Source organism: Carassius auratus, chromosome 5 (genome assembly GCF_003368295.1).
Source record: "Carassius auratus strain Wakin chromosome 5, ASM336829v1, whole genome shotgun sequence".
Taxonomy (NCBI): domain Eukaryota; kingdom Metazoa; phylum Chordata; class Actinopteri; order Cypriniformes; family Cyprinidae; genus Carassius; species Carassius auratus.
The window spans coordinates 4,286,937-4,414,126 of NC_039247.1; the positions used below are offsets into that span (position 1 = coordinate 4,286,937).

General features: G+C 36.6%; 4 protein-coding genes across 8 annotated transcripts; 2 read left to right on the forward strand and 2 right to left on the reverse strand.

Moving 5' to 3' along the window:
• Positions 1 to 12,237: 12,237 nt before the first annotated feature.
• On the reverse strand, positions 12,238 to 25,097 carry suds3 (SDS3 homolog, SIN3A corepressor complex component). Of its 2 annotated transcripts, none has more exons than XM_026244875.1 (12): positions 24,866 to 25,097; positions 22,013 to 22,082; positions 21,629 to 21,684; positions 21,001 to 21,072; positions 20,868 to 20,887; positions 20,619 to 20,775; positions 19,767 to 19,862; positions 18,783 to 18,844; positions 18,164 to 18,185; positions 17,926 to 18,031; positions 14,223 to 14,307; positions 12,238 to 13,821 (listed from the first exon to the last, which is right to left on the reverse strand). In XM_026244875.1, the coding sequence occupies exons 1-12, from the start codon at positions 24,975 to 24,977 to the stop codon at positions 13,723 to 13,725; spliced, it is 957 nt and encodes a 318-aa protein (XP_026100660.1). In that variant the 5' UTR covers positions 24,978 to 25,097; the 3' UTR covers positions 12,238 to 13,722. The 2 variants fall into 2 exon arrangements, with proteins under 2 accessions (XP_026100660.1, XP_026100656.1); XM_026244871.1 differs by having other exon boundaries at positions 18,140 to 18,185.
• A 1,130-nt stretch (positions 25,098 to 26,227) lies between these two features.
• Positions 26,228 to 89,050, forward strand: taok3a (TAO kinase 3a). 4 transcript variants are annotated; one of them, XM_026244895.1, is made up of 20 exons: positions 26,228 to 26,643; positions 62,559 to 62,769; positions 63,930 to 64,001; positions 65,262 to 65,363; positions 65,525 to 65,570; positions 66,247 to 66,343; positions 67,865 to 67,978; positions 68,069 to 68,160; positions 68,975 to 69,068; positions 70,030 to 70,111; positions 75,428 to 75,595; positions 77,473 to 77,658; positions 78,923 to 79,057; positions 82,512 to 82,748; positions 83,198 to 83,326; positions 83,705 to 83,908; positions 85,003 to 85,242; positions 85,592 to 85,804; positions 86,606 to 86,788; positions 87,799 to 89,050. In XM_026244895.1, exons 2-20 carry the CDS (start codon positions 62,635 to 62,637, stop codon positions 87,958 to 87,960), a joined length of 2,691 nt encoding a protein of 896 aa, XP_026100680.1. In that variant the 5' UTR covers positions 26,228 to 26,643; positions 62,559 to 62,634; the 3' UTR covers positions 87,961 to 89,050. The 4 variants fall into 4 exon arrangements, with proteins under 4 accessions (XP_026100680.1, XP_026100684.1, XP_026100691.1 ...); XM_026244899.1 differs by lacking the exon at positions 26,228 to 26,643 and adding an exon at positions 27,265 to 27,454; XM_026244906.1 differs by lacking the exon at positions 26,228 to 26,643 and adding an exon at positions 27,576 to 28,066.
• A 5-nt stretch (positions 89,051 to 89,055) lies between these two features.
• Positions 89,056 to 91,344, reverse strand: pebp1 (phosphatidylethanolamine binding protein 1). Its single transcript, XM_026244916.1, has 4 exons — positions 91,123 to 91,344; positions 90,206 to 90,315; positions 89,954 to 90,054; positions 89,056 to 89,657 (listed from the first exon to the last, which is right to left on the reverse strand). The coding sequence occupies exons 1-4, from the start codon at positions 91,255 to 91,257 to the stop codon at positions 89,440 to 89,442; spliced, it is 564 nt and encodes a 187-aa protein (XP_026100701.1). The 5' UTR covers positions 91,258 to 91,344; the 3' UTR covers positions 89,056 to 89,439.
• Positions 91,345 to 91,494: 150 nt separating this feature from the next.
• On the forward strand, positions 91,495 to 112,754 carry txnrd2.2 (thioredoxin reductase 2, tandem duplicate 2). The gene is made up of 17 exons (XM_026244915.1): positions 91,495 to 92,096; positions 92,323 to 92,391; positions 93,203 to 93,259; positions 93,357 to 93,501; positions 94,329 to 94,403; positions 95,593 to 95,671; positions 95,772 to 95,834; positions 96,798 to 96,868; positions 99,613 to 99,632; positions 100,143 to 100,234; positions 101,088 to 101,262; positions 106,190 to 106,326; positions 107,419 to 107,514; positions 107,972 to 108,064; positions 108,826 to 108,897; positions 109,649 to 109,746; positions 109,932 to 112,754. Exons 1-17 carry the CDS (start codon positions 92,015 to 92,017, stop codon positions 110,053 to 110,055), a joined length of 1,548 nt encoding a protein of 515 aa, XP_026100700.1. The 5' UTR covers positions 91,495 to 92,014; the 3' UTR covers positions 110,056 to 112,754.
• The last annotated feature ends 14,436 nt before the right edge of the window (positions 112,755 to 127,190 follow it).

Here is a 127,190-nt window from a genome sequence, read left to right on the forward strand (position 1 = left end):
TTGGAACCAAGACTTTGCCCGTTTACTAGTGTGTTTTGGGTCATTGTCTTGTTGAAACAACCATTTCAAGGGCATGTCCTCTTCAGCATAGGGCAACATGACCTCTTCAAGTATTTTAACATATGCAAACTGATCCATGATCCCTGGTATGCGATAAATAGGCCCAACACCATAGTAGGAGAAACATGCCCATATCATGATGCTTGCACCTCCATGCTTCACTGTCTTCACTGTGTACTGTGGCTTGAATTCAGAGTTTGGGGGTCCTCTCACTAACTGCCTGTGGCCCTTGGACCCAAAAATAACAATTTTACTCTCATCAGTCCACAAAATGTTCCTCCATTTCTCTTTAGGCCAGTTGATGTGTTCTTTGGCAAATTGTAACCTCTTCTGCACATGCCTTTTTTTTAACAGAGGGACTTGAAAATAGATTAGCTTCACTCAGACGTCTTCTAACTGTCACAGTACTTACAGGTAACTCCAGACTGTCTTTGATCATCCTGGAGGTGATCATTGGCTGAGCCTTTGCCATTCTGGTTATTCTTCTATCCATTTTGATGGTTGTCTTCCGTTTTCTTCCACGTCTCTCTGGTTTTGCTCTCCATTTTAAGGCATTGGAGATCATTTTAGCTGAACAGCCTATCATTTTTTGCACCTCTTTATAGGTTTTCCCCTCTCTAATCAACTTTTTAATCAAAGTACGCTGTTCTTCTGAACAATGTCTTGAACGACCCATTTTCCTCAGCTTTCAAATGCATGTTCAACAAGTGTTGGCTTCATCCTTAAATAGGGGCCACCTGATTCACACCTGTTTCTTCACAAAATTGATGACCTCAGTGATTGAATGCCACACTGCTATTTTTTTGAACACACCCCTTTCAACTAATTCAACTAATTGCCCAATTGCACAGCCTTAAGAGCGTGCATATCATGAATGCTGGGTCTCATTTGTTTTCTGAGAATCTACTGAACCTACTGGTAACTTGTTTGCCACGTAGCAATAAAAAAATATACGAAAAACCTTGATTATTCTGGTTAGTCACATTGTACTGCTATTATTTTGAACAATACTGTATATATATATATATAATACTTAAAATCAGAACAGTTTGAAAGATTTGACCACAAGACAAAGGTGAGTAAAAGATGACAGAATTGACAGAACTAAGATGAATACAGAAGCAGATTGACATTTTTGGTTGTGCATGATAAAATGACATGCTAGAGAAATTTTTTTATTAAAGTGTGCTGCTTCAATAATAATAAAAAAATGTCTCTAGCATGTCATTTTATCATGCACAACCAAAAATGTCAATCTGTAAGTAATCTGTTTAGTAATCCAGACCTGCCTTGTTTTTGTTGTTGTTGTTGTTGTTTTTATCAGAATAACCTTTTGACTGTCTTGTCACCATCATTCTTTTCTGTTGTCTTCAGGACAGATTATTTAATTGGGAAATAATGTGCATCTATTAAACAATTACAATATGCAACATGTACGAATATAAATGTAATTTAAATTTCAAAGAAGTCAATTTATTCTGCAGTTACTTTTAGTGACCATCATTAAGATGAAAGAATGCCTAATCATGACATTATATTCACAATGAAAGATATCATATCTGTTATAATCTCTAATTTTGACCATTTTTTGCTGTGTTGTAGTTAAGTTTTATCAGTGTGGTTTCTAATGCTTCTAAGTAAAACAGTTAGCCCCACACTGTTGTCTTAAATTGCCTCTAGGCTTTCTGAAGTGGGGGGTCTGCACAAGTGCTGTGCTAATATCATAAATCACTACATACCAGCAGTTTTCATTTGAGATATCAGATGCATTATAATAATGGTAAATTATGTAAAAGTGGAACAGTTTATGATAGATTCGCCATGGAGAAGTGTTGAAAACTTTATATTCTCTCTCTCTCATCTGTATGTGTGTGTTTGTGTGTGTGTGTGTGTGTGAGCTTGTTTATGTGGTTAACGAGGACACAAATTTGTATAATGACATAGGTATGACACAGGTATTACAACGAGGAGGTGGTTTATGAGGACATTTTTAGTGTCCCCGTAATTCAAAACGCTTATAAATCATACAGAATTAGTTATTTTGAAAATCCAAAAATGCACAAATTTTCCTGTGAGGGTTAGGTTTAGGTGTAGGGTTGGGGTAGGGCAATAGAAAATACAGTTTGTACAGAATAAAACCCATTACGCCTATGGGGAGTCCCCATAAACCACATATACCAACATGTGTGTGTGTGTGTGTTAAGGGTCCAGTTCTCTGAACATCTCTGCACTCTCTCCTTTTGTCTCTGAGTCACATTGTTTAACAAACACATAAAAATACCCTCAGTTCTTTGTTCTCTTTCCCTGGGTGTGATGTTGAAAATGAATTTTGCATTCATGCAGTGATCTCCTGAAAAAAAAAATACACCAGATTTATTTTTGAAATGCTGTCTTCAAAAAATTTGCATAGTTCTTTCACTTTTAATCCAGTGAATATTCCTCAAAGTACTTTAAAGCAACAGCGTGTATGGTTTTCCCTAAAATATGAGTTTCAGAATCATTCTGATTGTACACTGACTTCTAATAGATGACCTGCTTCTGTTTCTTTCTCAGGCTTCACACCAGGGGCGTGTCTAGAGCATTTTCAGTGGGGGGGCCATGCTGGGGCACTGCCTCCTAATGGGGTGGCCGCCACTGCCCCCCCCCCCCCCGCACATTTTTGATTACTTTAGTTTTTGTCATCCCTGTATATATCCATTAAGTTAAATTTGAGAATACATATATATATTTTTTTTTCATTGAAAGAAACTCCCTATATCTTTACTTCTTTTCATGGCTTGCCACTGCTCTCTTCCCTGCCTTCAAAAGAAACACTTATGTGTGTCTGTTTTTCTCAATCTCAAAAAAAAAATTCAAATTGTAAATGAAATGCACAGAATGCATCCACAACATTTCATGTGTAAATGGCTAAGTTAGGCCTGACAATTTAACTGACTCTCTAACTGGCTTACTCTCATGCATTAACAAGTAACGTGTCACCAGACAAATATTATTATGGAACATTCTGTGCATATTGTCATTTGGTGCAATCTTGCTATATGTGGTCACTGTCACAAAATAAACTGATACAAAATATGCAAATCAACATGACATGTTTATTGTTTGATAGCCCCCCATCGTATTTTACTTTTATTGTGTTTTATTAAACGTTGACTGAACGTTCGATTGAAATCAACCACGACCAAGGCGAGCAGAGCCTGACGGGGTAAAAACATTGATCTGAGAAAACCATACAAACATTTTAAACCATACATAAAGGTTACCTACCAGCTCTTTGTTTGGTGTCTTGTGATGTGTCGTTCTTGAACGACGAATCTTTAATGTGACTAGGGAAGAACAAGTCGTCTCTATGACGGCGACATCACTTTGATTGTTTGTTTGTTTTGTTTTTTTTACAGTGGATTCTATCTTCAAAAATGACCGTGTTGTATGATTTATATCTTTTGAGTTCACCCTTCAGATTAGACTATAGAACTGTACTGTTACTTGTTTAGGATTCAAAATGCAAAATTAAGTTTGCTTTTAATTTATGTCATTATGTCCTTTTTGAGCAAGCATCTTATACATATATTATTAAAAATGGATTAAAAATTAAACTAGGCTATAAATACTTTATTAGATTATTAGATTATTATATAGCCTAGTGTTTATTTACTGATAGACAGTCAAAAAGACAAATTAATCAATATTTTATTTATTAAAAGGTTTTATTTATTTATAAAATAATAACACCACAGATCCTCAAGAAACAGTAACAAAAACACAGTGACAGAAATGTCAGAAATAGCGCATGGGTCTGTCACGTGATTAAGGAATGATTTGAACCCGAAGACTTGTCAGACACGAGGTGAGTTAATCACAGACTGAAGACCCAGGACAAGAATTAATTAATTAAGTCCAAGATCGCGACGAGCGTTGTTTCTCTGAAGACGCTGCACTTCTTTGAATCCCGAACTTCAGTAGAGTCTATAGACTGATTTGCCATAAAATGAACCAATCACAAGACATCTTATAGGGGGGGCACCTGGGGTGGCCAATCGAATTTCAGGGGGGGCCGGTGCCCCCCCCTGGCCACCACGTAGACCCGCCCCTGCTTCACACCAGACATCTGTTCTGTGTGTATAGAATGCTGCATCCCAATATGCCTTCTTTTACTACACCCGTTAAGTATGTCTTTTAGTGAAGAAGTACATACTTTTGAGTGCGTGTAGTAGAAGAGTAGGCATGCTTTGGGACATCATACCGCTCTATCGCACAGTTACACGCACCCTGTCACTGTAAACTGGCCTGTCAATCATCTTGTCATATTTAACATCCTCCACATTTCATTTCATTTAACTTCCTACCGTTTTGGAAAGAAATGAAGTAGCACGTTGATCTGCCAGCCGTGGGTCTTTATGCAGAAAAATTCTGCTCATATTGTTTTACATAATGCTACATTTTAAAGTTAATGGCCAAATGGATTTTTATAAAAGTTCACATTGTTGTTACACAAGAAATATGCTGTAATACAGATAAGATTAAATAAATATTTTGTCATCCTCTTTTCAACATACTAGGTGTTGGGACACTCTTATTCCAATCTTACATACTATTTAGAATGGATAATGTGAACATTTGGATGCAGAGTAAGTTTGGTGAGCAGATACGAAACTCCATGCAAAAAAAACAAAAAACAAACAAACAAAAAAACGGATTGCTTTACTGCAGCAACAAATGCACGTAGACAGCAGTTCACTATAATTACGACAGTGGTAGGCCCATATTTAAGACAATGAATTCCACTCGCTTAACTGTATGAGGCTCCAAAATCTAAATTACAAACAAAAATACATAAATCCATTTATTTTATAGGGGTCATCGGATGCTACATGCACTTTTACAGGTGGTTTGGACTGAAATGAAACCCTACAATGAAAAAGATCCATCTAGTGTTTTATTTTTTTTATGTCGTTAAATAATTTCCTCTTTCTCAAATCAAGCCGATCTCAGATGCCTATCTTTGTGACGTCACACAGACAGTCCCCTCCCATGACAGTTTGATTGACAGTGGTGTTTCAGCACAGACTGGACTGGCGTCTTACCTTAGACCCGCCCTGAATGAGCTGTCATTAGTCCACCATTGTTTCATCGCTGGAGTAGATGTAGACAAGAATGTCTCCTAAGTGATTGAGGTGTTCTGTAGTTGGATGTAATAATGAATATAGAAGTCGTCCTTTACTCCCAACATCTGATCTGCTGAAGAGGATTACGTTTGTTTTTGAAGGGAATGCGACCTCATCTACATGAATGTGTCTATGTTCACGCGAATAATTCATGACCAGCTTCACCAACAGAAGGAGTAAAAGGTTTTTTAATGAATATTTGCAAATCGCCTTTCCTAATAATGTGCTAATAAGCAAGTTTCAAGATTAATGCGGTTAAAGTAAACAGCCCCTCAGAGGGAGCCTCGGAAGAGAGGGGCGGGGTCAGCAGAGCTCATTAACATTTAAAGGAAAATGCTACAAAACGACTTGCTCTGAAAAGGGCTGTTTTTGACAAGGTAAAAAGGCTGTTGTTTTTCACTACCATTGAGAAAATTTAACCAAATTATGTTACGGACTTATTCTTACAAGAATCATATCTGCTTGTGGAAAATGGGCATCCGATTGCCCCTTTAAAATATCTTGATTACTTATACAAAAAAGAAACACAGAAACTTTATTTGAAACACACTGACCTTTTGTGACAACATACCCCCTAAAGATGGTCACAGTTTGTGGGAATATTAAAGAACTTTATATTCATTAAATAATCCTGAATAAATATATATATATATATATATATATATATATATATATATATATATATATATATATATATATATATATATATATATATATATATAACAATTATTTAAAATTGTATTAATATTTTACATTTATACCATTTTTTTGTTTTGTTTAGCATATTTTGATCAAATAAATGCAGCCATGAGCATGAGTCTTCTCCCAAAAAACATTAAAATTATCTTGCTGACCCCAAACACTGGAAAGGTAGTGTGTACAGAAAACATTAACATGCTGAGAATATTTTTAAGAATGTAATTTATGTACAGAATATGTAACTTGGTTGACTTTTCTTTATTAAAAAAAAAAATCATTTTGAGAGCCAAATGTTTCAGCATCACACTTGAGAAAGGAGAGAAAATAAGCACGGCGTTGTCACAGCAACACTAATTGGTGGTAATTTTGAGCTCAGTTTTAATAAAGGGAATGAGAGACAAAATGGCGTGTCCATAGCAGCGGGAAGAAAAGTCACACACTCCACTGTGCTACACGGCATGTCTTTCCATTAAGAGTGGGGTGTGTGTTTCTGTAAGGAGTGAGAAAGAGGAAAACTGATGACATTCACAGTGTGTCATGAGCCATATAAAACGCAGAGGACAGTGAATGAAAGCAGCCATTAAAACACAGATGCTTATGGTCAGATTTGCGTAAAGCACAGCGTTATTTTCATCACTTTCTTTCTCTCTTTCATTTTTTACTCCTCTATACCTTCATACTTCAAGTTATGGAATGCAACATGTAGCATTATATAATGTCATCTTAGTGCGTATGATAGCTGAAATGCTATCTAGGTAGGCAATGAGGTTGGGAGATACCATCAAGTTAAGTTAATTTTATTTTTATGTAGCTTTCAGAACACATATTGTTTCAAAGCACCTGTACAAACACACACACACACAAACAAATAACAACAAAAAAAAAAAAAAGCAAAGAGCCCAAGACAGTTGAGACAAGAAGGTGTTAAGGTGAAGGGGGAGAGAAACCTTGAGAGGAATCAGACTCAACCAGACGCATATCACAATCAATGTACATTTGCTGCATATTATGTAACATTCCATTAGTCTAAAAAAAAAAAAAAACTCAATATTTTTCAGCCTTATGAAAGTACTTGGTATACAGTAACTCTCTATAACTTGGTGTATTTGCTCTGAAATAGCAAGATATTTTATAGTCAGATAAACCATGATTTCAAGGGAACAATTCGTAAATTTTTCACAAGGTGGCTTATTCATACGAATTCGTACGACCACACTCATACAAATTCATACGATACGCCAAATCGTACGTATTTTACGAGTTGCACAATTCGTATGAATTTATACGAATGACCTACACCTAACCCCGCCCCTAAACCTAACCGTCACTGAGGTTTAGACAAATCGTATAAAATCGTACGAGTGAGGTTGTACAAATTCTTACGAATAAGCCACCTCGTAAAATACGTACAAATTGGTCGTGAGATAGTGTTGGAACAGCCATTGTAGCACGTGGATTCAAGACATTTGACTGAACAACTAAAACAGTAAAAATAAAGTTAAAACATTTATATATTTATAATTTTAAACCAAACCAGTAGACAGGGGAATATACTGTAACTTAAATACTTAAAAAGGCACAATTTATTTATATATTAATATAATAATTTTAATATAGTTTAATGTAAAAAAATTTGGGGTGGGTAAGATTTTTTAAAAATGTCTTTAAAGAAGTCTTTTATGCTCAACAAGGCTGAATTTATTTTGTTAAAAATACAGTATAAACAGTAATACTATGAAATATAATAACAACTTTCTATGTTAATATATTTTAAAATCGAATTTGTTCCTATGATACAATGTCGAAATTTTCAGCATCATCACCCTGTCTTCAGTGTCACATGATTCTTCAGAAATCATTCTAATGTGTGGATTCTAATGTATGATTTACATTATCATCAATGCTGCTTAATATTTTGTAGAAACTGATGTTTTGAAGAATACAAATTTCATCCAAATTTGAGATAGAAATCTTGTGTGATCTAGCCTAGAGGAATATTTGTGATCTTTACGGTCACTTTCCTCTTTTTTATCTTGTTGCACTTTAAAATGTTACATGGTTGTATATGGAAAAATTGTACATGAAAATTCCAAATAAGAGTGATTGAAAGTTTTGAGTTGATTTACGGAAACACTTTAAACAGTCACACAAAAATGCAACACTCATGTGGTGAGTTGATCCCAAAATGAATATCCTGTCACCATTTACTCTCCTTCATGTTGTTCTAAACCTGTATGACTTTCTTTCTTTCGTGAAACAAAATAAGTTCTCTTCAAACATTTTAGTGCTTTTTCTTTATTTGTCTCTACAATGAAAGTCAGTATGGACCAGTGTGTTTTAGAGCCCACTGACTTTAATAGTATGGACAAAAAACATCTTGTTTTTTACCTTTAAAATGCTGTGTAAGAAAGCAGCCCACTTGATTCTGGAACACAGCCACCTCTTTCCACACTATCAACCCACTCACACAATCAAATTTGAAATGTCTTTGTCATGTTGTCAAGTAGTGAACTTCTGACTCCTGCGAGATGTTTATTTTGAATCATCCCTCCATCTGTTCCCTCACAATAAAAGAGCAGTTCTCTGACGCTCGCTGTTCTCTGGCAGTAATCAGACGGGGGCTATAGAGAACAGGGATGATCGATTAATCACTGGGTTGTAGAGCGCGCAAAAGCAACAAATGCAACATCCACCGCTGTGCTCGAGCCCTGCTGCACTCTCTCACGTGGAATACACTTCGCTTTATCGATCTATTGTGATGCCATCCGTTCCCTCTACAGCAGCTCTGCAGAACCTCCTGACCGGAACAGACACACCCCAACAAGCAAAGAGCAATTCATCTGGCATCCTTTATTCTTTCTCTCTATAGAAAACTCCAAATAATGGAAACTATTCAACATTTGTTATTTACTATTGAAATTGAAGCTGTTTCTCTAGCTTTAAAAGTTCCATTATTTTTTTCAGATTTGGCACCAGACACCAGGGAAACACAACAAAACAGCCCATCAGAAAAAAAAATCAAAGACTATTTTTCTCTCGTGCAGGTATTGACCCAGACTAATAACACATAATTAAGCCATAATTCCCACTACAGCTCTAATTTTCCCTTAAGAAACAGACATGTGTGAAATATTACATATTCATGTAGCAGCTGTTAAGCATCAGCGTGCAAAGAGTACAACACATAGCCAGAGATACAGTATGTAAATCAGAGAGATGTGAAAAGGAAGGCCATGAAAAACAAATAGATTTTCACAGTCACAACTTGTAGCAGATGAAAAAAGTTCTGAACACCACAATGCAAATTTGAATGAAAATGAGGGAAAAGATTATACAGACAAAAGAGGGTCTGTGATTCCACTAGTTATGCCATGTGCAGAGTGGAACATTTAGAGAAAATAACATTACATCACTTCCTCAGCAATGGATCCTCTGCAGTGGATGGGTGCCGTCAGAATGAGAGTTGATAAAAACATCACAATAATCCACAAATAATCCACATGACTCCAGTCCATCAATTAACACCTTGTGAATTAAAAAGCTGTGTAAAAAAAACATTCATCATTAAGGTGTTCAAACTTTAATATGCAATAAAACCAGTCCATAATCCATTATACTTCCTTCAGTGAAAAAGTCAATCCACTGTTGTCTTCTCACATCAAAATACACAGACATATTTGTTTAGAACTGTTCTGGACAGTTTTCACTTGTAAACGGTGCTTGATCTGTTCACATTTCTCTCCCGATTAAGACCAGATTACTTTTTCCCCCTGGAGAAATGAATATTATAGATAGAGGACTCAAATCTTAGAAGCAATGGTTTGAAGTTACAAAAACCTAAAATATAGAAGGACGGCACCCATTCACTGTAGAGGATCCATTGGTGAGCAAGTGATTTAGCCTATTAAATTTACACATACACACCCACCGGGTTCTGTTACTCACAATTATGGCTTTAAAAAGATTATTGTATAATATATCGGTGCTTATTTGCTTTGTTTGCATGTGAAAGAGTAGAAGAAAGAAAAGAAAAAGTTTCAGGCTACATGAGATGTCAGAATTTGCATTTTTGGGTGAACTACACCATTAAACAGAACATAAACCTTCAGATGGCACTCATGCAAGTAGAAACTTCATAACGTACTACTTCTTCTACAACTTTAACCAGGTCTGCATTTCACAGATAAAGCAGGAGGAAATAGAAACATGCAGAGCGACCTGGAGCACATATCAAACCCATATTCCCCTTAACAAACCAGAGCAGCCCAGGGGCCAAACTTCAACCAGCCAGACGTCCCATGGGCGGCAACAGATTTGCAGCATCTGCTACCCAGGACAGCGTAAAAACTGATTCAGACAGAAAACGACATTGAAATGGAGAAGCTGAAGCAGAGCTGGTGTCCAGAGAACCCTTATGTTAAACCCACCGCAGTGAGAGCTGCAGCGATTTATAGACTAGCACTGCTCGCACTAATAATGCACATTAACTGTTCAGAGCAGAAAAGCCTAAATGAAATCCTTTTCCCAAGACCAAATAATAAGAGGTTAAAGACTATTTCTAGGGAATAAATGGCGAGTATTTATTGCAAACATTCACTTGGTCATTAAAATGCATTTTCATCTAATGCAACCCTTGCAGACCCTTACTAATATTGATTCCTGTAATTAGGCATCATCGATTTGACTGGTGATTTATTTCATGCTGATTGGCCCTGGAGGAACTGTCTATTTAAATGCAAAAAAGAGACAAAATTAGTTTTTGTGGATTCCCATTTTCACAGAGACCATTCAATAATGAGTAACGTGTTTTCAACAAGGAGTTTAGATATGTTCACTGTATTTTATTTCTTATGAAAATGTAATATATGAGGGTAAAAATGAGAAGCAATCCATGTGATATTTTTAACGGTGCAGTTTCACATTTCACATGAAATGTGCTACTTTTGCTGTTAGACTGTCACAGTGTGGAAAAGACAAGTGTTTTAAAAGAGCAGAAAGACTTGCCTGAATAATAACATATCGTGTTAAATGTCAGAAGCCTTTAAAATGAGGTTTGCCACTGCAAGTCAAGTATTTTTAACCGGACTGAGCATTGCCCAAGTGCTTGCGTCTGCATTTACATGACTCATTCTTAAATGTAACATATGTGACCCTGAACCACAAAACCAGTCGTAAGTCATTGGGGTATATTTTTAGCAATAACCAAAAATCATTAGGATATTAATTAAAGATCCTGTTCCATGAAGTTATTTTGTAAATTTCCAATCGTAAATATATCAAAACTTAATTTTTGATTAGTAATATGCATGGCTAAGAATTCATTTGGACAACTTCAAAGGTCGATTTTTCCCAGTATTTCGATTTTTGGATCAGATTCCAGATTTTCAAATAGTTGTATCTCGGTCAAATACTGTCCGATCCTAATAAACCATACATCAAAGGAAAGCTTATTTATTTAGCAAAAGACTGGTTTTGTGGTTCAGGGTCACATATATTAAATAGAGCACAACAGCTTGGACATTTTTTTTTTTAGCAGCCTTGATTTTAAAAGTTTTTTTCTTTCATTTTTTCCCATAGGAAGATAAAAAATTCTTTGCTGAAGACTTTTAAGCCATGAACAAGCCAACCAGCTACAACATGAATCATAACTTTGATGATGAGGGAAATAACTATAGTCCCAATAAGCATTTAAGTAGTATTTAAGATTTCAGTAGTTTCAAGGCATATTGAGAATGACTCTTGCAGTGGGAGTGACCAGTGGTGCAGTTTGCTACAGTTCTCTGATTGGTGGAAATTACTTTGCAGAATCATAGGTAATGTAGCTTTTTAACAGAAATGTCGCTGTTAAATAAGTAAATAATGCAGATGGCTTCAACAAAAGCCGTTACCATTGATTAATAATATTGTAGCTCACAGTAGGTCTGTCTTTATAGGCCTGTAGAGGTTAAAAATCATGGAAAAATCCCATGGAGAAAATGAATGGGATTTCAGTTCATAGTATGTAATAAATTAAATCTAACAGAACTACTACATACACCATGTTGCTGCCAATTTGCATGTTATAACAACAAAGGTGATAATTTACTCAAGTACTGTTAAACAAGTAAAATTTTACCACGAGCAACAAGATGTCAAGGGTTTCTGACAGGAAAGAGAGGTAATAATGCAAGATGCTTTATACAACTCTGAAAACGTGAAATGAGTTGACAACAAGGACTATTTCCTGAAAAATAAAAAAATACTTTCAAATGGACTTAACGGCTGAAAAGATGAACAAGAGATTTAGTCTTTCAGTATCCAAAATGGGAAGGAATTGAGTTTTGTACCGGAGAATCGGCTGTCTTTTATAGAGGAAATGTAAAAAACAACAACAACAAATCAATATGCCAGGAAAATGACAGGACATCAGAAGTAATTGCAGTAAACCTGTTGTAATTGTAACATCTTCCTGTAACTTGCCTTGGTAATAAATCTTCTGCTAAGATCATCTGTATGAAAGCGAACAAACATTTTCTATTTACACTGCCAATGATAGTAAGTGACCTTAAGGCATCAATTTTCATGAAAAATTGGCCATTTGAAGCAACAGTTGGGCATTCAACAATGTTTAAACAATTTCAATTACTGTATATGCAAATGAGAAATGGCCTCCCATGAAATGAAGGAACAGTTCACCCAAAAATAAAAATTTGTAAGAAACAACCCCCATTTAAAAGAGTTTTAACTTTAAACACTCACTTCCAGCTAAAATACTAGTCCACAATCCATAATAAAGCTTCCTCCAGTGGAGCTTCCATCCCCTGTTGTCTTCTCATTAAAATGTATCCGTTTCGAACTGTTTGGATTGTTTTTGCTAAATGGTGCTTGATCTGTGCAAATATATTTCAGATGAGATAAACTGTTCACTTCAGAAAGCAATATTATAATATTATTAAAAGTATCTTAATTCTGGAATTTGCATTTTTGGGTGAACTATTTCTTCTTGTTAAAAAAATTTAACAGTATGCATTCCCAAAATAATAAAAATCTTGAGAAGTTGGTATATTTAGGCACTATGAACATCTTAGCAACCTGCTGAAATTTAGTTGTTATATAAAAAAAAGAAATCTTCTGCCAGGAACATAAATACGAATGCAAATGAATGCTTCTCATTATACATGCATGTATAAGGGCATTAAAAACGAGTCAACTTACAGTATTGTTAAAGGGAAGAAGAAGAAAACTATTCTGAAGAAATAAATGTTGTTTTGTACTGTATGAGCCAAATTTATTTAAAATTCGACTGAATACAAAATTAAAACACGCAAAGTAATTAGAAACTCTACACTTTCAAGTGCATGGAGAGAACAGATTATGGCATTACATATACAAAAAAAAAAAAAAAACAACAACAAAATAACAGTTGAAAATGCCTTACTGGTAATACAATATAGCGCCAAAATGTATTGTTGTCTACTCGCTTCATCGTAGAGAGCTCTTTGAAATAAAACAGTAAAAGGTTAAACATTACCTCAGACGTTGTGACTGCATTACATGTACAATGCAAAGTTCATACAGAAAGAAAATGCAAAAATAAAGATAAACGTTAGACATTTCATGATATACTTTGGCAATATCTATATCATATGTGAGAGAGTGATAGCAAAATAAGATGAGAGACAGGAAGAAATATCATGCTTCAATGTGTAGTAGATGTGTTCGTAAAACAGGAAGAGTTTTAAAATGTTTGTTTAAAAACACACACACACACACACACACACACACACATGAAAGAGAAGAAGATGAGGAAGAGTGACGTCTATGCAGCTGACCGGCGTCTAATGATGAAGGCCCCTCGTTGCAGCTGCCCTAAATAGATCCTCATCTTTGTACTGTCGCTTGTCTTTCTCACCCAGATCTGCAAGAGAATCGAAATCCAAGACAAAGCACTTCAGTGTTTATCCTGTACCGACTTCTTCCAGCATCCAAATGAATCCCAAACAGTGATTTGTACTCCAAAGCCACTGGCTCAGCAAGTAAAAGCCCAGATCTATGCAGTGTGTTATTGATGCTGGCATTAAAAGGATGCAAATGAGACAAAAGCTATTGGAAAGACATCCTCGTACAATTTGATATGGATGCAGATTACAATAAATGAGTGCAACTAAATGAGAATTTTCCTCTTCTGGCCCTTCCAAAGCTGATGCACTTGGGCTGATCTCAATAACCTGCTGTTTATTCCCCCTCTGAGCAGGTCATTAGTTTGAAGAGCACAGTCATTTGTTTAGCACCAATCAGAGGAGAGAATCAGACACAAACCTCATTGGTCCCCACAGAGCTGATGACACAGCTGATCTTGGTGTTCTCCTTGGACTCCAGATAGATTGTGTGACTTTTATGGTACCTGAAACAATACCCGCATTAGTCATTTAAGATCCTCTAGACTGAGAGACCATTACAGAAAATTCCCTTTAGTGGCATGTTTTCAGTCAGGCACTGTATGTGAGCTTATCTCCTCACACATCGCCACTGAAAATGCAATATTTCGGTTAAAGGATTTACAAATAATTATAATTCTGCAATAATTTTCTCACCCTCATGAAAGAATATAAACAATTGATATGCAATTATACATGCCTAAAATACAATTATTTCTGCTCAAGGTATCAATACCAGCTCCTAAATGTAGAAGTGCACTTATTTTTCCAAACAAGAGAATTACATAGATATCCTGTAACCAAGTTATTTTTTATGGTTATCATTTGGTAAATTATACCACCTTCAACCAACAATAAAGTTCTAGTATATATATGCCCACACAAGTCATATTTTTTGAAATACTATTTATTTGAATATTTAGTTCAATTCTGAATGTGTCTATGTTTTAGTTATAATGTCTATTTTGCCTACATAAAACGAAAATGCAATTCTTTCCTTACAAATTATGTAAATTATATAGGGCAGTGTTTCAGACTGATTTAGACTTGCAACTCGCCTTTTTTAACCTATTCACCAAAATCAGTTTTTTTGGAAACCAGGTTACACTGATCACGCTGCATATTTTTGATTTACTAAAAATAACCATTTCACACACATGTTTTGGTTTTTGATTTTTAATTTTTATGTCAAAAAAGCTCTTCTGGCCTATATGTCAGCTTTCTTTTGCCTGCATTGATATTATAGGATTCTCTGGTTCTAGATGAGGTGACTGAGCACTGAGCTGAAGTATTCAGAGATGTATCAGAAATGTTGTACATGGAAACAACTATTAACAAAAAAATGTCAACAAATTTTTAACATTTTAAACAGGCATTTAACAAACAAAAATTTAATAATGAGTCCCTGTGTATCAAAAATTGCAGTGAACAAATGAATCAGTGTAGCCACCAGAGAGGTTCCCCCACTATTCCACAAAGGCAGTTCACAGACAGTTCTGGGCAGACACATGGTTTGCCAATGCAAGGACGATCAGCTGTCCTTCCTGTCTCCCTGTAGCAGTGTCTTAGGCCTCTTACATTACAGACAGTGCAGCTTATTGCTCCGGCCACATTTGCAGTCCTCATGCCTCCCTGCAGCAGGACTATGGCATGTTCATGCAGGTGATCAGGAACCCTGGGGATTCTGGTGTTATTCAGAGTCATTAGAAAGGTCTCTTTACCTTCATAAGTTACTGTACCTGTGACCTTAATTGTCTACTTCCTGTGCACCTTAAGGACTGTTCCCCATGTGCATGTTAAATAATTGTTCATGGCTTATTGAACAAGTGTGAATACATTTTTTTTTTTTAATCTTTTGTAATAAAGACACGTAGTACAGCTTATTTGGATTACACAAAATTACCTTTACAATGCAGCATCCTGAAAAAGGGACATATCTTCTTTTTTTTATGAGTTTGTGTGTGCTTCTATGCTGCAGCCCGTGATATCAATGGAAATAGTTTTTATTTATAATAGCATTATTTCTCCATTTAACCTCATTACACTACACTAGAATACCTCAATACAGAACTTAAACTACATTCACAATTCAGGTAAAACAATTTCTTTTACCATCATTTACTATGAAAAATATGCAGCAATGGCATACAGTAGATTCAGAAATGAGGAAAGAACTTAGGGCTGCACCATTATGACAGAAATCATAATTGTTGATCAGTCCCTTGAAATTGTAATTGCGATTATTAATTACATTATTAATAAGATGAAAGCTGTTATACTAAAACTAAAATACGTAGAAAAGAGAATAAAGCACACAGAATAACATAAGTGTACTTTACTAATTTGAACGATTAATCGCCACTTTGAACAATTATGTAATTGTGCCATCCATAATTGTAATTGCGATTAGAACCTCAATTAATTGTGGAGCCCTAAAAGAACTGCTTATCAAGAGTCGCTTGTTTGTGAATCAGACCTTTCATACTGTATGTTTGTTTCTGGCATGCAACCCGCTGAGGAGGACAACTTAAACTTAATAAATTGTAATATTTTTGTTACATAACATTGAATACAGACTGCAAGCTCACTTTTACAAGTCAAGTAAAGTTTGATTTATTTTGCTGTGGCATAAAAGCAATAGTAACAGTGACGGTTGCCTTAGCAAACGCCACTAATTAGAGAGGGAGAGCTTGTCATCTCTTAAAACGCAGTGCAAAGAGAGAGCAAAAGCAGCCTGTGGCTTCAACCTTCTCACATAAACATCCTCTGGAAAAATTCAGATTGCAGCATAACTAAACCTCTCCACTCATCATTAAAAAAGCAGAATAAAACTGCATTTAATATACATGCAACATTATACATTTAATGCCTGCGGTATCACCCTAGACCACATTTCCTCCTCCACTTACGCTCTCCTCGTCTGCACAGAAATATTCCGGTTGGATTGCATTGCTGAAAGCTATGGCAGCCCACTGTCTAAAGGGCACGACTGGATAAATGCATCCTGACACTCATAAAAATCCAGAGGCATTCATGATGTTTAATGTCACAAATGCACAAGGCAAAGTAATCTTCAGACCCCATCCTAAACCACAAGCTTCCTGTGCACTTTGATCACACAAACAATGAAATAAAGATTTATATAGTCTGTACAGAGTATTGCATGCCAGAATATGTGGATCCCCATGCCCATGATGTTTGCATTATTAAATATCACAACACAGACGACGGTAAATACCATGTCAGCAATGCATGACCTGAATCCTGGCACAGATGTTGCCTCAAGGAAACTACCCCTTGCAAATACATCACATACACAACCTTAAGTACATAACTAATGAAATAACAGCAGTAGTAACTGAGATTTTAAAGATTTTAAAGATAGTGCCTTATTAAAGCCCAAATACAATAAAAAAATCTGAAAGCAACAAGCTTCAAATATTCCTTAAATAACCTCTTCTACATGCCATGTTACTTTAATGCTGCAATCATCATCTACAATATTATCGATAGATAGATAGATAGATAGATAGACAGATAGACAGACAGATAGATAGATAGATAGATAGATAGATAGATAGATAGATAGATAGATAGATAGATAGATAGATAGATAGATAGATAGCATCAGTTCAGTCCAGCTCTGTGAAGTGACTTTGTCCTTTATGTAAACTATAATATGTTATAATTTAAAGTCCGAAGACCAAATGCTCCATCTTGTGGACAGTATAAATACCAGAGAATGATACCAGAGATTTTTTGGAGGCTTTAGGGTCTTGCAAGAATCATAGGGTCAACTGGTACAAGCAGTAAGTACACCATTAATTTCAACAATGTTTCATCAGGGCTTTTCACACTATGTTTTACCCTCGGTTATCATCTGCTTAAATCAATATTATTTAGTCACTAACCTTATAAATATGCAAAACAGCATGTTACGTCAGAGTTAAGAAATATATTGTGTGAAATCTTAAAACCAGAATAGTGTAATGAAGTCTGAACTGTGTGAAGCATGATAACTCAGAGTTACATTCACCTGGGGTTAATAATGTTTGAAAAGCCCAGTAGAACACAGAGTACCTTACCATCTCTTATCATAGTAGAGTTTCCCCTCCTCTATCCGTGCCTCATAACGCTGGGATGGGGTGTCCACTGGAGTGGATGGGAGGTGCTCTGGAGAAGACGGGGACGCTGGAAAACATCACACAATCATTTTCAATTCATTTCCAATTTATTTTAAAGCCGTTGTGGCTAAAATAAACTGAGAGGAAATTTCTGTAAAAATATATGGGGAATCACCTCTAAAAGACAAAACGTCCATACCTGGTCTTTTCGGAGATTTAAGCTATAAAGGAAATGAAGCAAAAAAAGAAGATTGATTTGATTTTATTCAGTAAAATAAAATAAAAAATACGACAGACATGGACAAACAACTTCATATCTTGGTCAAACACTAATCGGCAGCAAATCCAGTGGTATGTCAGAGTGAAATAGATATTCTCTATATCTTATTTTTTGTTTTGAAGCATCTGAATTTTCTCATGCATCACTGACATAATGACATTTTCAGGGGATCTTACTTTTTTTATTACCTACTAGAGAGCTTTAAGGAAAGGTTTTATATATATATATATATATATATATATATATATATATATATATATATATATATATAAACTTCAAAGTCAAGATGCAAGTCATGTTCATCAGCTTTTGATGAAATGGAAATTTTGATGAAACTTTTTCTATCACACTTTTTCTCATCTCACACCCTGCAACTAATTATGCAAGTGTATTATAATTTGATTAACAATGATATTGCTGTAGAATGGGACATATTGAAAATGGTATCTGTGAGGCAGAGAAATTTGTACTTAGCTAGACTTTTATGGGGATTCATAAAAATGAAGCCAATTGCAATTTTACTGAGCCGTAACCTTACCTTGTTTAATGTTCTTAGATCCTCCAGGATCTGTTCATCAGTGAGTAAATAGTTTAACTGGGGTGAGGATAGTTAAGATACCTGATTATGAAAATAGAGGTAATTTACATTATGAAGTCTTAAAGGTACAGGAGCAGTAACAGGCTTTTTAAAGTGCCCATATTATGCCATTTTAAAGGTTTCTAATATTGTTTTGGGAGTCTCCTACAATAGGTTTACATGCATGCAAGGTCAGAAACACTTCTGTTTTCTCAAAATATGCATTTAATATCACCTCACTCTCCAACAATTCTCAAATGACTCGTTTGAAGCAGTAATAAGATTCAGTCTTTCTAAACCCGTCCTTTCTGTGATTCTACTCTGCTCTGATTGGTCAGATGGCCCAGTCTGTTGAGATTGGTCTACTGCATACAGCACATATTCTTTGTAGCCTCATATTTCGGGAAGTGAAAATCAAATTAATTTACTTTCACAGTGCAGGACAGAGCATCTTTGTGACATAGTGTTAACCAATAACCACACGAAAAAGCTACTGTGTTTGAGGCCGGGGTCAAGTTGTAGAACACAAGCAGGCATTATGCAAATGTGTTTCCCCGTGACATGTAGCTGTTAAGGAAGTGGGATTTGAATACTGATGACTCACTAAAGCTGTTCAGAGTCAATTCTTTCTTTTTGGGAGACAAAAACTTATTTCCCATGTACTTTCGGCTTTACAACTTTGCAGATTGTTTACATTCACATACAGCTACATCGAAATGGAATAATAGGGGCACTTTAATACTAAAGGTAAGAGAGAGGTGGTAAATCTTCCTGTAAAACTGCACTGTCAGAGAATAAGACTAACATTAGAAATGGACTTCAGGGAATTAAATAAAATAAAGAAGAAGGGTCATCTTCTAGACGATAGAAGATGACCCGTTTAAGTGATTTATTGGTGGCTTCAGTGTTTCATGTGCTCGGTCTCTACGGTTATGTGAAGGATATCAGGTGCCGGCTTTCTCCGTTTGTCTGGAATGGGCACAGGATCATTGGGTCGTCTCCGGAGCTTCCGGGTCATAATAGGTTTCACCTCCATGGAATCTAAAATAAATGAACAGACAGCCAACTAGGTTTATGGGTTTCAAGGAATATCTTGCACAAAATAAATCAATAAATAAATAACTCAATCTTTGAGAATTGTAATGAATGGCATCTGAGGCTTTCAACTTTAAAAAAAATGATGAAAACAACTCAATAAAAGTATAATTAAATTCTTCTGAAGTCACACAATGTCTTTGTGTGATCAAAATGGAAGTATTTTTTCACTGCTGATTGTCCTCTCCAGTGAGTTAACCACACTGACTGGATCAGAAAGTCTGTGTTTTGAACTTGTGAACCAGTTCATTCGGATCTCTTAACAAATCATTCAGTTTGCATTTGTAAATTAGAATAACTCAAAAGAATGGTGCATTTATGAATCGGACATTGCTACTTCTCTCATGAACTCAGGAGCATTTTATCACTTTTATGGAGCTTTTGTGTCTTTTTGATGCTTAATAGTCCCTCAGTCTTTTTTCACTGCTTGGAAAAAATGTTCTCTTATTGTGCTCTGCAGAAAAATAAAAAAACTCATTCAGGTGTGGAATGGCATGAGAGAGTAAAGGATGACAGAATTTCATTTTTGGGGGGAACAATTGCTTCAAGATTTTTTTTTTCTTTTTACATAAAAGAGAATAGCTAAATGTTCAGCTATAGGAACAGAGTCTTTTTCGCGGCAACAGCAATACTAACAAAGGCTTGCACAAAAACTATCTCAGGTTCATTTTTCTATCTGATCTCGCTTTTTCACTTTCTTACCTCCTGTCAGCTCCATTGTTAATTTCTCGTTCTCGATCATCTTCTTCTTCTCTTCCAGCTCTGCAATAAGGTTTTCTTTCAGTTCCACTTTCTTATCGTCAAATTCGTTCACCGCTGCTTTCTTCTCTTTGATGTAGTTCCTTTCCACCTGCTCTGTCTACAAGACATTTAACATAAACTAACCTGTCATAGCTGTTTCTTTCTGCAGCCATACATCCAGATACATAAAATGTATCATTTGCAGCTTACCTCAAGTTGTAGAAAGAGGTCTGGAGATTGGAGTAGAGGGACAGGAAAAATTAGAGCAAGCACAAATAAGAGAGAAGCATTAATAATTAAAATATTAACCGTGACATTGAGCTTTACTATAAATCATCTGTACCAGCATTACGCAGTCTCTCTTTATACTGCTGATCAAGCTTCTTCATTCTCTTCTGGTACTCCTGCAGCGTGCCTGTGGAAATGCATAGGTGATCTAATATACTCATTTTTACTTTACATTTTTAATCCACAGAGATGTATTGTTCACTTGCTACAGTTACAATCCCATTGGAATAATCTGTCTTGATCAAGAGCACAATGGTGGTAGATTACATTATTTAAACAGCCTTTTGTTTCCCAGCCAACTATTAGGCTACAGCATCTTTTTAGACCACTATTCATAAAGCCAGGACATTATTCTCAAACAACAACAACAATCAAATTCTATTATATTTTTAAGGTATCTTTTTTTCCCCAAAGAAAAGTGTAGGATTTTATTTTACTTCTTATGAAATTGATGATGTACAGCCACATTTGTACTGTATATCTGTACATTTGTAAGTAAAGGTAAGTTTCATTTCAGCACACTTACTTATTTAGACATTCATTATTAAAGTGCTTGACTACAAAATTACTTGAGTATTTCTTATATATATATATATATATATATATATATATATATATATATATATATATATATATATATATATATATATATTTCAATAGTGAATGAATGTTCTTCCAGTCACCTTCTTGCAGTTGTTGGAGCTGTCTTTTCAGGGATGCCAGTTTGTCCTGATACATCCTGAAATCAAGACGAAAACTAAATATCTCAAAGAAATGATCCTGTTTTATTTCATAGTATGCAAATAATAGCAGAAATGTGTCATACACATGATTTTCACAGCAAAGAAAGAAAGAAATAAAGTATAGATTGAAAACTTTATATTAAATAGATATGTGCTTCATTAAAAACAATAACAGTTTTTTTTTAAAGTTTAGAAAAAATGGCAGTGAGTTGTATATACTTGTATGACATACACAGTACTGTAATGCAGTTTATTTCATTTTAATAAGAATACTCAATTTGTGTATCTCTCGTCATGAATGAATGCTAGTCATTAAGTACTTACTGTTCTTTGATTTCAACATAATCGCCCTCATCATGTTTGGCCAGATCTGTTTCACTGGCATCTTCCGTGTCTATAATAATAACAAACAATATAGCAACACATTATACACTACAGGATATGACAATTATGGTAGAACTTGACTATCTTGCACAAAACCAGGATTTGACCCAACCAAACTACTGATGCCAACCACCTGGCCAGAGTTTATTGAAGTGATAACTGCACATATACAGCACCATCTAGCGGGCAGACATGGTATCTCAATGTCATTTTCTATGGTAATTGAACCAGATATTACATGTTGTTTGCAGACTTTTTCTTACCAAAGGAATGATTATATTATATTATATTATATTATATTATATTATATGCTATCTGGGAACTGTCACAAGTTGGTTCTAAAACTAAAATAGACTAGATTAGATTCAACTGTATTGTCATTATGCAGAGCACAAGTACAGAGCTAATGAAATCCAGTTAGCATCTAACCAGAAGTGCAAGAATATAGTGTTTTATATACATAAAAGTGCAGAGTAAGTAAAGCTATGATATACAGAATGTACAGTGGAGTTGTTATATATAATATTGAGCAGAGTATATACAGAATATAAATATGAAAGCAATGTAGGGATTGTATGTACAATATGAACAGAGCAATGTAGGATTATATATACACATTATGAATAGCAACAACATAATTCTGAAGTACCAATAGTAATCATAGATGCAAGATAATTAAAATGACCAATAAACAAAGCACACATTTCAGCACTAATGCAAAGACAACTATCATCAGCTCCTAATGAAGACACTTGCATTCATGTAGATGCATTTATGAATTAATTAAAAACTTTACTTTGTACTTGTGAACTCAAAGAATCCCTAAAAAGGTGCATCACAGTTTTTACTAAACTATTAAGAAGCAGAACACTGATAATAATAAGAAATGTTTCTTGTAGGCTACACCAAAATTAAGCATATTAGAGTGACTTCTGAAGAATCATGTGACAAAGACTGGAGTAATGATGATGAAAATTCAGCTTTGCCATCATATTATTTTAATGTATTTTGTTCCTGAATTTCTGATCAAATAAATGCAGACTTGGTGTGCATAAAATACTTCTTTTGAAAATCTTACTGACCCCAAACTTTTGAGTGATAATATAACATTTTCCTACAAAGAGCTTGGATCAAAAACATTTCTGCAAGATTGTTTAAGGATAGTTAACATATTGACATTAAGTTTTTTAACAGTGAAATTTCCTTTAACATTTCTATATCTGTATGAAGGGGGGCAATTAAAATTTTACCACTTTAAACTTTTTGATTTCACTACTTCATTTTAATTGTCCATTTGACCAATTAAGTTTGAAAAGGACAAAAATTATTCACAAAAAGATAGATTTGTAGTTTCTAAATTAAAGGTGCGGTAGGGAACTTTTGACGCTCTAATAAACAGAACTGCTTGCGTCTTGCGGAAGAACATCGTAGCCGGAACTACTTCTCTCTGTTTATGTCTATGAAGAATCACAAAGGTACTGGGTTACTCCGCCGCGATATCCCCGAAGCAATCTAAAATAGTCCGAATATAAACACTTATTATAGGTGCACCCTAGTGATTCAGGACAAGCCAAAAACACGGTTTGGAATATGGATACATGGTGTACTCGCTTATTATATCCATTTTTCTACATTTTGAACACAAACAAAGTTACGGACCGCAGCTTTGATTGGTTATTTTTTTACCGGGAGCGATGGAGTTTCTGCAAATGGCAATAGCACCACTGGGAGAAGCCAGAGGAGCTTGATTTTTTCACAGATTATCTGTCTCATATTCTACTGTCAGGACATAATGACAGTTTTTTTTTTACAAAAGTTCCCTACAAGCACCTTTAATATGAAACCATGATAACAGCATGCACGATATATACAGTACAGTTCAAAAATGAAGTTTAAAGTAATCTGCCAATGTTGCAAGAAAAAAAAGATGCTGTGCAATTTCATTTAAAATAATTTCATTCAATTTCAATTTCATTAAAAATAATATTCTATGAAAATCAGATACCATTCAACATTGGTGAGGGATCATATTTGGGAATGCTGTACTTCTCTCAAAATTGCATGATGAACTTGATACATATTGAAACAGCTGGTAAAAACCAACAAATGTTTATTATTCCAGATTTTCTCGTATTTAAACTATTGAAATATATATATGAGTGGATAGTGAAAACAAATCATGGCATGTAACGTTAAATTCTTATTTCTAATGTGTTTTATGACACCATTAGAGGCTAGTTAACTGAGGGTAGGTCAACTTCAAGCATCTCCAACCACACATTTGTCACCATAAATTAACATGTTACTTTGAAAACAAGTAAGTCCTCTGCTGCACCTGCCTTCGAGGCTGTATGCATGAAAATGAAAACAACAACAACAAAAACATCCTACATATTATTTTTGCTTCCTGACGCGTGCTAACGGCTAACTGATTATCATCAGGCTGTATAGCACAGAAAACATACAACTATGAGAAAATGCATAACCATAACACGGTTAAATTGCTTAAACAGCCATCACTTCGGCCTACAAATATCACTATACACATTTAATGACGCATACGTGGTTGCAAAAAGCCAGCGAGCTCTAAAATAAACAAAACAACTCGACACACATGTACACACTTTCTGCATGTTTACTCTTCACAGAGCCAGTATTTCATTACCAATCTACAGCCAGTTGACTCATTAACAAATTAAAAATGTCTTTTGACCAATAAATCATACGTGAATGGGATTAAAAGTAAACTAAAATAAAAAATAAACTAGTTACTACATTAGTGTGCGTTATCACCTTCTTCCGAGTCTCTTCCTCTGAAACTGCGATCTTCATCTTCATCCACACTGTCTAGCTCCTCCTCGTCGTTATAATAATCCACCATGGGTGACAGTAAAGTCGAGGCCATTTATTATATTCAAAAACTGATAATATTGCAGGAAATGCTTGTGTGTAAACAATCACACTGCATCAACGACAACGTTTTCAGTCTGGATTCGAGCCTCTTTTTTTCAATGGAAGGTAGGCCGAGGAATCTGATTGGTGGAAATGTTCCAGCAATGCATGCTGGGAAATGTAGTTTGAACAGCTTGTCCGCAAGTATGACATAAGGGAAAGAAGAAAATGGTAAGAGAGAGAGAGAGAGAGAGAGAGAGAGTAGTCTCTCCTCGTTTCAAATGTATTGTTGCTATTATCATTCAAGGAATAGGAATATTTTCTGAAGTTGTCTGCTGGCAAAACACTTCTGCTCTTCAGTTATGCACTATTATCTCGGTCAGGTAAGCGTATTAATGTCATTATGAAAAGATATGAAAAAAAAAAAAAAACATGCTCATCTATAATTTAGTGCCATTATTTTTCTGTAAAAGGAATTGTTGATTTTCATTTTCATCCCACAAGCTAGTTTAAAGGTTTGTGTTCCATTCATTGTGCAAAGTTCATGTATTCGTCATGCATTCACATACGTTTTTGTAATTGTTTATCATCATTATTGCCAGTTATGTTTTCCTCATGAACGAGCATGTATTAAGTGAAATAATTGATACTGACTAATTTATAAAATGTAAAAAATGTGTATAAGAAATATATTTAAAACTGATTTCTAACAGCATCTCTCGACTGTGTTGCAGAAAACAGGCAAACTACTGCTGCCACTGCTAGAAATAACAACATCAATAATAAAAGACATTAGAGAACAAATAATAGTAAATAACTAAATTAGAAACTTGATACAAATTACAATAAGAAACACACTGTGCAACAAAATGGGAAGAACAACAATGACATAAAAAAATAATAATAATAGCTAATAATAACATCTAAATGTACTACAACTAATAATAATAATAACATCATCATAAAATATATTTGTTAGATGATTAGTTAGCTATTAGATTCACAGATTGGAATAACAGGTGTTTAATAATACATTAAGATTCAGCAAAACCATTGCTTGGTCAGACACATGGTACACAGAAATATTGTAATATATTATATTAACTGGCCATTGGAGGTAATCTACATTTAATCCTCGATCTAATTATCATCACACTAGTTTATAATCCTATCATACGCTTTTTCAGGAATCTGCAAATGTGTCATCTCTATTGTGTCTGTATGACTTGTTCCTCACTAAACCGGCAGAGGGCGGCGTTGAGTTTAAAAGCGGGTTGACTCGCGAGCTCGTTTGTCAGCGCTGTTACCTTGTAGCAGGTACGATGGGGTTCTAAAAGCGAGAGACGCTCGTCGGGTCTTTGTCAGTGGCGCGGGGTTTAGTACAGTCTTTATGCTGGATATCATAACACGAACTGTATGGACGTTTTATCATCACACTGACGGGAGAGATAGACATGACGTCTGTTGAAAATAAAACAGGTTGATGCATTTTCAGGTGTAGGAGCACCAAGACGCCAATTACAATGACTTCGGAAGTTTATTTCCCTCAACATTCCACCTTACAAGGGCTACAGGAGAAATAAGGTGGATTTGTACTGCTCATTCGCCTGAAGACATTTGCTTTTAACCCGACTTCTATGGAGTTGGACCTGGATTAAAGATAAAGCTTCGCTGGCTTGGTAAGGCCGTTTTTTCCCTTGGGTTTCATATTTATTGTGGTTTTGTAAGCTCAACTGGTTTGTTTTACAGGTGTATTTTAATATTTGTAATATGCTGCGGCGTGAATTTAAAGCGTCTTTATCGTATCTGGTGTCACTATTCGCCTCTCCATAGATTAGCTCTGCACTCGATTGATTTTCCCTTGGAGTGCCTTAGACTTCATAATGTAGAACATACTTGATTACAACTGGTTAAGTGATATACAGTGTTTGTTTACACTCATAGATTAAATTCAGTATATGCAGAATTTTAGTTTGTGTGACGTATATTGACATACGTAATTTTTTATTATATATATATATATATATATATATATATATATATATATATATATATATATATATATATATATATATATATATATATATATATATAATACACACACAGTTTTTTAAAGGTGCAAATTTTATTTAATGATTTAGTATAGTAAATTTCTGGCAAATACAACATTTAAACACCCTTAAAAAGGAGAGAAAATTCATTAAGACAAAAATGGTGAGTGAAGAAAAAATTGCTTTGCATAGACTCCTGTGTTGAGATGTCATGCACTTATTTCCGTGAGTGAATATAGGCCTATGTCTATGAGAACTTCACTATATGCGCACGCGGCTGACTGGCTGTTCATCCAGGAAGTCTGGAAGATAGACAGACAGACAGGCGATCATGGGACATCGAGGCGCTTAAAACAATCCATTCCCGGCTGGAAACAAAAAAATGTTTTTAGGACAGTGAATTTCGCATTGAGCTTACCAGTCACCCTACAGAAAAGAGGTCAGTATCATTTACTGCTTTTCCATGAGTTTTGTGGATACAGCTGTCAAAGGTTCCGCGTGACACATATACGTATATACATATACACATTCATTTCAAAGTCATACAGAATAAAATACGACGCAGGGATCCGGATGTCAGGACGGAGTTGATTTATATAAACTTAACACCTGCTGGCGCTTTGCAAAGCTAGTCAGTTTGCTAAACTGTTTTCAGTCCTCTACCACCCAAACTTTCACTTCCTCTGGATCGCAAATCCTCAATACGTTCATTTTCGTTTAACTTCATTTCATACCGACTCATTTAAAAAAGGAGCGCGTGAGAAGCATTATTCGTTTATAATGCAAGTCGATGTGTGAAGACTCACTTCAGTCGTTAAAACGAAAGTGCACACAGTTTGACATGCAGAGATGTTCGGGCTGATGTCATGTTGGGCTGTTTATGGGTGTCCTTGGCTCTTCCTCGTCTTCAGCCCCCGCTCCTTGTGTAGCTATTTTAAGCAGCGCGTCTCTGTCACACACATACAGCGTTTGTTCTGTCGGATGGAGATCACCATGAAGTTTATGTGGTCATGAGGAGCGCAGGATAGAAACGCATCATCATGAGGATGAGGTACATGTTTCTACCGTCAGCCAGTATAGTCGTTTTGGCTTCATTTGTTGTAAATAAATAAGTGATGATGATAGTCGTGATGGTAGCTGGTGCGATTGAATTATAAAATCTTAGATGTGAATCCAGTATGTCTTTTCATATAGACTGTTACAGGCTAATTATTGAAGATTTCTATGCATTCTTCTCTTAATGATTTGTCTTGTCATGATGAATTGTTTAAACTCTGATGAATTGTCAATTTAATTCGTAGCATTGTCCGAATGAATCATTCCTGTGAGTCGAATCAGTTCGACAGAACTGGGCTATTCGGTAACGAATCTGACTGAATCGCTCCGAGTGGTTCTTGAGTCAACTCAGTGAGTGAACTCATTGAACCGAGCACGGTCTTTCAAATGATCTAGTTAAAGGAGTCATCTGATGCGATTTCAATTTTACCTTTTTTCTTTGGAGTGTTGCAAGCTCTTGGTGCATGAAGAAGATCTGTAAAGTTGCAAAGACTAAAGTCTCAAAGTCAAAGAGATAATCTTTATTACAGTTTAGACTCTGCCAGACCTTAAATGGCTTATTCAAACAGGCCCCCACATGTCTACATCAGAGTGTGGAAAATTTGCATAATGCCGCCCAAATGTTCAAGCAAAGAAAGAAGGCATGTTTCAGTGACCGCAGTTAGTGTTGAAGCAGCCGTGTCAGGGAGATGCTGTGAGTATCTAGGCGCAAGCAAAAGCACTTTATTTGGCCTTCCCGAAAGTAGATGCATTTAGGAATCTTTAAGATTACTTACAACAGAGCAGCAACAAATTTTATGGACGAACGTTTCGTGTACCTAGGAGAGGAGGTAATTCAGACTTTGCTACAACAATTTGGCGCTTCTGAATCAGCTGCTGTAAGTATGTTGTTATTAGTTTAAGTATTTGCTATTAACTGTTCAAATGCTGAGTTTTTTGCACAACTCGTGTGCGTGAGAGAAACGAGAGAGACCGGGTCACACAGTGGATTCAGCTGTCTTAATTGTCAGTGGCTTGTGTACTCAGACACAGTGATGAAGCTCAGCTCGTATGTGTTTAGTCACGTGACTCTGTTCCCCTTTCGGGCTTGAACTGATGGTAAAATTAAGGACATTATTAACTCTCTTTACATTTATTTTAAAAGATGAAGCTCGCGATTATGGAAAGTGGTGTTACATTTCCAACAGGTGCTTGGGGTGTTTAGCCAATCACAATGCACTGGGTCAGTTGGCCAATCAGATCAGACTGTGCTAGTCAGAAGGAGGGACTTTGTAGAATACGATGCTTTTGAGAGAGGCGGGGCATAGAGGAATAAAGTACAGTATTTGAAAAAAAAATTTAACATTAAAGCATACATATTTGAACATAAATCAACATATTATTACACCAAGTACACAAAATGATGATCTTTATAAAAACATCACATGACCCATTTAACAACATTCCTACAATAATTGTCTTCAAATATATTGGTATACCTCTATACATAAATGTAATAAACTGACCGATAAAATTACAATACTTGCCATTAATACAGCTTAATTAAGAAAAAGAGATGTTGAATCCTTTAACTGTTTTAAAGAATTGATTCACAGAAATTAGTCAAGACTTTCCATTGAGAAACTTGCATGTAATGAGGTAGTAGGCCTACTGATAATCATAAGCACTTCTGCTTTTCAGATAGTGGTGAAACAGGTCCATTTCAGCGCTTAATGGAAGTCATAATATGCTGATTTTATTAATTTATTAATATATACATTTTTTTTAAGTTTTGATAATTGTTATTCTACAGAAAACACAAATCTTGAGCCTATATAATGCATCTCTCCATATGTGAAACATAACTTTTTTTTTAAAGCATCGGGTATTAGTGTTCATGCCAAAAATACTTGTTTATTTTTTATTTTTTAACTTAATGTGTTAATTAAGGTGATTTTTTTTTTTTCCACTGATTATAATTGCCAAAAAATGCTGCTTGAATAAATATTCATTTTGATCATACAATTGTTATATTTAGAACAACATTCAGATAAACTTCTTGATTCATTGTGGATTGCAAAAACATTTATGATAATCACAGAATACAATTTCATTTTAAATTAGCAGCCTCAATTTTCAAGTAAATATGTCTTGTTTGGTTGTCATTGAGCCTTATGAATGATTACGCTCCGTTTTACATGCATTTACTAGGCACCCTTTTTAACTAATTTTATGTAGTCATTCAGAGCTATTAAAAAGTCCTAATTTTACATTTTAAATCTTCTTAGTGCATGTGCTTGATTTTAGCAGTTTTAGGTTTGAGCCCTACAAGTGGTGATCCTTGAATTATCAGCATTTTCCTTTTTTTGATCAAAGCACTTAAAGAGGCACACAGATGGGAAATCAAAAATGACCTGTATTACAGTGTATGATGTAGCTGTCCATCTGTGTAAACAATGTGCAAATAATTAAACCAAAAAGTACACGATTTATAAAGTTATTGTCTTCTAAAGTAAGGAGTCGACTCTGAATCGCTGAAACGAGTCGTTATAGATTTCAAATCTTTTGCCCATCTCTATGTACGTCACTAGGAGCACTTTGCATAATAATCTCCACCTACCGTCTTGGGAGAAACGAACTCTGACCTCCCCCACCCCCACACACAGACGCTCTGTTTGATGTGAGAGCATCATGTCGAGGAGACCATTTGTTTTATTTTCACTGCCAAAGAATGAAGATCAGAAGAACCAATGGCTAAAATTCATTTTCACCACAATACCAGAGCAGTACAACAAATCCCTTTTGTTGTGTTCACAACATTTCACTGATGACTGCTTTTCTAGTCTCGGTGAGTACAGCGGGATTTTCAAAGCGTTTGGCCATAAAAGATGGTTTATTTAGAACAACGAGCATCTCTGAATCACAACGCGAAGTATGATTATGAAGTTATGTGTTTGTTTTCTCCTGAGTGTCTTATCAGTATGTGTGCTGTCTGCAGCCTTTGTTTGTGCTGATCGTCATGTACAAACACGTCATTAAAATGAAGTCTAACTCCGTGAATACTCAACGAAGAGACATGAGAGAGATATCTATAGAAAGCTTGACATGTCTACTTTAAAACTAAACAAGTGCTGCCGAAAACAGATATTCTGTGATAAAGTAATCCATATGAAAACAACGCGATATCTGTTTTTCATGTCTCCCTTCATGACCACGCCCCGCGCTGAACGCGCTATTCAGATTCAAACTGAAGCGCGCGGCTTGAATACACCCACACAGAAGAAAAAGCAGCGAGACTGTTCAAGTTTTTTATTTTACTGTTTGCTTCGCGATGAGAGGAATAAGACATAATTCACCCCAAACAGATGCTAACGCATAGTTTACCGTGGAGGTGTGTGCGGAACAACCAATCAAACCTGACTATGTTAGTTGACCAATCAGAACACAGTATGCTACCGAAAGGTGGGGTTTAAGGAAACTGAATCTTTTGAACAGCTTCGCGCGAACCGTTTGGGGATCTCTGAGAATTGAGGTAATTTTAAAATGATATTTTAACAAATTTTTTAACCTGGGATGGATTTAAACCTAATGTACAGGACTTATAAACAGTGATAGGAAGCTTAGAATTTTCAACTTACTGGCTCTTTAAATCCAGGGCTCCTCAAGAGGGTCCGTACCTACCTACCATAAAGCTTTTCTGGACTGATGTGTAGACATCGTTTCAGATTGACTTTTTAACTTGGTTTAGTTAGTTTATTATCAGGCTGGTGACCGATTAAGGTGAACTCTGGGACAGTTGTGTGTGTGTTACTCAAGGTTTAATGGTTTATTACTCTCACACACATCCTTTATAGATGCTCTTATCTGATTGCTGCATGTTTGGTAACTGGGGCATTCCTAAATTAATTGCATCGAGAAGCATGTTTTCATTCCAGGAAATCCACTTGTATGTCAGCTTTATTGGTTTCAACATGAACCTGTTTTAATGTTGCTGTTGCAGCATTTGCCTCTGTTTTCTGTTAATTAGGGCTGAAACAACTAATCAATAAAATCGATTATTATCAATAATGAAAATCATCGACAGCGATTCTCATTTATCTATTAGTCAGGCCTGCCCACAGTGCACTTACAACTGCAGCTGGTCACATCAAATTACAGCACTGAATAACACTTTTCAATAGACAAAATGCATCTACAAATATGCAGAATGAGCTCCTGCAGGAAAGTATGTGATCCAACCTGCCCAAAACATGATAAATCGTTTTCTTTTTTTAAGCTTAAAGCTGATGCATTAGTGTAATGGCTCATCCTCAGCGCAAAAGACTTTGAGTTAACAGTAATTTCCTTATCTGTAAATGTCACAAATTCATGCAAGCCTTTAAATTTTTGCATGAAGGCCCACCCTGACAGTCTGTGTAAAGATGAAATATTTACTGAAAGAGCGCTGGCGTTAAATAGACAGTACGCAAAGATGGAGACAATATTCAGCACAAAAACATTAATTGTGCTGAAGTATCTGTTGTTTAACATTTTTATATTTAGGTTTAAAAGTCAAAATGCAGTGCGAGTAATTTTTGAGAGTAGGAACAGTGAAGAGACCGCAGCGTGTAATTGTCTGAATATAAATATCAGACACTTTTACAGAATAAAGAAATGATAGTAAGAGGAAACTGACTGTGATCAGAGTGCACGAAAAGCATTATGACATGTGGTCTAATAAATGAAGCACTGTATGTTTTCAAAACCTTCAGTTGGCATATTTGTTTTAAGGACATTGGATAGAATGTGGAATAGTGTGTTTTTGTCAGTTAAATTAAAATAAAGAAAATAGGGGTTTTAATCTGATTAATCGAAAAAAGAATAAAAAATAACCAGCCATGTAATCTATTATCATAATAATTAGTTAGTTGCGGCCTTAGTGTTTTTTGTATTTTTATTTTTATGTCCTGTTTTTAGTTTGAATGTCATTTTTGCTCTATCTACAAAAATATTAAACCTTTCTAAATATGAGGTTTTTTTATTTTTCTATTTGAGCTGAAAATATTTAGCTGAAATAGAAAAATTAAAAATTCACTTTTATTTTACTTCAATTTTCAGTCTCAGCTGAAATAGTTTGGGAAAGTGGCAGTTTAATTTAATTAGTGCCTTTTCAATGATGTTTCGAATCTGTCAGTGTCAATTTTGTACAAATAATGTGAATAAGCAACAACTGGTATATATAGTATATGGGTGTTGTCATCTGCTTTTGACAAGGGCTTTGATGTTGGGCCAACTTGAAGCCACTGTTTAATTCAGGCACACACACAAACTAAATCATACCACAAAATAGGGGTGTGACGATAATCTTATTCCATGAGTTGAGACGAGACTGAGTTCACGAGAATTGAGATGAGATTGTTAGACTTTTTATTATTTATTTATTTATTTTATTTATTTTAAATCATCAATGATGAAATCTATATTCTATGTAACTGAAAAAAAAATGCAAAAAAAATGTAGGTGCATTTTGAAAATAACTTCTATTTTAATGAATTATATGCAGTAATAAGTGGAAACACTGCAAAATGTTTTGGCACAAACTCAACTGACAAGTAAGTAATTGCCAAAAATTATAAATAAAAACAACACCAATATCCCTTTAAAGTGGAAGTGAAGCAGTCAGTCAAGTTTACATTTAGTAAACTGATTTCCACTTTAATAATAAAAAAAAAAAAAAAAAAAAAAATATATATATATATATATATATATATATATATATATATATATATATATATATAAACACAATTAATGTAACCGTTTTAAAGAAAAAAGATGTTTTGTTATATCGTTTGGAGCAAGGGTGCCACCATCTTGCAGTACCACAGCATGTGACGTCTTGGGGTTGGTTTGCTTCAATGGCCAGTGCAATACTATGAGCATTTCTTTACTTTTTAAATACTTGTTTTGAAATTGAGAAAGATGAACTTAAAAGGACTGTTGAGCCAATAATAAGAGCAATTGCTAATGCATTTGAGCCAAAACAGGCGATGGGATTGAGCAGTACTACTGTTACAGGTAGAAGAAGTCATGAACCTGGCCTGCTGGTTTGGGTTGAAGAATGGGTCGGAAACGATACGTGTTTACACGGATACTCATCAGGACTGTGATTCTGACCTAATTTTTTGTGCCTTTGGTCAAGGTGACTCAAAAGAGAGCTCCATTTGGTTCTTTTTGGGACTTTTTGCCTGCGTGTGTGAAATATTTCATGAGGTCTCAAGCTTGAATGGCTTAAAACTTATGTTTAAGCTGACAAGGCTTAAAACACATGAGAATGATAAACTTTCTTGAGGAAGCAGCACCATCCCAATTGTTCGGATAGGCAATTTGTTAAACACTGTTAACAGCAGGTAACGTTAAGCATATTGTATTCGAAGGTGAACACAAAATATTTTGCGTATCACTAGTGCCAGTGTAATGCAAAGATGCCTGAAAGGTCTGACACATGCCAATTGCATAAGGATATCATCATGTTCTTGCGAGACGCATTGGATCTAGTCACACCCCTACCACAAAACCTAATCACCACACACTACGTGTGTGTGGTGTATATTTTCTCCTGTGAAGAGTTTGCAAAAGTCTCTGTTGTAGACCTAAAGGTGTTTGTTCACGCTCCCAAGTCTTTCCAGGCATGCATGAATTTATTACAGCCAAATGGTTACAATCATCTTCCACTTCATTTTTCTTCAAGGTTTCAGAGGAGTTTCAGTGATCAAACCTCTGTATAGATTCCAGCCTGTCCAAATCACCATCTCGACTAATCTTACTTTCTAAAATATGAGTTAATGATGTAGTAGCTTCAGATGAGTTGACCATAGTCCATGCGTGCTGTTTTTGAACTGATTTGCCCTCCATCGCTCCTTTGATGGCAGCACAGGGAGTCAGAGTGTGGCCTGAAAACACCCAACTCGTTATAATTAGCGCTACTGATTAAGCCTCATGGACCGCTCTGCCTGTGTTATGATGTGTGCCCAATCAATTATTTTGCTGTGCTTGATTCTGGGCTTTAACATTTTACATTTTCACTGAGGTTGTGTTTTTGTTCCCACTACAGAATGATCTTTAACCTCAGGGGACCTTTGACCTTTATTCTTTTACTTCACACTAGCTAGTTTCTTTTATGCCAGAAACGTACACATGCAAGTGGACAAAATACAGATTTAAATGCTTAACCAATGCATTGCAAGAGCATGGCTCTATTGTTCATATTAAACATGCATTCCTGCATTTCTGTGGTCAGTGCTCAGTTGAAGGGGTAATGGAGTTAACACAAAATGCCTGTTTAGTTAGGTGTTGTTTAAATAGCTGTTGTAGTTGAAAAGTTCAGAAAGATGGTCTTTTTTGCTGTAGATCCACCTTGACAGTAGAAAAAAAGAGAAAACCTTAGTCATAGGGTTGAGACGGTTTGTACGTTTTCCCACTGGTTAATGGACGTGTGACAACACTGGTAAAACTGGTATCAGCATGGGGTTGGATTTGTTGGTGTTTTCCCTCTTTTCCTAGCTTTCCTTCACTTTAAATAGCTTGTAAGAGCCAGTGCACAGTTTACTTTCACTTTCAAATTAGCAGTAGTATGGCATCAATTGCTTGAATGGACAACAACAAAATGGTACAACAACAAACTCCCTTATATTAAACATAGAACTTTTATTAAAACCAAATAAATATACACCATGCTATAGGCCTTATATAAAATAAATAACTTAAATAACTCAAAGTTTAAATAAAGTAAAAATCTGCAAACACGGTGGAATCAAATAAGAAATGAATAAAAAAAATAAAGGCACCTTAGATAAATGGTAAAAGCCAGCAGGCTTTTCAAAAACACACACTTTTGCATTTTGTTTCAAAACTAAATCTTCCGCTGTCATCTTGTCTTTCTCACCTCACTCTTCTTGTCAGTCAGCTCGACTCACTTGTGATAAGTGAAATCTGACTCCAGCTGCTGGTCTGTGATCCTTCGGCAAGCTGCATTGAGCAGCCGTGTTCAGTCTTTAATTGTAGTGTCTGTTCTCTAACTCAAATGATTTTCTTAATATTTTTTTTAAACAAGGTTGGGGGTGATGCCACGGTGGGCAAGTGACGTAACCAGTGTTGTGGCTTAACACCGGTAACACCATCAGCACAGAGTATGGAAGCAAGCTTACTTAGTGGCAACACTTGCAGCTTTTGCTTTTGTTGTTGCAAATTGTGTACTGGTGAATACAATTTGGTATAATAATACAATAATGGTATAATAATAATAAGTTATTATTATACTATTCAGTTTAAATGACTTACAATTAAACCACCCCCCAAAAAAAATTAAAGGGGTGATAGGATGGCCATTTTTCACAAGTCTGGAACATAGTTTGGTTAAAATTTCTCAATGGTAGTGTAATAAACACCTTTTTACCGTCAAAAACATCTCAGGATTTTCCTTTAAATGTTAATGAGCTATGCTGCTCCGCCTCTCTCTTCCTAAAATTTCTCTAAGGGACTGTTTACTTTAGCCATATTCATTGTGAAACTTCTTTAATTGGCACATTATTAGGAATGGCGATTTGCAAAGATTCATAAAAAAACAAATCCTTACACTGACTTCTTCTGTAGGTGAATCTGGATCATGAATGTTTTACACGAAAATGGATGCATTTATTTAGATCGGGGCGCATTCTCTAATCCACAGTGTCTTCAGCAGCTCAGATGTTGTGAGTAAATGATGACTGCTATGTTCATAGTTCTAGGGAAGGGTTCATAGTTCATAGTTCTATGTTCATTGCTAGGGAAGTCGTGGCCTAATGGTTATAGAGTCGGACTGGCAATCGAATGGTTTTGAGTTTCGAGTCTCGGGCCGGCAGGAATTGTAGTTGGGGGGGAGTGCATGTACAGTTCTCTCTCCACCTTCAATACCACGACTTAGGTGCCCTTGAGCAAGGCACCGAACCCTCAACTGCTCCCCGGGCGCCGCAGCATAAATGGCTGCCCTCTGCTCTGGGTGTGTATTCACAGTGTGTGTGTGTTCACTGCTCTGTGTGTGTGCACTTCGGATGGGTTAAATGCAGAGCACGAATTCTGAGTATGGGTCACCATACTTGGCTGAATGTCACGTCACTTTCACTTTCATAATTACTTCCAACTACAGAACACCTCAATCTCTTAGGAGACATTCTTGTCTGCATCTGCTCCGGCGTTGAAACAATGGTGGACTGATGACAGCTCAGGGCTGGTCTTTGGTAAGACACCAGTCCAGTCTGTGCTGAAACGCTACAGTCAATCAAACTATTGTAGGAAGGGCCTGTTTTTGTGATGTCACACAGACTGAAATCAGCTTAATTTAAGAAAGTGGTAAAGATTTAAGCAGATAAATAAAATAAAAACACTGGGTGGATTTTTAAAATTTTAAGGTGGTTGTGTACACGCTGCCAACACACATATCAGTTCAAACAACTTGTAAATGTGCATGTTGCATCATATGACCCCTTTAAATGCTAAATGCCGATGTTTATAATGTTCTTCTGATGTTTGCTACTGTAATGTGTATATGCATGTAACTTTTTGATATATTGGTTTGGTCTTTTATAGCATCTAGTCCATTTAGATGGACACTCTCTAATTAACTTGTTACATCAGCGTGAGGTGAGGGATGAATGTTTCGTCACTTTCTGGCTCAAGCTGCCTGTTGCGTTGTTAGCCCGCATATCTCCCTCGGTTACCCATAAACCATTTCTTCTGGGACTCTGAACTTTTTTTTTTTTATCTTCTCTCTGTCTCATCCATGTGAGCTCAACGTCTCTGTTGAAAAATGCATCAGGATGGGAGTAACCATGTTGCCAGTCAGACAGGGTGGCTCGAGAGTGTATGGCCCAGTAGGAAAGCGCATTAAAAATTAAACCTCTGCCATCAGTCGTAATGTACAGCTGTGATCAGCTTCAGTGAGCCTCATAGAAGAACGCAGCTCAAAATAACTCAAGGAATATATATATATAATTTTTTTTTTTTCGAGGACCCTCACTTGTTTTGATTGTAATGACTGGATTGAAAGCTGTATGAATTCTTCAAAGTCACTTGCTGCCAATGATTTATGTAATTGCATTGCTCCTGTGGATTCAGTTACTGTTATTGACCGCAGGTTAACAATAGCAACCCTGTCATAGTAAGGTGGCTCTTTAGGTCACAGTACTGGCGAAATAAACGCTGAACTGTCACGCAGAAATGTCAGTTAGACAATAAATATGAGAAATAGATTGCTGTCATTAGGCCAAACTGTGTTCAGTCAATCATCTGCCACTTAGAAAAGACATGACTGAGAAGAGTTGATCATATATTATAATTTAGAAGGGAATGAGTTCAGTCTTCTCAATTTGCTAAACTGAAAGGTGATATACCTCTTTTCTGTTATGTTGGATGCATGTACAATGAAATGTGTGTCATTAGCTTGAACCAAAATATCAAAACAAACCTGGAACGCATAGAACAAAGTTCAAAAGATTTATTTGAAGTAGAAATGTTATAAATGTCTTTACACTTTTAAACAATTTAATGTGTACTTGTTAAATAAGTGTTTATTTAAAAAGGGGGGAAAATCTCATTGATGCTAAACTTTGAACAGTTCTAGCCTATGTGCTTCAAATGCCCTGATCAGGTGTGATGCAGAAGCAACTAAAACAATTAAATAAAAACATACAAATCTGAGTCATAACCTTTTTTTTTTTTTGGTTAATTTGTTTATATTTTCAGTGAGTCCAAAATCTCCACAAAACCACTACTATATAATAATAAACATCAAGTCAGTTTATCTGCATGGTTGTTTTTGCTGCATTTTTGCTTTCTGCGTGGACAGACCACGATTTTTGTTGTCAGGCTGCATTATCATCATGCAAGATTACATATTTAGGACCATATGAGATAGATATATATATATATATATACAGTTTTATTTTTTACCAAATTCCATTTTTTTTTTTTCATTTAAATTTCTCTTGACTCCTTTTTAATAGTTAAATTAAATTGTATTAATCAAAAAGCTTGTCTAAATGATTACAATCATGAAACGTATAAATTTCACATCAATTTATTAAGTTTATAAAAAAATTACATAATTAGGGCCTTATGAAATGTTTTATTTTTTTCTCAATATTTTTTGGGTTGCTGTGAATACTTTTACTGTCCTGTGTATGTGATGTGACGCTAGTTTTACTAAAATCAAACGGTCAAATGCTCATGAAATGATTCTCAGAGCAGTTCTGGAGATGTTGTTCATGTGTTTACGTCCTCATTTAGTGATTCAGCAGATGCTGAAATAACTGTGAGTGTCACGCACGCTTCAGTATGTGTGTAGTAAATGAAACCATGCATCTGTGTCATTCTTTAACAAAAGGCGTGTTTCCATTACCCTTCAAATAATGCAAAAATGAAATTGAAAATTGAAAATACGGCTAATGGAAATGCGTCAATTTCACAAAAACGCCCAACGCTCGCATGAGGTGGTTTTTCAGGCAATACAAAAAAGGAATAATTAGCAAAACTGCAATGGAAACTCTAGTCAATGCCTGTGTTTATTCCAGCTAAACCACGCGCGTTTCTGAAGCAGCTCTCTGTGCTGCTTCCGTGAAGATACACGTATACGCCTCCTTTGAGTAAATCTAGCCAAAATCTGTTTCCATGACATTTTAGTCGAATAACATTGGATAATGGAAATGCCATCATTTTGCAATATTTTTTTTTAAATTGACATTTATAAAATACGCGCCTATTGACATGCAGAATATGCAGGATTTTTAAAAATAATTTATTGACTTTTGCGGCTTAATAGTTACAGATACAAGTCCATATCGCAATTTGATTTGAGTGTAATGATCTAATGTAATGACGATTAATTAGTTCAGAATTTGACAAATTCCGAGACATTCCGCTTTAAGCTGTGAGTTCCAATTCCAATCCAGTTTTTATGACTGGATTCCACCGTTCTCTCTGTGGTTTCTGCATCGCGGAAATCATAGGGCCCTGCATATTTAATGGTGAGTGAAACAGATTTTTGTTTTAATGTATAACTGTTTTTCTCATATGCATGTGTGTGCACATACAGTGGAGAAACATTACCCAAAGGCCTCATTCAGGTCCTTCTCTCCATCTTTCTGTCTGTGTTGCACACTCTTTGTTCACGTGCATCTGTAGTTCGATCATTGTAGCTCATAGATAGCTTTCCTGTTATCCCGTTTACACCTCAAATGACCATCCATCTCTTATCCCCAGCGGATAGTGCCGGTGTAAATGGGGTACAAAATGTTTGGCGATCCAATCAATGAAACCACATTCAGAGGTAGTCTAAAACACATTAAGACTAAAAGCTTCCTCTGTTGATATGTACGATCTAAAAATAAATATGTAAATATTGTGTGTGCATGTACGCAAGCATGATTTGGAACAGCCCTGTTTCTCTCTGTTTGACGGGCAGCTCTGTTGATGTGAAGAGAGCGTGAGGTAATGAGTAGTGTTCTATAAATAGTCCCCACGCCCCCATCCTAAAGCCCTCTGTTTCACCCATCTGATGTGCTGCCACACAGCAAATGGTGCTAATATGCAGTTTATAGCATCATTGAGGATTTTAGGTTATAGAGATTTTATTTTAGATGATTTTAACCATTGTTTTATGATTAAATGACTTAATGCTTTTATGAAACCACACAACAGCAATATTATAAAAGACTTGACATATCAAAGTGTGTATATATAAATTAATAAATAAATTAATAAATAATAATCCAAACACCTTTAGGCTGGTTTTATATATATTTTTTATTATTTTAGTAAACAATTGTGCGGCTGTCTATGTATTTTGCAGACAATGGTCAGCTTATTAATAACGTTATTAATTTTTCTTTAGAAATTGTTTTAATTCTCTAGTTCATTGTCGATTTGTTTGATTTTAATTTCACCATATTGCTATATTATTAAAATCAGTAATAATGGTTTTATTATAAATTTATTTTATAATATAAAAATATAATAAACATTTCTATATAATTTTATATTGCTTATTATATTCTACATAAATATTTGACAAAGTATTTGACACTTTATGTAATCTATTTATTTATGTACACACACGCGCACACACACAGTTACAGGGTATGTACATTCTTACAAGTTTAGTATTCAAAATGAAATCGTTTTATAAACCTCTTAACAATTGCTCTTTTCAGACATGCAGGATTAGGGCTGCATGATTAATTGAAATGGAATCGAACTCGTGATTCGACAGAAGCAGCGATTTTCTTGCGTATCTTTCAGCGAAGCGCGCTTCTGTGATCAGCAAATCTCCATCCGTAGACCAGAGGGGGCTCTTGCGCTGAAAATCCAAATATGCCCTGAATAAGAAATCCAGGAAATGCCTATAGCGGTAGCTGAACAAAAATACGTTTTGACTGCTTTCATTTATTCAACGTGACCGATAAACCATATTGTCGATGTTGTGTGTTTATTCAAGTTTTTCTTATTCTTCTTATTTTATAATAAAATAAAGTATATTTATAATGCAATGCCATTATTACCGCTTGGACTACTATGAAATATGTTGCGTGCCTTATTCTTTGTAAAAAGCCACTCTTCTTACAAAACTCTCAACACTCGACTGACGTTATGAAGTGAGTTTGGAGTAAAAACGTGTTAATAAATGTGGTATTTCCATGTGCTCTCAGATGGGGTAGCATTTTGCTACACAGAACCGTAGTTCACCCAGAAGCTATGCAAACAGCTGTCATTATCGCTAACGATTTCTTCGATTTCATAATCATTCAGTAAAATTGTCTAAAGAAATGTGCGTAGCTTGTCAGTGAACTACAGCTCTGTGTAGTAAATGCTGCTCCATCTGAAAGCACATGATAATGATATACTGCTGATTACAGAACCGGCTTTACTAACAAAATGTGCATGAAAATCGCATTCGATTAATCGTGCAGCCCTACGCAGGATATTGAGTTTATAAATCTATAACTTGAGTTTGGTCCTTTTTGCAATTACTCTTTCTCGAGGTTGTGAATTGCTGTTTTGCATCATTGTAGGTCTGTTGAAGTTCAGCTCCATTAAGCAGACACATGTTCCCATGGGGATGTGATGTGATGTAGTCCAGGCCAGCTTTCTCACTGGGTCACTGACGGCTCTCACCATCTTAAATGATCATGTCCCATAATGCCTTATCTGTGCGTTTTCCAGTGTCATGCTCTGCCCTGTTCACATCACTGCGATCTGATGCTTTTGTGTGACTGACACTCGTAAGGAGGAGGTCTTTCTCTCTTTTTCACATTTACATTTTCCAGTTTACTCATTGTCAGGGGAATGTCTCTCTCTCTCTCTCTCTCCTCTCTCTATCTCTCAGCATCTGAAATTCCAAATGGACAAATTCCAAATGGACAAATGGAGCTTTAACCCTTTTCAGTTAAGAAGACGGAGTACTGCTAACTCAGTTTTTCAGTACTTCTTTTTGTCGACCAAGACGTTTGATTAATCTCTTCTCCCTGTACATTTGACACACAATCTCGCCCTTGTTTCTAGTAACATTTGACACTGAACAAATCCAGCTAGAGATGAAGCATTTAAAAAAATGATACTGGCTGGTTTTAAGACATTTTCATTGAATTTTAATGATCATGTCATGTGATTTTGACGTGGAGCTGCATCAGTCTAGTTAAAACCTTGTGGACACTGGAGAACAGATTACTGAATTTACAAGGTGCCCCTGAATACATCGTGAAGGTGCTTGTACCTTTAGGATATAATACCACGCAATACCACGTCTTTTAGATTTTTCTCATCTGATATAGTAAGGGTTTTTTGTTTTTTAAATATCAATACCCCTAAAGCTGTCAAAGTACCAGCACAAAAACATGCATTGATTAATCTATTTTTTTAGCAAATCCAATGATAGTTTCTTTAGAAGTTATTTTACCAATCTGGTAACTTGTAAGCACCATTTTGTTTCCAGGCAGAATGGTAGAAACCATTCACACCCTGACTCTATCCAGTTGCATCAGATTCGCCAACCAGATTACAGTTTGCCAGATCAAGAAAGTGATTGCCATTTAAATATGCAGTTTGCATCAGACAGTCCGTGAATGAACTGTGGGCGGCCCATGGTGGTTCCTTTTGAGACTAGCCTGCTGAACAGGAAGGGGATATTTTAAAGGTGAAAAGATAAATGATGGTTTGAATTTTTTTTTTCTATGCTGTGAAAGTAAATGGGGATCAGTGTTTTTTGGATGCCCACATTCTTTAAATATCTTCTTTGGTGTTCCACAGAACAAAGTTATACAGTTAAACAGGATTAGGCATAAGGATGAGCACGTTGATACATCAGACTCTTTATGTCACATCTGTCTATTTTGGATTTATTGGGGGCTCTGATGTCCCCTGTGCAGTGAGGTCCTGTTAACACGCACTGCAGCACACTCTCAGGGGAACGATGAGTCAGGAACAGTGGATGACAGCACTGCCTGGTCCAGACCATAATTGCCATTGCATGCTGGGCCTAAAGGGCTCTTCTAGATGCAGCAAGGACTTGTGGGAATGACATTCCACTTACCTTTGCAAATGTTAACAGAACCTGACAAAGAGTGCTGGAGGAGAGACGGAGGTTATTTTAATTTCTTTTAATTTTTTACATTTCCTTGTATTGATGACATTGGTTTGACCAGGGGTTTTTGAACCAGGGTCTGGGAACCACCGGTATTTTTCTAAAGGGGTAAAAATAAATACATGAAAATACAATAAAAGATAAATACATTTTCAATAAGATCATCATATTTGACGGTCTGTGGCATCAAAAGTTGAAGCCTCCCCAGTTTCTTTTGTTTTAAAAAAGAATTGCCTTTTGTGTCTGCTGGAAGAAAACAAGTATTCCCAAAGAAGTTTTGTTTTTCTATCTTTTGTTGGATGCCTTGGGTCTTTGATATCGGTTTGTATACCTGTGAACTTTCTCTACTCTTACTTTGATTTTAGGATATGGAAGTCTGTTACAGAGATGCAGGAAGTCACTAAATGTGAGCAGTTCATTAGTTTCATAGATGTTCTAATCCAGAATGTAGCATTCATTGTATTTATGTCTGGTCACTGCTCATGATGCTTCCTACCCTGAAGCAAATAAATAAGAAACTGGCAAGTCCCAACAAAATAATTTAACTTAAAGTGTACTTGATTAAACACAAGATTAGTCAGACTTTTTCTTGTATAGTTTATTCATTTATTTTCAAATGAAAGATTTGGCTCCATGCACTCTGGGAAATGAATAGATTGACAGCGGATGTAAGAAATCAAAAAAGATCCGAAGAATGCAATTTCATTCCCAAATTAATTCCATCCTTGGATAAAAGAGAAAGTTAAACTTTGAGCATTTTTCTGTGACTATGTACATAATTCATACTGTCAGTGTGTGTTTTGTGAAAACAAACCCAAAACACAAGTGATGAATCAGTGGCCTAGATGTGCGTTGTTACCCTTCTAAGCTTTTACTTTTTAACTTTTACTTCAATTTGCAATCTACTTCATGAACAGTTTAATGTGCCCCACTTATGCAATAAAAATTTGCAACATCCTTATTTGTTACCCCTCCATCCTAGTACATCCCTGCATCTTACTCAATCCTATTCCATTATCATTTTTAGCAAAATTGTTTATACACCTATTTATTTGCGAGGTGTGTGTGTTTGTGTGTGTTGTCTCTGTGTACTGGAAGCTTATGTCACTAAAACAAATTCGTTGTATGCGAAAGCATACTTGGCAATAAAGCTCTTTCTGATTGTGTGCGCAGCAGTGCTGACGCACACCTGATAAACACAGCTCATTTGAGCAGCTCAAGAAAGATCGAAAGGATGGCGACATGTGAAGTGATTATTTAAAGCGCACTTACTGTCCAGTAATCACAAAAAAACTTTATTTTCGTTATGAATTTTGAATAATTTTAAAGCTGATACTTTATTAAAAAGTTACAAACAATAAATGCAGTTTTTTCTGTGCTCTTTAATGCGGCAATGCCTCAGTTCAAGCGGCAGGTGAACCCATTATATCTTTCTCTTTACTACTGTAGTGCATAATGAACATCAAAAGGTAGGCTGTTCTAAAAGAGAGCATACAGTATAACTTAAATGTCTTGTGTAAAAGCTCATTCAGTGTTTCAAACTGCGGAAAACGTAAAGCTTATAAAAATTGCAACAATGTACATTTTCCTAAGAATAACCATTCAGTGTCCATAAGCTCATCAGTCAGCTAGAAAAATAACTATAGAGGTGCATTTTGCTATATGCGCTATTGCATTTTAATATTTTTACTTAACAATGGCCAATGGCTCCTTACTCAGTTTTTGTTTTTGTTTGGAGCCCTGTTCTCTTTGCCTGAACAGTTGAATTTCGTTCATAATCACCATCGGCAGGTGCTCTCTGCAATATTGCCAACATCAAAAGAAGCATTTCATGCTACATTTACTACATGACTTGAACAGAAAGGTTTTTAAGGCCACTATGGCCTCTTTATATCATAATTATGAGGCCGACTGTGAGTGTGCGACAAGTTATTAAAAAGTCTTATATGGGTGGTGTGTGTGAGTGAATATAGTAGCCCTATTTTAGGTCAGCTACTCTTAAAGGCTTGTGTGCAAATTTATGCATATGAGTCCCAAATCCCCAGAGACTTCCAGATCCTGATGACATCATCATCCCCAGCTGATGAGACACCAGATAGCCGACTCTGCTCCTACAGTCCCTCGCCTATTATACATGCACGCACACACAAGATAATACTCATTTGTAAGTTTTATAGTGTGTGTGTGTGTGTGTGTGTGTGTGTGTGAATGGGGAAAATGAAGACCGTGGAACTCATAAAAGGACATTAAAGGATCGCTAATGTTTTTAGCTTTATGACTGTGTGGTCCCTCGGAGCGCTCGCTCTGTGCAGCTTTAATTCAGATTCTTTAGGGTCTAAATATTTGATGGTGTAAAAAGCCGGTGGTTTGAGTTTTGTGCCAGGGAAGCGGCAGCACGTGTGTGTGTGTGTGTGTGTGTGTGAGACTTTAGCATTAATCTCTCTGCTCTCTCTGATTGGAAAATCCTGTTGGGTTTAGAGCAGCTCTTCTTTGAATCTAGAGCATCGCTGGCTGTGTGTGTGTGTGTGTGTGTGTGTGTGTGTGTGTGTGTGCGCGCACATATGTGCATATGTTTCCAGAGGGTTTGTGTGTGTGTGTGTTTAAAAGTATAGAGTTATAATATTAGTATTTTGAGGTGTGTGGTTAAAGGGTGAGGGGCAGGGAGGGAAGTGAGCATTATTCTAGCTGATTTCCTGTTTGAGCTTGAAAGACAGAAACCGTTGTGCTCATATGTAGGTGGAGGAGTGTATTGGGGTAAATTCCTGTCTGTGTGTGTGTGTGTGTGTGAGAACAGATGCATTTGGCTTCACAGAACAGAGTTGATTCACCTCCTGTGGTGATCAAATCACTCAAATCCACACGCAGAAGTACAGTATGTGACCGGGTGCTTGTCTCAAATCATACTTTACTCTGTCATCAGCTGTTTCGACTAAAACAGAAGTATAAATAAAGCCTTAGTATCAGGTCAGTGTCAGGAAACAATTCAATTATTTGACATTACTTATAGTGTACTGTAGTGCTAGATAGTTAGGCTAGTTAGTTCCCTTCTGAGAAATCGTGGTGCACATTTATTTTTTTTATTTTATTGTTGGGGACATTATGTAGCTACAGTAGTGCCTGTCTCTAAAATGTATAGTTGGTTAATTGTGTCCTTGCGTGGAATTGTTGGTTGGTTGTAGTTTAGTTTGTTAGTTTTGTCATTGTAGTCTTCCTGTTGAAATGTTTGTTGTCGTCTTGTAGGAAGTTACTCTGCTGATGTTAGTTGCTCCATTGTTGGAAATTGAGGTGCTTATTTAGTTGGAAAGTTAAGGGATTAATTGTGATGCCACTGTAGTCCTGATGTTAAAATGTTTGGTTCGTTCTTGTTATTCAGTTATACTGTCTTATAGGGTTGGGTGTTATGGCAGAAATAGAATCTCTTTTTTTCGTAATGTTTGACATTCTCAATTCCTTTTTCTTTCTCTCTTTTTTTTTTTGCATTTGCATTGAATTAGTCAACTTAAAAAAATACTACATGAAGTGGTCAACGTGATGTAAATGTAAACAAATCACTTAAATATCTTTGCGGAATAGAGGCATGAAATATCAGACGTACAGTAGTAGTTCTTAACAGGGTTTTTATTTCCGCTGTGATGCATTTCCATAGTTTTGTCTATTCAAACGTGCTTGACGGACACGTTTGACTGTTGCGTTCTTGTTTCTTGCAGCGTCTTGTGCACAAAATGGAGTTCTAAAAATGCAGCGCTCAATTTAAAAGTTCAACTCTTGTCTCCTTATGTTTTTTCCTATTCCACTGCCTGTATCACACATTTAATGCAAAAGTGCATTCAAGCACGTAGTATTTCATTTACAAATTGTGATTTAATTGATTTATTTACAATGATATCATGGCAAAATCTAGAGCCTGTGCATGAATTACATGTCAGGAGACCCGTCTCATGCTCTGTCCTGCCTAACAGGTTCTTGCAGGCCGCTGTGAGTGACACATTGTAGTTTGCACTCAATGCCAGTCGTGATGTGTGTGTTTGAGTAAGCATGAGCTGTGTTCGGGTGAGCGTGTATGACTGAAATCAATGTGCTGTGAAATTGATAACTCTGTAGCTGCAGGGCGATAGAACCATCAGAGAAAATAAAGATCAGTCCCGAGATGAACTGAGATTACAGTGAACGTCAATGTTATAAAAAAGATTCTCTCCTGTCCCTAAACCAATAATAAATGCAATGTTTATTGAAGCAGCACGCAACCATACAAAACACTTTTTCCTGAAAACATCATGTACTTATTATAGTAATTACAATAACTATGTAATAATTAGGTACTAACCCTGAACCTACCCCTAAACATAACCCTACCCCATGTAGTTACCTTGTATTACCAGAACTTTTTTAAATAAATACACTGTAAGTACACTAGAAGTACATGTTAGTAGACGTACTGTAAAATAAAGTGCAACCATAATCTTTTTATTATTATTATTATTATTATTATTATTTTTTTTTTTATTATTATTTTTTTTTTATATATTTTCATGCCACAATAGACATTTTCAGCTTTACAGGCCATGTGAGGTTTTTTTTTATTTAGCAGTGTAGTTGTGATTGTAGCCTGGCTGTACTGGGTTCAAGCACACACATGTGTGACTTTAAGTGTTACAGAGATCTTCTTTCGTGTCATTTAATTCCATAATGCTTCATGCTTGCTGTCCCTTCCCGTTGTATGCTTTCGGTGATGGGCTAAAGGACATGTAGCCAAGTAACAAACTATGTCCTAATACACATTCAAAGGTTTTATGTGTCAGACAAATGGGCTTTGGTGATTCACTATTTTATTGTCTATGTGCTATTTTAACAACCATTTGCAAGGTCACACAATAAATGCAGTGCAATAAACGCAGGAGAACTCTTTGTGCTTAACTAATGAAGTTTGCAATGTATGTAACGCATACACACCTTAACAGTTTAAGAGTTTCCTTGTAGTTTTCCATTTTTAAGATGTAATGGATTCTTCAAGGTATTTAAAAGGGGAAGTTTGGTTGATTTGAAACTGATTGGGGTTAAGGTCTGGTTCCAGTTTTTCAAATGATTTTAATGTTTGGATTTGTTAACAGTCCTTAAACGTCTGCATTCTTCCACCGATGCATTCAGAACTAAATGCTAAACTCTGACAGAGTTGCTATAAGAAATGTAAAATTAATTCAGAATTGTTTATTCCTTTAAATTCCCATCCATAGTTGTTATGCTTTACTGTTTTGTGTTCTTCTTTTATAAAAGCAAAGTTGTATAAAGTGTACAGGGCATTCCTGTGATTTGGTTGAATGAAGTTTTAATGTCCAACCATTGCTGTTGACACTGGAATTTCACTGCAGATATAAAAATTATTTAATCTTCCTCGGTCTACTCTTTCTGACACCCTTGCCGAAAGTGTTTAACAGGAACGTGAACCACCAGAATATCAGATTTGATATCAGCTGACACCTTAAGGAAGGCCAGAGGCAGAGCGAGGTGGCTGTGTTTTGGGCTTGTTAGCTCTAGTGTGCAGGAACAGAGCTACAAAAATGCTCTTATTTACGGCAGACAGATCGTGCGCTGGCCGTTTCAACACGGTCAATGTCACGACTGTGAGTGTAATATGAAAGTTGAAAAAGGGCTTGTCCTTTTATAATTTCTCACTCATTTGTCTCTCCTTGATGCTTGTCTACTATTTTTTTTTTTTCAAGTGTAAACGTGCTTCTGATTGGAATATTATCCGATCCGTATGTCCTGCTGCAGAGGTAGTCGAGGATGCATTGTGATTGGATCTCAGTGTAATGTAAACGAATCCAGCCATCATGTCTGCATTCGCAGGTCGACATCACCAAACCGCTTTGGGGTGTTTTCTGCTAAGGGCACAGGAAGACTTTGAGGGGCAAATAAACGGAGCCATGTACTGTAAAATTTTGGACGAGAATCTCCTTACCTCAGCCAAATCACTGAAGATGGGTCATGAATGGGTCCAGCATGAAAATGACCCGAGACAAACTGCCAAGGCAACAATTGAATGGCTCAGGAAGTAGCACATTAAGGTCATAGAGTGGCCTAGCCAGTCTCAGAATCTGCTCTCATCGTTTTTTTGTTTTTTTTTTTTGTTTTTTTTTCTATTTATCTTCAAATATTTGTTATTTCCATATTTTAACTTTTTAAGGTTAAGATGTTTTTTTTTCATGTATTGTGTATTTTTATTTTAGCTTTTTTCACAAAAAAGATATTTTATGGTTTAACAATAACCAATCCAGTGGAGATTATATTGAATAAGACTAAATTTAGCAATCAATTAAGACATCATGTATACACACTTATTATAGTACTTTTTGGTTTTGATCATGCCAGTAAAAAGTCCCATACAACATTTAATATGGAAAAAAATGATAACACAGGGACAACATGAGGGTGTGCAAATAATTAAAAATAAAAAACTGTGTAAAAATAAAACATTTTTAATTTCTGGGTGAATGATTGTCTTGGAGTTCACACACATCAGAAATGTCATACTGGAGTGAAAATGGATACTAAAACTTGTTAATCTGATCCACACAAAAGTCATTACAACCTGCTGACTTGTAATGACTTTAGCACAGGTGAGTGAAGGGACACTGTAAACTCATCTCTTTTCTGTTTTGGCATATGCAGATTACGAGTCTGTGTTGATCAGGAGTGGAAATCTGGGCTAGCGTTAGCCTCAGGCTAAGTTTCCCCCCTCATGAGGCGAGTGTAGTCATGCTGTTTAACAAAAACAGAAACCTTAAATCCTATCCATCAAATCAGCTCTCGCTCTCTGGTCTTGCTGAGATGGGACATCCAAATTTTCAGGCACTCTTTTTGTTTTCATTAGAACTAAATGCTGAGCTATAAATGGCTGGGGAAGGAATGTTTGATTGAATGCTTTTGATTTTGTAACCCCCAGTCCAGTAAAAAAACTCCTGTTTGGCCTCTATTAGCCACAGCAACACTATTGGCACTGCTCTTCCTTACCCATGTTCCTCATCAGCTCAAGCGTACTGAATGACTGGCAGGCACCTCATTCTGCTGCGGCCCAGTGCCTTTGACCTATATTACATTAAGGGAATTAATTCTCTCTCTCCTCATCTGTTTGGGTTTGTGCGGTTGTGTTATGCAGATGCTGCTCAGCCTTTTTTCAGTGTGACTCTAAATGAAAAGGCTGCTTTTGGCAGCATTAAATGCTGTTTAATGATGGCTTTCTGGTGAAACGAGATGAAAGTGGGGCAGGAAGGAAGAGCATGTGCACTTGGTGTTTGTGCAGTTTTTGTGTGTGGGAGCAGTGTAGTAGACTGGCAAGGAAATCGTAAAATCCGTTGTCGAATTCCCTTCGCTGGGAATTCCTAACTGGTTCATTCTGAAGCCGCTGGGGTAATGGAAACTGAAACTCGTACAGGCCCAGCTCAGTTCTCCAAGACCCATTCCCACTGCTTCTGTAGGTTTACTTCATTTAGCTTTCAGTTCCCATGGTCATGGAAAAAATTGATAAATGTTGGTTTTATATATTTGCTTAATAAATAAGCTTTACATTGATGTACGGTTTCTTAGGATCTAACAATATTTGGCCGAGATACAACTATTTGAAAATCTGGAATCTGAGGGTGCAAAAAAAAAAAAAAAAAATGATGAGAAAATCGCCTTTGAAATTGTCCAAATGAATTATTAGCAGTGAATATTATTAATAAAAAATTACGTTTTTATATATTTACAGTAGGAAATTTACAAAATATATTAATGGAACATGATGTTTACTTTATATCATAATGATTATTCTAATAAAAGGAAAATCCATAAAACCATACAGTGGTTTTTTTTTTATATTTTATTTTTTTTGGGGGCTATTGCTAAAAATATACCTTAATAATATATTATTATAGTTTAAACAACTGTTTTGTTTTGTTACTATATTTTTAAATGTTATTTAATCCAGTGCTGCAAAACTGAATTTTCAACGGCTGTTACTTCATTGTTCAGTGTCAAAAGATGCTTCAGAAATCATTCTAAAATACTGATTTGGTTTCAAAGGAACATCAAGTCTTATTAGAAAAGAAAAGAAAAAGTATACTACTATGTGGAAATCATGATGCCATGATCCATTCTTTTTTTCAGCATTCTTTGATAAATAAAGTTCCATAGAACAGTGTTTATTTTAAATCTAAATATTTTGTTACATTTTTTAAATGTCTTTACTGTCTCTTTTGATCAATTTAATTCATCCTTGTTTAATATCGTATTAATTTCTTAAAAGAAACCGTTAATTGAAATTACTTTAATTGTACAAGATCTGTGTTAACATTCTAACATCCCATTTTGTGTTCAACTGATGAAATTAGTACAAGTTTGATGCTTGATGATTTTTAATTAAATTTTTTATTATAATTTAGGACTATTAATAAAAGCTTGATCCTGTCTCAATCATTTATTTACATTTATTAATGTTGTACATGGTCATTGGTTTACTTTAAAGGAACTGCAACCCATGCCTATTATATGTATTTTCAATTAAAAAAATGAAAGGATTCTCCTCTGGTTAGTCGAGCATAACTCCCTTTATTTTCTCTTGCATTTTGCTGAAATGATTTTATCTCTCAGGGCATGAAGCAGTGACCCGGGGGCCCAAACTACAGCTGTAAACAGACTCACAGATGCCCGTTTAAACCAGAGGAGATAACCATAGTACATCTTAATACAGATACACTGGCTGCCTGCACGCACATAATTACTCGTGATCATGACTTTTGGGTCAAAATAAATTGAGCTTTATTATTATTATTATTATTATTGTTATTGTTATTATTATTATTAGCAGTACAAGTCAGTTTTATAGACTGACATGTTTAAACTGGTGTTATTGTAGTCTCGTATGATGTAAATAATATAGTAATTGCAGAGGAGAACACTAAAGTTTTAAATCGTATCATAGGAATTGGCCTGTGTGATGCATCCTGGGAACTCAGCCAGACTCTTATCCTCAGGTTCCTCCAGAGACCAATCCTTTCCAATTATTGGTCACCTGGAATTTGACACATGCTTTTATTTAAAGCGATTTACAGTACACTTATCGCAGGAAGACTTGTGTGTGTGTGTGTGTGTGTGTGTGTGTGTGAAGGCCACAATCTTGGATTTTTTTATTTTTTTATAGGGTTAGATCCCAAAATACTACTGTTTTGAACTATTTAAAGAGGTCATAAAATGGGGAATAAAAATGTTTTTGATATTTCCACATGTAAGAAGTTACTCTACAATGACATTGTACTGCAAGTTTCAGAACTCAAACCAACTCTCCAGTTTAAAATATGAAGAAGTCTCTTATGCAAAATGTAATAAAGTATAAAATAATTGTTTCTATTTTAATATCCTTTAAAATACAATTTATTTTTGTGATGCAAAGCTGAATTTCCATCAGCCATTACTCCGGCAGAAAGTGTCATATGATCCTTCAGAAATCATTCTAATATTAATCACTATTAATCACTCTATTGTTTCCCGTTTAGAACACTGTATCGGTCTGAAGGGAAATATTCTAAAATGGTTTATATCTTATTTGACTAATTGTTCTTTTTCAGTTAAGATTGATAATTTTGCTTCTTCCATGGCGCATCTTGCTTGCGGAGTTCCACAGGGATCCATTTTAGCTCCAACTTTATTCTCTTTATATATGATACCTTTATGCGATATTCTTGCGAAACATGGAATATCGATTAATTGCTGCACTGATGACACACACAATATACATGCCAATTAGAAAAAGGTCCTGTCTTCAAAACTTCACAAAGTGGATGTCCTCAAATTTTCTTCATCTTAATGAATCGAAGATGGATTTGGGTCAGCATCTGCTATGGCAGTCCTTCAAACAGAATTAAAAAAAGTTTAAACCAAATATAAGATTGTGTGTTAAAAGTCTGGGCATCCAAAATGACAATGAGCTTAAAATGGATAGATTAGTTCTGTGGTTCGGTCTGCCTTTTATGTCAAATTGCAAAAATTAAGCTGTTTTTAAATTTTTCAGATGCTCAGTTATTCACGCGCTGATATTTTTCCTGCCTAGACTATTGCAAGTGGCTTTTTGGGGTATTAAGTCCCCTCTAGATCAGCTGCAACTAGCCAAGAACACTGCCCACCCCACACTTTTGAACTGTAGTGTATTTTTTTTAGAACAAATTTTTATTTTAAATAAATGCTCTTCTTTTTCTCTTTATTCATCAAAGAATCCTGAAAAAAAGTATCACAGGTTCCAAAAAAATATTAAGCAGCACAACCGTTTCCAGCATTTATAAAAAATCAGCATAGAATTTCTGAAGGATCATGTGACACTTAAGACTGGAGTTATACAGCTTTGCATCACAGGAATAAATTACGTTTTAATGTATTAAAATAGAAAAACGTTATTTTGCATCATAAAATGTAATATTGTGAAAAAAAAAAGTTTGTATTTTTGATTGAATAAATGCTGCCTTGATGAGTATAAGAATCTCCTGTAAAAAAAAAAAAAACAACAACAAAAAAACGCATAAATTACTCAAACTTTTACCCGGTAGTTTTGCGTGTGTGTGTGTGTAGTATGGTGTCAGATTTATTTATTTATTTATTTTCCAAAGAAACTAATACTTTTTGTGTGCAAACCATTGCTCTTCACCATTAAGTGTCCTCTGCGCATACGAGGCGCTTAAGATCATTGCTGTGCCATGCTTTCAAGTCTGTTTAGCTTCAGTCACCTTACGTGATTGAGTGCAAGACAGTTTACAGTTTGCTCTGCATTCGTTGCTCTTCGCAATAAATGCTGGTTATTATTACATGAGTAAACAAAGTTATTAACATTCCACACTAATCACAGTGACTGTGTTGTATGAAGTCTGTGAACACAACATTCACACACTTAAACAGCGGTGTTCAGTAGGGTCACACCTCTAGATCTGTTGTTCAACGTTTATATTAAACATTGATTAAAAGTTTGCAGACCGCTGCTCTAATACCATAGTGTATTGTACTGTTCATATTTTTTTTTTACATAATACATCTGTACTTCAAGTCGCTTTGGACAAAAATCTTGCTTTAAATGTTAAGTAACTCTCCGGCTCATGTTTAGACCCTCTGTAACATCTCTCCCTGGAGTTTTAGTTGGACTCTGCTGCTGTCTTTGACCTTAAATACTTTTCCAGGTACAGTCTGTACGGTGCTTGAATTCTGCGCTGCAAACAGCCTCCTACATAGAGACTCCTTTTTATGATTATTCTTTAAAGCTTTTCATAGTAAAGAGGGAATCATTCTGTGAGCTTTCAAACATTCCTCCACATGTAGTAACCTAAGGATAAATGAACTAATTCACACCAGCGGTATCAAAATTTATGAGAGGAAAAAGAAGAGTGAAGTGTTTGATGGTGACTAGATGAAAAGGATTATGGGCAGGGCTGGGTGAATGTTGAATATTTATGATATGCTCCCTTATTTTGTTGGCAATATATTGAAGATTTATAATATGCATTATTATTTTGTTGGAAAGATAAATTTAACAAGTATCATGAATATCACAATGATTTGATGTGCTTTTGATTTGTGCTCCTTTTGTATTTAATTTTTTTTTTTATTAATCACCGTAACATTTCATTGTGTGTGTGTTTATTTAAATCCCTCTGCATGAATCTCACCGTGACATTCAAATTTAACTTGTCTTTGATTTATTCATTCTTTCACCATGTATTTATTCATGCTGTCCAGTATTTTTGTTATTGTGATCTGGAGGACTAAGCAGCAGAGGACGAACTTTTGGCCCAGACCAGCTACATCTGCCGCTTTGTTTAAAGGTCTCTCTCTTTTTCCTCCACTCTTTCATCCTCTCGTAGTTTCTGCAAATGTGCGTTTGGAATGAACGGCCCGGCCCTGTGTGCTACATGAAGGAGAAATGTTACAGCGTTTGGGGATGTTACTCTAAATAGAGTCGTCTATGTGGAGAAGCAGCGATCATACTGAATTAAAGCCGTCAGGCAGGAGAAGCCAGCTTTTTCTAGTCTTGGCCTGCCCCACATCTCTCACTCTCTTTCTCCCCTTGGCCCTTTTCTCTCTTTCTTTCTCTTCATCTCTCTCATTCTATCTCTTCCCCCCCACCCTTGGTCAGCTATGAGCAACACTGTCTGCTGAGTCACACAAACAGAGAGAAAAAGCAGCAGATATAGAGAGGGCGAGTGAGGATGTGAACATGAGGGGTGCCCTGGGAAATGTAGAGGAGGTTGTTTTTGACCCTCTTTTTTTCTCTCTCTCTCTGTCTCTCTCTCTCTCTCCCTCCACTTCCTCTTTTCCTCCTCTCAGCTCATGTTTTCCACCTCTGTTGGTATGTTTTCTTGTTTCCTAATTATGAGCTGCCCGAGGAGCCAAACTGCACTGTTGGTAATCAATTGAACATTTTCTACGTCTTATTTCATTTACGTTTAAAAAAAAAACATAATTATGGTCTAGCATTTTATTTTACCCCCCAGAGGTCCTCTTATAATGTACAAAATCTGTAATGTAGTTAATTTTACATCCTTTCTCTAATTTCTTACAATAAATTTACATTTAGTCATTTAGTCGCTTTTATCCAAAGTGACTTACAAATGAGGACAATGATAAATATAAATGATAGTTTTCTGAGTAAACAGTTACATTTTATTTCATCATTTCAGCCTCTAGATTAGTGGATTAAAAAAAAAAATTGTAATAATAGTTTGCACATCCCTGCAGTTAATTGGGGGATTTTGTTTTGCTGAATACTAAAAATGTGGACCATGGACCACAAAACCAGTCTTGAGTGTACACTTTTAAAAATTGAGATTTATTCATTTTCTGAAAACTTAATAAATAAGCTTTCCATTGATGTATGGTATATTCAGACAATATTTGGCCGAGATACAACTATTTGAAAATCTGGAATCTGAGGGGGCAAAAAAATAAAATACTGAGACAATCTCCTTTGAAGTTGTCCAAATGAATTCTTAGCAAAGCATATTACTAACCAGAAATTACGTTTTGATATATTTATGGTAGGACTTCATTGAAGTACTACTCTATTTTGAATTTAGCACATAGGTTATTCTTTTATCGATGTTTGTAGCATTAGGAAATGTTGATTTCTGGCACTAATGATGTGACGGTGTCATTTATTCATCTGTGGTGATGAATGGGCGACACTAATGACTGCACAGCTCATGTTAGTGCTGATTAGAGACTTTGACTTAAGAACTGATCTGTGTGCTGCTTACAACTCATATCAAAGACCTCCGTCTCCTGACACGCAGTCATCAGAGAAATGAATAAAACATTGTCCTCGCTCTCATACGCCATATACATGCAGTGCCACACACACACATACACAGCATCACAACTTTTGACTTTTCGTGTCACTGTTCTATCATTATATTGCATCAGCTTTTCATTATTTTGTTTGTTTATTTCTGAATTGGTGATCAAATTCCTCTACCCGCTATGAAGTGTTCTACTTTCAGTCCAGATGTGGTGAATTTGTAGAAGCTTGATTGAGTTTTTCCATTGGCCATACAAGTTGTATTACTTGTTTAAAGGACATCCCTGTTCATGTATCTGGAGTAAATTGCTTAAATTATTTGTGTATATAATACAGTTTAGGTTTTTGTTTGTTTTTATTAGTTATAACCAATGACTTAAATATTATGCTTATATTGTACCTTAAAAAATAGATTGGAGTGCTTAATCACCTGGTTTGCTTCAAATCAAAGTTTGTAACTTAATTAATTTTAATGTTGATGTTATGGCCTTTTTTGCAATCTTGAGACTTTAATTCATAATATGCATGTTTATAAAGTAATTTTACACTGACAACAATTGTCATGGGAGATAAAAACATTTGTTTGATGTAGTAGTAGTAGCTTCTGAATATTTGTAACTAATGTTTGTGACTATCAAGTTATAAATGCAAAGAGAAAATATTTAAATACTTAATTCGTTGGAATAGTTTAAATGGGCAGTACCACACATCTTATGTAATATATAAACCATTCCCCCTATATTTTCCAATTTCCTACAAAAACAACTAGCGTCATATATACAGTTTTACTCCATACTCCAATGTAAAATTTGACTCCCACCACCCACCCCTAGTGTCCTGGCGTGTGTGCACGTGTGGTGGTGTGATTTCACATGTTCGTGGAGGTTCTTCCATATGTGGGAGGCCTGTGGTTTAGAAGCACAGGACGTATGTGGACACTTGGGTCTAGAGTGCTTCTCTCACCCACATGTCAAACATATGTTTTATTCAGAGGTTTGATGCACACACATGCGCATACACATTCACAGATAAATTAGTAATGCAGATAGCTTTCCACTGGGACCTGACAGCACATGAAGGAGCATTATATAGAGGAAAAGTCAGTCTAATGAAGTCTCTCTCTCTCCCCGTTTCACCCCTCCACTAATCTGGCTCAGGCTGCTCGCTAATCTCTAAACCTCAGCACAATGCAGCCATAGATTTACAGTTATTCCTACAAACGTTCTAAATGGATGCTGTTATTAGACTGACTCTCGCTATTGGGCTCTTACAACCTGTTGGTTCTACGTTGCATCATTTCACCTCCTCGGCCCCCCTCCAGTGTCGTCCTGAAGCGGGACTCTGGCTCCGGTTGCTGGAATCTCATTGGAAGCAGATTATCTGGATCTCGGCCTATGAGGGGCGAGGGAAATGCTGTCGTATTGGGAGTCACCGTTTGAAGCACAGGTAGAAGGCGGCAACTCGATGCGTGAGTTGAAAAGTGACAGAAACAGAAAAGGGAGAGAGACAGACATATAGGCAGACAGACATGATGCAACTAGAAGACATTGTTCTGCCTGTTGCTGGTTGAACAGGTCAACCAATCGCTTTTGGCCTTGGCTAGATGAGAGATGTTCATGTGGGGAATGTTTTGCGCAAGTGAAGCTTTATAAACAACATCTAAAACATGCTGCCTTTTACCTCTGGAAATAAGTTAGAATCATCCCTCGGTTTATAAAATATGTTTACTATCATGAGATGAGGGATCTGGAGGGTTTAAAACAGAAGCTTGTATTTTTGTTAAAGCTCTTACATCAGTACACATTTGTTATTTGAGCTGTCTATATCTTTCCTTTTATAGGCAAGGCTACTTATTTAGGTGGATGAACTTGTACGTGTACTTTATGCATAGTTGCGTCATGTCACTACCTGGCAGTCTTGTGTGTATGTGCGAAGAATTACAAGGATTGCCAGCATTACATGGTATATAAGAGGATATAATTTTGCACAGGCAATGTTTGAGCCATTCTGTCACATTTATGTCATGTCTTATGTTAAAGTCACAACTTGGTTTCTTTGGATGTTTGGATTTTGAGAAGTGAGTTGCACATGAAAATGAATGCGAGCTTGCAGTTGAGGGGCAGTGTTTGAGTCCAGCTTAAGTCAACAGAAAGAAGTCATTTTCACAGTTCTCACATGTTCATCAAGCATTGTGAAAAAAAAAAAAAAAAAAAGAAACCGGCGTTCAAACTATGGGTTGAGTCAGATTTTTTTTTTGTTGGTTATTGACAGCATGTCACCAATGTTTTTCTTGAACCCAGCACAGGTATAGTTCACCCCGAATTGACCATACTGTCATAATTTACTTACCTCCACATTGTTCCAAACCTGTGGGACTGTTTATTATGTGGAACACAAAATATATTTTAAAGAATGTTGGGAACCAAGCAACATTAGAGCTCACAGACTCATATTATATGGACAAAAAACATTGAGGCATTTCCCAAATCTTATTTAATAACACAAGGGTGAGTACGACAGGTAATGACAGAATTTTCATTTTCCAACCATCCCTTTAAATGTTGCTTTAAATGTCCATTATGCAAGTGTTCAATGAAGCCACATCCACTGTAGCTAAACTGTAATCTCTTGTACTGTTCATGAAAGAAGACCGAATGACTTGTGTGGCACAGTGGTGGTTTTCTCCTTTATGCAACTTTAAGCTGACTCACGTCAACTCATGTTACTGTAAAACCTAAACAACCTCTGTACAGTAACGTCTTCACTCAGTAACTCTAAACGAGCAGCTAGAAAAGACTTTGAGTCGAAACACTGGTTCATCTTAGGCTCTTTTAAAAAAAAACTATTAATAAATAAACGTATACCTTGTTCTTTTGAACCGGATCTTGAGGAAAATTCACAATATTGAAAATCATTAACTCACCAGTGATAAACAAACTAAACCATAGCAGGCGTTAAGCAATAGTGGACACAGGAAGAGTGCAGTGTGGGTAGAAGCCTGCAAGATGATTGTCTTTCCTCCATTCAACGAAGTATGAAATGTCATGTCCTTTTGTAGTTTAAGTCTTTTTCTCCATAAGCCAATTAATGATCCGGAACAAATGGGTTTTGTGACTGCATTGTGCAGAAATATGTATATTTTTGTTCAATGCCTGTGAACTCGGATTAACCCTTATGCCATTTGAAAGCTTTAACCATCACAATCAGAAGTAGGTTTACATGTCCAGTTGAGTATTGAATCTAACTGATTTCTGCAGTATTCATTCAGTAATTGGATAGTTCAGGGCATGAATTAGTAAGATTTCACACACTTGGTCAGTGGACTAAAAGGACATCACTTTTGGTTATGAAATTGAATTGTGGGTAAGACTATTCTTCTGTTATTTTAGGGTCCAGTGTTTTTGTGGTTTTAGATCCGAGCTAATAACAAAAAGGTTGTAGGACATGGACATGGACATGTTTTCACTCTCATTTTGATTTGCATGGTGTGAACCAGAGTTTCATTTAAAGTATACTCCCCTCCCAGGCCTGAGGAAGGCTGAGGAAAAGAGGACACTAAAAACCAAAAGCGTTGTGTAACAATTTATAAACTTCATAATCACGGAAAGAAGGATGCGGGAACTTGCAGACATTTAAATCAAAACTTTAATGATAAAATAAACGCAAAGCAGCGCGACAACCCCTCACAGACGACTGCTGCGCACAAACGAAACCAAACACAAAATAAAACCCAGGCCTGGTTGTAGCTCCTCTTTTTTTTATTTCTTTCAATCTCCTCCGTGGGACTCGAGACCGGTGAGTGGAGTAGTTGTCGCTCATTTTACAAATCACTCCACCTGCCTCGCTCCATTCCCACAGCTCTCGGCCCCGCCCCACTCATCACACGTTGCAGTTTAAAGTGTGTTAAATCAAAAAATAACTTTTTTATAAAAATGCTTCTAGACCCATTACCAGTGCACCTTATTCTTAAAGAAAGAAAAAAGTGTTTTGTTTCATAATCTTTCTTCAGTCGTCATTTTATCTTGATTTGTCCCTCATATATCTTTTCTTTTCACCTGATTTCACCTGTGTGTTTATTTATTTATTGGGATGCACAAGACAAAAAGAACTCCATACACTTCCAACCACCTGACACTGTTTTATTAATTCTGTAGTTACAACATTGTGGGGTTATTTATTTATATGTTTGTTAGTTTACTTTCTACTAAATGACTTTAGGGGCACTGCTATACTTTTAGAGGCAATTATAGGGTTGTTTTTTGGTAATAGTAGATGTGCTGGCCTGGGTAATAATGCTGATCATATTCATAATGAATGTACAGATGGATATGTATTCAGCCTCCCTGTATTGGATACACGCTACTTTCAGCACCTTTTGTTCCTGGGTCAATGGCCGCGTGTGTGTCAGATGTCTGATGACTCAGTAGGCAGTGTTACATGCAGGTGGCCACTGTGTGTGTGTTTTGTGTGTGTTTACATTCTAGCATGATGAGCAGTGCTGCCAGACGTTGAGCTGTCTTCCCATGATGCCTAACCAAGCTACCCCCAGTGCTAACACATTTGTGTCACATTAGTTTACCATCGCAAACACGTGTGCATGTTCAAGCATGCAGGGAACAGCATACAGTATAGCCTAAGTGGATGGGAAAGGCCTATATTTAGCATAACAGTATATAATCATTTTACACTCACTAGCATCTGTTGGTATGTGATCCAATATAAGCATGAGAAAATGTATGATTACTGGAGTAACAACATTGCGGGGTTATTTTTGTGTGTTTGTGTGTTTTTGAAATGTTTGTTTATTTTTATATTTTGTTTTTATTATTATTTATTTATTTTACTTGCATTTATTTTTGTATTTGGTTATTATTTATATATATTTTTTTTTATTTTATATTTACTACTTTTTGCTCAAATTAATTAATTTATTTATTTTGAGTAGTAGTTTTTTTTTTTTTGTTGAGCAGGCCGCTTGCTTTGTTATTAAAATTCTTTGTTATATCCAAGTTTTGATATTCAACAACAACTTAATTTTGATCCCACTGGTTGGTAAATGGATCATGGAGGTGAGAGGCTGTGTTTTTTATAGCCTAATAGTTGAAGATTGAGTCAGATTAGTTAAAGATTGTGGGTTCTAACTGTAAGGGTAGATGGGATCACAATATGTAGTTTCGTTGTCATTTACAAAAGCAAAATTCTAATGAATAAGCTGGTCAGTGGTCACTCAATATTCTGCCAGTAGATGAGGGCAGCTCCATCATGAATAAAACAACACACACTATAAAAGCATCAAAACTAGTCCGCTAGAATTTAGAAGACTTGGGATGTGGTTCGTTAAGTCATTACATATGATTAAACATCTATTCAAAAATGTCGTATTTTTTCTTCCAAATAAGAAAAGTTGTGTTCGTTTGAATGACATGAGACTGAGTAAATGATGAAAGAATTTGCACTTTTGGTTTGACTAACCTTTAAAGTCACTCTTGTCTGCTGATGACCCTCACTTGACCTGGACAAGCGGTCAGTCTTTAACCCACTCCTTTCTGTCCACAGGCAAAGCAGGTAAATGCCGGGCCTGCTGAATGAAGGCGAGCAGAAGCACGTGGACATCAGAGGTTCTGTCTAACTCATGATGCCGTCGTCCACGCGGAAAGGAGGTCTGAAAGACCCGGAGTCGACCAACCTCTTTTTCAAAGATGACCCGGAAGAAGTCTTCTGTGACCTTCACGAGATCGGCCATGGGAGTTTCGGAGCAGTGTACTTTGTGAGTATTGAAATGTTGAGGAAATTGTGGTGATGTCACTGATGATGTCATTGTGCTATTTGCATCTCGATCAACCTCTGTTCATCTATACTTTTCAAGCTTTCATTTTTTATCAACTATTTTTAAATACTGAATTCTTTGTTCTAAGCTCGAGTAATATTTTTTTTTTCCTTTCAAGTTCTATAGAGGACGAAAGGCGCATAGTTTGAGACGTCAGAGACCAGAATAGTTTTTAATACCTAAGCTCGATGAAGCCCCCCCCCCCCTCTTATTCTCTCCATCAGTCAGTTTTTAACTGTAGTTAAACTTGGAGCTTGTCATTTCATTTTTGAAAAGGCACTACAGTGCAACGGTTCTGTCAAATGCAAGAACTGCAGCCTCATGACAAGTTCTTGTGCATTTCTTAATCTGAGAACTAATAGCATAAAGCCTTTGATTCCAAATCTGTGGCAAGACTGGAATCCGCTGTGCAAATCCCTCGTTTTCTCTCTTCTTTTTCTCAAATACACGCGCATGCACACACGCGCACTCACTCACATACAGACTGCCCATCCAGATGTAGGGCTCGTCTCAAGGGGAAAGAATATCTAGGAGACGCTGCTCTTAAGACAGATGTTCACTCCGTTTAAATGCGAGGGCCAACTGGCCCCATGATGCAGAGCAACTGACAATACTGATGTCTGCAACACACACTTCTGTCACAACTGTTTTCAACACTATAAATACTAATAAATGCTTCTTGAGCAGCAAATCAGCATATTGGAATGATTTCTGAATGATCATGTGACACTGAAGCCTAGAGGAATTATGCTGAAAATTCAGCTTTTCCATCACAGGAATAAATTACTTTTAAAAAATTGTTTTATTTTTTTACTTATTTTAATTTGTGGTTACATTCCACTATATATATATATATATATATATATATAATTATTATTATTATTATTATTTATTTATTTTATTTTTTTTATTTTTTTACGGTCTTTTTTTTTAAAGATGCACAATATGTATGTGAACATATCAGGAATGACAATATTGTCTTTACGTATTAGTGTAATTACAGGCAATAATGGAAATCGATGAGGCTTATTTTTATGAAGTACCTTTTGAATACAAAAGCCAGAAATAGTATAAATTAAATCTGTTTTGCTTCCCTCCAGGCCCGAAACTCCTATTCCAACGAGGTGGTGGCCATTAAGAAGATGTCCTACAATGGCAAGCAGACCACTGAGGTGAGTGATAAACTTTGTTGTCTTTAAGCTCTGATAGTTTGAGTAAGTATTTGAGTGTGTTAATATTTTTGTCTCCATATAAAGCACTTTTGTATTAAGTAGTGGTCAACCGATATATTGCCAAGGCCGGTATATTGACCGATATTTGTCATTTTTAAAATATCTGCATTGGCTGATGGGTTTTTTTGCTTAGCTGATGTGGTCGAGCTGGGACTTTTATTTTGACTGCCGTTGAGCGTGGCAGTGCCTGAGCGCGCACAGTCCTCACACTCGTTCTTCATCATTGTTAACAGTTCTGTCTAATATGGATGGAAGTCATTCATGTATACAGAAATTATAAGTATTGCTTTTATATTAGGCTTTTAGTAATAGGCAAACATTATAATACTTTCTTCTTTGCCATCTAAGCAAATACGCATTTATATAATTTAAACAAATCTTTGAATGAATAATGAACATTTAATTTCACAAACCTTACAATCTTAGTCGAATCCAGCTGTGAGATCTTGTGAAGTGTGTTTGTGTATCCAGCATGATCACGTGTTCTCTGCATGATGGTCAGGCTGTGAAGTGAATGCTTTAAACATTTAAATCCTAATTTCAAATTATGCTGCGGTTTATGCATTTGTCCACTGTCATATTCATGTCATTTTCTCTGTGTGCTGTGTGTAAAATGAGTTTTAGCCTGGCTTTATTTGAAAAATATGATTCCCAGTGCACACAAACTTCCCAGAATACACTGTTGATTACAGTGTTTACTTCCTTTTTATTATGTTTTTATTAAATATTTATTTATTTGTGATTAAAAACCTTGTCATCTAAAGTATAAGTATGTTTAGTTTACACTTATTTTTTAATCCATTGTCAAATAATTCCAAATTTCTTAATAATAATAATAATAATAATAATAATAATAATAATAATAATAATAATAATAATAATAATAATCAGAATCAGAATCAGAATGAGCTTTATTGCCAGGTATGTACACATACGAGGAATTTGTTTCGTGACAGAAGCTCCGCAGTACAACAGAATGACAGCGACAGAACATAAAACACATAATAAAAGAATAAAAAATACAAATAATAATCATATCAGCTTTATATTGGCTATCTGCCCCCCTGCTTTTCAAGATATAGGCATCGGCTGTCAAAAAAACGCATGTCGGTCGACCACTAGTATTAAGCAAACCTTCTTCTAATACATATATGTATATATGTAAATATCTATGTTATAAACTGTGTATGTTTTTTTCAGAAATGGCAGGACATCATTAAAGAGGTGAAATTTTTGGAACAGCTACGACATCCAAACACCATTGAATACAAAGGCTGCTACTTGAAGGACAACACAGCATGGGTTAGTGCTGCCATTAAGAGGAATATAAATACAGTAATGTATTTGTGAACCGTGGAAACTGCTGTAAGAACTACCTGGTTTAGACTGAGTTCATTCCCAGAATTCCCTGGGGCAACTATGCCTCATTTTCACAATATTCTCGTCTGCCTTTTGTCATTCAGCTTGTGATGGAGTATTGTCTCGGCTCTGCTTCAGACTTATTAGAGGGTGAGTTCACACATGAAGTGCACACACGGGCACACTACGCACACTCTCAAGTATGCAAGTACATTGCAGACACACACCCACTGTAAGCACTGTATGCATTCACATAGAGGAACAGTAATTGTTGGATCCGTCATGTCAGCACTGAAGGCTTTTATTAGCCCCATCTTAGATGCATTATAAAGCCCATTGTGTTTTATTCCAGTGTCACTACCAAACTGCCATTGCGTTCATGTTTTTGTTTCCTTCAGATGTTGTCATGGCAACATGCACCGCTTTAATGATAGACTGTTGGTTTCAGTTATTGCTCCTTGTATGGGTGTGTGTGTGTGTGTGTGTGTGTGTGTGTGTGTGTGTGTGTGTGTGTGTGTAAAAGAGGAATTTAGACATTCTGGTTTAACTTTGCCATAATGTCATTGTATGAGTAATTTAGTCTGCATTTGTTTAATTCAAGGCCATGTTCTAATCCAGTTCTCTATCTTTGTTGTCTGTGAAAGGATCAGGTATCTAAAAGGAGTAGCGTCAGTTTGCTAAGCATCGAATTACTCTTTTTGACCATTTTTTTTTTTTTTTTGAGCACCATTATAACAACAACATCAAATGTCGCAGTTCTGTTTTACTCAATAAGATGTCATCAAGCGTGCTGTATTTAGTTTTTTTGTTTGTTTTTTTGGTCCAGTTCACAAGAAACCCCTCCAAGAGGTTGAAATTGCTGCCATTACCCATGGTGCCTTGCTAGGACTGGCTTACCTACATTCCCATAACATGATCCACAGGTTAGTCACCCTCTGACTGATATCCGTTCATACATTATCGGTTTCCTCAATGTGCATAAATGACAGATAAACCTTATCTGATGATTGTTTAAGCAAATTGCTTTACAACTTGGGTTTTTATGTTTACAGCATATGCTTACCATAAAGCAATGCTATTTTTGTGTCTATAAAAAATGTTGGAATGTACTGCTTTAGGTCCACTAAGAGATGTTTTTATTCAGAAATTAAAAATAAAAAGGTCTTGTCGATATTTTTCAAATCATTTTGGTCAAGTGCCGTTACATACTGTGCATACATACATATATAAATTATTTTTATTGTTGGTCAGTTTTGAGCAAAATCTTATTTGTTAGAACTAATAAATGTTTTTTTTTTTTTTTTAAATGAGAATACATTGAAAGCTTTGTAATTAACGGTTATAAAATCAGTCTTTTTAATGGGGGGTTTTTTGACATGCAGATGAAACTTTAATACTTTTATTTGGATTTAACATTAATAGATGGTCTAAAAGCAGACGAGCTGTACAAATCCTAAAACTCTTTTAAAGCTCCTCATATTTTTTATTTTTTTTTATAATCCATTTGGGAAAAAATTGCTTATTAATGAATAAATATATATATATTCAATTGTTTAATTTACAAGTGGTGCGTTTTTTTTTTTTTTTAATTCATTTAAACTATAGCTTCTGACCTTTTAAATCAAAACAGACTCATGATTTTAGAACATCAATTACTATTTATTTAATTTATTTAAATAGAAACACAAGTATCTTAATGTAATTTGTGTATTCTCCTTGTCATTTTATTACAAGTAAGCCAACAGAACCCCTTAGATAAATAAAACGCCTTACCAGATGGGCATCAGGACCCAGAAGCCTGCTTTAATTTTTTTTATATTATTTTCAGATTCAGAGTATGCACTCTTTGGTTTCAGTGTTCGAAGTACTAAACAATTATAATTAGAGTACCAATCCATGACATACTGTATATATCAGCAAGATAGCATATGTCATCATACCATTTATTGTCCATATGTTATTTAACTTTTTTACAACATGTGAGGTCATGTGTTTTATTAGCTTCCAGTAACACTGTACAATTTTTTTACTGTCATTTTCACTCTGCGACGTTATTTCATTTTATTTTCATACTCTGAATGAGCTTTATTTGCTAAGTGTATGCAAACACAAGAAATATATATATATATATATATATATATATATATATATATATATATATATATATATATATATATATATATATATATATATATATATATATAATTAGTAGTTCTTGATTACATAAATACAGATATGACATGAGAACATTTAAATAAGACTAAGAAAAAAAAGAAATGAGTAATGTGTATAAGTCTGGAACAAATGTTCAAATGTCATGATCATTTCTCATTTTATGTAATTTTATTTTTATTTCATTAAATTTTCACCCTGCCATTGCATAATGTGGAATTGTGATGCTTCTGTCTGACTTCAACTTTCTCTGTATCTGTGATTGTGTTTAGAGACGTGAAGGCTGGTAATATCCTCCTGACTGAGCCTGGTCAGGTCAAACTGGCTGATTTTGGCTCCGCTTCCATTGCCTCTCCTGCCAACTCCTTCGTGGGAACCCCATACTGGTCAGTACCGCAGATACTGATGTTCAGGAAGATAATGTGTCCTGATACACCGGTGTTAATTAGACAATTGTGTGTGTGTTTTTAACACAGGATGGCTCCAGAAGTGATTTTAGCCATGGATGAGGGTCAGTATGAGGGGAAGGTGGACGTCTGGTCTCTGGGGATCACATGCATAGAGCTGGGTGAGTGTCTACATATTGTTGAACTTAATATTTCATCCGTGTTTCTTTTTTATTATTTTTTTCTAGTGTTCTGAGGCATTGTGTCCACTCCAATAAGCCATTATTTTGTCTACACTTTACTCATTCTAAATGACTGCTGTCTTTATCATTTGTATCTTGTATTTATTGCAACATTAATTAAACATAGTGGAGGAAAGTGGTGTAATAATTATTATCATTATCTACTATTGTAGTAGATAGATGTTATCACTCTTCCATTATTTTATTGTTTTGATGTGGAAAAAAAAATTTCAATTCTGCACTACATTGGAAAAGTGTGCACATTGCAGCAAACTAACATCCCAGTATTGAAACATCACAGTCTTAAAAATAAAGGTTATTATAGGGAGTTTGCATGGAGAAGAACCATTTTTAGTTACCCAATGAATCTTTCGGTGAACTGTTCTTAAAAGAACAATTTTTCTTATTTATTTTTATTTTAATTATTGGTGAAATCTTTTTTTTTTTTCATTATAAAGACCCTTTGGTGCAATACAAATGTTCCATGGATGTTAAAGTTTGCTCACAGAACCATCAGTCAATAAAGTATCTTTATTTTTAAGCGTGCGCTGCTCCTTATATTGCATGCTATACAAAACAAACTGGGATTTACTCTATACTGTATATTGACATGTTTGAAATAACTCTGCTGCTGATTTGCATATGTTCTTATGCATGTATTTACAATCTATGTAATATGTCACAAATTTTCGGTTTGAAAATTTCGGCACATTTGATGATTTATTTATTTTTTAACACCTCTGCTGTTTTCTAGCTGAACGCAAGCCTCCTCTCTTCAACATGAATGCTATGAGTGCCTTATACCACATCGCCCAAAACGACTCTCCCTCCTTACAGTCCAATGATTGGTGAGTGTCCTTCTACACAATCATAAAACAGAAGTTGACTCACTTGTATAGATGTGTGTATATATATACTCCTACTTGTCAAACATATGTACTCTCTCAACCACGCACTCTTCTCACACTTTAAATGTGTAATGCTATTAACTCGGACCCCAAATGCCAGTTCTTTACAATTCCTGATCCTTGTGCATTATTGCATAAGCAAACTTTCAGTGCCCCTCAACTCTTTGACCTGCAGCAAAATGAAAGTCTGCTGGTCTTTCAAACTGTATAACCTTTAGTCAATAGATCTGGAAATTGAAAGGCTGTCTGAATGGGCCAGCATATGGTTGAGGGCGTCTCACATTTACTCACAGATTTTATATGGAGGAAGTATGTTCACATTTACACATGCAATACTTTTGCAGTGTACTTCATAGTGCAAGGACTCTTTTCTGAAATTGAGAAAGATAAAGACTTCTAATGTTTTTCAAATAAGTCTCTTAGGTTGATTTAAGGCTGTTTTTTTGTTATTAAAATACAGGAAAACAGTAATATTGTGATAATTTATTCAAATTAAAAATAACCATTTTCTATTTTAATAGATTTTAAAATGCAATTTATTGCTGTGATGCAAAACTGAATTTTATATATGCATTAAATTGATCAAAGTGACAGTAAAATAATTAATATATAATTTTTTTGTAACCTTATACATGTCTTTTACTGTCACTTTGATCAATTTAATGCACCATTACTCAGTAAAAGTATTAATTTCTTTAACAACAACAACAGCAAAAAATCTTTACTTGCCAAACCTTTTGAATGGTAGTGTGTAAGAACGGTTTATGCTTTGTTTTAAAAACATTTATTAACATGTAACACACTCAGTGTTTACTGTAAATATTGCTTCAAGCGTGTTTGTAATTTATTTGAACATTACAGAAGTGCCTAATACTGTAACTGTTGTTTGTATTTTGTGAAGGTCGGATGCATTCCGGAGTTTCGTTGACTACTGCCTACTAAAAATTCCTCAGGACAGACCCTCCTCAGCAGAACTCCTGCGGGTGAGTAATCCCATGCACACAGTGTTGACACATACAGTATAAAGTCACTCAGAAGAATTGCTCATCGAAGTTGAAGCACGACTTGTGAGTGCCCACACAATACTGTTAATTCATTCCCACTCTGAGTCACGTTCTCAAACACACTTTGTAAACACACTTGCTGGGGGAAGGTGAAATACTCATGTGATACTCACACATGGATCGTTACCTTTAGGCTCAGAAATGTAAACTTCTTATGCAGCTTGATCTCACGTAGTGAGACCTTTGATAAATGGCATAGGGTCATGTCTGCATTAGAGCTGATTGTGGCAAAGAATTACAGAATTACACAGGAAGAGACTGTCTGCAAAGTGTTAAACCAGAGTTTGTTTTTATGTGTCATTTATGAGCAGGTTTAACAGAAATGGATACAGTCACAATAATAGACCGACTTAGCAGTCTTCAAGAGTTGTTTTTTTGTAAAGCATAAATTAGCGGTGTGTGTAAGCTAAACAAGCTTCATTTCATTTCAACATTCAAGTGTTGTATTTCTGGAATTTGTCATTCGTAAATTGTGCATTTCATTACATAATTTTTAAAGAAATTATTAGTTTAAATCAGAAAGGAGACATTAAAATCAAAGACTAGAGTTTTACTTTAAATTACCAATAAATAAAATAAATTAAAATACATTTAAATGCTGTTCTTTTGATCTTTCTATTCATCAAAGAAAAATATTATTCATTGTTTCCACAAAAATAATAAGCAGCACAACATTGTTTTCAACATCGTAATAATAATAAAAGTTTGAGCATTAAATCCACATATAAATGTCTTATGTCGCTGGGGTATATTTTTAGCAATAAACAACAACAACAAAAAAAATAAAACATTGTATGGGTCAAAATTATTATTTTTTTTTTTTTTGTTTTTTTTTTAGGCCAAAAATCACTAGGATATTAAGTAAAGATCATATTCCATTAAGTTATTTTGTAAATTTCCTACACTAAATATATCACAACTTAATTTTCCATTAGTAATATGTATTGCTAAGAACCTCATTTAGACAACTTCAAAGGTGATTTTCTCCATATATAGAATTTTTTTTTTACCCTCAGATTCCACACATTAAAATAGTTGTATCTTGGCCAAATATTGTCCTATCTTAATTAACCATAAATCAATCGAAAGCTTATTTATTCAGCTTTCAGATGTATAAATCTCAATATCGAAATTTACACTTAAGACTGGTTTTGTGGTCCAGGCTCACAAATCAACTTTGCCACCACAAGAATAAATGACATTTTAAAATATTAAAAAATAAAAATTATTTAACATAGTTATGAATTAACAATATTGCTGCTTTTACGGTGTTTTTATCAAATGTATGCAGCCTCAAAAACATTTCAAAAATCTTACCGACTCCATGCTTTTGACCTGTAGTGTACATTCTCAGTGTTTCTGTAACTGGCTGTATAGCAGTCATTAGTTGTTGTTGTTTTTTTAAGTTAGTTAAACTGTAGTGATGTGTTTGTAGCACAGGAAACTCTGCTGTCCATTTGATTACAGAGTAACCGCCTTAGTAACGTTTGCCCACACATTCCCAAACCCATGTGTAATTTGTAAAAACGTCAATATCTGCACTTTCGCAGAGATAAAGACGCCCCTGTGCAGTTGGTTAGTGCACTTCCTCTTCACCATATCTGTCAATACTTCCTGCCCTCATTGCTTCCTTACTCATCCATGCCTGCTGACTCACACACATACACATTTTCTTGTGCAGAGCCAAGCGCTCAACCCACAGACTATGTCATTCTGCTTTTTGTTTTTTCATTTGCTCACTTCCTGTGCCAACTACATCCTTGGAGGGTTAATAAAAGCAGGAGGAATTTTTGATTGTGTGTGTCTAACGTAACTAATATAACCATGACTTTCTCTCAACCGAATCACTGTGGCTGTAGGTGGACATATTGCTGCGCGGTGACTAATGTTCGTGATATCGTGCTGTGGTGGGAGGCTTATGGATTTAAATCATCACCAAAATAAATGTGTGATAGAATGTAGCAGTACAGTTGGGATATGGTTGATTATTGGCTTCAGGGAAGCTCTGGATACATGATCATTAAGGGATAGTGCTACCAATGTGATTTGTTTGTTTGTTTGTTTGTGCATTGTTTGTGTTTGTTTGTGTGGGTGCATGTTACAGGTTATGGTTGATCTGAATGGTGGTCAAAGGTAATCCCATTTAGCCCTGAGAGCTTAGTGTCGATTCTAGACATGCACTTCAGGCACAACCTCACAATGGGGGGCGGCCCGGGGTGGAATGGGATCCTGGCGTCTTTTCCATGGGTGCCTTGAGGATTTCATCAGATTTTTTTGGAACGACACACAAAAAGAAAAATGCCACTTTTTTTTTATTCCTTATATGCTCATGTTTATAATTCAATGTAAAAATTCAGAAGTTGTAGTATAATAGCTCAAAAATGAAAATTTTCTGAAAATGTACAGTACTCGCCCTTAGGCCGTCCAAGATGTAGATGAGATGGTTCTTAATGGGAACCGATTTGGAGAAATTTAGCATTTCATCACTTGCTCACCAATGGATCCTCTGTGGTGAATGGGTGCCGTTAGAATGAGAGTCCAAACAACTGATAAAAACATCACAATAATCCACTATGACACTTCAGTCCATTAATTAACATCTTGTGAAGTGAAAATCTGTGTTTGTATGAAACGCATCCATCAGTAAGACATTTTTGGCCAAAATACAAGTCCATAAACCATAAAAGCTTTGTTTGATGAAGAAACACACTCATGTATATCACAGACAGCCAGAGATCGAGTACATTTTCATCAAATTTAAATTTTTGGTTGAAAAATTCTTCTAATTTTCTTGAGTATTTCTAGTATTCATGTATCTATTGTGCACTTATATAAGACTTGAGACTGTACATTTGTAAAAAAAAAAAATTTAACCCGAGAGCATCAAAAAGCTATAAAATGACCACAGACATCCATCTAATGCATGTTCAACATGAAAACAACTGAAAAACAGCATAGATGGACCCACATTCGACATGAATGGCTGCTTATTCACATGACATAGCAGTGGCTGAATTTTCTCAAAAATACCTCTCAAAAAGTAGCCTTTTGTTTCAGTTTTGTAGGTGAATATCCACTTCTTCCAGTGACATTAGCTCTCTGTGTATCTCAAAATTGTATTACTGACTGAAAAACCACTTCAGATGATTCAGTGAGCGAGTGGTCTGAACGAATGTGAATTGTTTTGCGAACTCGTTTTGGCAATTCGCCTAAAAAGAAAAAACTGAATCAAACTAATAATTACTGAATCGGTCATGCATGATCACTGATAATTTCACGGAAAACCTTTTTCAGATCAGTCTGAGAGCTCATGGTTCATACAGCTGCAGGCGCCATTGGTCTTTTCTGCAACCTAGTCCATGCAGAGGTTGAAACTGGGGGAAAGAAATTAATTTTGACCCAGTTTTGGTCTAATACCCCAAGACTGTCCTTCCAAGCTCCTTAAAACCATAAAGAGGTCATTAATCTAAGTCTAGCATTCATTTATTCTGTTCCCACCATTTGCTGCGTCCCAACTGCTGTCTTAATCTCATATGGGGTCTAAATCCACCTCAATTCTTGACCTATAGAGGTCTCCTCGATTGAGAACGAGCAGTGGATATCACTCACGATCTGACAGTTAGAGCTGGCTCTCTGCAAGACTTCAGATTATGTAATTTCCTCCATTTAAATGGGATAATCCTGTAGATTAGTTTCCTCCCATGCTGGTCAGTCACAGATGCCCGTTTAGAGTGGTGAATGCTTATCTATGTTATCATCGGGAAGCCTAACTGTTAGCCGTTACTGTCTTTGCCGAGCTTAACGGTTGAGCCGTTTGCTTTGCAGTGTTTTACCCGCTCGCAGCACAGCCGTGACCTGCTTAAACTAAATGTGTTGTCAACTAAATTAGTGATTCCATTTCAAATCACTCTCCATGGATGTTGACCAAGTGGTTAACATTTATCAACATTGTTCAAACCCTTTGATTGCTTTCAATGTTGATTAGGCTTCCAAGATGGGTTTATTTGATCAAAAATACAGCAAAAACAGGAATATTTTGAAATATTATTACAATTTAAAAGAACCGATTTCTATTTTGATATGTTTTAAAATATTATTTATTCTTGTGATGCCAAGAAATAATTTTGTCAGTGTTCTTTGATGAATAGAAAAATAAAATGAATAGCATTTTTAAAGTGGAATTTAGATCAGTCAGTTTTATTTTTACAGTTAATACATGTTAAGAATTAACTAGTCCACCTCAAACAGTCCAATAACAAAGCTTTATTCTTTAGAGTAAAAGAGATATGGTCAAATTAATAACATTTATTAACTTAACAAAACTAAGCAAAAACAGGGAACCAGTCTACTTTAAACTAATTTATGAGAATAGTTTATGACTGGAAATACAAAAAATGAGCAAGAGGGAGTGTTTTAGAGTAGGTGCATAAAAGAAGATCTTCATGATGCATGTTTTAGAGGAAAAGTTGCTGTCAAAGGGTCTCAGAACGAGGATTTACCGTAAATATTCAAGAGTGGCTGTTTGGAGGAATCGGACCGGGATTGATTTGGATTTTGGAATTTCTAACAGTTTTCTTCCAAATGAATAAATGGTTCCCAGTTGGCCCAGTTGAGTAATGGAAAGAACCGCAGCATGACCAATTAGTTTTTCAAACACTCTTGGTTTGTGGTTTACAGAGCACGGTTTTGTGAACCCAGTTAACATATGCAGCCACTTGAACCCGAGTCCGTTGTCTTTTTATTTCCATTGAGGAGGTGAGATCAAGTCCCCATTTAGCCAGCCATGTCAGAAACCCTCCTCCATATGGCATATGTCCACTCAAGGCCACATTACACATGAGCACCCTCTAGTGAGCAGAGGACAAACACGAAATGACGTAATTCAGGAGTAATCTGGCATGCTGAGAGGATTGAGACTGTGGGTTTATTTCATGCCAGTTGAATAACCCCCTTAATTTTACTCCTGAAGTATTTGCTTTTATGAAATTAATGCAATTTGTGCGGTTTTCAGGTGAACACAGGGCCAAATAAAAACACATTTTCCTCTTAGCGAGCCATAAATTGATATAAAAAACCAGAATCTGAGGGTGAATTGTCAGTTCGTTTACACACAGAAAGCTGTGTTTGTACATTTGATCACCACATATTCCACTTTTCATTTGCCTTAGCATGGTTAAAAATTGCAAAAACTATTAATTTCACAAATGCACCCTCTGTCCTCTTTGTCCATTCCAGCATGAGTTTGTGAGGAGAGAGCGTCCTTTACGGGTCCTCATCGATCTGATCCAGAGGACGAAGGATGCGGTCAGAGAGCTGGACAACCTGCAGTACCGTAAAATGAAAAAAATCCTCTACCAAGAGAAACACAACGGCCCAATGGGGGAGTCTCAGGAAGAGGAGGAGGTGGGTACAGGAAATACTCTGAGAAATGAAAGGCCCCCTTGAGTGTCATACACACATGTTGACTTCATACTTGCCCGTGTGAGTTTCATAGTGGTCAAAGTGCTTCCTGTTGTTGCATACATGTTCTACACAACAGGTTTGCAATTGAGGCAGCCACTGGTTTCTCATGCTCAAAAATGTACTTTACATGTTTGCCGCATGTTAACATCAGTTTTGAGTCATCATAGAAATAATTGTGATTACAGATGGATTTAGAGTCAGTCTGTTCATTATAATGGATGGATAGACACAAAAGGGCCACAACTAGACTGAAGAGATAATTAAACTCGACTACATTTTAAATAATTAACGTAAAAATATATTGTATCAAATACAGTACTAGACTGAATTTTCAACCTTAATGAACTAAACTGAAGGTACTATATAGTTCAGTAAGGATGCATTACATTTATCAGAAGTAAAAGTAAAGATGCTTGCATTTCTAAATAATAATCATAATAAATACATTAAAATCTATCTCAAATTTTTGATTCCTGGAACAACATGTATATTGGTTTCCAGTGACTGGAGTAAAGGCTGCTGAAAATTAAACTTTGCCTTCACAGGAATAAATTACATTTTAAAATTTACTAAAATCCAACCAAAACATTATTTTAAATTGTTACAATATTTCATAAAATTACTTATTTTAATTTTTTTCTATATTTTTGAATAACAAAATGCAGCCTTGGGTGGAGAATAAGAGAAAAAATTTATTGTAAAAATAAAAATCTTACCGACGCCAAATTGAAATAAACTTGAGATATAACAATATACTATAATAAACTGTCTTAGCCACTTAGGATTAAAAAAACATCTGCTAATTGCATAAATGTAGTAACTTAATGAACTATAGTGAAGATATAATAAACTTAAGTGTAGATATGCAAAATTTGATTTTATACTGAACTATATACTATACAGAACAACTATATACTATTATATTTTATGAAAGATGTAATGCAGACTACTGAATTACAACGAAAGTACATGGAACTATGTTTCCTTGAACTACATTAAAGGTAGGACTACACACTTTTTTTTAACAACATTGAACTATTAAAGGTACAATAAAATATCCAAAAACCACTAGGCTAGTGTTATATATTTTGTCCAGCTGATTACTAACAATATCTCTAATGTTTTCAATTACTTGTAAATCATGAGAAAATTCCCATTCTAAACAGTGACAGGGGGCAGTGCAGTCGCCTGTCAATGACATCAGTTACCCTTTGTAACCGCCTTTAGTGACGTAGAAAAACCACTCGACAATAGTGTCGTGGACAAATGCGAAAGTAGCGTTGAGACAAACTTCAACTAGAAAGAGATGCCGATCTCGCTTGTTTTACTCTAAAGGTGAGTTGTTTTGATTCATATCGTTACAGAAAAAGTATGCTATTATAACGATCAACAAGCATACACGCCAAACACCGGGCATCGCATCTCTTGTCCCGTGCGTGGACGCGTTTGATCCATAGTCTGATCGCTCCTTTGTATTGACTTTGTAAGTAATCTACTCGCGCATATCGTTGAATTCGCGTTAAATCCATGATTTATCTTTCCGTCTGATCGATGGCCGTCAGCGGTTGGGTAGAAGACAACAAATCCCATAATTCCACGCTCCTCCTTAGCGTCATCAAACCACGCGATTATTTTGTTATTGGTTTGGTAGTGCGCCCTCTAGTGGCAGTCCTACAACCTGTACCTTTAAGGCAGGAGGGCTTTCAGTAATGATGTGAATGTGTTTCTGTTTAACAAATAAATTGCTATTAAAGGCCTGTTGTAAAGTGTTCTTAGTAATTGAAATAAATCTGGGTTTTTTTGTGTCTTTTCCACAGGATGGAGATCAGGCAGGCTGTAAGATGAACAGTTTGGGCAGTAATCATTCCATCCCCAGCACCTCTGTTAGCACCGGCAGTCAGAGCAGCAGCGTCAACAGCCTGCAGGAGGTGCCAGATGACTCCTGCTCCGAGCTGCACCACGACTACGACAGCACCCTCGAGTCTTCCACGCACCACAAAAAGGTCCCAGACATGCACACTGTCCAGAACTTTTAAAATGCAGTGCAGTCCTTTTTTATTTTTAGTTTTTAAATACCTACTTACCATACTTTCATGGATGCTGACAAACAAAAATAGAACATATGCTTTCCAGACCGTTCCTGGAAATCATTTCCTATGTTTTTCTCTCTCAGTCAAGCTATTTAATTCTCCAGAAGACTGGCTTGTTACAATTTTAATTGTACACACAGTCTTTCAGGGCACAGGGAAGTTATACTTAAAGTTAATATTAGATTTAATGTTCTCTTAAAATATAAAGTTCACCAAATGTGCTTGAGACCGCAATATACTGTATAGTAAGTAAGTGTTATAGGAACTAAAATAGTTGTTTCTTGTGGTTAAATTGTCTAACAAGACTCGGGCGAATTATTTTAGCAGTTGTTGCAAGTATGTCATAGTCAAAGAACATAAGGGTCAAAAGTCAATGACAACGTTTTTACTATGGCTTCACAATTAATCAAAAAAAAAAAAAAAAAAAACGAAACCGTTATAGATAGAGAAACGCAAATAGCAAATCACAGAGGCTGCAATTTAATTAAATAAATATATGAACATCCATGAACATTAATATTATAATTTTACAGTTATACTTTAAAATATTATTTTTCTTATTTTTCAATGAAATATTACATTATTTGATTTTATTATATTAAATATTTTATTTGGCAACATTAATAATAATAATAATTGTTGTTGTTGTTGTTTTTTATAGTCATATTGACATAAAAAATAATTGCTTTTAAAATAGATACGACACATTTTGTTTTGCTTTTTTTCCTCTAGCACTTTCTCTGAAAGTGTGTGATTTTGGAAGTTCACATTCACTTGCACACACATGATTGACTGATTGGCACTTCCTGTCCTCAAGGAAATTACATCAGCATGCAGGAAAAGACTTTAGGGGAACTGAGCAGCTCTTCAACATGTTGTACTTCATTGTATTCACTGAGAGAAGACAAAGTCCTCAGGAATATGAATGCTTTAGTTGGACTAAACTTGTGGGTCAATTAATGAAGATATTTTAGGGTAGTGAGTCTGTTGGTATTGAATATCCTCATGCTGAAACGTCTCCGCTGATCCTACAGCAACAGCAAATAAAACTCCTGCTGCGGCTCTGATAGGGAAGATGCATAGCTTGAATGGACCGCAAGTCGCTTCGGATAAATCCTCAAGAGATTATGTTGTGACACCAAATCCTTGACTGGTTTTATGTGCTTTTTGTCCTCAGGATCATCAGTATATCCCTGATGAGCTTCCTCACCGGGACCACCGGTCGGACCTGCATCCGTCCTCATCGGAAAGAGCTCCGGCTCATAACTATAAAAACCGTGAGCGCTTCGCCACCATCAAGTCAGCCTCACTGGTGAGGAAAAAGAATGACATCATCCTTACTGTCATCCTCTCATCCCCCCTCCTGTCCTGCTTTACTCTTTCTTTCATGCTTTTGCTTTAATACACTGCGGTCATTTCTGTCTCTCGGAGGTCTTTGCCTCTTTCTTTTCCTGTTTAACCCTCTCTTTATTTGACACAACGGTTCAAGACAAAAACGGTCCTACTTTTCTCCTTCACTCTCACGTCTGTTGTCAAGGCAACGTGATTCAGTCAATAGCCAGCTGCACTCCTCGCACGAGTCATTAGTGTTGTTGTCTACTATTAGTTAATACGTTATGATCCAACACAAAAGGATATTCTCATTCCTGAAGGGTTTTGGGGAAAAAAATCGACCCTTTTTTGTCAATGTCAGACGTTTACGACAAATAAAGAATTCATTATGCTATTAAGCATGCAAATAATCTATTGTGATACAACCACTTCCACCCTAATTGATGAATAAATGGAGATCACGGGCAGGCAGTGTAGTTGATCGCAGTATGCTTGGTTTAAAGGATGATGTCACCTGTTTCGGCCCCGTTTCTCTGAAGCGTGAGCACCCTCTAGGGGCAGACAACCGCTGTGGACTTTGTCTGATACTACAGACACTCATCTATCATTTCAGATGATCACAAAGGAGTGTGGCTTTAGTGGGTTTATGGGCATGGTGCACAGTTTTATGTATTTTTTTTTCCATCGACTTGGTGGTGGAATCAAGTGTGCACTTTTTATTTACTGATACGGGTTTAACTGTTGTGTGTAGTATGAGACTCAAGAATCTGGGCTATGCAGGGAAAGAGAATCTCTTTGTGTTTCATATTGAAAGCCGTAGAGGAGGGGTTGAGATGTAGAAAGAAAGTGAGAAAGGAGGGAAGACAAAAGGCAGAAGGTGAGGCTGAAGACATATTGAATAAATGAATTAAATTGATATATGGATGTATTGGCAAAACTATAGAGATGAAAAAGGCAACTGGAGTGTCTTGGATGCACCAGAAAAGAGGTTTGTTACCAGTTGAAAATTTTGTATTTAGTATTTCGTGATATCCCACGTTTTGTTTCTTTAGTTTTTTGCTTTCAAGCAGTTTTCATTTTGTTGTTTTCCGCTCACAGTTTACATTGGATCCTTGGCTTTCTTTTAAAGCCTAGTGAACTACCATGCGGTCTGCTCCCTACATAAACTGCCACGTTCACGTCCTAACAGTCATGGAATCTCTTAAACTCTTAGATAAGTCATATTTCTGCAGAATAGGTACGATCATCATTCACAAAGTTCCACGGGTATGCTTTTGTGACTGATTTCATAATGACTGTTACTAATAAGAATTTAGTACTCTAAGTCAAATTCAAATTTTTTTTTTTTTTAAACCTGTGACAAAGCCATTATTTGTACCCAGCAAATGTGATTTTCTGTCAGGGCCAGTACATAAGTGGCAGATTTACTCTGGTGTTCACATTAGGAGAATTGTTTGTGTGGTCCTCATCATTGATTCCAATAGAGTTATACATTAGCTGTTGACAAACGGAATCATGATTCCCTAATAAATGTATAGTTATGCAACAGTTCAGTAGTTTGGGATCATTTTTTTAAGTTTTTTTTTTTTTTTTTTTTTTTTTTTCAGGCTGCATTTATTTGATCTTTTAGAAAAACGTTAATATTGTTAAATGTTTTCAGGAGACATTACTCTAGTCTTCAGTGCCACATAATCTTTCAGAAATCATTTAAATACGCTGATTTGTTGCTCAAGAATAACAACATAACAGTCTTTACTCTTTTGCACAGTGTAATGCATCCTTGCTGAATGATAGTAAAAGAAAAAAAGCCTAACCTTAGATTACATAGTACCTAAATTATTTTATTATTAAAATATAGTTCATTTATATGATTTCTCTTAACTCATCTGCAACCTTAGGTAATGTATTTTTCCCTTTGTTGCAGTGCACTCTTTGTGTGAGGTATGTGTCCGATGCTGCTTTAGAAGGCAGCTTCTACATATTGTAGAAGGATTTTTTTGCATAATTATCTTAATTATTAATAAATAGTACCAAAAAGTACCAAAACATATTAATAAAAAAAGCCTTCTAAAGTCTTGTTTCCATCAAACTTTTATTAAAAAAAAAAAAAGAAAAAATGTAAGCATGTATTTAGATTTGACTTGGTCAGAAGTTAAATGTGAACCCAGTTAAGGTGCCCATCTGTGTCACCTTTAACCTGAAAGTGTTTCTGTCACTGCATCCCATTCTTCCTGTGCCACCAGGGCTTAGTGTTATCACATGTCCCTTTGGTGTGGCCGATAGGGACATTTGGGCTGCGAGCGATTGGATTGGTGACTGCGGTTACAGTGGGGCTACTGATTCAGGGTGATTAGGAAATCTACAGGCATCTCATGTGACTGGCCTACTAAACACTGCTTAGCCCGTGCGCAGGGCCAGGCCTCTCTGAGAACCTCATTCATTCCCGGCGCACCTGCGAGGAGAGAGGAGAAGCAGTGTTCACCCTCTCTCTTTATCCCCATCCCTCTCTCGCTCTCCCTTTCTCTCCCGGTGGGTTTTGAGCGAGTGCTTTTGGGGGGATGTAATGCAGGCGACTCTCAATGTTCTCACGGGTGGTTTATTTCGCCAACATGTTTGGCTTGAGGAATTCAGGTGGGAGTTACGAGAAACTCAACGAACAGTTTGATCTGGACACGCCCTTTTTCCAGGTTTGTCTTCCGGGGATTTGCAGAAATCAAGGGAACGGTGGGGTTTTTCTGATTTAATTTCTATATTTAGTGGATTCGATGACCTTCTAGATATAGAAAATGCACATAGGCAATGTTTAGATGCGTAACATTCACAATTGCAACTTTTTTCTCTTATTTAATTATCCTTTGTTTTGATGGACTAGATGGTCAATTTTCCAACATGCTCTATTTTAATTGGTCAGTATAATAATATAGTACCGGTACTTGCTATTTTCATGTTACTTTGATATCACAAGAACTTTAAGTCTTATCAGTTGTTTTGCTGTAGATTTCACGGCTTTTTCTGGTTATTCTGCTCTCATAAAGTGAGAAGATGACACTGATCATCTTATGATCTGGTTACACAGTTCAATGGACATTACCTAATGAATTATTCCACTGGACTATTTCTTGTTTTTCTTTCCAGTTATTCACAATCCTGAGATATTTTCATGGGCATGCTTAAGAAACATTCCCACAGGTTACAATTTAAAAGGTGCTAATAGGGATTCAAAGTTTTCAAGTAGGGAAATGCATGTGACCTGATACCTAATTTTGAATGATTTGACAATGTCTTAAGATTTCCGCCATTTACCAAATTTGAGTTAATGCAACCTTTGATCACCATCATTCAAATGTCAGTTCTTCCCAAGATCTGAAATGACAGAATCTCATCATAATCATCTCAAAAGTTCACCTTCACTGACCAAATTCTTTTCCATCTAGGTAACGCGACAGATCCACGAACATGAGCAGGAAAATGAGCTCCGAGAGCAGATGTCAGGGTACAAACGCATGCGACGGCAGCACCAGAAGCAGCTGATTGCTCTGGAGAACAAGCTGAAGGCAGAGATGGATGAGCACAGGCTGAAGCTCCAAAAAGAACTGGAAACCCACGCCAACAATGCCTTCATTGAGCTGGAGAAACTTGCCAAGAAGCACGCCATCCAAACTGACAAAGAAGTGGGTGATCGTTCTTTATTCTTATGCTGAGACCCAAAGAGTTTATAGTTTCTAGCCAATCAAATATTGGTCAATTAAAATCGACATTATGTTTGCTGAAAACAATGATTGACCAAAATATCCTCTATAAGGGTTATTCTGAGACTTGCATTACAATAACCTCTTAAACGATAAATACTGTACAATTAGTTCAAAAGTTCATGTAGATCATGTGAAATATGCCCTAGTTCATATTATTCTTTTCCATATTGCATGTTAAACATGTAAATAGCCAAGGGATGCATGCTAATTATTCATGTAGCATATGTTGATTAGTATGTTAATGAAGCCCGAGAAGAAAAAGGAACTGTGTGGTTTTAGTTCATTTTCAGTTGCTTTATCATTTAATAAAAATCAGTGCAATGAAATTTACAGTGATATTAATGATAAATCTGTTTTATGTTCCTCAGATGAAAACACTGGGAGCTGATGAGAAGAAGTTCCAGCAGCAAATCATGGCCCAGCAGAAGAAAGAGCTCACCAACTTCCTTGATAACCAGAAGAAACAGTATAAGCTGTGCAAGGAGAAGATCAAAGAGGTTCTTGTTTAGTTCCTACAAATTGAGACTAAAATTAACCCCATTTTCTAGAAAATTCATATTTCAAAGAAAATTTTCAAAATGACTTTCCTATTCTATTCTTAACTTATCAAACTAACTATTTTTTTATTATTCCTAAATGCGTCATATAGAAAAAGCTTTGATCCAATTAATTAAATAAAGTCCTGCCATACATTTGACTTTTTTACTAAATATTTGGAATATAAAAACCACATTACTGGAGTAAAATGGGTAGCAATTGTCTTTTCATATTGATTAAATATGATTGTTCTTTGGCAATAAAAATACGTTTTAGTCTAAAATCCCCCCTTTTAATTCCTGTGTCTCTTTTCATGGTGCTTATGATTCTGTGTTCAGGAAATGAGTGAAGACCATAGCACGCCTAAGAAAGAGAAGCAGGAGAGGCTCTCCAAGCACAAGGAGAACATTCAGCACTCTCAGGCTGAAGAAGAGGCTCAGCTGCTGGGTCAGCAGAGGGCTTTCTACGATAGAAACTGCAGGGCCTTCAAACGCAAGATCATGGTCAAGAGACACGAGTTTGAGCAGGAGCAGTTACGAGAGGTGGGGATGAAATGCTTCTCAAGTCAGAAAAAGAGACAAAAGACTGCTTAGCACTCTGAAATTTGTTTTGGGGTCAGTAAGATTGTTGGTTGTTTTTTAATAATGAAAACTTAATAGAATATTTCTCTTATTTCAAGATGGATAATACTAAATGTATCTTGAGCACCAAATTTCACAATATTATGATTTTTACGGTGTTTAAAATAAATGCAGCCTTGGTGGGAAAATTTTCAAAAATTAGAAAAAAAACATCTTACTGATCCTACACTTTTGAATGGTAGTGTGTATGTATATGTACAAGATAATGAAGGCTTTTTTTCAGGGTTCCTGTACATTTTGAACCGTTTCTCTGGGTTGGCGACTGTTTTCAATTAATCTGATTTAGAAATAAGTAATGCAGCAATGTGCAAATCTCTTAATCTAGTGCTTTAATCTGCTGGAAACCTTGGACAATTTTACTGTGTCTATAAAACAACAAATATGATGCATAATGGTACAGTGGTTTGCAAACCTAGTCCAAATATTCGATGTCTTCACTTTTTTTTTAATGGTTTCATTCGTGTGATCATTCCTTTAACTGTTGTAACATTTGCTTACTAAGGCAAGCTATTAGTTTTATTGTTGTTGTGCTTACTTTTTATTAGGGGTTTGTTTTAAACCACAAACTTTGTTCTGTAACTCGTCCCACAGAAGAATCACTTGATGAAGAGGTGTTGCTATTACTTGGATAAAAAAAAACAAACAAAAAAAACATTATATTTATATTGAAGGAGGTTTCCCTGCAATATCTAGTGACCAGAATATAGTCATTTAAGAAACTACATAGAGACCAGCCCTTTTGGGCAACTAAACGATCACCTGTTGACCAAAATGAACACCCTAATAACCTAATTGTGCCACATAGGATTTGGCTAGAAAACATCAGAATACCTCAACAATCACAGCAGATACCCTGGCATTTTGTACAGAAAACACCACTTATTTTCTTAAGGATATGTAAAGATCCAGTTATTAACATTAGTAGATTTAAAAGAGACCTTATTATTTATTTAACTTGATCTTGTCATATTAATTTATGTCTTTCTGTCTGTCAGGAGTTGAATAAGAAGAAGACCCAGAAGGAAATGGAGCATGCTATGTTGATCAGACAAGACGAGTCGACTCAAGAACTTGAGCACAGACAGCTGAAGACGCTACAGAAACTTCGCATGGATCTGATCCGCCTGCAGCACCAAACAGAGCTGGAGAACCAGATCGAATACAACAACCGGAGAGAGAGAGAACTGCACAGGAAACATGTGCTCGAACTACGGCAGCAGCCCAAGAACCTCAAGGTACCTCCAACTGTGGCAAAAAAAGCATTTCTTATTACTTCGCTATATATAGTGAGAATTTAACCTACAAAATCTATGTAGGTCTCATTGTTTCTATGAGTGTGATTGCAAAATTAACCTTGTTTTTTAGAAACTGGGTAGATATTATGAACATAAGCAGGTCAGTCAAGACTGATGATTCTTTGATGTCTTTATCTGAGAAACATTTAACATTTAATATAAACAAAAGCACTTTACACTAAGGTTCCATTCGTTAACATTAGTAAAAAAAAAAAAAACTAAAAAAACAATGAGCATTAATTAACCTGTGATTTTGGGTTTATTCAACTTTGAGTCTTGTCTCTTGCAGGCTATGGAGCTTCAGATAAAGAAACAGTTCCAGGATACGTGTAAAGTCCAGACAAAACAGTACAAGGCCCTGCGGCACCATCAGCTAGAGGTGACCCCCAAAAGCGAGCACAAGACGGTGTTGAAAGCCCTGAAGGATGAGCAAACGCGCAAACTGGCCATCCTGGCCGAGCAGTACGAGCAGAGCATCAACGAGATGATGGCAACACAGGCAGTGAGTGAAGAAATAACTCCATTAACAGGCCAATGAGTTCACATCAACCATGTATTATAATATCTGTGATATAATTATAGGAGTAGAGCATTTAAGCATTTAATGTCCATAATGTGAATTTTTTTTAAGAGAAAACGAATAAGTAGTGGATAATAATTTGTAATATTTTTAATGGTGTTTATAGAGTATATAGAGTGCAGCAGTTGGGTTCTAGAAGTAAAAACTCAGTTTATTTTCTCCATAGGGATTTGATTTTTAATGACTACTTGTAAATCTGTAAAGAAATACTGTTCCAAGTTTGTTCATCAATGGTGTATGCTTTTCTAGAAGCCATCCATTTGCACTAATACACCTTGTTTTTAAATTATTTCTTTAACAGCTGAATTTTTGGTGGAAAACTACATTACCCATAATGCTACTTTATAGAAAATTCCACCAATCAGATTTGTTGAGGGCAAATTGCACCAAAAGAGCTCTTTGAGGAAAGACCTCTCCTATGATTTGATACTACATTTTTTTGCTTCAGATAAACATTTGTAATGTTATAATACACCTTTATAGTTGGCTGGCTTGGTTCATAGCTTACAACACTTTAATCAAGACTTTTTTTTTTTTTCAAATCCTTTTGGAAAATGGATGGAGAAAAATACTTTGTGTAGATTTAAATTTAACATAAAAAAACAGAGGCCTGCTGTTTGAAATTCCAGTCTCGGACTGTTGCCCCTACAAGAAGGCCATTGATGGTGGACCCATGCAAACCTTCTGAAGCTCACATGCGCGCACGTGTGTGTTTTTGTGTAGCTCCGTCTGGATGAGGCTCAGGAGGCGGAGTGCCAGGCACTGAGGCAGCAGCTGCAGCAGGAGATGGAGTTACTCAGTGCGTACCAGAGCAAGATCAAGATTCAGACCGAGGCTCAGCACGAGCGTGAGCAACAGAAACTGGAGCAGAAAGTCTCACTGCGCCGAGCGCACCTTGAACAGAAGGTCTAGTTCTGTTATTAACCTCTAATGCACCCACACTCTCTCAGCATCAATAGTGCTCTGCCAATATAGCTTTTTCAATGGCCAAACTAGACAGGATATTTAGCATTTAATGTCACATTTAATAAAATGCACTTCTTCTTTCTTTGCGCATCTAATATAAAATCTGCATTTTATTAAGTATTGTATATTCACATATTCAATGCTAACATCTAGGGTCAGTAAGAAATGAATACTTTTATTCAGCAAGGAAACATGAAATCTAAACTGATAGTAAAGACTTTGTTACGAAATATTTTTATTTCAAATATATGAACTTTCTATTGTTCCGTGTCCAAAAAATATAATACCAGTTTAATCTCATAAAATGTAGAATAATAAAATAGTATCAGTTTCCACAAAAAATATTAAGCAGCACAACTGTTTTCAGTATTGATAAATGTTTATTGGGCTGCAAATCATTATATTAGAATGATTTCTGAAGGATCAATCCACACTGAAGACACTATTTTTTTTTATTTTTTATTTTTTGAATATTTAAGTATTGCTGTTTTTACTGAAACTTTAAATATTTAATAAAGTAATAGATTTTAAGCAGTATGTTATTAATATAATATACTCAATCTTTAATTGTATACATTGTATTTAGTATTTGTTTTACAGCCTATTTGAATTGTATTCACTAAAATATATTAGATGCTAATTGAAATATATATATAATTGTAAATATATATGATATACAAATTTTGGTTTGATAACCTACAGCCATTATTATATTACGGCACAAAAACAGTTGTACCCTTGTGATATTACTTCCATACAACAATTAGGTTAAGAAGGTAATATCCAATTTTTTTTAGACTATATCCAGTGATATTAGACTGTTCAAAATCCTTAAACATTAACATAAGTGGCATCGGTCCATCAAAGTCCTTGATTTCAGTAAAGATTATAGCTCCTTCTTCACCTCTGTTGGGATTCTGTTTGTTTGAGCTTCTGTCCTGTGTTTTCAGATTGAGGAGGAGCTGGCTTCTCTTCAGAAAGAGCGCACTGACCGAATCAAACACCTGCTGGACCGTCAGGAGAGAGAAATCGACGCCTTCGATATGGAGAGCCTTCGTATGGGTTTCAATAACTTGGGTGCTTTGGACTACCCTAAAGATGACTACAGATGAGACCATAACACTCCGCCCCATCCTCCCTCTTTCCTGCTCGTCCACTTATCCTTTTTTTTTTTTTTTTTTTTTTTTTTTTTGGAACAAATCTGTTGTTTTTGCTACTGACCGTCCTATCAATCCTCTGGGCTGGTGCCTGCACAGGCCTTACACATTTCTAGACACATCATGGGAGAACATGCTGGATAACATCCTTTAGTTGTCTCTTTTTATATATAAATATTCTATACGAGACGATTAAATCTGTCAGTGTTGATGTCAATGTTTTCTCGTGCAATGGTAACACTTTCAGTGTAATTACAATTAAATAGAGATTTCAAGACAAAAGCAATATGAACGGGGTTTGTATTGCCAATTTTAATCCAGATGCACTTTTTTTTTTTTTTTGACAGGTTGTGATTTAAGAATTTTTTTAAAGCTTTTTTTTTTTTTTTTTTTTTTTTGCTGCAGCCTCTGCCTCTTGCTGCTTGAATCTCTATTTGGTATTTATTCACCCAGAGAAAATGACAAACACCTTTTAAGTATTGGCGAAATTTGATAAAGTTTGCTTATTAAACCAGTGTACATATTTGATAGTTGCATCTGTGACTCTGAGATTCTTATGGTAATTGAATATTTTATTTTTTTGAGAACCCACTGCATTCATATGTACGTTACCATAATTCACCTCAGCTGAGGTGCACAATGTGATTAATACATATGTGAATCTTAACTCGTGGTACCCGCACAAAGGGCTGAAGGGGAAGGGACATGTATTTTGTGTATAGAAGGCTTTATGGAGAACTTTTACTTATTTTCCTATTACATTTTAACTGAATTGCAATTTCTTTTTATATATATACACATATATACACACACACATCTATATATAATAAATGTTTCACCACCCTTTCCCTCCTGCAGTCACTGGTGAAATTTTCAAAAGCCTCTCGTTTCATGATCTTCTCCAGCTGTGTATTTTCGACAAAGTCCCATTAGTGAATAAAAACGCTTTACTGTCGCATGCACTTTACATTTGTTTTCAAGGTGAGGAGGCATGATTCTGTCAGAGCTTTTAATTATATTTGTAAATAAAGTGCTCATCACACAAGCGTCGTCTTTCCATAGTCTGGTTTCATTTTCCAGGAATTTTATTCCAACTGTTAATTTCCAGTATATAGCAATGAAAGTTGAGAAATTAAAGGTGCAGCCATAAATACAACACACATTCGCCTTGAATTTTATTCAATGGTGCAAAGTGTTTTTTTTTTTTTTTTAAACCGAAAGCGAAGTGACATAAATGAAGGCATTGACTGAAATTGCTTGAATAGTTCCCTTTCAATTCAACTTGAACAAAATAAATTCATCATTCCTACAAGGCTTTTAAAGCAAAGGACATTTTAGTTTAATTGTTTCTTTTTTTTTTTTTTTTTATAGCTGAAGTGAAAATGTACTGAGGTGAGCTCTGTTCAACAATGAGAGAAATTTGTAATTATTTCCTTATTTGCCAGCAAGCTGTTCGTAAAGTTTGGGCACATAGTTGTCCCACTCTGCCTGGAAACAAGACCCTGCGATTGGAGCCCCGAGGCCGTATTTCTTCCGGAAACCCTGGATCTTGAATTTGCCACGATTATCTCCAGAACGATTGGAGAGCACACGTTCGGTGCAGCTGATGCTGCCTGGTTGTTCATAAACCAGCCACACGTAACGATGGAGACCTGAAGAGAATCATACACAAGTGTTACATTCAAATTCTGTAATCATTTACTCAGAGTCATGTCGTTCCAAATCTGTAGAATTCTTCTGCAGAACACAAAAGATATTTTAATGCATGCTGGAAACCTAACAGTTTCAGTTCTCCTTGACTTCCATGTTATTTTTGTTCTTATAACAGAAGGCTGGTTAAAAAAAAATCTTCAAAATATCATCTTTTGTCTTCCACAGATCAAAGTTATGCAGGTGGACTAGCCATTTAATTGCGTAATTTTATGCCAGTCAGTCTAAAAACTCCCACCTGTTCCCTTGGGGGGTCCTGCACCAACATAGTCCGACATGACACATCCACTGGAGATGTCATTTCCTTTCATGTTGACGACAAGGAAGTGGTGCCATTCCCTAAGATAAAACGGATAGATTAAGTTGCCTTCTAACCAGTTCAAACATGTTCACACTCACTAAGGAATCCCTTTGTTTACTACTGCAGTTTGTGTTCATCTTTATTTCAGTTCTGATATGATGAATATGGCTGAATTATCTGAAACTATACCGAAATTTGGGGTCTTTTCGGCTGGGTGCGTCTGGATCGGTCATGGCCAATGTGTACAGCTTGCCAGGGTCACATCCCTCCCACTCAATGGATGTGGGCGGATTTTGCACCTACAAAATGAAAACAAAAAAAAACTTAAAGATGTGGATATATATATTATTTAGTATACATTTTTGAACATAACTGTGTACAAGGCAAACCTTTTGTTCCCCACAGTTTTTACATGCACTTAAACTGTAATTATGATTTTTAAATAACATTTTTATGTGGTCTTTCAATTAATATCGGGTAAAAACTGCATGCAGCATAATTAGAAAAATGCTGTTTAAAACACCTTTGGTAATAGATGTCCTATTTGACCATGAATTCACTTCTTAACATGGCAAAACCAATTTATTTGTAGAATATGTATTTATATATTTAAATAACGCGACTTATAATATAAATTACAATGAAAGACGATTAAAATAATTATTATTACTAGCACAACAGCTAACAGTTAGAATTATATCTATATTTATAATACAATATGACTTGTCAGTTCAGAAGACCTGCATTCATTTAACCTAATTTCTGTATTGCTATGAAGGCCTTTATTCTAATTAAGGTGGTGGCCGATTCATTTGTAGCTCACAATTTTTGCAGTGATGCAGTGTCCACATTACATCACTTGATCGTGAAATGTCAAGGGAGATGCAACTTTAGCGGAGTACAAACCTTGTGTTATTACATAACAAACAGACCAAATGCGTTCACTTTTAACCCTCTTAAGTAAATGCAAATGCAAATGAAAGCTAATTTCTACTCATTCTGGCAACCTTCATTAAAAACGCATATCAGCAAGTCAGAAGTGCTGCAGAACCGTTAGCTACAGGCACTGGCCTAAATTCCTGCATGCGCGTGCTCTGGACTCTGACCTGAGTAGGAGTGAACACTTTCCCCAGCGAGTCAATTTCCAAAGATCCATATTTGACAGTTAGAGGCTTGGCTGGTTGTTCCTCCACCTCTGTAAGCGCTAGAGAACCTGTCCATTCAGTAATATCCACAGGCATGATGACTCAATGCTCTCTCTTGCGAGATATCACTGACCGCAGTAGAAAAGCAGAGCTTCTGTCTCCCCCTACAGTTATTATATTGTGATTGTTCATTGGACTGTGTGGCCACCGGCATAGCCAATCAAATTGCCGCAGCTGACCAAGCTTTTCATTTTGATTGGTCTGACGGTCTGTCGATATTCTTTGGCCCGCCTTCTATTCTGAGTGTGATGGAAAGAAAGTTCTATTCGTTTCCACCATAGACGAATCGGTTGTTTCAAACACTCTAAAGAACTTGGTTTATTATTTTCGTTTTATTGAAGAACATTAGTTACTACCCTTTAAATAACAACCAAGAAAAGAGGGAGAACTAAGGAAAAAGAACAAACATATTCAAATAGGTTATTTGGAAATTCTTTGAAGCTCGCGAATATTTAATAAGCCTTGATGGCTTTTTAAATCTAAGTGTCTATACTGTTGCAATGTAAATATGATTAGCATTTTAAAAAATATGTAGAAGTAAATAATCATTTGCATAATTCTTTTGATGATTCTATTATTATTATTATTCGTGTTAAAAAAAATCGATAAGTACGATTCGTATACGTTTGATTCCTTTACAAGATTCGACTCAAATTAATCAGACGTACAGTAAACTGAAAGCGATCAAGTTAATAAGTAAAAGTAAAATAAATAAATAAATTATGGCAAAAATTCAACCAGGCATCTTTTAAGGCACCTATAACGACTGACAGGGGTCTTGCCTGCTGACAGTATGGCTGCCTTCAGCAGAGGCAGGCAGAGGATAAAAGTTCTCTGCCGCTTTAGGACTTTAATATTTACAAGAAACTTTACAGGTAATGCTTATTTAATAATAAAACATATTGTCGTTAAAATATTTTGACAAATTATTTTACAAAATATGTCAATATCGGTAATTAACCTTCAGCAAATTCACTGTTTTTAGCTTGCTTGTACCGTTATAGTTTGTTTGCACTTTTTATTATTGTTGTTATTATTAATATCAGCAAACTATTGAAGTCTCTGTCGTTAAATGACCTAGAGATGTCCTTCTGATTGCAGCATGTACATTTGATTATGATCTGGTGGTGATTGGTGGAGGCTCTGGAGGTTTGGCATGTTCAAAAGAAGGTAATGTAGGTGTCATCCAGAGCTGGGTAGTCATCTATTACGTATAATCTGGATTACGTAATCAGATTCCAAAAATTTAATTCTTGTAATTAGATTAAATTACATTTTTTAAATACTTGTAATCTGACCATAGTTATTTTTTTATTTATTACATGATTACACATTACTCACACAATAGCAATAAATTATTCAGAACTGATTGATTCTCCCTAATTCCTCTTTTTCATATTTTAAATGTACCTTAGTTTCTAAAATAGTCTACCACTTATCTACATTCGGAAAGTCTTCCAGTTTTGTGGATTTTTACTCAAAGAACAGTCACGGTATCTGGTCAGGGGGCTTACTACAGACATTTGAAAGACCATATGATCACTGGATTTATAAAATTATTTTGTGTTTTCTCAACGTACTCAACATATCAACCACTGATGAACACATTCATTTTTATTAGAATTTTCACTCATTATGTTATTAAACCATATATTAACTGCTGTTTCTGGAAGGATTTATTTTTTTTACTAGTAAGAAAAAGTAGGCTAATCAAAAAGTAAAATGATTATTACATAAAGTGTGTAATTTAATGCATTACGTTATTTACTGCATTTTATTGTCATGTAATTTAGAATCAGTAATGGATTATAATTTAAGTAATCTACCCAGTCTTCCATACTATAGTTTTGAACTGTTTTTCCTCTTCTTTTACAGTTATTAGCAATGACATTTCAGTGCATCTCATTAAATTATTTCTAAGCTAAGATGTCATTTAGTGTTTTTGATGCTTGACCATATTGTTTTATTTTGTTTCTTACAGCTGCCCAATTAGGGCAGAGAGTTGCCGTCTTGGACTACGTCGAACCTTCACTGAAAGGTACATACCAACTCATTTATAGTTGTCATCATCTATCTTTTTGTTGGTAATGTGTTTTTATTTCGATAAAAACCTAATCAGCTTATGCTGCATTTAGGCACAAAGTGGGGTCTTGGTGGCACGTGTGTGAATGTCGGCTGTATTCCAAAGAAGCTTATGCATCAGGCGGCACTGCTTGGCACTGCTGTCAAAGATGCTAGGAAGTATGGCTGGCAAATCCCAGAATCCCTGTCACATGACTGGTGAGTTTCATGAATCTGTATCAGAGACGCATGGCCTGACTGTATGTAGAGACATTGCTTATAGACAGAGCTGTTTTATTGCGGTAATCATCCTGAACAGTGCATGTTATAGTATGAATTTAATATTGAGTGGTAAAGTAGGTTTTGGTTCAAATACTACTTTTACTAGTACTTTATGAGGCACTGCACCATCTTGTGGTAAAAATAGATGTCTGACTGGTCTTATGCAAAGCACAACAGTCTTTGCACTAGAGGGCACTCCAGGTTTGATTAAGAGGGTTAGGCTTTTACATGTGTTTTACAAATAATGGCCTTAAATACAACTTTCCATACATTTGCAATAACATTGTTGAGCTTAATTAGGTGTCTTCGCTGAAAATATTAAAATAATCTCTTTTTGAAAATGGATAAGATAACACTTTCTACATTGTTAGGTAGACAACTTCAGTGGGTGTCTGACCTCGGATTTTCCCTCAAACTTGAAAAAAGAAGAATGTCTGTGTGTACACACACATATTATAAAAACCCTACACCTCCATGTATAGATACAGTAATGGTCTCTTTAATTGTTTACTCTCTCAGTCATATTTTATTGTTATAATTAGAGTATTGCTCGAAACCACATCTTGAGATGTTTATTTATTTTCACCAAAAGGCATTAGTATGAAGAAAAAAAAAAAATAATCATGTGCATGTATGTATTTCAGTGTAGCAGTTGATAGATAAAAAAATTAAATGTTAAATGCATGTGAGGTATCTATAGTGATTTGCATTATTGTGGCCAGGTAAGTTCCAGTAGAACTGTAGTTTTGTGAAATATGTTTCAGGTCTACAATGGCTGAGGCTGTCCAGAACCATGTGAAGTCTCTAAACTGGGGTCACAGAGTTCAACTACAAGACAAGTAAGTTATACTATTAAAGTGTCATTACCTGTAAGTACTTTTTTCATTTGTGACCCTGGACCACAAACCCATTCATAAGGGTCAGTTTTTTTTTTAAATTGAGTTTTATACATCATCTGAAAGCTGAATAAATAAGCTTTTTTGGGATATGACATTATTTGGCTGAGATACAGTACAACTATTGAAAATATGGAAGCTGAAGTTGCAAAAAAAATCTAAATATTGAGAAAATCGCCTTTAAAGTGCAAATGAAGTTCTTAGCAATGTATATTACTAATCAAAAACTAAGTTCTAATATATTTACAGTAGGAAATTTACAAATTATCGCCATGGAACTTGATCTTTACGTAACATCCTGATGATTTTTGGCATAAAAGAAAAATCTATAATTTTGACCTGTACAAGGTATTTTTGCCTATTGCTACAAATATACCCCAGCGACTTAAGACTGGTTTTGTGGTCCAGGGTCACATTTGTCAGTCAAGAGAAACTTAACGGTTAATGATAACTATTTCTGTGCAGGTCAAAGCAAGCTTTCTAAAATTATCCATATGATACTGAATTTGGCTTTTGGAAATATGTCACTTATGTTAGTAGACTAATCTGTCAGAATATTGGTTGTTGTACTACAAGCTGAGGGTTCAAAAAAACGTATTCACCATTTTACAGTTGACTGTGACCGATGCAGAACCAGTGTATTCCAGAAGGGCTTCTTTCAGGGTACAAATGATCTATTCACTAATTACTAAAAAAAGAAAAAGAAAAAATATAGAGATGTTTTAGAGCGGAGTCTTTATTTCCCAGTAGATCTCATTAGCTGTCCATCTCTTTCACCATTTCATCAGGTAATTACAGTCTGAAGCAATATGAATGAACACAGAGAATGTGCCATCATGATAAATTGTACTAAATTTCAGCCGTCTTGCTGTATGGCTGTGAGGCAAACAGGTGTGGTGATATCATTTCCCAGAATGCACAAAAAATATGTCTCCACATTACAAGAGAAGTGTCAGGTTGGGTTTGAACATCAAAATTGTTAATGATCAAATTTTGTTATTTCTGTTGAGTTTTCCTACATCGCTGTGAATTTGTAGAAACTGTGTAGGTGGACACGGACAATTATGATGATCTTCGGTTCATGTGTTGGTATTTTAATGTGATATAACAATCTCTCTGTCCGATGTAAAAGGAAGGTGAAATATTTGAATATGAAGGGCAGTCTGGTGGATAAACACACTATCAGAGCTGTAAATGCCAAAGGGAAAGAGGTATGCTTTTGAGTTTAAAACCACTTAATTCTCTGAAATATTAATTTACCAGCAATATGATGTGCTGTATTCTTGTTTACCTGCATCTTTGTATTCACAGATGACAGTGACCGCTAAAAACATTGTGTTAGCTACTGGTGGACGGCCGAAGTACCCTACACATGTAAGTGTGCTTGCCAGTGCAGGCAGGCATGTGTGGGTGTTGTCTTTCCACTCTGTGACCTTGTTCTGCTGATAAGCGAGCAGCAGAGATCATTTTGTCTTGTCTAACTTGCCAGATATGGGACATTTGGTATTATTCTTCCTCAGACTTGTCAGCCTGCTATTTTTCTTTGCTTTTCATTTTAAACCATATTCTAAATGATCAAGAGACCAGTAAAGATGGAACGAACATTTTTATTTACCTAGCTCTGGTTTAAATGGGTTAATTATTGTGCAGTTAAAGAAATAGATGCCTCTTCTTAGAATGATTACTGTTTTTTCATTGTGACATAGTTTTCATTAAAAATATTATTTTTTTTGGAAGCAATTATTTTTTTCATTATTAGTATTATTATTTACAACAGTATTTGTTAATAATAATAAAAATATATACATATAAAGAAAGTGGTGTCTCAGGGCAATTAATGTTTTGAGGTGTTTTCATGAAAAATAATAATTGAGGGATTATTTTACATTCATATTAGAGTAATCAAATTAACCTAATCAAAATTTGTATTTAATGTAACATTGTTTACTATACATATATACATATATAGTTAGAAATATGTTAAATTTGGATAATGTTATAGAAGAATATTGGAAGCATTTTATTTTAATTGTTATTTTTTAATTTTAAGTAATTTTAATATAATATCAATATTTTTGTACATGGAATTGTACATTTAGTATTAGTGTTGATAATATTAATGGTTTTATTTAGATTTGAAAGTTTCTATAGCTTTTAAATTATATATATATATATATATATATATATATATATATATATATATATATATATATATATATATTATTATTTTTTTTTTTATTTTTTTTTTATTATTTTAATTATCTATTAAATTGATTGCTGCTTGTGCTGAAAATGTCCTCTTTAAAATGACTCTGATCTGTGTGGTTCATCCTTCAGGTCCCAGGAGCCATGGAGTTCGGTATCACAAGTGATGATGTCTTCTGGCTCAAAGAGTCTCCCAAAAAAACGTAAGTGACTTTTATATTCTGGACCAGACCACAGAGCAGACATGTGAGAAAACATTTTCACCCATCAAGTCTGATTAAAGGAAGTTTACTTCCAGACGTGAGAGGTCAAGAAACTTGCTTCACCTGTTGCTTTGCTCTTTGCTCTGGTCACTTTCAGCCAGCTGCATTTGTTTGCAAGTTCGTTATTATTATATTACTCATTAATTATATTATTTTTTCAGAAGACACTGAGCAAAATACAGATTTTATTTAGAGATGAACTTGCATTTTCAATTCCTTACCCTCAATTCAAGTCACGCTAGGTACTGTCACGGCCACATCCTCTCAGACAGGTGATGTTGTTTTGCTGTTGAGCTGTCAGCTGTGCAGGTGTGATTTCAGACTGTTGCCAGTAACACGGCTCATCCTGTGGAAGTAGCAAGTCCTTGGTGACTGACGGGCATGAGCAACACCACTGGCACGCATGCCCGAGAGGGCAAAGGAAAAGCTTTTACATTGACTTGTGCAGTCGTATTCACCAAAACAGCAGAGCATCTGTCAGGACTGATGATATACTGGACGCTTTGCATTCTCAAGACTACCAAATGATGCATTCGGCATGATATCAACCCTTGGGCTCATTACACAAACGTCAGTGTTGAAAATAACTTGTTTTGAAGGAACCAGGTAACTATTTTGCCTGTGCTTCAGGTGTCCAATAGGCCTCAGGACCCACAGATGCTCATGCAGTAAATAGTCCTGTTATCTCTCTCTGCTCTGCTGGAATGAAAGGAGGCTCAGTCTGGGCAGATGTAAGGGAGGGCACAGCATGAACTTGCTGATCGTATCATGGTCAGGGTTATTATAGACGTGCTGCTCAAGGTTGACTACAGTAACCACAGTTTTCACACACTCCCCAGGATGATCTCTCCCTCCTGCTTTTCAGGCATGGATGTAGAAACTAGTGGGGCTTTGACCGAAGCTAATGTTATGCTAGGCCTAACAGTAAATGGATGAGGTTATTTAACGACATGTTCAAATATGATCTGTTCTTTCCCCTCCTGTTATATTGGGGCTTTTGAGTGAAAATACATTTATGTTAATGTGATTGGGAAACATGATAGTGGATTCAAACTTGGGTGAGAATCAGCAGAGACGTGGTGATGTGATATTATATCTGGGTCATAAGATGATTATGATGATTATGCAATTATTTTTGTTTTATGTGTAGTTATTTTAAATTGTGATATTGCATACTTTCATGCACTTTTTCATTCATCTGAATTGGACTATCCATAGCTATGATCTCTTGCTCACTCTAAGATTGTATTATGATTAAATAGAACAAATAATGTTATAACAAAAAGTAATTGTTTAATCTGTGAAAGACCATATGACATTATACACCATACTTCTATATAACATAATATATATATATATATATATATATATATATATATATAATATTATTATTATTATTATTATTATTATTATTATTATTATTCTCTAATAGAGTTTTAAGTCTCTTATGCTCACCAATGCTGCATTTATTCAAATATTGTTAAATGTTATTGCAATTTAAAACTGTTTTTTTTTTTCTCTTTTTTTTTATATATATTTCAAGAGGTATTTATTATTTTAATTATTTTTCATGTGATGGTAAAGCTGAATTTTCAGCAGCCAAAACTCCAATCTTCATTTTAATGAAGGAATCAGAATCATTAATTTCTTTAAACTAATAATATTTCGCAATTTTGCTGTTTTTACTTCGTTTTGATCAAATCATTGCAGCATCAGTGATCATAAATGACTTCAAATACATTACAAATATCTATTAACTTAAAAAATAAGAATTAATAAATACAAATTAATCAAACATTAAAAAATAATTCATGAACAGTAGTTTATATAAAATCCATTCCAATTTTATGAGGATGTGTGTGAGCATGGAGATTGGCTCAACATTTGAAGATGTTAATTTTAAGGTTTTACATTTTTAAATGTGTTATTATTAAATGTATTTAATTAAGTAATAAATTACTAATTTCAGTAATGGAAATTAATTCCGCTGAATTACCCTAAGGCACTGGTTGTCAATAGATCACATGTGAAGGGAGAAGAAGTGTTACGTGTTATACAAATGCAAATCAATGCAATTCATTTAGGTCTCATGTATCCTGTATTAGTCATTCTATTTTAACTGAAATTTCCCTTATACTAATCCAGGTTTTTAAAGGTTTTTAGCCCAGGTCATTCCTGATCATCAGACTTTTTGCACTGTGGCAGGTAGGAGCTCAGGGATGTGTTTTGTTGATAAAACAGCAGAAAAGATGTCTGAGATTTTGCTCCTAATCCTTCCCTAAGCTGCCTCACAAAAGAGCAGTAAGTGCAGATGTGCATTAGCAGTGTTGTACACCGAATGCGTGTGATGTTGCATTGGCATAAGTGGCTATCACTCAGCAGTGACGTGTAGGAACATCCTCGAGGATTAGACCTTGTGTTAACAATTAGCCTTCACCATGACCATGAATCTCCGGGTGGATTAAAGCTGATATTGGACGTCGACCACACACACAGTCATCTTTCTACAATCGCACACACATACAGTCGCTTTATTGTGTTAAAGTGGTGTGCAACATTTTACTCTCATTTATTTTTACATAATGTTCCTGCGACTGATTTACTGACTCTGTCATTGTAATGTGACATCATTGCTCATGTTGCTCATCTGTGATCTCATAATTGCTGTTTTCTGTGTGTTTCAGGTTGGTTGTTGGTGCCAGTTGTATCCTTCAAAGCCCACTTATTGTAAAGGCAGAATGTCTACTTACCAAGATGACTCCATTAGAAACACAATGAGTAATCATGGAGTGCATTTACATGTTCAGCCAATTGCTGATAAATCGGCTGAAGATGAAAACCTTAAGATGAGATTTTGTTTTTAGCCTGTTTTTCTTTACCATAATGCGTGTGAAGATTTATATGCAGAGCAAACTGGTGCAGTGAGCAACAGTCTTTATGTTGGTCTTCCTAAAAAGTTTTTTGTCTTCAGAGATTTACAATAAGGCGTTTACATGTTCTTTCATGTTGTCAGGTTATTAGTGTATGATTGTGCATGCAAACACACTTAAGTTTTTCCTCATAGACTGTCATTTTGAAAAGTGAATAAATTAGCAATAAAATAACAAAAAGCTTCAATAAGACTTTATTTAAACTGTATATTCTGTTTTACTTAATTATTTTACTATAAAATTAGTAAATCATTACTGTTTTCCTTCACTGCGTGTGTGTAAAGATGTAGCATTGGAATGTGCCGGCTTTCTTACAGGCATTGGACTGGACACCACAGTGATGGTGCGCAGTATCGCCCTCCGGGGGTTTGATCAGGTACTGCATCTCGGTTTTAGTCCCGTGACAACATGTCCTCTCTGATGTATTTATCAACAACAACAACAACAAATCTCTCCTCTTTTTTTATATTAACCTGATTTAATTTGTTTTAGAGTTGTGAAATATGCTCGTAAGAATAGTTATTATCAGTCTCAATGAAATAGCTTTTGGTTTGGGCTTTCTTTAATGTGACTCACTCTGGTAGAACCGTCAGGCTGTATGGCAAAAACAGGATGAGAGACCTGGCCAGACTTGTTTTATGACCCTGTTTTTTCAGCATTCATCTTTAATTAATGGTTATAGTGTTCTGACAGGAGGTTTGTCATGTTGTTATTAAGCATTACACCCGCAGTATGGTCTGACGGGAGTCACAGAATGACAACAAAGAGCAAATTGCTCAGTTGAAGTAAAATCTGTGTTTAAGAAAACAAACGATAAGGAAAAGCTCTTAAGTCTATTTGAAAGCATCATTTTATTTTTTGAAGTTACTCTTTGTACTCTTGTAGATAAAATCTGCTCTCCTTCGAATGTTATGCATCTGATTATATAATCGATAAATATCTGTTATTATTTGGGGTTATAGTGTTCTTATTTGATGTGTCTATATGATGCTTTAAAGTATTTTACATTTTTAGTTACGTTAGTTATTAAAAAGTTTTGTTATGAGGTGTTTAAAAATGTATTATGTCTTATTTTCTCTTGTTGATTGATTTGAAGGCAAATGACAGCATTTACAGATATCGATGTTTCTGAGATTAAGATCTAAAATATGCTTTCTGAAACTAACTCGCTTGCATGACTGTAAAGAATAGATATAGTATATGTTTTATTCTTTCTGCTTGTCTCCCAGCAAATGTCTGGTTTAGTGACAGACTACATGGAGGCCTATGGCACCAAGTTCTCCTGGAAGTGTACACCAAAAAGCATAGAAAAGCTCTCATCTGGGCTTCTGCGGGTGACATGGATGGATCTAAACACTAAAGAGGAACATCAAGACACCTTCAACTCAGTACTTTGGGCTGTAGGTGAGGTCTCAATGCATCTCAAATACATATGGAGCATGATTTAATTTATTAAGCACTTTTCTTTTAGGAGAGTTCCACAAAATTTCATTTTAGCAAATTTAATATTATTAATATATTAATATATATATATATATATATATATATATATATATATATATATATATATATATATATATATATATATATATATATATATATATATAATATTATTATTTTATTATTATTATTATTATTATTATTATTTTTTTTTTTATTATTATTTTTTTTTGCTTATACAGTATTACTGTGGCCTATTTGTTGCAATGTTAGAAAATCATAACTCACTGCACAGTCTCTTTTTCTCTCACATAATAAAATACCTCCTTTAGTTTCAAATCAATATTGCCCGTTTATCTATTTATTTTCTAAGGAGCCATGTAATAAGCAGGATACAGTCATTTTATATAAATTATAAACATTTTATTAAAGTAAAAAAAACAACACCTTCCGATTCTTTGATCAAGCTGTCTGGGTTTATTTAGCGATAATTGACTGTCTCACTGTACATTATCTCTTATCGCTCTTAACGGAGATTAATGCTGTGGGAAAACATGCTGAACAGTTGAGTCATCTGCTGTGATCAGTTATGCTTTCAACGCATTTCAAAATCATAAATCCTCAATACATATATCTGTTTTTTGTGCTTATATTATACCATTGTGCTGCGTTATCAGCAAAAACTAGACTATCAGCCTGAAAACAGGGTAATAAAGAGAGAGGGATGGAATCATCTAGGGAAGAGTTAATCACTGAACCGAGGTCTGCTCTTTAGGACCAGGATGCACCAGGGGCCCTGGGGTCACCCCATTCCCTGCTTTGTTCTCTCGCTCTGGGTTTTCCTGCCAGAGTTGTGTGTCTCTCTGTACGGAAACCCACCCAGAGCTTCCACGGTTTTTCCCTTTTCTCGTCCCTCAGCATCTCCGTCCACAGATGCCATCCTCTTTTCTGAGTTTCTGTCTTTCACTCGTCTGGTTTCTCTCATTCCGGTTACAGGGACAATGAGAGGAATATAGGAATATCCGTCTGGCTGGTGCTGCTTGATTTATTGCTGGTGTGAAAAAAGGGTGTGGAGCAGTGCTGCTTTGTGTGTTTACAGTGAGGATGAGACTTCAGCTTCCTCTCTGGATGTGTGTGTGTGAGATAGAGTTATCTGTAGTGACTCCTATTGCAATGTATGGCAACCTTGGCTTTGGGTGTTTGATGAGTTGAGTGGTTTTCTCGGGCCTTTCTGTTCCTGAGACTTCGGTCCAGACTGGTTTGCGGTCGAGGGATTATAGTGCACTCAGGTTTGCTGTCCTAAAAGTGCGTTTTGACTTTTACCACAGATATGTGTATTTAGTCAAGGTATGAACTTGAGTGCATAAAAACCTAGTGCGTACAATGTAGTGGTCAGCTGATATCTAAGAAATAAGGGTGACACATGGCCGATACAGGTGATAATAGGCTGAATAACTATGTCTCTGGTTCACCCATACAAGTATTACATTTACTAATTGCAATATTGTACAAATGTGAACATTTCTACTATCAAGTACTATCAACTGTAGGTGGTTCATGGCTGCCAGGCAAATTTGAGCATTAATAATCAGTTTTTTTATAATCAAATAGTGTTAGTTTTGACTGTTGGCATAGTGGAAAGAGCTTTCAGAGGCTGATATTCTTTATCAGACCCCTGAGAGGATGCTGCGTTTCCCTGCTGTGGTCTGTCTGTTTCTCCGTCCTGCTCTCTTTCTCACAGTGAAAGCATAAAAATTGGCATTTTTTGATCTCCCTCGTGGCAGCTCATAGAGCAGCCCCATCCCTCCTCTTGTCCTTTACTCCCAGCGGAGCTCTTCCACCCTTCCGCTCCTCCATCCTTCCTCTGGCCTGCACCCTTCTGCAGGTGGCTGCACTAAACGCCAGGAAAGAGAACATTTCCTCCATACTGTACTGTAGCTTTACAATCCTCTTAAGAGGATTGTAGAAGGGAAGTAATATACTTACACGTAAATAGGCTTTCCGATTGGTTCACAATTGTGTCCTTCTGATGTATTTGGATGAATTCTCGCTTTATTTTTATACCCTTACAAAAAATTACAATGATTATTAAAGTAAAACCATGATAATTTAAGTAAAAATGTAATGCAAAATGCAAAACTGTTGTTAACAGGCTGTTATTGTCCCGAAAAAATAGAAATAAATGTGACGTGTAATATTTGGATCCTAAAATTTGTGTTAGACTCTTGTGTGTTGGTCAATATATTGCCATTTTTTGATTATCTGCAAATTATCACACGCATTTAAATTATTAACATTTGATAGCTCCAGATTATGTCTTTCCACAACATCGTCACTTGTACTGTTTTTATTTTTATTTTTTCAGTTAAAATTGTGATCATTTTCAACAGTATTGTTTGCTACCATTAAAATATATTATGTATATATTGGCGTTACAGAGCTTGGAGTGGGAAATCATTATTTTTCCCTGACCACTGGTAGAAGAAACCTGTTTGAAAACAACCATTATTTTTTACAGCTTTGTTTGGTTTTGTCTAGTTGCAAAGAAATGATACATTTCATCTTTAAAGAAAATTAAAATACAATTTAAAATTCCTTCTAAATATATATGTATGTGTGTGTGTGTGTGTGTGTGTGTGTGTGTATATATATATATATATATATATATATATATATATATATATATATATATTTATATTATATTATATTCTTTCAGTTTAATTTAAGGGCATATGTTTTAGTCATATTATATTTGCCAGGAGCTGTTCTTCTGCTACTGTGCAGTAACATTTAATTAAATCACTGTGAAGGATTACAGATCTCACACTGATGTGTGACTGGAATGGAAGGCAGCTTAATCCTCTCTTATTGTTTCATCAATTTTTCTCTCCGGCCTGTTGAGTCGATAAGGCTCATTTAAAGTCCTGCCGGGCAGATTGTTGTGGCTAATTAACATGTTGGCCTTGAGATTTCGGTCTTGTATAACTCCAGGCTTTGTTCTTGTGCATTATCAGAGCCAGCTGTTTGTCTGTCTGTGTGTTTGTGTGTGTGTGTGTGTGTGTGTGAGGAGGTGTGGGTTTGAATTCTCAGGCGTAGTCCTTATCAGTGGTCCTGTGTTGTTGTGTCCAGCCTTCACAATGCCCAGCAAGGTTCCAGGAGTCCAAATCAGACAGAAAAAGAGACAGGAAGTGCAGTGCAGGAATTGCTCACTCCAGTTTGACGCAGATACTGGTACTTTTCCCACTTTACTGTAATCATCGTTTCGGGTCCTTTTTTCAGACAAACCAATAAAATCTGCATTCTTACTGTTATCAAGCTGGCTTTGCCCACACAAAGTCAAGGACGTTTTTTTTCCACAGGCCGTGAAGGATATCTTGAGGGTTTTGTTGCTAGTGGAATGTGGTGTAAAACAAAGGATGTCTTTCATGTAAATTGCACCGGCAGAGCTTGTAGTTTGTGGACGTGTGTCAGCAACATTCTTTAACGCAGTCATAGAAATAAGTGTAAAATCTCTTCAGTATTATTTTATCACCAAAATAAAATCATACAACCCCCTTATAATGGGTGATTTATACTGCATTTGATTTTACCTTGTAGTTTTCTCAGTGCCAGTTGCTTTGTATTCATATATACACAGTACAGACCAAAAGTTTGGACACACCTTCTCATTCAAAGAGTTTTCTTTATTTTCATGACTATGAAAATTGTAGAGTCACACTGAAGGCATCAAGGGCTATTTGAGCAAGAAGGAGAGTGATGGGGTGCTGTGCCAGATGACCTGGCCTCCACAGTCACTGGACCTGAACCCAATCCAGATGGTTTAGGGGTAAGCTGGACCGCAGACAGAAGGCAAAAGGGCCAACAAATGCTAAGCATCTCTCATGGAACTCCTTCAAGACTGTTGGAAGACCATTTGAGGTGACTAGCTCTTGAAGCTCATCAAGAGAATGCCAAGAGTGTGCAAAGCAGTAATCAAAGCAAAAGGTGGCTACTTTGAAGAACCTACAATATGACATTTTCAGTTGTTTCACAATTTTTTTGTTATGTGTTTAATTCCATATATAATTCCACATGTGTTAATTCATAGTTTTGATGCCTTCAGTGTGAATCTACAATTTTCATAGTCATGAAAATAAAGAAAACTCTTTGAATGAGAAGGTGTCCAAACTTTTGGTCTGTACTGTGTATGTATATATATATATATATATATATATATGTATATATATCTATATATATATATATATATATATATATATATATATATATATATATAATGATGACATGTTAACGCTTGAACATCTCTACCTCTTTCTTTGAGTAATCGATGAATACATACTCAGGCCGTATCTGTGGCTCAGGTCTCATTGTAGTGGAGCAGAAGGAAGTTGTTTCTGAGCTTGAGACAGGAAAAGGGGGCTTAAGGTTTGTTGTTCTTGCTGGCTGATAGCATCTACATTGGTACATCTGGCTTCTGCTGCAAACATTGTTTATTGTGATACCTAAGAAGGCATTGGGACATGAGTCTTGTGTGTGCATCTAAGACGTCCTAAATGGGGGAAGGGGGATGTAGATGGACAAGTGTCGACAGCCTCTCTCAGCCCTCAGATAGGAAGTGACAGAAATGACACTGCAGGCCCCAGGTGGCTGATGGGATATGTATCTAGATCTCCTCAATACGCCCCTCTGTCAGACCACCACACAGAAACCTTCTACCCCAGCTGTGCTTGTGTTTTCTTTTCTAATCACTGGATAAGATTTTGCCCTTTAATCTGAGCGTAAATCCACCCCTAAATTCTCCCAGCAGGCCAAGCGGTTGACTCCAACCTCAAGCCTCCAAAAGCAGTCTGATATGTCCCTCTGCCTGTCTTTACTTTCTTCTCTTTTACCTCAGGGAGAGCTTCTGAAACCAAGACCCTAAATTTGGAGAAGGTTGGCGTGGAGATCAACAAAGAAACGGGGAAGATAATCGTAGCCGCTGACGAAGCCACATCCATGCCTAACATTTTCGCTATCGGAGACATCGCTGAGGTAGGCGTTGTGAATGAATGCCATCAAAAATGCACTTACATGGTAATCGAACTCAACTGAAAAGGCACAGCTTGAAAGCAACAGCATTTTCTTGTCTGTCAGCTCAGTTGCTCTTCTGGAAGGTCGTTGCCCTGTAACATCTCCGACACAACTGGCTGTCGGGATCAAATATCGCAGCTGCCCGTCATCCGCAGCAGCTGTGTGATTATTGGCGCACACACACACCACCGCAAAACTAGTCACAGAAGAAGCACCTTTTACTCTTTACGCCCCTTTCAAAGTGCATCGCTTCTCATTTTTTAATGAAAGAAAACAAGATGTTGAGCCGCACCTGGTTACTGCCAAGAAATGCATTTACTATACAGCTGCTTGGGCGGTGTCCACGCACACACACACACACACACACACACACACACACTATGAGCCAAACACCCGAGGCAGTTTCTTGGACAGCAGGATGTACAGAAGTTATCAGACTGGTTGCTGATGCCATTAGTCAGTGAATGAGAATTCGCCCCATGGTGCTGCAGGTTCCTGTGTTGTTACTGTAGGCATGTTTTTCACAGCGCTGATTGGCAGCCGTCCATTTCTGCGCTGTAATCATCATCGTGACTGACAGCCGTGTAATGTTGAGATGATAGTAATCTCTGAAATGCCTGATCAGACTAATCGCAATTAGATTTACACTTAACGCCACAGCATTAAAACATAATGCAGAGGAAATAATTGTTTAGAACTTTTCCGTTGTATTGTCGTGCGCTACCTAAGCTGCCCAGAACTTTCAGACTGGATTTGCTGTTGAATGTATCCATGCATGTGTGTCAGTGTTATTTTAATATTATTATACAGTTTACTTTAATAGTATTAATTAATATTTTGAATTGTCGTTTATTTGTTTAGGTTGTTTTTATTTAAATTTTTTCTATTTTCCTGTAATTAATTGTAATTTTAGATTAATAATTGTAAATACTTTAACTTAACATTATATATTTCAGTTAGTTGCCAAGGTAACTTTTCTGATTTTCACTAGAAAATATTTTTTTTATGTAATGTGTGTGTGTGTGTGTGTGTTAACTACTTCTTCTGTTTCAGGGTCGTCCTGAGTTGACCCCGACAGCCATTAAGGCTGGAAAGCTCCTGGCCCGCAGACTGGTGGGCCATTCCACTGAGCTCATGAACTATGACAATGTGAGTTTGCTGTTACATGCATATGCTTTCATTCTCACTTGCTCTTTGTTTCTTTATTGGTTTCTAAGCAAATATTCTGAGAATGTCTTTCATACTTTTTTGAGCCTTGACAGTGTAATTTACTACAAGCCTCCCGGTTTTCATTCAAAATCTCTTAAATTGTGTTCCGAAGACGAATTAAGCTTTTACAGGTTTGGGACAACATGGGGGTAAGTGATTAACCCTCTGAGGTCTAGGGGGTTTTGGGGGGCCTGGAGAGGTTTTGACATGCCCTGACTTTTGTGCTTTTTTTTCAGATGCTTCTAAACATATTACAAAATTTTCATTTTGGGGTGGAGTAACCCTTTTTAGATTATGTGTATTGTGATTTTCAGGAAAATGTTTTGTTTTGTATGCTGATTAGTTTGCTTGAGCCTTTTGTAGAGTGTATGTGTTTTCTCTGGTTGTGTGTGTATAGGTGGCCACTACAGTGTTCACTCCACTAGAATATGGCTGTGTAGGTCTGTCTGAAGAAGAGGCTGAAAGACGACATGGAAAAGACCAGATTGAGGTAAAAGCAATTTCGCCATGGGTGCTGTTAGACACAAAATTAAGTTCAGTTATAAAAAATGCCAAAAGCAGCATTATAAATTAATGTCCAATACATGATTAATAATAGCAGTAAACTTTTCTTACACCATGTAATATAGTTTATTATCCAAACTCTGGGCTTTGTGCAACTGGCGAGCAAACATATTCGTTTATTTAGTACTGCGGCAGGTTTGTTTATCAGCTGTTTTACAATTCCTTTGAACATGCAGTCTGTCCTTTTAGTGATTGATTGTAACCTAACCATGATTTAAATATAATATCATCATAATATGTATTTATGTGTATGTGAGTGCTGTTGTGAATATCCTACTGAATACATGCATGTAGGTTATAGCGGGCCCTCGCACACCTGCATTGCTCTAAAGCCTAAAGCATTCAGAAAGGGGTGTGCCTCAGATTTGATTGACCGGTGTGCAGGAGGGCTGACTGATGCTTGCAGAGGTTGATGAGAGATGATCAAAAACGCAGCATCACATTGGCCCTCACAGCTGTGAGCAGCGTGTGTCAGCTCGCCAGAGCGCTCGCTCTTTAAGCATGTTCAGTATTTATGATTTCAGCACCCCAAAAATGTTTAGAGCAGCAACACAGACACAAACCATAACAGTAGCAGCACTTGTTTCCAAGTGCTTGTCTAAAATGACGAGCTCAAGTGGTTGATGATGCAGGAAATGGGATGTTGTTGTTGGTGCATCATAGTTTTTGTGTTGACTGGTGTAACAGGTGTACCATGCCTTCTACAAACCCCTGGAGTTCACCGTGGCTGAGAGAGATGCATCGCAGTGCTATATCAAGGTATATTACGTGTGTGTGTGTGCGTGTGCGTGTACGTGTGCGTGTGTGTGTAGGTAACAAATAAAAGGGGAACAGACACAAAATCAAACTTCAAATTAAAAACAAACACCCTATCAACAACAAATTATAGAAGCAGACTAAAAACCACTCAGCAGCCAAAACAGCTCGGTATCAAGGCTCTGACTTTTGCATGAACAAACACCAGTCATAATTTTATCTAATATTTAAACAAAGTTGAATTTTTACATAGTAATTTTTCGATGGTTTGAAGTTTGCAGCTTAGTTACGACCTTGGGTCTCTCTCGGATTCTGATGTAGGTTTTACACTACTATTCAAAGACATTTTCACATTTTTAAAAGAAACGGATGCCTCTGTTCTCTAAAATAGCATTAATTGATCAAAGTACAGTAAAAATAGTCATGCTGTAAAATATTACTGTATGAAATAAATTTTGACTCTTAGCTCTGATTTTTACTTTATAATTTCCTTTTTTTCAGAAGCCATTACTCCAGTCTACAAAGAAAATCATTCTAATATGCTCTTTTAGTTCTTGAGAAACCTTTCTTATTATTAACACACCTGCATTACATTATGAAGTCTGGAAATTACAATCCAATGGCTTTTATGAATGTTATTACTTTTTTATAAATTCTCTGCATCCAAGATTTTAATTTGAATAGATTTTAATTGAATGTAAATGTAGATCTTAATTATCAGCTAATAACTGCATCCATGTTCTCTCCCCCTCAGGTGGTTTGTCTACGGGAGGGGGATCAGCGCGTGCTGGGTATGCATTTTACCGGACCGAACGCTGGTGAGGTCACCCAGGGCTTTTCTGTGGGCTTCCAGTAAGTTCCACACGTCCGTCTTTTAACCTGCTCATGCTGTTGAACTGGAATCAGATTACATTGATTTGTTCTGTTATCGCCCAGGTGTCTGTTTCGTTGCACTTGCATTTGCGTGTAAATTCAAATCTGTGAATAACAACAGCTGCGGACGAATGAATACAGAGTCTGTGTGTTTTTATCTGCAGGTGTGGGCTTACCTACGAACACCTCAGGAACACGGTCGGGATTCACCCCACCTGCGCCGAGGAGCTCATCAAGCTCAACATCACTAAACGCTCCGGTCTTGACGCCACAGTAACAGGCTGCTGAGGTTAAGCATCCCCTCCCTGATCGCACGAGCACACGGGAACCATTAAATAGATTGTGATAATGTGGGTTAACAGCTGCAGGACTTTTAAACCACCAAACCAGATCGATTTCAGTTTAGTAAATGATATTTAAAATAATAATTCTGGAGGTCGGTACTAACAAGTATGTTCCTCCTTTGCCACCGTGATGTATTGTTTTTAAACCAAGTCCAGGAGAGTTCAGCTAGCTTTTTACCACAGGTCAAGATAATCCAATAAAGTCCTCATGATTGCTCTCCAGAATAAGAACGGAGATCTAGGTTAGAGCAACACGAACCGCAAGCGCCTCTGCGAACAGATAAACACGGCCATAAATCAGGATTAAGGCCCCATTACCGTTGGCTGAAATGAGAAACGTTGGAGAAAGCGGCCTAATGTTTCTGAAATATATTCTGCAAATATTGTTGTTTCTCTGGCTGTACTTCCTGTCCATTAGTCATGCGCCGCTCCTGACACTGATGGATGGGATAGGCCCGTCACTATGCTGACACCACCCCATTTCCCAGGGAAGTAGACAAACACTCGGTGAGCGGCGCGTCACTCAAACGCAGAACCCGGTCGTGGACAGAGTGAGCGCTTGTTTAGTCCTGGACTTCAGGAGGTTCCCCAGTGCACAGCAGGAGCAGAGAGTACACCGTACAATAACATACTCTCCTGCCCCTGAAGTCTCTGGGTAAAACCTGCAAGTCCAAAGGAGGCATCAGTACCGCTGGCTACCTGAAGGTGGCAGTGTTAGCTTCCTTTTCCCCTGTTCTTCACTCACACGTGAGGATAAAAATCTCTGAGCTGTATAGTCATTACGAATTCAAGTCACAGTTAATCACTGGTGGAACGTTAAGATTAATTGAACACTTACTGGGCATTTGTCGCTCCATAGGTTTAGCTTATCTGTTGTTTGTGTACTTGGCTAATAGCTTTGCTGCCGCCCGCTTTGAGGGAAGTTAAACTGCAACTATTCCCAAAAGTTCAATTCATTTTGTGACAGGAAATCTGTGACATCTGTGTACTTTCAAACCAGATAACGTACGAAAAGCATATGTGCATTTTGAAATGCATTGATATGTAATGTCAGTAGATGCAAGTGCAATTTAATGAAACATTTTTCAGAGCCCTTAAAGGGGTAGTTCAACTAATAATGATTATTTTATTATTTATTCATTCTTATATCAGTCTAATCCTGTATATATTTCTTTATTCATCAGAAAACTGATGAAGGCATTTTGAACTGTATTGGTTGCACTTTTGTCTATTTAATTAAAATCGAGACTGCTTAAAAAGCATGCCGAAACATCATAAAAGTGATCCACATGACTTGTGCTCTGTATTCCTTGCATTATGAAGTCATATGATTGGTTTGTGTTAGGAACAGAATTAAATTTAGTTGTTTTTGACTGCAAATATTCCATCTTAGCTCTCTTTATTGCATTCATGAGAAAAGTATAGTTGCGGTGCCCATTTCTTAAACGAATCGAGTCTTATTGAGGTGGGGTTTTTCTTTCGTAATCATATTTTTTCATCACATAATTAAGTTCATAATCAATAACCAATAAGTGAATAACAGCTTAAGTTCTCTGTTCCACACACAAAGCTATCATATGAATCAAGTCAAAAGACTTGGAATAAAGCGCATGAGTCGTATGAGCTACATTTATGATTCTGTAATGGTTATTTTATGTGCTATTTTACAGCTTGAATGTTTCAGTCCAGTTCACTGTAGCATGGAAAAGAGCAACCAGAATAATTGTTTCATGCATGCCTTTACACAGAAGAAATACAGGTTTAGAATAACGTGAGGGGTGACTAAATGATGGCAGATTTTTCATTTTCGGATAAACGAGCCCTTTAACATTCACCAAGCTATTTATCTTTAATTATTCAAATGCCTTCATGCGTATGGTTTCCCACAAATACTTGCAACATTTCAATTGGAGAATGCCATCGAAGTAGAAGTGTCCTGCTGGAGTTTGTTTTTGTTTGAAGTCTAATCTGCCCTGGCTCTGATTAATGAGCCTGAGAGTGGAGTGACAGCCTGCTGTGGAGAGGAGCACTGCGCTACCAGGTTTATTTGTACCCAGGGCTGATGGGAAGAGGGGGGTACCGTGTGCTCGACTCAGGGACGGGGTGCTGACTGAAGAACCCTGACCCCAACAGCTTGGCTCTATCAACCCACACATACACAACACGCACAGCCAGTGGGTGGAGCTGCAACACAACACACAAATATGTGGGCGAATGTTTTTCTGAAGTGTACAGATATTCATGTTATGACCGGCATAATTGTCATGTAGCCACTATGATTATCAAACGTTGACACTTTGGTACATTTTTGAATGTTAAATTTAAATGTCGACACAAAAGCAGTTCTCAGAATTGGTCGTCTCGCTCAAATGCTGATCAAATGCGCTTTAGACACATTCCCCCGCAGGCCAGCTTGAGACAGCAGCTCCGATCCCCACATTCACACACGGTGAGGGGTCAGGGTTCAACTTTCAAGGGCCCAGCTAATGATGACTTGCACTAAAAGCCAAAACTGGAGAGGGCGAGTCTGATGATACTTGGCGCCATATTTATTTCTGAAAATAGAGCCTGATTTGGCATTAAGCCATGCACTTGATTTAGTAAGATATGCAAATTGCACCATTAAAATAATGATGGATTCAATTATGTCTTCTGTTTCTTTCAGATGGTGTGAATTTAACTTGTTCCAAATCTTAGTAAGCTGCCTCATATACTGCTATCTCTGTAGGTACATCACACTGATCTACAGGTTTTTTTAGTTTTTTTGTGCATATACCACATGCATTGCACATTTCAGCCATTGTGTCATGTCTTTCTTTCTTTTTCTTTTTTTTTAAGCCATATGTATTGCATTTCTAGTTTGTACTCCTGCTGTTTTTCAACTTGTTCTATTAGTGCAAAAGGATACACAGGGCAGTCGAATGACTAAAGGAATGCCAGGTTTTTATAAAGTTTCACTTTAGTTTGAGCGCCACGTTTTTACATTGCAAAGCACTGCAAAAGATGCAAGACGTGCGCAACTGTCAACACACGTCCATAGGGCATGTTTACATAGAAAAACATTGAAAAAACTGTGCAGTGGAATGCAGAAACAGCCTCAAAGGCAACATCCTAACTGTCATGGATTCTTGTAAGTGTGAAAACTTCAAGTGCAAACTAAATTATGAGAGCTAAACATTAAAGACTGAAGTTATGATTAATCTGAATATAATATGATCCTGACATATCAACACAATAAGACAAAGATACAAATGCGTAACACAAATATTAGGTACAACAAAAAGACAGAAATCAATTCAAATGTTTTTATGACCATTTTCATCATTGAATAAAATGTTTATTTATTTTTTAGCATTTTTCTCGACAGATTTGGTTAAAATGGGATCTTAGCATAATGTTGCAAACTAACTTTGTGACTGTAGTTCACCTTTGCTGCGTTAAAAATGCTATAAGTTAGGAATCTTTATTTTATTTTATTTTTTATTATTAACACTTTTGTTCAACAAAGATGCATTGATTTGATCCAAAGTGACCGTAAAACATTGATAATGTCACAAAAGATTTCTATTTCAATAAATTCCGTTCTGCTTTTATTTCAATAAAAGTTTCTGTTGATCAACGAATATCACAAAAAAATATAAAGCAGCATAACTGATTTCAACACTGATATAGCATGTAGTAAATTACATTATCAAATATATTCAAATAGAAAAGGGTTATTTAAAACGGTATAATATTACACAATATTACCATTTTTCTATCATTTTATTCATACAAATGTAGCCTTGTTGAGAATAAGAGACTTCTTTAAAAAAAAAAAAATCTTACTGACCCCAAACTTTTAAACAGTAGTGTGTGTTTGGTTGTATATTATATGACGCCTGTCTGTGTGTGTGTGTGTGTGTGTGTGTGTGTGTGTGAGGCCAGCTCCTCCGAGGAGCTCTCTCTCAGCAGGGGTGGTCACGGTATGACCTCTCGCTGTCTTTGCTGACAGGTTCCTCAGCGATGCCGACCTGTCAGTCAAAGCTGCACAACAACAATGGCAGAAATTCCTCTGTTTGTTTGCTTAAGGACGGGGCTCTCACAAACCCTGCAACTCTTAACGTTGTCACCCCTAAAACTCAGAGCCCTCTTTTCAGCCATTAAGGCAAAAGTCATCCTCATCGCCCACTGAGAGAAAAGACCAGAGCCCCCTTTTTAACCAGCGACATGCTTTCAGCATTTCTTTCTCTTTCGAAATAGAACAAATGTACGTAAATCCACCTTGAAACACACTTAGCAGAACATGTCAACATGTCAGGTTGGGTAGGTTGGGTGGATATTTAACGTCTTAATCCACTGCTATTGTGGGTTGACAGTCAGAGTCAGCGTGTATGAGCTCGGAGTCTATTATGGATGTGAGTCAGACGGCCCTCATCATACTTCTGCGGGGGGTTTACACTCATGCTGGATACACAGCCCTGCGTTTGTGGCCAAAGCCCTGGGAGGAGAAACAAAACTCTGCCTTGTGTATATGTAGCCGGTCAATTTAGACATTTGAGTTGTTTTTTTTTTTTGTTTGTTTTTTTTTATATCATTTTTTTGTGTAATAAGAAATGTAGTATATACTGTTAACTTCAGCAAAACTTGTTTTCAATGTACTGTGTTCAATGGTTCCGATCGAGAGTTCTTATCAATTGTTCTATGTGGGGCTTTAATTAGTGGGACACCTACGTTAACTATATCGCTTCTCCTTTAAGCGTTCGCACTCAGGCGCATGGTGTATTGCAGACGGGGAAGCGGAGGTAGTTTTTCTCTCTTCTATTTGTCTTGTATTGACTAATTTTCGGTAATGAAATCACTTTATGATGTCAAAACACTGTTAAGAGGTTATGTCATAATGTGTATCAGTGTGATTCGATTATTTTCTTTGTAAGTTGCTCTTTTAACCATGTTAAAGTTAGAGCCTCATTTTCACGTGCGTCTTTTCAATGCAGGAATTAGAGAGTAACGTTAGGCCTTCTTGAATGTCCCTAATTTTGCCTCACTTCTCTGTTTAAGGTATGTTTTTCCAATCTGTGATCATTTATTTGACTGTTTACTATGTAATGTGTGAGTTTAACTTGATAGTTGTGTACCTCCAGTATATATTAATTTCACTCTAAAATGCCTTGTTGTATATCTTCATACAATGAGACTGTTTGTGTAAAATAGGAACTTTATTATACACACAGTGGTTCAGCAATCAGTTTAAAGTACATTTATATGTGCATTTGAGTGAATTTATAACATTTTTGTATGTTAACATTTTCTGTTATTTTATTTCCATTTATTTTTCCTGTGAGTGCTGTCCTGTTATGTGGGGTAATTCAGCAACATTGTTTACATGTTAAATGCTATATATGGCTTCTCCTTTAAGCGTTCGCACTCAGGCGCATGGTGTATTGCAGACGGGGAAGCGGAGGAATTAGAGAGTAACGTTAGGCCTTCTTGAATGTCCCTAATTTTGCCTCACTTCTCTGTTTAAGGTGAATAAATAAGACTTAATATCATCACTTCAGTCGTTGAGTGGTCGTGTTTCCATGGTGTCCTGTGGTTACCACTTGAAGTCTGCTACATAAAACTGGTGCCGTGACCCGGATCCACTTGGTCAGCTGCAGCCGATCGCCGGGGTCTAGCAGTGTGCTGTGACGTGTTCTGCGTGGCCAGAGGATCTGCACAGCAGATATTCAAGTGAAGTTATTCGGACATTTGCACTTGCACACACACACACACGTGTTTACCTGTCCACCGTGAAGTTCCACTTAATTCCAGACTGCGCCGTACACTTTACACGCAAGCGTACATCGGACATTTGCACAAATTGGACGTTGACATTCACATTTACATTCCTTTGAAGATTGAGTTCATTTTTGGAAATCTGTAACCACTGTATATCTACATATTTCACAAATTTCTGTTATTTTATTTGGGTTTCATTTTTATCTTACCATTCAGAATGGCTGGAAGAGGTCGAAACACTTCTGATATATTCACTCCATTAGCTGGTGGGGGTAGGGGTAGGGGTCTGTATAGTGTAAGAGAGAATACAGGGGCCATACCAAAACTGTTATTTCCAAGTACCTTGTCAGAGCCAAAAGTAAATCCCCATCCAGAGTTAGCACAGCCAACGTGTTCCACTCCATCTGACCCCAGCCCCAACGTCGCACAGCAGCTACGAGAGTTAATAGGAGAGCTGGGTAGTCAGATTGGTGAGTCCATAATCAGCCACTTGCTAGCCAGTCAGAGTGTAGTCAACCCGTTACCTACAAGCCCACCAGAGCTAACCAAGAGTGTGCTCCATTCTGAATCCCCCAAAGTCAACTTTATAGTGAGGTCTGACATCAAAGAGCCACCCATGTTCAAGGGAGACCAGAGTGACAAGTACACAGTACAAGAATGGATAGATGTTATGGAACTGTACTTGCAGAAAAGCAGTTGCCCCGAAGCAGAGAAAGCCGATACCGTCATGAGTCACCTCCTAGGAAGGGCTAAAAATATAATCAAAGTGGGACTAAAAAGCACAGCTTCTACCAGTCCAGCGAGTGTTGAGAAAATTTATGATATGTTGAGACACTACTTTAGCAATCACCCAGTGTCACTGTTGCCATTGGCAGATTTCTACGCAACACAGCCTAAAGCTAAGGAAAGCCCCGTCGACTATTGGGTGAGATTGAACTCTGCAGCTGAACGAGCCAAGGGTCACTTAGAACGTAGTGGGAGTAACATGGAGAACATGAGTGTGGAAGTAGCCATGATGTTCATACGAAACTGCCCTGACCCAGAACTGTCCAGTGTGTTTAAATGCAAGCCTATGAGCAAATGGTCGGTCGAAGAGATACAGGAGGCCATTGATGAACATCAGAGGGAAAGTCAGTTTTGCAGAGCACCCAGTACAGTTATGCCTCGCACCCTTCAAGTATCGACAGCTACAGCAACTTCTAACGTTGAAGTTGTGGAAAGTGAAATAACTGCTATCAATGCCGCAGCATGCACTCCAAGTAGCCATCCTAAGACAGGTGATGCAGTCAATCCTGATGCATTAGAACGTGTCCTCAGCATGTTAGAGAGAGTGCTTGAACGGACTAGTCAGCCGGCGTATGGTCCTTCAAGGCCCATCCAAACACATGGAGCTCGCTTTCTGTCTTGCCGCATTTGTGGAGACACAACACACTCCACTCGCTCACATTGCATGCGAGAGAGACGGTGTCTTGTCTGCATGAGGGTTGGACACCAGCGTAAAGACTGTCCTAATGTTACAGAACCAGCCTCCCAGCCGAACATGGTGCCTCACCCTCAGGAAAACTTTCCTGCTCACATTGGGGAGGGGACTATGTGAGCGGGAAAAGTGAAACCCTCAACAGCAAAGATGACCTTCGGGTGTATGAAGAAAGCTGCAAAGCAATTCCTGATAAAAGTGTTCTATATCAAAATGTAATGAAGTTAGAAAGAGCTGACAGCCTGTTTTACACTGATGTTGTCGTTTCAGGGGCCCCAGTTACATTACGTGCTCTGCTTGATAGTGGGTCCATGGCCTGTACTATGAATGTGGAGGCCGAACGCAAGTTGAAGAGTGCAGGAGTTGCGCTCACCCCCAGTGAAATGCACCCTGATATCGTCCTTGTTGGTTGCGGTGGTGTTAGCATTCAACCAGAGAGTATCTACCAGCTTGAAATGGAAGTGTATGGACATGAGGTTAGTGTTCCCACTCTTGTCGTACCTGGTCAGCGAGACGAAATGATCTTGGGCACTAATGTTATCAAATACATCATCAGCCAGATGAAGAGTACACATGGGTACTGGCGTGTCCTAAATCGACCTGAAAGTTCAGGAGATGAAGATATTATGCAGTTTCTGGATATGTTGTCTGGCCTACACAGGTGGAAAGGCACCGAAATGCCCGACAAGATAGGAACGGCCAAACTCACCCAGGCCGTAGTGCTGTGTCCTCAGCAAGAACATCTCGTCTGGGGACGCTTACCTGCTTCCACACCTGTTTCTGAGGGAAGTGCTGTCCTTGTGGAGCCTGCAAAGTCTCAGTCACATAAGAACATTGTCATTGGGCGGGTGGTAGCCTCCATGAGTGGTGACAGATGGGTGCCAGTCAAGGTGCTAAATGCTACAGAAAAGCCCATAACATTGCGGAGGAACACCAAGTTGGCTGATGTATACCCTTGTGTAGCTTTGGAAGACTTGGATATCAGTCCCCAGCATCTAGCCAGTAATGAGCTAAAAGTCATGAACCAAACTGCAGGTGTTTCAGTCTCTGACAGTAGACCCGCTGATTCAAGTTTCTGCGATAGACTGAGCAAAATCGGTTTAAGCGACCTTGATGTTGGGTCTTGTGAGGTGTCATCGCATTGGAAGGAACAACTTGTACAGCTAGTATGTAAATATGAGGACGTGTTCTCAAAGAGTAAATTAGACTGTGGCAAAGCAAAGGATTTCTCTCACCGAATACATCTTGCAGATAGTCGCCCCTTTAGACTGCCTTACCGACGTGTGCCACCCGCCCATTACCACAAGCTCAGACATGTTCTTTCAGAAATGGAGGAGCTTGAGATAATTCGTAAATCCTCAAGTGAGTGGGCCTCCCCGCTGGTGCTCGTCTGGAAGAAAAGCGGAGATTTACGCATCTGTGTCGACTATCGATGGCTGAATGCCCGCACTACTAAAGACGCCCATCCTTTGCCTCACCAGGCAGATTGTCTAGCTGCGCTTGGCGGCAATGCCATATTCAGTGCTATGGATCTTACCTCAGGATTCTACAATATAGAGATGGCAGAGGAAGATAAAACATTCACTGCGTTCACAACACCAATGGGACTCTATGAGTTCAACCGACTCCCCCAAGGTTTGTGCAACAGTCCTGCAAGTTTTATGCGTCTAATGATGGGCATATTCGGGGACCAGAACTTTCTTACCATTCTCTGTTACCTAGACGACCTTCTAGTATTTGCACCAAATGAGAGTATGATGATGGAAAGGCTCGAGATGGTGTTCAGCCGCCTGAGAACCCATGGTCTAAAACTTGCCCCGAAAAAGTGCCACCTGCTACGTCGGAGTGTACGGTTCCTTGGTCATGTGATTGATGAGAGAGGGGTAACGGCCGACCCCGACAAAGTTCAAGCCATTGCAGCGATAACCGAAACAGACCTTATGATGGAAGATGGGGTTACGCCGTCTCAAAAAAAAATAAAGTCGTTCCTGGGCATGGTTATGTTTTATCAGCGATTCATACAGAACTGCTCTAGCATAGCTAAACCCTTGTTCGCACTGACCGCTGCACCGAGGGGACAAAAGGGTAGCGGAACAAAGCCATCTGCCTTCAGGAGGCTGAACCCAAGCGATTGGAGGAGGGAACAGCGTGACTCCTTCAATCATCTAAAGTCAGCCCTTTTGGAGTCAGTAGTGCTTGCACACCCAGATTTCAACCGCCCCTTCATCCTGTCAACAGACGCCTCTCTGGATGGATTGGGCGCTGTACTTTCTCAAGTCTCGGAGGGCGAAACTAGAGCACGTCCTGTCGCTTTCGCTAGTAAGGCCCTCTCACGTGCACAAAGCAATTACCCTGCCCACCGCTTGGAGTTCCTGGCTTTAAAGTGGTCTGTCTGTGACAAATTCAGCCACTGGCTGAAAGGTCATTCCTTCACCGTCTGGACGGATAATAATCCGTTGACATACATCCTGACGAAGCCAAAGCTCGATGCGTGTGAGCAGAGGTGGGTCGCCAAGTTGGCACCGTATGACTTTAGTATCCAGTACATCCCCGGGAGCAAGAACGTGGTGGCAGATGCCATGAGTCGACAACCTTTTGTCAAAGGACGTGCAAGTCGGAGGTTGGTAACAGAGCCTTACGAGAGACTGCTGGAGGAGGCCAATCACTTCAAAGAGGATGTAGTACAGCATGCTTTCAGAATCAGTGCTAAGTGTCAAAGTGTCGAACCCCCTGTCTCTGACCAACAGCCAAATGGTTTCTCGTTCTCCTCAGATGAAGTGTCGACCCTACTGATGAACCAGGTTGAGTGGAATGCAGGCCCTATGGGAGAAGTGCATTATTGGCTTACTCAGGATGTGCACAACTTAATTCCAGCTGGGCAAAGTGTGCTGCCAGTATTTACACTGAAAGAGCTTCAGGATAAACAGTCAGAAGATCCTGTTTTGGCTCGAGTTCTTTCTTATGTCTCCCGTGGCAGGAGGCCATCAAGACGTGAGAGGACAAAAGATTCGTTAAAAATCCTGAAGACTCTCAAACAGTGGGAGAGGTTAAAAATGTTGGACGGAGTTTTGTATCGTGTGTGCAAAGACCAGCTAACAGGAAAGAAACGTTGGCAATATATCGTCCCAGCTTCACTCACCGAACAAGTCCTGCAGGGAGTACATGACGATGCTGGTCACCAGGGCCAGGCCAGAACACTTCATTTGACCAGAGAAAGGTTCTTTTGGGTAGGCATGGAGCGGGATGTCAGAGAACATGTTAGATGCTGTAAGCGCTGCGTGGTGAGCAAGACACCTGAGCCAGAAGCAAGAGCCCCACTCGAGAGTGTAAAGACAACCAGGCCTCTAGAGCTGGTGTGCATTGACTTTTGGTCTGCAGAAGATCGTAAAGGTGGAAGTGTTGATGTGTTGGTGATTACCGACCATTTCACCAAAATGGCACACGCCTTCGCATGCAAAAACCAAACAGCCCAGCAAGTAGCTCGCCAACTGTGGGACAGATATTTCTGCATCTATGGATTCCCAGAGAGGATCCATTCAGATCAGGGTGCAAACTTCGAGAGTGAACTGATCCAGGAGTTGCTGCAGATTGCAGGTGTCAAGAGGTCGAGAACGACGGCTTATCATCCTATGGGGAATGGTCACACTGAGCGGTTTAATCGCACACTAGGCAGTATGATACGAGCCCTACCCCCAAGAATTAAGCAAAAGTGGCCTCAAATGTTACAAACACTGACGTTCACCTATAACTGCACCGCTCATGAATCAACGGGTTACGCACCATTCTATCTGATGTATGGAAGGATCCCTCGTCTGCCAATAGATGTTATGTTCCATAGTGTTGGAAGAGATGACGACATCACAGACTATGGCAGCTACGTTGCAAAAATGAGAGATGATCTCAAGGAGGCTCTTAACCTTGCTCAGGCTAATGCTAGTGCAAGTCAGCAACGACAGGCTGAATTCTACAATAGGAGAGTAAAGGGATGCGACATTGAGGAAGGAGACAGAGTACTGTTAGCCAACAAGGGTGAAAGAGGACGGAGAAAACTGGCTGATAAGTGGGAATCAGTGCCCTATGTGGTGGTTTCTAAAGACTCCCGATGCCACATTTATCGTGTTAAGAATATCAGTACGGGTCAAGAGAAGGTAGTACACCGTAACCTTATGTTGCAAGCCAACTTTCTGCCTCTTGAAGAAGGAGAACATGAAGATGAGTCTTTCCATGATGACTCATTAGCCAGCCAGGAGCAGTCAGGTGAAGCTTTGGCACATAATTCTGCACTGGGGAGGGACCTTCCTGAAACAGAGCGTACTGCTGAGTGGGTTGCTTCCTTACCTGACACAGATAATTCTTTGGGAGGGCGATTAGATGCGGGAGAACAGGAGAGTGTAATGGATCCTGGAAAGCCTGAGAGTAAATCAGACGATTCTGATCCAGGGTCTGAAATTAATTTCCCTCAGTCTGACTCCCAAATCATCTCATCGAATCTTACAGACTCTCAAGACCAAGTGCGTGCAGTTGGTGCGATGCCCAGTGCTAGAGAGCAGTTGAGATCCACCAGCACCCTGTCCATCTCTAGCGCACCCCCTAATGTATCTGAAATAGTGACCCAGGTACGAACACGGGTTGGTAGGTTAGTTAGACCGGTAAACAGACTGATTCAAAATATGACTCAGAGAACAACTCACAACGCAGTTAAAGATGTTTCTAAGTCTCTTTTATTTTAAGATGTTTTAAGTTATGGGGGCCCAGTAATAAGAATGTGAGGCAACAAAAAAAAGTGTAAGTGTAAATTAAGTCACATTGAGTGGTGTATAAGGCACCTCTTGAGCAAAAGAATATCTGAGAGCCTGATCAACTTTCTTATGTTCTTTTTCCCGTGAGTGTCGGGAAACATGAATGTTGTATGACAGAATGATGTTGTCAAGTAACAATCTAATTGCCCTATTTGCTCCTTTATTCATCATAAAGGTGTAAGCTCAAGTTTTGTGAAGTTAAGGGGGAAGTATGTAGCCGGTCAATTTAGACATTTGAGTTGTTTTTTTTTTTTGTTTGTTTTTTTTATATCATTTTTTTGTGTAATAAGAAATGTAGTATATACTGTTAACTTCAGCAAAACTTGTTTTCAATGTACTGTGTTCAATGGTTCCGATCGAGAGTTCTTATCAATTGTTCTATGTGGGGCTTTAATTAGTGGGACACCTACGTTAACTATATCGCTTCTCCTTTAAGCGTTCGCACTCAGGCGCATGGTGTATTGCAGACGGGGAAGCGGAGGTAGTTTTTCTCTCTTCTATTTGTCTTGTATTGACTAATTTTCGGTAATGAAATCACTTTATGATGTCAAAACACTGTTAAGAGGTTATGTCATAATGTGTATCAGTGTGATTCGATTATTTTCTTTGTAAGTTGCTCTTTTAACCATGTTAAAGTTAGAGCCTCATTTTCACGTGCGTCTTTTCAATGCAGGAATTAGAGAGTAACGTTAGGCCTTCTTGAATGTCCCTAATTTTGCCTCACTTCTCTGTTTAAGGTGAATAAATAAGACTTAATATCATCACTTCAGTCGTTGAGTGGTCGTGTTTCCATGGTGTCCTGTGGTTACCACTTGAAGTCTGCTACATAAACATATGCAAAAAGTTTGGCATAGAAAAGGGGGATTATGGGTAAAATGAATAGGAGCCAATTATAGTCCAGTTTTTCTTATGTGTTTCGGATAGAGACACCTTTGGGGTGAGGGGGTGGATTAAGTGTTATGGATATAAATAGCTTCAAAACTGTTCTATTTGTTTATGCAGAGTACTGCATAAGACACTCCATGTACATCACCATTAAAAAAGTTTAGAGTCTGTAAGATTTGTTTTAGTTTGTAAACAAGTCTTTATTTATTTGATCGAAATTAAAGTGAAATATTATACTATTTATAATAACTGTTTTTTTATTTTATTTTAATATTTTTTTTTAAGTAATTTATTTCTGTGAGCCATTACTCCATTCTTTAGTGTCACGTGATCCTTCAGAAATCATTCTGATATATTGAATTGGTGCTGTGATGTATTATTTTTAATAGTTCTTGTCAGTGCATGTTGAAAAGACCAATACATAATTCAGTACATACTAATTTTTTTTTTTTTTAAATGCATATTAATAAAAAAATCTGACCTGTAGTGTATATGTCTGAAGTTGTTTATTTTTATTAAAAAAAAACTTAATCACTAATTAAATTATATTTAAATGTATTTAATTTTCAGTATGCACCAGAGAATAATGTGGTTAAGAGGTTGCATAATGCAGACAGTATTACATGTACATTTAGCAGACGCTTTTATCCAAGCGACTTACAGTGCATTCAGGCTTTACAATTTTTTACCAGTTATGTGTTCCCGATTTGAACCCACAACCTTGCTAACACAATGCTCTACCACTGAGCCACAGTAACAGATTATTGTTATAATATTTTATAATTATATAATATATATATAATTTTTTTTTTTTTTTGTAAACTGTCCCACACACAGTCAAACATGAAGGGTTCTTGTACTTGACTCTTGATGATGTCAGATGCTTCAGGGTGAGGTTCGAGGAAAGACTCTCCTCTCTGATTACAGGCCAGATGTGTGCCACAGATTTATGTTTGCTGCATGTCCCCAGTTTTATCGTAGTCTTTGTTCAGCAGTTTTTCTCTGTTATGTAGTTGCATGAAGAGTATGTTTCTGACTGATTTATATTTTGTCTTGATTTCAAGCATCGTCCCTGGTGAAGTTTGAACCCCACAACCTTTTGGTAACCAGCCAGATGTTTACCCTCTAATCCACACCACCAAGCCCCACTCATTTCTGTGATTTGTTTATAATTCTGACTCAAATTTTAACTTTTTTAAGTGAACACATTTTTTATGTTATGAAAGACATACTAATAAAATGTGTAAACAGAGGCACTTTATATTTGATTTGGTCAGATGAAACCAAACAAGATTTCAAGCAAATTTTCTGTAAGTTTTACAGTAATTAAGTGAGTTTGTGTGCTAGTAGATTATTGTTCATAATGGAATAAAACAATAAATATAGCGCTGAGATAATGAGGCATTTGATTTGTTACATCATACCTGAGAGGGTTGTTTCTGTTGTTGTCTGCTTTCATTCCTGTGGGACGGTATGAGACTTGCCTCGATCAAAACCAAAACCTCCATTGTGCTGTTTACAGTAAACACTCAGAGTTATGCAGCGCACAGTAATTTCACTTCACAGGAAAATCACTTTTGGCTTATTTGTGTTATTAAGCAATCCACAATCTTCCATCTGTGGTAGCTGGGATCCGGTGCTTGTCATTAAAGAATAGTTCACCTAAAAATGAATATGTACTCACCCTCAGGTCATCCAAGATGTGCAGCAGATGAGTTTGTTTCTGTATCAGAGCAGATTTGGAGACATTTAGCTTATCCATAGTGCGTCTTCAATCTGTAATATTGCTTACTGTATTGAAAAAGTAGGCTCGTCTGAATCAGGAGAGAAATATGCGTGAATACACTTTGTACTATAGCCGTCTATTGACAGAAAATCTTCGATTGACATTTTACTGACTGGAAGAGTTTCAAGTAAAAATAAATTTTGGAACACATGGATTTTAATCCTTTTTGTGCTTTTGTCTTTTTTGAGCTGGAAATCCCTGGTTTCATGGAAAAAGCAACATCTCCATTTGTGTTCCCATATAAAACCATAGAAATTCAAGCAACATGAAGGTGAGGAAATGATGATGAATTCTCATGTTTTGTGTGAATTCTCCCTTTCAGTTTGAGGGCTGCAGATTCATCTCCCCACCGTGTGTCTCTTACTTCAGTCTTCATTCAGGTAATTAAAGCCTCATTGATTCTGGCTCTGTGTTCTTTCACTCAAGTCTTCAGGTCTGCAGTGGTGAGAAATGCCTGCCAAAACATCTCTCCTACACTCCTCCTCTCCATCCTCTCTCCCTGCCCTGTGGCACTGTGATTATTTTCCTCACACTCTCTGTCATAAATCACCTTATCTTTACAGGCTGTGACAATACTTCCCACTTCACAGCCACAACATTAACCCTGGGCTGTTAGGCTGAGGCAGACACACTCTCAGTGAACGTGCCACATTCTCTCTCTCTCTCTCAATCTCTGTCTCTCTCACTGTAGATCGGGGATATACACTGCCAGTCCAAACTTTTAACACACCTACTCATTCATTGTAGGATTATTTTCCAGGGACTGTGTATGTGGGCTGGAGACTTGTTGTAGCATCATTTTTGTGTGCTATTCAGTACTCTTTCATTCAATTCATCCATCCACTAATAAACTCAAACATTATTTTGCTACTGCATTGTTGTTCCATTTTGTGTATGTGTCCAGAGTGTCCATAGACTGTGTTTTGGTACAGCTCTGAGGCTGAAGGCATCAGTGAGAGCTGAAGGGAGGTTCAAACCGCTGAGATAAGGCTGTAAGACTGTAATGTACCATCCTCTCTCATCCCCTTCAGCAGCTCCAGGGAGGATCTTACCCTTGCGCTGAGAGGAGCAGGATATCTGCCTTAAGAGTGTTGTTAGATTCTGCTTTTCACAGACACCAGCAGTCCATCCACACCCACAGACAGACACGTCCAAGACAAACACGAGACTGGGAGATGCATCTGAACTGTGGTGGTGTCAAAAAAATTCAGCATAACATACCTAAAATATCTAAATCTGAAATAAACATCTGTTTCCATTCATTTTTTCCTAGTTCTGAGCCAATTAGAACCTTCTGAAGTTTTGATTGAATGGGCATTTGAATAGGCTTTTAAATTTGAGTAAATAACTATATCAATAAATGTCAATAACATGTATGTGTGTGTGTGTGTGTGTTATTAGATATTATTTCTTATGAATTTTCAGCAACCATTACTCCAGTCTTCAGTGTTACGCGATCCTTCAGAAATCATTCTAATATGCTTTATAAATTGGAAATAGAAATCTTTTGTAACATTATTTCTAGGGACCTGAGATGCAAATTAGCTTGTGGTGCAATATCTATTTACCTTCATGCACAGTTTTGTCTTTCAGAGCTTTTAAAGATGTTTTTGTACTCTCCTTAAACAAACTCATGAAGAAATGACTTTTTTTATTACAAAAAAATATTTTTAAAATAATTTATGCGTATGAAAATGTTGCTGGAATTTCCCCAACATGCCCAGTTCTGTTTTCTCTTCATTCCTATTGAGGCATTAAAGTTAACCTTTAGTAACATTGTTTCTAAAATAAACTTTTTAATTTTACATATTTGACCTGCAATGCTGATCTCTTCAGCAGGGACATCACTAAATAATGTAACAGTAAATAGATGCACCGATGTTAATTTGCAAAATGGTAGAGAAAAATGATTTCCATTAGATCTGTAGTGTGTAGTATTCACTTTAGGGTTTTTTTTTAATGATCAGCAATATCAAGTTCATGCCTGACCGGTCTAAAAGAGAGGCTTGTTTGACTAAAAGCTTATCTAATTTAGTGATGAACTGTAAACTGACCTACACGCCCTTGTGGCGAGAGAGAGCCAAGGGATTTCCTTTCCTCCTCCACCGTCAAGATGGACAATGTCAGGCCCAGGGAGACCACAGCACTCCCTTATTGGCATTGTGCTATATTGCAGGTAATCTGAGATGGCACCAATAATTCATGGTTACGTGGGGCATGGAATGAAACCAGTCCGAGCAGAAGATGTGCTTCTGCCCCCTCTGCAGGGTCAGCAGCCTGCCGCCTGCCATTTACATGAACTGCATCTCATCACTTCATGACGGCATGGAATACTAGCTTACTCACAGTACGCTATATACTAATGAGTTAAA

What these genes read in the sequence shown, in the direction of transcription:
- suds3 (XM_026244871.1), bottom strand. Translation starts at nt 24,977, where the DNA reads ATGGCCTCGACTTTACTGTCACCCATGGTGGATTATTATAACGACGAG. An exon ending in ACGGAGAAAGCCGGCACCTG is followed by an intron (nt 18,845 to 19,766) that starts ATATCCTTCACA and finishes AACTATCCTCAC; the next exon opens with CCCAGTTAAACTATTTACTC. An exon ending in ATCTAAGAACATTAAACAAG is followed by an intron (nt 18,186 to 18,782) that starts GTAAGGTTACGG and finishes TTTCCTTTATAG; the next exon opens with CTTAAATCTCCGAAAAGACC.
- taok3a (XM_026244895.1), top strand. Translation starts at nt 62,635, where the DNA reads ATGATGCCGTCGTCCACGCGGAAAGGAGGTCTGAAAGACCCGGAGTCG. An exon ending in CCTCAGCAGAACTCCTGCGG is followed by an intron (nt 70,112 to 75,427) that starts GTGAGTAATCCC and finishes TGTCCATTCCAG; the next exon opens with CATGAGTTTGTGAGGAGAGA. An exon ending in CTTCCACGCACCACAAAAAG is followed by an intron (nt 77,659 to 78,922) that starts GTCCCAGACATG and finishes TTTTGTCCTCAG; the next exon opens with GATCATCAGTATATCCCTGA.
- pebp1 (XM_026244916.1), bottom strand. Translation starts at nt 91,257, where the DNA reads ATGCCTGTGGATATTACTGAATGGACAGGTTCTCTAGCGCTTACAGAG. An exon ending in AAGTGTTCACTCCTACTCAG is followed by an intron (nt 90,316 to 91,122) that starts GTCAGAGTCCAG and finishes TTCATTTTGTAG; the next exon opens with GTGCAAAATCCGCCCACATC. An exon ending in AGGACCCCCCAAGGGAACAG is followed by an intron (nt 89,658 to 89,953) that starts GTGGGAGTTTTT and finishes GATTCTCTTCAG; the next exon opens with GTCTCCATCGTTACGTGTGG.
- txnrd2.2 (XM_026244915.1), top strand. Translation starts at nt 92,015, where the DNA reads ATGGCTGCCTTCAGCAGAGGCAGGCAGAGGATAAAAGTTCTCTGCCGC. An exon ending in CTCAGTACTTTGGGCTGTAG is followed by an intron (nt 101,263 to 106,189) that starts GTGAGGTCTCAA and finishes CTTTTACCTCAG; the next exon opens with GGAGAGCTTCTGAAACCAAG. An exon ending in ATGGAAAAGACCAGATTGAG is followed by an intron (nt 108,065 to 108,825) that starts GTAAAAGCAATT and finishes CTGGTGTAACAG; the next exon opens with GTGTACCATGCCTTCTACAA.